We start from the raw sequence: 144,179 nt of genomic DNA on the forward strand, positions 1-144,179 counted from the left end.
AGTAATGCTATAACGTGAGCTCTCCTCTGATTGAAGAGATGCACCAGAAGAGAAAAGGAATCATTCAATTAAACAACCTCGCTCATCGCAATGAGCCACCCCGTAGACTTCTGGGTGCATTCAAGCTTATAATCACAAAGTCATTCTCATTTTGTATCGAAATGGCTGACAACCTCTTCTGTGAACACTGTGGTAGTAAGCAGACTATATAGCCTATCTTCTATGACTGTCTTTGCTACAATGCGCAGAGAAAATTACTTGAAGTTGTGCTACCTCACATAAATCACAGACCAATAATGGTGGACACAATTCTGGACTGCCGTTCAGAGAGGACATTATGAGTGAAGGTGACGAAAGCAGTTGTGAGCTTCTGGAAGGACACGAACTTCTACCGGTGGTTATAGACTAATAGTGTTAGGTTTTTTGTGACGTGCGACTTTGAGTGCGCGTGCGCTCTTGTATCTCTATCTTTCAAACTCCCTCATTCCTGCACTCAGTATAGGGTAGCATGTCAGCCATTCTAGACTGATTAATATCCTTGCCTTTTTTTTTCCTCCTGTTTTTCTCTCTAAGCTTCCAAAGACGAAAAGACCTCTGGAAATAGATGGATTGAGGACTGTAATTCATGTTCTTGGAGCTGCTATTGTGCAGAGAGCAAATTGTGATCAGTTGTTTTAAGAGAATTCTTTGTGGCTCAAGGAGTGTTTGACGTGGTAAATGTAGCTGTTTCTTGATCAACTCTAATAGCAAGAGCACTGGAAGACGTGACAGCACCATCCCGGTCTTTTCAAAAAATAACACAATGGCATAGAAAGTTAATGTGTTTATGTTTCAAATGTGTTTATTGAACACAAAGCACTTTGGTTATTGTTCTTGAAAAAGTTCTGGTCATTGGGGAAGTTTCCGAGCCATCCTTTGACATTTGACTGTCGAATTTCTGCCTCCATTTCAGACTGAATCAGAACAAGCTGGGAGAGTTCATAATTAAAAACACAATTATCCTGTGGGCAGCATGGTGCAGACAGAAGACTAAGAAGAATCGACAGACACTGCGCTTGCTCATGACCATTCTTTTTGGGCTTCGGCCCGAGTCGGGCTGACTAACACAAATCAATTCCTTTTAAAGCGATTGGTGCCATTTGTGCGAGAATTCTGGGCTTAAGGTAAAGGGTCTTGTGAGGGCTCTGTAATGCGGAGTTTTTCAGTGTGGTGTGCCCCAAGGGCTCTGTCTTTACTTCCATGCTTGAGGCACTGGAGGAGTTCGACCTGTATCCATCATCTCTTCTGGAGTGTGGGACGGAGATTTCTCAGCAGGCATGTGTAGTTTCAGACCTAGCTGCACTTGCAGAGACCCGTGGTCTGGCAGACATTTAGGAGCCTGCTGCCCCTTTTTGGCAAAAGGGTGGAGCAGCACAGGCTACTCTATCTAGGGGTGCTGATTGAAGATCATGGTTACACTCCATGGGACTCTCGCGGGTGCCAAAAAATGAGCGCGGTGCCTCGGTGCATCATGGAGGTCAAGAAGAAATTGGGCTGGTCATGTATTGTGAATTCTTTGTGGATTTATTAGAAGAGGTTGAATTCGACTTTGAGTTCTGTGATTTCTTTCTCTTTTTTTTCCCACGAGGGACACGGTGGCGAGTAGGCGGTATGGTCTCTACATAGTTCACCTATGTGAATAAGAAAAAGTGCCTGTGTGTTTGTTGCTCTTGAATGCTTACTGCATTATTCGTTCGAGTAGCAGTTCTCTTTCTCTTGATTTCACATGGGTCTTGTTAGATTTGAGGAAGAAACAAATGTATGCAGTGGCACACAACGTTCGAGCTGTAGGAATTGTGCAGCAGTGATTGGCGTGCCCTTTATTGACACTTGCGTTTACGGGCACAAGTGTGCTGGCACGAAACATGCAGCTGTCTCGGCGTCGATGGCTGAAAAAAAATTCTTCCTTGACGACTCATTGGCACCATTCCCTCTGCATAACTTCTTTGTCCTCACTCCCATTTCACCCCTTAGGGTACACTCTGCTGCACACACCATTCCTCTTCTTAATTCTCTGCACCCTCACTTCCCTGTCCTACCCCTTTGCTATACTCTCTACACAGGCCAGTGCTATGCTTAGTTGGGTTGTGTAGAAATGAACAAGACATGATGAAAAAGGTGGAATGAACGCAGGTGACTGACAGGTTCCAACTCGACTGCCTATCAGTCCTGCTACACTTTGCGATGCTTTACCCTTCACTCCTCCTTTCCTTGAAGCTGCTTAGTGAATCGGTCCCTGTTATCCATATACCAATAACTATCATCACCATAAACATCTATTCACAACAGAAATACGGTAAATCCCACTTTGTTCCCTGGGCCACAAAAATTTAAGGAGGTAATAGTCAGCCCAATAAGTGGATATATATCACAAAAATTGCACGGCTTATCACAAGCTATTGTCATTAACATAAACGGGTATGTGTCACTCAAATTGTGTAACTTCAACTAGGCACAAATTCTGCTCACAACACAAAAGGCAAGAGTTATCTCAACAAATGACAGCAAAATGGCAGTGGTGAGTCGCTAGTTTGCTCTATTTGTACGTAGCACAAATAGAGAATACTAGCAAACGGAAAATGCACAACGGCGGCTGTGAAAAGACCCCAAGTGATTGAGGGCCTCCTACAAATAGAGAAAACTAGCAAACGGAAAATGCACAACGGCGGCTGTGAAAAGACCCCCAAGTGATTGAGGGCCTCCTCCAATAATGGGGTGTTCGTGTCATGTTTATGATTGCATTTGAATTCATTGGAATCTCTTTGCACTTAGAATCAGTATAGTGTCACGCGCTAAGAGCTCAAAGGAACGTATAAAGAGACGCGACTGTCAAAAATCTCAGAGACAAAGAAGGACATCTTCGCTGGCATGGGTTGCTCGTCTTCGTCTTCCTCATTCACCGGCACAGAACTGACCCACTGTTCACTGGCACAGAACACCAGGTGGCATTACTCCTCCTCCCAAAAGAGCATCAATCCGATGCTCAAACAAAAGTGTGCACAGCAGTGGGTCGAAGTAGGTAACATAAAAAAACATTAAACAAATTAGTGCACGAGGAAAAATGCGTCCTGGGCCCGGCAATTCGAAATAAACGGCATTCACTGTTCACATGAAGAGTTCACTGGCACAAGAAGAAAATTCGCATCACCGCGTAAAGTATGATTTTAGGCAGATTCCGTGTACAGTCTCTGGCCGTGGTAACCTGCGCTGGGATGAGGGTGAGCCTTCGTCTGGAACCACTTCAGAGTTCAGGTTGCTCACACGTCTCAGTACTTTGTGAGGTCCAAAGTACTTCCTCAAGAGTTTCTCACTGAGACCTCACCGCCTAATGGGTGTCAAAACCCAAACTTGGTCACCAGGTTCATAATTAACTTCTCGATGGTGGATGTTGTACCGCCGTGCATCTGCGCACTGTTGAGTTCGGATGTGCACACGGGCCAGTTGACGTGCTTCCTCAGCACGCTGAATGTACTCATTCATGTCGAGGGCTAATTGGTTGAGCTTGTCGATGTCCTCATATGGAATCATGGCGTCCAGCATAGTTATAATATCTTGACTATGAACGAGTCGAAATGGCGTGAAGCGTGTAGTTTTCTGCGTTGCAGTGTTACACGCAAATGTTACGCACGGAAGAATGTCGTCCCAGGTTTGTGCTGCACATCCACGTACATAGATATCATGTCGGCTAGCGTTTTCTTTAGCCTTTCTGTTAAACCATTACTCTGAGGGTGATACGCAGTGGTCTTTCGTTGGGTTGTGTAACTCAACCTGAAGATACCATCCAAGAGTTTCGCTGTGATTAATGTCCCTCGATCAGTGATGACATATGACGGGGCGCCATGCCGTAGCACAATTTGATGCATAAAAAAACTGGCAACTTCAGATGCGGTCCCTCGTGGCAACCCCTTCGTCTCAGCATAACGCGTAAAATAATCGGTTGCGACAATAATCCATTTGTTGCCACAAGAAGACAAAGGAAACGGGCCTAGGAGATCCATTCCCACTTGTTCAAACGGTGTACGTGGTGGATCGATCGGTTGTACATTACCTGCAGGCTTTAAATGTGGTGTCTTGCGACGCTGGCATTCACGGCATCCCTTCACATAGTGTTTGACACAGACAGACATTTTAGGCTAGTAGTAGAGTTGTCGCACCCGATCCATAGTTCTCGAGTAGCCCAGATGGCCAGATGTGGGCTCATCGTGGCAAGCTAATAAGACGTCATCCCGGAGGGCTTTAGGCACAACGAGAAGAAGAGATCTGTCACCAGCACCAGCGTCCCTTTTGTATAAGACGCCATTTCGTAGGCAAAATGATAGCAACGTTCGCAAAATTGGACGAAGAATGGGCGCGGTGCCACCTTCTAAATGATCTATAATCATTCTTAGATCGCCGTCATTTCGTTGATGAGACATCAGATCCGGTCCGTTAACAGTTGTCACGAAGGCCCCATCCTCTTCTGGGCTAGTACTGGCGGATTGAAGAGGTGCTCGTGATAGCGAGTCGGCGTCTTCGTGCTTTTTGCCTGACTCGTACACGATGGTGACAAATTCCTGTAGGCGCAGACTCCATCGTGCTAATCGTCCTGAAGGGTCTTATAGATTGGTCAACCAGCACAAAGCATGATGATCAGTCACCACTTTAAATGGTCTTCCATAGAGATATGGCCTAAACTTTGTAATTGCCCAAATGACCGTGAGACATTCTTTTTCTGATGTAGAATAGTTAGATTCCACGCGAGACAGTGTGCGACTTGCGTATGCTATTACCCGTTCAATGCCCTCTTGTATTTGTACCAAAATAGCTCCAAGACTAATATTGCTGGCATCAGTGCGTCAGTATCTTCATCGAAGTGGCCGAGCACGAGAGGGGAAGAGAGCCGGTGCTGTAGTTCTGCAAAGGCAGTCTGCTGGTCGTCAGCCCAGACAAATGGTGTGTCATCACTCGTGAGGCGTAATAGAGGCTCCGCAATGGTAGAAATTTTAAATAAAGCGCCGGTAATACGCGCACAGACCCAGAAACCATGGAAGACTTTTCTTGTCAGTTGGAGGTGGAAAAGTGGTGACGGCAGCAGTTTTGTCAGGATCAGGCCGAACACACACGGCGCTCACGACGTTACCAAGAAACTTTAATTCTTGGTAGCCGAAATGACATTTCTCAGGCTTGAGTGTGAGATCGGCCGATCTAATGGCTTCGAGCACATTCCGAAGGCGCCGAAGATGCTCATCAAACGTTTCTGAAAACACGACATCATCGAGGTAGACGAGACAGCTTTTCCACTTGAGGTCTGCCAAGACGGTGTCCATCATTCACTGGAATGTGGCTGGAGCAGAACAGAGGCCGAAAGAGAGTACTTTGAATTCATAAAGTCCATCCGGTGTTACAAAAGCGGTCTTTTCCCGGTCACGTTCATCGACCTCTATTTGCCATTAACCGCTCTTCAAGTCGACGGACGAAAAATACTTCGCGCGTCACAGCTTGTCCAGAGAATCGACTCTGGGCAACAGGTACACGTCTTTCTTTGTAACATTGTTCAACTTTCTGTAGTCGACACAAAAGCGAAGCGTGCCATCTTTCTTTTTTACAAGAACAACTGGTGATGACCAAGGGCTGCTTGAAGGCTGTATCACGCCATCCTGAAGCATTTCCTTAACCTGCATTTGAATCGCGTGCCGTTCAATTGGCGAAACACGATAAGGCTGCTGCCGTATGGGATGTATGTCGTCGTAGGTGATAATACGGTGTTTCGTTATTGGTGTTTGACGTATCTTTGAAGAACATGCAAAGCATGTGTAAAACTCCAGCAACAGCTCGCTCAAACGCTGCTTGTTCGCTTCAGAAAGCGTTGGATTGATGTCGACACTGCGGAAAGGCAGTTCAGCAGTGCCGATGGCCTCGAAAGCAAAACACTCGGTGACATTGACGACTGGGTTGGCGTAGGCGATGACAGTTCCACGAAAAAGGTGCCGGTGCGCGTAGCTGAAGTTTGTGACAAAAACGTTGCAGTGATTATCACGAAGGTCAACTAGGCTTCTCGCTACTCAGACACCCTGAGACAGCAAAAGAGCGCTTTCTACAACTGCTTCACCGTGCATCACTCCGTCCCACGCCACCTGAACCACAACAGGTCACAAGGTGGTAACGTGACAGCGTCGTTGACGACGCGAAGAGACACTCGGGAGTGGCTGGGGTCGGCGTAAGCTGTTGTGGTGTTTGTGGTCACGAAAGTGACTAGACGTCGTCGAATGTCAATTATAGCTCCGTGCTCCCTGAGAAAATTCATGCCAATGATCAGGTCTCGAGAACATTGCCGGAGAATGCTCAAACTAGCATCAAATGTACAACTGCGGACTTGCAATCTTGCTGTGCACATACCGAGTGGCGTGACTGCTGTGTTGGGGGGCTGGCTGGTCCCGACGAAGCAGAAAAAGACGGCCGACGGAGACGTACGCGGCCGGCGGGGCCGCCGACCAGCCCGAACACGCGAGTTGGCGCCAAACTCCGAAGAGAAGAACAACAACCGCACTCCACGGTTACCTAACACACACTGAGTTTATGTTACAGTTGCCTTGAACCCTGGATGCCAGATCGGCGCCCCCTAGCATCCTCACATGTCATTCTGAAACCGAAACCCAGAACACAACGACCATCCCCTCCTCGAAAAAAGTTCACCTATGCACTGTTTATATTTATACATGATCGAAACAAAAGTATATACAAGGTATGTACGTTAGAACACAAGAAAATTCGGAGCACGGCACACCGAACTCACACACTACGAGTCCTGAAAATGCACTGACAAACAAAAAAATGTACACAACTGTTCGGAACAAAAGTTCTACATCACGTAGTCTTCCAACCGATGCGGCTTCTGCCGCTTCCGCTTAGGGCGGGCCCTTTTGGGTGTAGAATCAGGTGTCTCTGCACCTTGGTCACTTCTGCTCTAATATGACACATCAAGAGCAGTGGAAGATTGTGAAGGCTTTGAATGAGCGTTAAAATTTGTGGTCTCATCAGAGCTCACAGCATGAGCTTCGGAAGAATTTTGCGGACCGGAGTCCGGTTCAACGGTCTCAGCCGATTTGAAGATTCGAAGGGAACCGTATGACTTGGTGTACTTGAACCAGCGACACCGACTGGTAACTCCTCCCCCCTTGAAGAAGAAATGCCTGTACATGGAGGCCACATGTAACAGTCTGATGCGTAGTTGAAAGGCGTGGACGGAAGGTGATGAGGAAGACTTTTTGGTGTTTAAGGCGAATCCATATGAAAAATAACAAGGCACGAAGCATTCCAGATGTTACCATCACTTAAGCGAAAAGAAGTGGGTCTAACCTGGCCCAAGACTTTGTAAGGACCCCGATACTTGGGGCGCTTGCCTGGCACACGAACCTTGACTAGATCGCCAGTGCGAACTTTGGACTGCTTTGCACCTCGACGGGTGTCGACATACCTTTTCATTGCTTGTTGATGAGAAAAAACCCTGGTACGGATTTGATCAGAAGAAGACACTGCTATGTTACGAGGCAAAGAGACTATGTTGAGAGCAACTCGCGGTTGCCTACCGTGGAGAAGTTGAGCAGGAGACACTCCAGTGGTGCCTTGTGGTGTGAACCTGTACGAAGCTAAACATTCAGTCAAGACTTGCTTGAGGGGACGGTGCTCTAATTTGGCGATCGGGATATGTTCCTTCACAATGCGATTAAAGCACTCGATTTGCCCATTTGATTGAGGATAGAAAACTGATAACCTCAAGTGCTGAATTCTTCGTTGTGAAAGAAAAGCCTCGAAATGTTGGGATTGAAACTGTGGACCATTGTCCGTAACTATGGCATCAGGAAAACCTTCCTATCTAAAGATTGAAGACAGAAACTCAATGATGACCTCAGAAGTAACCGTATGTGTGAAACAAATTTCTGGCCATTTGGAATGATAGTCAATGAGAGAAACAATGAATCGGGCATTTTGCGGAACATTATGCAAAGGACCGATGATGTCCATGCCGAGTTTCTGCCAAGGCCGATCAGGTCACTGGACTGGCTGCAACCGAGAAAATGCAGGTTTGGCAGACTTGTCAGCTGCCTGACATATATGGCAGTTGTAAACTGCATGCTCGACCTGCTTGTCTAAGGCTGGCCACCAGTACCTGTCTAGGAGACTCTGTTTGGTTCGGACAATGCCTGGATGGGCCTCATACGCAAGCTGTATTAGCTTGTTACAGAAAGAAGTAGGGGAAATCGTGCATTCATCGCGGAAGAGCAAATCCTCGACACAAGACAGTTCCTGTCAGACTGTGAAGTAAGGCAAGAATTCAGAAGCAAGAGCACCTTTGGAAGGCCATCCTTCATGTAAATATTTGAGAACTTGAGACAAAGTGGAATCCGCAGCTGTAGCTGCCTGAATAACAGCTTTAGTAATGCAGGAAGTAACTAATGAAACAACTTCCTCATCCCGCTCTTCAGTAACCGGAATCTGAAGAGGAAGGCACGACAGTGCATCAGCAACCACGTTATTAGAACCTTTGCAATATTGAACACTGAAATTATAATACATCAGTTTGGCACACCAACGGGAAATGCGAATAGGGTGGCGGCCTTCGGATCCTGCAGAAAGAAGAGCAACTAGTGCTTGGTAATCTGTACGTAATGTGAAGTGCCGGCCCCACAAGTAAACATGCCATTTCTCACAGGCAAAAAGACACGCGAGAGCTTCACGCTCTCCTACTGAATATCTGCGTTCAGCAGGGGTCAATGTACGAGATGCAAAAGCGATATTGATCAGCTGATCACCTCTGAGTTGTTGAAACACTGCTCCCAGTCTAACATCGGATGCATCCGTCGTGATGACGATGGGAAGCTTCTCAATGAAAATACTAACAGCTCGCTTTGCCAGTATTGACTTAACTCGAATGAAGCTCTGCTCAGCTTCAGCTGACCAGTTAAAAGGCTGTGCTTGACGAAGTAGAGTACGCAGTGGTTCAACAACATCAGCATAGTGAGGAACAAACTTGGCATAATAACCAACAAGACCTAAAAAAGATTGCAAAGTTCTAACATCAGTAGGCCGTGGGGCATTGACAATGGCCTGAACTTTAGATTCAACAAGTGTCAAGTCGCGAGAACTGACATTATGTCCTAGAAATTATAACTCATTCACAGAAAAAATGCACTTGTTATTAAGTTTCATACCACCTTCACTGATGTGGTTGAGAACAGTATGCAAGTTAGCATCGTGCTGTTCGCGTGCACGTCCCCACACCCAAATGTCATCCAAGTAACAAAGGGCGCCATCACAACACTTAAGAATAATTGACATCATTTTCTGAAACACTGCAGGGGCAGTTGCAAGCCCGAAACACACGCGGCGAAACGGAAACAAGCCTTCATGCGATACAAATGTGGTTAAGTCTCTACTGCACTCAGAAAGTTCAACTTGGTGATAAACGGACGCGAGGTCCAGCTTGGAGAAACATACCGCTCCGAAGAGCTGATGAAGCAGTTCTTCAATGTGAGGAAGTGGAAAACCGTCTACGACGATCGCCTTGTTCGGTTCTTGTAAGTCGACGCATAGTCGAAGGGATCCATCTTTTTTCTTGACGACGACCAGTGGAGAAACCCAGTCAGAAGCAGAGACAGGCCCGATTATTCCGCTGGCTTGAAGGCGAGACAGTTCCGCAGAGACTTGCTCATGGAAAAGAAGAGGAATGCGGCGCAGCTTGGCAAGCACAGGGCACACACCTGGTCGACGCATCACTTTATGCACAAAACTGCGCACACAACCCAGTTCACGGGTGAACAGGTGGTGGAATTCAGAAGGTGCATTGGCTGGAAGATCATCTTGGACGTCGACTTGAGCACACGTCATAGACGCACCGTCGATGTTGATGGACAATGCCCTGATGGCATCACGTCCCAAAAGCGAGCTGCCATTGGCAGTTACTTAAAAGGTAATGGAAGCAGTGCGACTGCGATAGGAGACCTTAGCTGTAAATTGACCTAAATTATCAATCGTTCCCTTGGAATATGTTTGTAGAACGACATATGAAGGCAAAAGCCGAATGTTGGAAAAATGACTATGAAAGTCAGCGGCACTGATTAAAGAGACTGAGGCATCAGTGTCCACGAGAAATGACAAGGGCACATGGCCCACTGAAACTACGATGCTGGGCTCGGACGTAGTGTGGAGGCCATCCACATTTAAAACAATGACCGTATTGGTTTGTGCAGTGCTCGAAGGAGCGGACGAAGAAACTGGTTCTGGAAGATTTGCTGGACGGGAATTGCATACGGACTGAAAATGTCCGATTTTTCCGCACGCAAGACAAGTGCGGTTTCTCGCGGGACACTGCATAAAACTGGCTAAATGCGGAACCGATCCGCAACAAAAGCAATGTGCGGTTGTGCTTGGAGAAGAAATTTGCGAACGCGAGTTAGGAGCTCGGTGCTGTTCCTGAAAACCAGAATTTGGCGGAATGGGGTCGTCATATTGCCGGCTTCCTCGCCCCTGCGACACAGAGAGGCTGCCATGTTGGCTGCCGCGCCGAGACGAAGATGAAGGGCCGCCATGTTGACGCGTCCCATGAAACAAAGAGCCGCCGCCTTGGCCCCCTGCAGCAGAAAGTTGCTGCACTGAATGCAGAGCGAATTGCTCCAACTGGGAGCGAATAAGCTCGTCCTCTCGCGCAATTGAGAGGGCTTCGGATAACGAAATCGAGGAGCCCTTTTGAAGCATGCGGCAGCAGACGTTTTGCGAGGCTACCCCGGTGAAAAGCTGATGGTGGATCATATCGTCCTCGAGCGCGCCAAAGCCGCACGACGCGGCGAGCGTTCGAAGAGAAGTAAGAAACTCGGCGACTGGCTCACCAGGCAATCGTCACCTTTCTTGGAATTTTACGCGTGCGAGATAATCGCACGAGACATCTTTAAAATGCTCATCGAAAAGAGCAACAGCATTCTTGAAGGCATCGCCCGACGCTGGCGTCGGTGACGTGTTGGTTGCTTCCAAAATATAGAAGAGCTTTAACCCGGCAGCGCCCAGCGCGTTGAGCAGCAGGGCCTTGCGACGCTCGGGCTTCCTGGCGTCCTCCCCGGCCGCGTCTGCGTAGGCCTGAAACACCAATTTTCAGTCCGCCCACGGAAGTGGGGGGTATCCGGGCGAATGAAGAAATAGGGGAGGTGGAATAGGAGATGCCATTTCAAGCAAGAAGAATGGAGAGGTGCTGACGAGAAGAAAATGCCACCAGTACACTGCTTGAAGACGAAGGCAGAGGCGGCGTAGCTGAATGAAGAAATGAAGCGACGCAGGGCGCAGCAGCCACCTTGCTGGGAACCGAGAGCGTCTAGGGTTATCAGGGTAGGTCCGTTACAAGCAAGGAAAAGACGAACACGGAGAACGAAATGGGTTTTTACAGGTCCTCATCGCCATTGCTGTGTTGAGGGCTGGCTGGTCCCGATGAAGCAGAAGAAGAAGACAGCCGACGGAGACGTACGCGGCCGGCGGGGACGCCCACCAGCCCGAACACGCGAGTTGGCGCCAAGCGCTGAAAGAAAGAACAACAACCGCACTCCACAATTACCCAACACACACTCATTTTATTTTGCAGTCGCCTTGAAACCCTGGATGCCAGAGTGGCGCCCCCTGGCATCCTCACATGTCATTCCGAAACTGAAACCCAGAACACAACAGAATGCCTGCTTGTTATCTGAGCTACAATAATGTTTCGACCCTACCTTTACGACAGGCCTTCCAAAGTTCTGAACGACCAGCATGCTTGGGGTTGGATAGCTAGCATGACGAGCCTTTCAGGTCATCTCACAAGATGGAGTCTAAGGCTTCAGGAATGAGACATTCCCGTCATTTGAAAGTCCGGAAGTACTCTGACGCGACTGGTTGTCTAGCATCGCTGTAAACAAACCACCGCAGGATGACCAAGAGGATACTTCTTCCATGGAACAATTAGCGTCGACAACATCCCCAAACGACAGCGAGCGAACCCGGAATTCAGGGGCTTTGTGGAGTTCTTCAAAGGCAAGATCGCCATTGTTTCGAAGGCAGCCAAGCAAGCACTCATGTCGTTTCTCTCGTGAAAAAAGAATTTCTTGCCCCTTCAAGTCGACTACTTTCTCGTGATGCCTTCAGCATTGCGACCAGAAGTCCTCCAGGCTCTACATGACTACCTGATGGCTGAACACCTCGGACATTCTCGCACGCTCGCAAGAGTACAGGAAAAGTACTACTGGTCGCGCCTTGCCAAAGACGTCACTTGCTATGTAAGAACGTGCCAGGACTGCCAGCTGAGAAGACACCACCCTCAAGACCAGAAAGCGTTGGCTAGCCAATCGACCCTTCTCAGAACCATTTCAGCAGATCGTGATGGACATCCTTGAGCCGTCGCCAACATTGACTTGCAGAAATAATAAACCATTGTAGTTACTGACTGACTACCTCACCCACTAGACCAAAATAAGAGCCCTTAAAAAAGGCGGTGCCATCGAGGTAGCCAAGTTCTTCTTTGGGAATATCATCCTTCGATGCATGGCGGCCCAGAGGCTCTCATCACCGACAGAGACACAGTGGTTTCTGCTGACCTGACTCAGGTAATTCTGAGGAAGAGCCAGACAAGCCACGAATGAACCTCCGCATACCACCCAAAAACCAATGGCATGACCAAGCATCTAAGTAAGACCATCACTTACATCCTGACCATCTTTGTAGACGTTGAGCACTAGTCTTGGGACGCAATCTTTCCATACAAGACCTTGGCATACAAAGCGGCCGTGCAGAAGACGACAGAGATGATGTCATATAAGTTGGTCTACGGAAAGAACCCGGCAATGACGCTCGACGCCGTGCTATCCCACGTCACTGACGAAAAATACCTCTACGTCACCGTCTACCTTAGCGCACTGAAGAAGCCTGAAAACTCCGCCTCCGCATCGAGAGCCAAAAGACGACCGACAGCCACCGTTGCAATTTGCAATGACGCTTCATGACATACCAGCCCGGCAACCGTGTTTGGGTGTGGACGCCGATACAGTGACGTGGACTCAGTAAAAAATTTTTGGCAGCACTTCAGACTGTACAGGCTATTTGAACATCTAGGGCCACTTGACTATGAGGTTGTCTTCGGCAGTAATATGACCTCTGAAAAGCATCATGCAAGACCTGAAGTTGTCCATCGCGTGCACTTCAGGTACACGATGGCCTCAAGCTGTTTCACGTGCGTTAACGAGCCTGAGGACTGTATGCTTCTTTTACTTGCTCTATTGCTGTACGTTATTTCATGTAGCTAATGTTTAATTTCTTGCTTTGTTATTGTACTTTCATCTATTGTCAAAGCATCAGGACGATACCTTTTTCAGAGGGGGGCAACGCCACATTCCTTCCTCAAGTTTTGCTATCCTCCTTTACACTGTGAGTGCTACCTTGTGCAAATCGCGCCAAATGATCAATCATCGAGATGATCTTAGAACCTTCTGTTGTGATTACGTGAATAACGCGAACATTACAGCTTCTTCTACAACTTACAGTGCCCCTAGCAATAATGCTTGGATATTCGACAGCACATGTATAATTACCGACGCGCCTCATCGGTTGTCAGATGATCAACGGCCAATGCTCAGTTCACCACTAACACTGCCAGTGTGTATGGCTGTAATCTAATTTTCCACTTACCAGAAATAAATTCGACCAAATAAACAGTTTCATCTTCAACCAACAGTTTTCTGTCTTCATCGACGTCATGACTCATGAAAATATACACCGAGCAAGATAGAAGAATGGCTCAGATAGTGCAGGTTCGAATTTACATTCTTTCCTTCGTGTATCTATATATGTTCCCATATGAACATGGTTTGAAGTTTAGCATTTGTGCTGTGTAGGTCCCAGTCTATTCTTTCATAATTTTTCTTGCACTGGACATTCGAAGTCATGCGTAATGATGCCTTCCTTAATCGCTCACACCGTTGTCACTTATCGTATTCGTGCTGATGCTAAGTGCACGCCGTATTTCCCAGAACTGGCTGATTTCATGCTCTACCACAGGATACATCTCGCTACTTTTGGTCATCCAGCGTGGCGAAGAAGCTGCTTGGGCTCAAGGGCTTGAGGCCGATACCTACGCCAAAGCTGAGGCACAATTTGAATAAACTTCACTGGGCTTTAAAAGGTGTTTCATTAATTCATTTTGGTAAGAGGTCTGTAGAGGACGCCACCTGTTGTTTCTAGTAACTGGGAGGTGGCGCCCACACTCTGTATAAAAGGCATCGGTGGGCATTAAACGGGTCTTTTTGCTGTTTGTGAACTACGCGATGTCGGGTCATTCTTCGTGGGCTTCACGCCCACTTTTGGCTCGGCCAGCGGCGTCCCCGCTACCCGGGCACGTCACTACATGGTGTCAGAAGTGGGGTGCTGCGACAACCGTGCAACATGCAGGATAACCCAGCCACCGCCTCCGCCGTGACCGCCAGCTTCACATTGCGAACTCTGCCACAGTTCACTTTTGACAACCCAGCCCAATGGACGGCGTGGCTTCAACAATTCGAGGATTACTCCTTCGCCTCAGGACTGTCCTCCGCCCCCGAAGAAACCAAGGTACGCACGCTCCTGTACTGTATGGGTCCCCAAGGTTGCAAGGTGCTTTCGTCTCTCATGTCAGACGCCGAGGCCTATCGCTCGTACTCCGGCGTGACAACAAGTCTTTCGGGATATTTTGTACACCCCGTCAACGAGGTATACGAGTCGAGCAGGTTCCACAAGTGCACGCAAGCGGTAGGTGAGTCAGTCGACGCGTTTTTCACGGCGCTCTCAAATCTCGTGAAGAAGTGCAACTATGCCTCTCGGGAAATCGACGACCGGCTCGTTCAGGACAGATTTATCGTAGGTTTCCGTGACTCATGCTTGACCGACCAGTTCTGCCACAATCCAAAGCTTACACTGGACGAGGCGCTCAGTGCGTCAGTACGAAGACGCTGAAAATGAGAAATTGCTGTGTCAGGGGACAGGCCTTACACCAGACGCACTGAACGTCGACGCCGTTGCGAACAACCAGTACCGAATGGCCAACGCCCCAGCATGCGAAGCTGCCCAAAGTAAAAGTAATGTCTGTCGGCCTCCCGAGTACTGCGCCGGCCCGAAGGCAGCATGCGATTTTCGCGGCCACGCCCCTCATCTGCGATCTGAGTGCCCAGCACGGTGGGCCACGTGCAACCAATGTCGCAAGAAGGGACACTTCGCGGTGGTTTGCTGCTCGAATAATGCTAGGCGTTTGAGCCAAATCCAGCTCTTTGCCGTGGATGCCTCGCAAACAGAACGCCGGCAAGTTGTTGTTCATGTCAACGGACGCCCCCTTCAATTCAAAGTGGATACTGGGGCGGACGTTTCGGTCGTACCTCCGAGCTTCGCCGGGTGCCCAGTAGGCCTTGACAAACCCGATAATGAACGGTTGATGGGGCCGGGCCACTGCCGCCTAAGGTTGCTTGGGACGTTTCCTGCTACCTTGTCGTGGCGAGGTTGGTCGGTATGCAAAACGTTGTACGTTATAGCAGACGTTGACTCTCCTCTGCTGGGGTACTCGGCGGTAATGTACCTGGGAGTCGTCCAGTTTGTTGACACCATGGAAGATGTGGAAGCTCCAAATAGGCCTTTAACGTCAGACAAGGCCGCAGCTTCACTGTTCTCAGGCCTTGGCGAGATGCCTGAAGAATACCACATTCGTATCAAGCCGAGAGCGATTCCATTTTCTCTCAGCGTTCCTAGGCGCATCCCTATTCCCCTCGAAGGCGTAGTCAAGAAGGACTTAGATGCCTTTGAAAGGGACGGGGTCATCCGGCGAGTCACAGTGCCAACCCCTTGGTATGCTGGTATTGTGCTGGTACCCAAAGCCGATGGCGCATACAGAATTTGTGTTGACCTCACGAAGTTGAACCAAGTAGTTCTTCGGGAGAGACACCTTATGCCCACAGTGGACCAGGTACTTGGCCGTCTTGGCAATGCCGCGGTCTTCTCCAAACTTGATGCAAAATTGGGGTTTCATCAAGTAAGGCTATTGGAAAGCTGTCAGGAGCTGACTACTTTCATAACACCGTTTGGACGCTACTGCTACCGCCGCCTGCCCTTCGGCATCACGTCCGCTCCCGAAGTATTTCAGCGCCAAATGTCTCGGATTCTAGAGGGCCTGGAAGGGTGTGTCAACATGGTAGATGACATTCTAGTATTCGGCAGGACCCGTTCCGAGCATGACAGCAGACTCCAAGCAGTCCTTCACAAGTTAGAACAAGCAGGCATTACGTTAAATGCCTCGAAATGCTCCTTCGGGGTATCTTTCGTCAAGTTCCTTGGTGTAGTGGTGAGCGCCAGTGGCATCTCGGCTGACGCTGACAAGGTATCTGCTATAGTGAACATGAAGCCGCCGACAGATACGCATGGCGTCCATCGTTTTCTGGGCATGCTGAACCACATTGGAAGATTTTTACCGAACCTGTCTGCTGTCACTACACCGATATAGCTCCTGTTGAACAAGAACGCAGTCTGGACCTGGGATCATGCGCAAGCAACCTCTTTCGAGACATTGAAGGGAATGGTGGCTACTAATGCTTGTATGGCCAGCTACAATCCAGAGCTACCCACCCTTGTGTCGGCAGATGCCAGCTCGTTTGGGCTAGGTGCGGTTATCTTGCAGGAGCAACAGACGGGAGAGCGACGGGCTGTCGCGTTCGCATCAAGAGCACTGACTACCGCTGAGCAGCGGTACAGTCAGATTGAGAAAGAAGCGCTTGGTGTCTCTTGGGCTATCGAGAGGTTTGAAGAATTCCTGCGTGGACTCAGCTTTGTCGTTGAAACCGATCATCAGCCGCTCGTCAGGTTGCTTGGTTCCGCCGATCTGAACCTCATGCCCCCTCGCATCCAAAGATTTCGCATAAGGCTCATGCGATATCAGTTCACAGTCAAATATGTTCCAGGGAAGTACCTGGCCATGGCAGACACCCTCTCTAGGAATCCCGAAAGCTCTTCCACGTCCGAAGAGGACAGCACAGAAATTTTTGTGTCTCTGGTTGTGGCGGCCCTTCCTTAAACCCTGGTCGTACGTCTTGAAGACTTCAGGTCTCACCAAACTTCAGACGGCGAGTGCTCAATGCTGAAAGCATACTGCATAAAAGGGTGGCCTCGACGAGACCGTCTGCCACTCAACATGACGCGTTACTGGGACCACCGGGGAGACTTCACTGTATGCGAGAACATGCTGTTCTTGGGCGGATGCCTAGTTGTGCCCGCAGCACTACGCAGAGACATCGTGAACCTGCTGCACGATGGTCACCAAGGCGTCAATCGGTGCTTGGCGGTGGCCCGAGGCTCTATGTGGTGGCCCGGTCTCAATAGCCAGGTTAAAGCAGCCGTAGAGAGCTGCCCAGCATGTGCTTCTATACGCGTTCAACGCTGTGAGCCCATGATTGCGACCGAGACACCATCAGCTCCGTGGGAAAGGGTGGCCATTGACTTGTTTCATTTTGCTAATCAAGAGTTCCTGGTGGTTGTCGACTACCGTTCTCGGTACCCTGAGGTCCTCACACTCCAGTCCACTTCTGCGGGAGCCGTTATTTCTGCGATCAAGAGCACATTTGCCCGACACGGCATCCCGGTGACTGTTGTCAGCGACAATGGGCCACAGTTTTTCTGCAAAGCTTTTGAGGACTTTGGGAAGACATACGGTTTCACGCATGTCACGAGCAGTCCACGCTACCCGCAGTCGAACGGCAAAACAGAGCGCATGGTTCGCACGATCAAGGAGTTGTTTCTGAAGGCCACAGACCCGTTTCTGGCTCTGCTAGCATACCGTACCACTCCCGGTGTGTCTGGCTACAGCCCGGCCCAACTGCTCATGGGACGCTCTCTGCGAACTTGTGTGCCAGCCACGGCTCAAAGCCTTGTTCCAGATTGGCCCCAGGTGAAAGAATTCAATGACAGAGATGTCGCCCAGAGATGAAGACAACAGAGAGACTACAATAACTGACACGCAGCGCATGACCTTCGTGCTCTCGACGATGGGGAGGAAGTCTGGGTGCGTGACACGCGGGCAAGGGGGACGGTCCTAAGCCCAGCTCAGGGACCCGCTCGTACATCGTCCAGACGCCCAGTGGCATACTAGTGAGAAACCGCAGACACCTTGTCCCCTGCAGCAATCCTCAGTCGGCCCCCTCAGATGAGACGCGAATCCCCAACCCTGCAGCCCCGACATCGGCGCCATCTCCCGGACCACAGCAGGCAGCAACCGGTAACGCATCAGACACTCCAGCTCCTGCATCTGCTGCAGGATCGCCAGGTCACCGTTACACACGATACGGCCGGCGTGTGGTGCCACCTCGGAGACTGAATTTGTGAGACTGCTGCAAGGACTTTTTCTTGGTGGTGCTCTTTTGGAACACTTGTGTTTGAGAGCTCCGGAAAGAGGAATGTAGACGATGCCACCTGTTGCTTCTAGTAACTGGGAGGTGGCGCCCCCACTCTGTATAAAAGGCATCGGTAGGCATTAAACTGGGCTTTTTGCTGTTTGTGAACTACGCGTTGTCGGGTCACTCTTCGCGGGCTTCACGCCCACTTTTGGCTCGGCTAGCGGCGTCCGCACTACCCAGGCACGTCACTACAACGTCAACCAGCCAGTAATTACTACTTCAACGCAAGTGTGGCAATGGCCGGAAGGTCGTCCCACTTTTTAGTGTTGTTTTTAATTGCGAAGCATTAAGGAGCTTGTTTTGCAGAAATTCTGATGTTGGCGGTGTTGGTGCGAATGCCTTTGGTTTCTAAAAAAAAGCAGTTATGGCCACGAACTCAGGGGTATACCTCAAATTTTTGCTCTGGACCAGTGCACTTTATTGGAATAGTCCACAATTTTGCCTATGGCAATGTAAATATTGTTTTGGTTCATTTACCGAAACCACGACTCGAGTACCTCAGTGATGTGCAACAGCGAACAGATTTATTTTTATTGCGATATCAATTATATGAACACTCTCAGCTGGACTTTGCCGCCGGCATCAGTGTCGACGTCATCCACCATATATGTCGTCATGGTGAAATACAGGTGGAACGACGGAGCGCCATCGTCGCGTGCTCGCTGCGCTCAACTTTGGTTCTTCCGCTCTACCATGCCATAAGATGGCAGAAGCAGTCACGTGGGTGGCTCACAGCTGTGCGAGCAGTGAGCTGGTGCCGTTCAGACCATGGTGTTGTTCAGACAAAGCAGTTGGTGCCGTTCAGACCACAGTGTTGTTCAGACAAAGCAGTTGTCATGTTGCACTCCTGCTTTCATTGTTTTTTTGTGTGTGCATGATGAGAGTCCATGCTGTTCATGTGAGCAAGTCCTGAAATGGGAAAAAGATGTTTTGCACCCCCGTGCAAACTTGGCTATAACACATGCATGAAAAAAGTCAATTCCACAGTGCGAATTAAACACATTTTTGGTGCCATGAATTGCAGACACCCTAAGGAGGGTCTAAAATTAGGCGGAAAGGATTTTGAAGTGGTAGAGCTTTCTCAACAATGGCTCAATAATTGGGAGGAAGAAGTCAAGGCAGGATGAATTGATCTTCATAATTTTTTATCACGAACTACTGCTGAGGGCTTGCGAGCTACTATTCTGTTGACAATTCAGCTGTCAAACTACTTGTTAAAGAAATAAGACTTCAAATATGTGTGAATTGCAAAGTTTAACGCAGATGTTTTTGAAAAGTTTTTTGGTGTTTGTTACGCCAAGCTGGAGGCCAAAATGAACATTCCTGCTTGCCAGCGATCTTGCAATTATATAGCATTCTATCCATTTACAGTCTCATAAAGCCACCCAAGCACAGGAATGGCCAGTTACTTTCTAGTGAAGAGCGACAACTCCTTAGCTTGCATGATTTAACATCATCTTTCAAGGAGGATCTGGCCAGCCAGTCATGTTTGGTTGAGCATAAGAACAGGCATGACGGATTGATGCAAGATAAGATTGAGTGTGACGATGCATTTAACTGAATTCCTGCATCAGACATCATTATACCAACTGCATATTTTATTATGTATGCGAGTTTTATTGCCGACAACTCCTAAAAAGTACAACTTTTTTTAAGTGCAAGCTTAGACTGACAGGAACATCTGATATGTAAAGAGCTGCATCAGTTCTTGTAGTTTTTAAAATGAGACGAGGACTTACACACCCTAATGCCGTGCTATTGGATCTTTTGAAAGAAGTGAGTGAGTGAGTGAGTGAGTGAGTAAACTTTATTTAACCAGCAGATTGAGGCATGGGTCCCAAGCTGCGCTATGGGTGGTGGAGAGACCCTGTCTCTCAGCCGCCTCCCGTGCTCGCTGGATGGCCCATATTTGATCTGCCCGATCTGAGCGGATAGAAGCTGAGCGAAAATTTCCGAAGCGCGCCGGTGATAAGGAATTGTATAATTTGACTATTGAATTTGTGTTAGATAACTACAATCACTTATTTCCACGTAAGGAACCTAAAGTAGACATAATGACAAAAGTGCTCCACTATTATGTAGGAGTGCGTATGCGCCAATATTGCAAACCAATGAAAAAGAATGAGGCGAACAAGTCTAAAAAGTGGCGCAAGCTCTCAAAGCTAGTCCAGTAAATCGCTACCTTGTAGTTAAAGTGCATAGCTTTCATTTTTCACTTGTGTCTTCATTACTGCTTTCCTTTTGAGTTGAAGTACTCTTCTATTCTCTTTGTGGCCATTTAGATATGAACGACTTTCTACATTGCTGAATTAAAACGTGCCGTTTTTTAGTTAAGGATTAGTCCTTTGCTTAAAAATCCCTACCTACATGTGCCGTTCTCCTCTCCCAGAAGGAAAACTACACTTGTTAACAATGAAAATATCTGCAGTTTTATGCACTGAAACCACAATATGAATATGAGGCACACAGTAGTGAAAAGCTCAGGATTTTTTGAAAATGTCGTGTTCTGTAATGTGCACTGGCATCACAGAATGTTGTTTCGTCCGTCGCGTCTTTTGTTTTTTCGCGCTGTTTTTTTACAATAATTATGTACCAAGAAGCTCAAGTTCACACGCTTCTGATCGCCAATCACTCAGGCCTGCTTCATAAAAGTGCGATCGCTGGGGCAAAAATCTAAATTACCTTTTTCTACTGCAAGACTTCGACTAACAAGTTATTTTTGTCTACCTACTATGTAAGTATTACTTCAATGAAGAGCTAACTTTAGTCTTAATTACACAGGAATTCACCATCACATGTTTCAATTCATGATCTGATGCTTGTGAATGCGAAAACATATGATCCTATCGCGAATCTTCGATGTTGTGAAATAAACATTTTTCGTGGCTATCTACGCTGTATCATCAAAATGTAGTATTTGTTCGCCGGTTTTAATATTTTATTTACTTTTGCACTTCTTATCAAACAAAAACGGAAGTTTTTTTTTTTTCGTTGCTTTCGCGGCCCCGAAGCAACCTGTGCCTGAGCCATGGTCCCTTTCTGCAAAACAGGGACAGAAGTTCTTCGCTTCCAGAGGTGTTGTCAGTCCACCTAAAATACTTCTAAAACCATGGTCATCATCATCATCAGCCGGACTACCTCCACTGGAGGACAAATGCCTCTCCATTGTTCCGCCAGTCAACACCATCTTTTGCTTGCTACTGCCACTTTATACCCACAAACTTCCTAATCTCATCTGCCTACCTAACTTCCTGTCAACCCCTTCCCTGCTTGTCTTCTGCGAGAATCCAGTCAGCTATCTTTACTGACCAGCAGTTTTTCTGCTTATGCGCTACATGACTGCCTAATGTTCATTTCGTCTTGATTTTACCTATGATATCCTTAACCCCAGTTTATTCCCTGATCCACTCAGCTTTCTTCTTGTCTCTTAAGGTTACATATATCATTTTCCTTGCGATCGCTTGCTGCGTCGTCCTCAGTTTCACCTGAAACCTCTTTGTGCGCCTTTAGGTTTCTGCTCCCTAGGTTTGTACCGGCAAGATGTGGCTGTATATATCTTTCTCTTGAGGGATAGCAGCAATCTACACGTCAAGATTCGAGAGTGCTTGTCGAATGTGCTCCACCTCATTCTTATTCTTTTAGTTACTTCAATTTTGTGATTTGACTCCCCAGTTAATACATGTTCTAAATAGATGTAGATTTTTTACAGCTTCAAGTGCACTATTGCTTATCTCGAAGCACTGCTCCCTTACGAGGCTGTTGTGCATTATTTTCGTTTTCTGCAGATTATTTCAAGACCTACGTTTGTGATCTTGTCCAAGTCAGTAATACTTAGTTGCCATTCGTCCCCTGTTTACTAAGTGTCTTCTGATGGGAAGGAAACCAGAATCTTTGAAAAATGCTAACATCATCTTAATACAGTCGAAACCCGCAATGACGAAACCTCGCGAGTACGAAATCTCCACAGCAACGAATTATTTCCGAATCCCCGGCGAACGTTCATAGAAGCCCATGTATTACGTATCTCGCGGCAACGAAGTGTTGTTGGCCAGCGATCCCGCATTAACGAATTTTCTACCACTGTGCGGGCCTTATTTTACCCTTCCGCCAAAGGTTAACTGTCGAAAATATGCTCGTGTGGAAGAAAAAAAATATTTTGAAAAAAAAAGACAGCGGCGCACCAAATCGATCGTACGGCATCTTGCTTGTGAGTGCGAGGCTTTAGCCATCGAGCCAGGAAGAAGCACCTTCTGAAGCGTTCCAACGGCAAGCTATTTATATCTACCACTTGTCCCTGGTGATGGCCATCTCGAGGGAACTGTTGTATTTTCAGCATTATACCAAGGTGGCACAATGAGGGTGTGTCACCAGATCGTCAAAGCGTGGCGGCACGCGCTTCCATTTTCCACGTGTACTTTGCCCCATAGAGACTCGAATAGCCATGCGTACTTGATCTTATCTCGCAGTGAGAAGAACCCTATGCCTATGGCTTTCACTGAAACGATTAATTAATAGTTACCAGATGCACAAAGCTCACTGCACTCCCTGCACGGTCTTCGTTTGCAAAAAGGGTGCGCTTTTCAGACAGAGCAAAAGTAACAACTGAGATGCTTATTCGCGTTCATCAGTACTTGTGCATACATTTTGTGCATTATTTGTGCATAAGAAATCTGGGGCATGATTCGATCTACTTTCCATTCCTTACGTGACCTTCCAATTTGTTGCTATTGCGTTCATTGCTTCACCTTTGCGGCAAGGCTGTGACCTTTTTATCAAGGAAGGGGCACTGTTGCCAGAGATCTCTAAGTGGAAGAGGTTTTCTCCAAATTACCCGCAATGAAATGTGGCCAACATGCAAGCTCTCCTCTAGTAAGCATTGGACAGTAGCCACTGTGTTAGGTTTCATGTGTATGCAGTGTCAACAGCAGGTTTTCTGCAAATTACCCGCAATGAAATGTGGCCAACATGCAAGCTCTCCTCTAGTAAGCATTGGACAGTAGCCACTGTGTTAGGTTTCATGTGTATGCAGTGCCAACAGCATACTTTGCTTTATTCTAAACAATGGCAGTGTTCAAGACATAGCAAGGAGTCTTAAACTGCTGTACGTTAGTCATAGTGAGGAGTCTTAAACTGCTGTATGGTAGTGTTTCCACATGCTAAGTACTTTTAGTTACACAGACTTGCTTGTTTGACAGGAAAGTACGTGCTGGACCAACTGGGCCTCTCAGTGGAGGCATACTATGCCAGTGAAGTAGACAAGGACGCCATTCATGTTGGCCTGACTCGTCATGGATCCTCCATTATTTACCTGGGGCCAGTAGAACACCTGAAAGACCAAAAGGTTGGCATCACTTGTGTATTGTTGTGACTGGTATTTCTGAGAAGGGTGCCCAGTATTCAGTATCAACCCCATTCTACTACCATTTTCATTAAAGCTAGGCCATTTAGAATGCCGGGTTTTAAGCGAGGTTGGGCACCAGATGAATTTTACTAAAAAAACGATGATATAGGACGCTAATTTTCTCTGGGTAGGGGTGCTTTGAATGACAGAAATTAATTTACAAAAGTCAATACAACTGTCAAGACCAGTCTTTTTGCACTGGCGTGCATGTACATAAAATCAGGATAGGTTAAAACAGTGACCTAAGGTCTGCTTGTACTTACTGCAGCTCCAGGAACTGTGTCCCATCGACCTTCTTATTGGTGGCTCCCCATGTAACGACCTAGCGAACGTCAACCCAAATAAGAAAGGCCTATATGGTGAGTACTCTACTGAGGAAACAGAAGTTTGGTGACTCTGTAAAGGTGCTTAGGTACTGAGATTAGGGAAACTGATGTCAATGCCACAGTAAAAGTGATTTGTGCGATACATACTTCAGTTTCTGAGAGCAAACGAATGTTAAATGCATTCTGTGGGCTCGCTCTGAAGTTTATAACCTTAACTGCACAATAATAAGAAGCAGTGGAAAGCCATGTTGCTTGACTAGGACCCGGGAGACCAACTCTGCACTGTTCTGCTGCATGAATAGGCCACCTTTTAGGGGCCATCATTTAGGAGTAGGAGGGGCTGGTTTCTAAATTGTTGAGCCCAATTATTTTGTCCCTATTCTTCTCTTTGAAATGGGTGAGGTCTTCAATATCGAATCCCGCTACTTCCTCTATCACAAGATAGATCGCATCTCTGGGCAGTGTTTTTTCAAGAATAATTTTTATAATTGTTTTATTACGTCTCGCATGCAATTGATAGGGTAAGGGCAATGTGCTTCATGTCAACTTTTCATGATTAAGGGGCTTGCATGGCAACTAAGAAGATTTATAACCATGTTTATAACCAGTACGACACACGCTATTGTGGAGCGTATAGAAATACTTGTAGGATGAAATGAGTCGAGGAATGCAGGTTTCGCAGAAAGAACGTGATATTGATATCTGAAGCTTGTTATTATTACTCCAGCGAGATATGAAATAGAAACGCATTGCTACTCAAGGTCATCTGAGCAGTTTAAAAAATGCATTTTCTCTGCAATAAACACTTTTTTGAATGCCTACTTTAGATTGGAAGAACAGGCCGCTACCAGAGAAGGGCTGTTCGGCTTTGCGAGGCGATACGCCTTGTGCAGCTGCCGTCCAGATGAGTTTCGAAGCGTGCGAATCTCTGATATTGTGTTCCCATTGACTTTTGGTAGTACACTGACATTGATTCTTGTTTTGTGCGGGATAATGAAAAAAGACGTATGTTTAGAGTCTAAAAGCTCCGCCAAAAAGAGTGGATCCGCATCCCCATGGTCTATCCTTATGAAGATGCCAGCAGGCGATTCAACATTGGTGCCTAACAAAACACTGTGGACACACCAAGTACTACCAGTGCCAGAGTGCTAAACATGATGAATAGCTCATAAGCAGTACCTTTGTGCAAAGCAGCGCATTATCCTAGCGGCTAAGGTGCCATGGCGCATTGCTGCAGGGTCATAATTTGTCGACGCATGAGCATAAGCGTTAAAGCATACATTTAGAGGCATAAGTGTAATATCGTGCGGCAGACGCGCCGAACAAAGAACACAGCACCGGCCAACAAGAAGTAGGCAGCAGCCAGTAGCAGAGACTCCTTTTATATACACAAGCATCACTATATATACATATGTACAATGCCCCTTAGGAGCCAGTCAACCGGTTCCAAAAGTGGAACCAAAATGCCAATTCCACAATGAGCATGTGTAGGGGGTAATGCAGGAGATTGGCCAAAGCCAGTGTCATACATTGACATAACAAGAAAAGGGCGACAAACCTCTGCCCCCTCCCTCCTGGAGGGGAACCTTGCTCATGTTTATGGGAGCAAGCACAGTGGTAAATATGTTTTTATAAGAAGGACTTCTTATATCTTACACTCATTAAACTTCCATGTTGGGCTTTTGGTGTAATATTTTGTAGGATGGAGGAGTAGCACATGAGTCAGAAGACACGAGGAAATGTGAAACAAAATTGGACTTGCTGATCACGTGAACAGCCTTGAAGCACGTGTCTGTTTAACACTTCTTCATGCACTATTGTCGGGTGAATCTCTACGCTACAAAATGTTCACTACTGCTTCATTATTATTACCATGACAACAAATTTGTTCAGCCGGCTCGCGAGTTTTATCTGGCAGGCACTTTCTTACATAGATCGTTCAGGTAAGCCTCACATAATGTGTTATTCTCATTGACTGCAAATCTTTTAATGTTCACTACTGCTTAATTATTATTACCATGACAACAAATTTGTTCAGCCGGCTTGCGAGTTTTATCTGGCAGGCACCTTCTTACATATATCGTTCAGGTAAGCCTCGCATAATGTGTTATTCTCATTGACTGCAAATCTTTTAAGGCTTTTTCTTTATCGGCAGATCCAACAGGCACGGGTATACTCTTTTTTGAATTCTACCGAGTCTTGCGCACTGTGTTACAAGCAAATGGGGGAAGGCACCTCTTCTGGATGTTTGAAAACGTCGTTGCCATGCCACGGGAGTATCGGAGGGTCATTTCACGTTTCCTCCAGGTGAGTGCTTGGTGGATATGCTTAGCAGGATAGTTCAATAACAGGTACAAAGTTCTGCAAGTAGTACGTACTGTGGTTGATGCATGCGACTTTACTGAACACTTGTACAGTCCACAGACCTCATTGTCCTATAGGGCGGGCTACCTCAATGAATGATACAGTATAAGAGCAGCATGATACAAACCCGCATTTGTTGAGAAAATGCTGCACAGACTGTCATGTCTTTTCTTTTGAGGTATTTAGGATTACACCTGTATGTAGAAAGTCGTACATGAGACAAAGCAGAACATCTCCCATGAAACAAAAGAAAAGCTAAAAAACTTCTCGTAAATGTCCTAAAAGAATAGTCCAAAAGTATATCAAGAAGTCTTGGTAAGACGTTATTTAAACCTAAGCAGCTTGAAAACCTCCAGTAGCTGTGCTAATGCCACGTTATTATACCGCTAGAAAACTTCTAGAAGAATTCTAAAGAAAAGTCTTTCTAGATTTTTAACGAACCTTTGTAAAGGTTTACTATACTTATAATATTAGGAGCCTAGTAAACTTCTTGCCAAGATTCTAAAAAAACTTTTGCTGGATCTTTTAACACCTTTTTTTAGACATCTATTTTTCGTGAAAACCAGCTTTTTGAGCATTTCCCTTGGTTATTTGTTGTATCATGTGAGCATTTTACAATAGGTCCAGTTAGCTGTTCACATTTGAAAGTGACAAGTAGGCATAGCATCATAATTTGGCTTCAAAATATTGCTAGCATTATTCTAATCAGCAAAATAGGTGCCATATTTATTGAAAGAATTATTTATTTATTTATTTATTTATTGTACCCTTAGGGCTTTACAGCATTGCAGAGGGGAGCGCGCACTGACGAACAATGTTAAAGAAAAGAATACATAGACAAGACACTAGAACATTATTAAACACTGGAAAGCAACTATTATCAACTGCAACTATGTTATACAGCTAGTAGATTATACAAGAAAACTAACAACAAAATCAAACGTTTACATTTCGAACACCAAGTATGTTATCGAGCGATGTTTTAAAACTGCAAGGCGAGGTGATGGATGCAACTGATTGAGGGAGGTAGTTTCAATCCTTGCAAGTTTTAGGCAGGAATGAGTGGGAATATGTTGATGCCTTGAAGCGAGGAACAGAAACCTTCTGCGCATGGTCAGTACGAGTTGAAATGTATGACGGTGGGGTTATTAAAAGTGAACGCAGAAGAGAGTTGTTGTAAATTTTGTGGAAGAGTACGAGACGGGATATCTTACGGCGTGTAGCGAGTAAAGGAATGTTAATAATTGATTTCATGTTAGTTACGCTAGCGGTACGGCGACAATCTGATAATATAAATTTAACAGCGGGATTCTGAATGCTCTCAAGTTCATTAACTAAAGTGATATTACCAGCGTCCTATATTGATGACGGTATTCCAAATGCAGACGAACGTACGTAATGTAAAAAAGCTTTTTTAAATTAACAGGGGCCATGTAAAAGTTTCTTCGCATGAATCCTAGAACCCGGTTTGCCTTACATGTGACAGAGTTGATATGATGTTTCCAAGATAAGTTTTTAGTAATATGGACACCAAGGTATTTATAAGAGGGGACTGGATCGAGTACGGTGCTGTTAAGGAAATTATTTGGACATGCGGTAGTATTACGTGAAATGCGCATAGACTTGCACTTCGAAACATTTAATTCCATTTGCCATAATTTACACCAGTTAAGCACGTTAATCAAATCTGTTTGGAGGGTAGTGATGTCATTATTATTAGATATTTGGCAATAAATTACACAATCATCCGCGAATAGGCGCGTTGTTGAAGAAATATTGTTAGGCAAGTCGTTAATGTAAATTAGGAACAGCAATGGCCCAAGAACAGACCCCTGTGGCACTCCGGAGCGAACTGGTGTAGTAGACGAGTCGAAATTATTAGCCGATACGTATTGGGAGCGGTTAGTAAGAAAGCTATGGATCCAAGCGAGCACATATGAGTTAATGTTTAATAGGCTTAGTTTATGTGGTAGTAGGGAGTGTGTTACTTTATCAAAGGCTTTGCTGAAATCTAGAAAGATGCAGTCAGTTATTGTTCCAGAGTCAAGGGATATGTGTAAGTCATTAGTAAAAAGTAGAAGCTGTGTTTCACACGAATACTGTTTTCGGAAGCCATGCTGAGCGGGTGTAAAAAAATCATTGTCTTGAAGAATCTTGATAAGGTGAGAGTAAATGACATGCTCTAAAATTTTACATGGTACTGATGTGAGAGAGATGGGACGAAAGTTACCTGGATCGTGGGTTGTTCCGGACTTATGTAAAGGTACCACCCTATTGATTAACCAGTCGTTAGGAAGCACTGCCGTAAGAAGAGACTGTGTGAATATTCGTTCAAGGATTAGAGAAGAGTACTCTGCCGTGTTTTTCAAGAATTTTGTGGTGATACCATCGCAGCCGCATGAAGATGAAATCTTTAGTTTAATTATAATGGACCGTATTCCTTCCGAGCTAATGACAGTGATGTCCATTGAGGGAAAATAAAACGGCTTTGCAAGAAGTATATCATTACTACTGGATGGTTCAGAGAAGGTTTCAGCAAAAGTACGGTTAAGTAAACATGCACACTGATGATCCGGAATTACATTACCTTGGGATATTAAAGACAGGTTGCTATGCTTGTTACCTCATACAATGTTCCAAAATTGTTTGGGATTTTTTTGCAGCCCTGATGGTAAGGTTCTGTTAAAAAAGGTAAATTTAGCTACTTTTAGTTCACTTAAGTAGGTAGAAGCTGCAGATTTGTAAGCTAGCCATCGAGCCAAAGACTGGGATGTCCTCGCAGCTCTCAACAGTCTTTTCTTGCGGTTAGAGAGTCTATTTAAGTGTCGGTTGTACCAGGGAGAATTAGTATTGCAGTACACCTTTCTTACCAGAATATATTTATTAGTTAGTTCCAAAATTTTACTTCTAAATAGGTTCCAGTTATCTTCTGCAGTGCGTTCAAAACTTGCAGAGAAAAAAGTATCTAAGAAAGAGCATAATTTAGTATTGATGGTGTTAAAGTCAGCTCTGTTATAATCTCTGATTATTTTAAAACGGTTGGATGAGCGCAAGCGTGGAAACGATAGAGAAAAATGAATTATGTCGTGATCACTTAACCCAGGCAGCAGTGTTATTGGGGACACAAGATCTCGAGATGACGTCAACACGAGATCTAGAAGTGATGATGTAGTCAAGGTGACACGTGTGGGATGCTGAACTAATTGTGATAGCCCAAAGTCGTTACAAATCGAAAGAAATTCGGTAGATTCAGATGACGTTGCCATAGAGCACTGGTAAGTGTCTGACCACTGAATGTCCAGGAAGTTAAAATCGCCTAAAAGAATAATAGTCGCACCTGGGAAACAAACAGTAATCTGGTTTAAGCAGTCATGAAAAGAATCGCAAAAGTTCGATGGGCTGGATGGGGGTCGGTAACAAATTGCAATTATTAGGTTTGTGACAATTTGTGACTGCTGTCTATCATTATGATAATCTGTTTTGCTTGGAGACAAGACAGGCTTTTAAACGTCAACTGATTATTGTTTCTGGTGTTGCCTGGAATGTATCATACTGCGCATTCAAAAGTAAATGCAAAATTTCAACAAATCTTGTTGCATGCTTGTGAGCTTTATAATACATAACAATGCCGGCACACTTTGTCCCAAAACTTGCATGCTTTATAGTAATTATAATTATACAAAGCAATTAGGGGCTGGCCAGATACTTGGTCCAGAAACCTGTACACATACAAAAGGCACAAACTGTTCTCTTCGATCAGACTTATATCAGTGCAATGAAATTTAGCAGGCTAGCTTAGCAAACAGATTGGCCCAGTAGCGAATATATGAAGGTAGAGAATTTGTTACAGCCAAAAAGCAGCAGTCGAACAAATGATTTTTTTTCACCCAGTGCACTTAAGTTTAGGTATGTTAGAACCATGAGTAGTTGAAATTAATGGGTTTCACCAAAAATGTGTGTTTCACAATCAAATTGTGGTTTTGGCAACGCCCTGAATTTTAATTCCATCCCAAAATACTCGTACAAAAAACAAAGTGCTGTAAAAAATGCTACAGTATTGCAGAATGCCTTCTGTCAGTCTTCATTAACAATGTTAAACATGGTTAGGTATCACTGTAATATATCAAACATGGTAGGTATTGGCAAAGGTAGGTATGATAAAATATGACAGTAGAAAATTACTTGATTGCACTTATGGCAATAAAATCGCAAAGACAATAAAATAGGGCTATAAAAACTATAAAACAAAATATTCAGTCAATATTACAGTGAAAACAAAACCATTGATTTACTACAGCCTTATTGCAATGCAAAAAGTTCAATTTTAAGTGACAAACTGCAGATTATACAAAAATAAACATGACTTGAAACCTTAGAAAGCAGCACTGACACATTCAGAGATGTGCTTTTTGCTTGTAATAAAATTCAGCCCTAAGAACAGAAAACTGCCTTTGCAGATCAGTTATGTGTCCAGGGGGACACAAAGTAAGACAATAATGCTGTCAGCTGCCCAATAAACTAAGAATACCGAAATTTCGGTGCCTTCAGTAAGTGGGTATGTTTGCATAGAACAGTTTGTGGCCGTCATGTTTATACACACTCTCACTGGGAAAAATCCTTCGAGCATATCTATGCTCTGAGATATTCCACTTGGAAGTTTATTGTGATTTTCACGATTACGCATGAAAGGCAGTGAGGATCAGCAAAACATTACTCCCTGGTGGGATGAGCAGTCAGTCCTTGCTATCACCAGCCGGTAGTAAAAAGGTGACTATTAAAATGCTTGTCTATGGCTTTGACCCATGGTCAGATTATATGAGGCACCTGAGGGAGTAGTAGCTGTGTGCTAGTGCTCTCTGTCCTGCATTCATAATGATACAAACCACAGCTAAACTTTCCTGCGGGACATCTGAGCACAGAATTGCCAGAATTATTTGGACCTATGTGAAAATGAGACTGGCTGAAATTTTTATTACGTGCATGGCCGCCTGCTACAGTCACTAATAAGTTCATTATTGAATCTTATTCAAGGGCATGGCTGACAGTGATAATTATTGTTGCACATTGTGTTCCCCTGAACACTTAGCTATCTGCAAAGGTGGCTTTTACACACACAACGTACAGCACTGACTTTTAAAAAAAACAAAGCTTCAATGTTGAAAATCCTGTACATTCGAGCTACTTGAACACAGCAACCAGGTGGCTCAGTGAAGCTCCCTTTCTATAGGAAACAGAAGCCATGTGCAGCTGCTGTACATTCAGTAGCCAACTTTTCCACGAGCCACCATTGATGACAGGCTTGTCCGGAATTTTTTCACACTTAGTTTGTACGAGGTGCATGCATAGGCTGCGATGGAAACACCAAAAAAACAATTTAGTGACATGAGTCTCTTAGAAAAACTGAATTTGTCAGTATATTTAAAATGATTTGGGACAATGTGTCTTGAAACGAGCAGGATGTACACAAACTAAAGATGTTACATGCATACTTTCTTGATGTTCTTGGCAAACACAGTTGCAACCTTATGAAAGAAAATGCAACTGAAAAGAAAATGCAAGTATCCGTTGAAGATAACCTATAATATTGAACATGAATTTGATTTCAAATACAACTAATGTAGCTTTTTTCAGGCTGCTCACACTGGGATGATTATACCTATGATCTCAGAAATTGGTGCCACTAAATTACTCTTGTGTGCTGCCAAACTATGGTCATCAATTTCAATGATTCTGGTTGGCTAAATAGGTAGTACCTATCACTCAAGCATCAGACGCTGTTCAATGAAAAAAAAAAAACATACGAAGCCCCCACCTTGAACCACACACCATCCTAATAAAGCATGCAAACTTCTGCAACAATCTCCGGGAACCAGAATCTTGGAAGCTATTGACCACGATTTAACAATAAGGTTTATTGAAACTGCTTTCCGAATTTGTAGAATTTCTTCAGTGCCAATAGCTTGAAAACTTCCAGTCTATATTTATTCTTCTCAAATAAATATGGTGTCCAATTTCGCCTTTTAAGAGCAATACGTGCATGACTTATGCATGCTTACCATGATTTATAGCAGTATCATGCTTTTTGAGTGATAAATAAAATATTCATTCTGTGCATACCACAGATTCCGTCAACATCTATAGCGCATGCCTAAAAAGTTCACTTTATGCTATTCGTTGTTAAGCTTGTCATTATACAGAAAATTTCATTGAAGGTGATGCTATAAACTATGCCTAATGTTCGTACAGGTAAAAGTGTTTAGCAAAGTTTCAACAGCAAGGTTGGGTGAGGTGCATAAAATATTTAATAAACCAAAGCAAAATACATAGTGTAAACAAGCTGAATAAAATCTTTGGTGCTCGATCGCGTGGACTAATGACTGAATTAGTGGTTATGCAGTAAGGTACACTAATTTGGCCACAATTAGCCATGAAATATTCGTTCTAAAATACAGTTCAGGATAAACGAATGGCTTAAAATTTCCCAATTGAGGCAACCTATGTTGCTGATGTATACGAAAAGTTGCAATTTTACTAAACGAGCTGCATGAACACCTAAGCGTAAGTGCAATCTTTGCGAGCCCCACCTAAGATGATGCAACACACTGCACATGAACACGTATCAACTCGAGTATCACGGTAGTTTATAAAGACACGTGCCAGTACAGATGCACAAACCGGCCTACATTCAGCCACTTGCAAAGAAAAAACTTTTCTGATAGTGGTCACAACGTATAGCGATTCTGTAGCTGTTTAAAAGGGAATGTACAGCAGATGAAACTGCCTTAGACACTTTCATTTCAATAGCGCACAATATGAACAGGTATCAACGCCTACAGCTAAGAAACACCCCAGAAATAATAAACAGAAATAGGGATCACTTGCGAGCACTGCTAACAGATGCGGACAGCTGCCACAACTCTGCTCGAATGTGCTGCCGAATTCCTGCTACACGTGCATGCTTCACACTTCACAAAAACCAAAAATCTTGTCCGCGCTTAACTTCGCACAACTTTGCCTTTACACTGCTGAAGTACTACAGAAAAAAGTTGGTTCCCCATGTAAACAAAAGCTCACTTATCGTGCACATGGTAGAAAAAACTTGGTGAACGCAGTGATAACAAAGCACCGACAGCAGCACTGTGGTACATACTTGGCGAGTGCTCCACAATACGAACCCACAAGTCTTTGCTTGAGTATAGCGCGTCTTCGTAGTCAGCAACACTGGCAGAACACAAAACATGAACACAAAGCGCAAGCACACTTTTAAAACACAACAGAAATCGACTCAAACATGCTCCTACGAGAGACAACTGAGCGGCGGATAAACACGTCCAGACAAGTAAAAATTGTTCTAGCCGCACATGCGCACATCGTGTTTGTGCATCTTAATTTCCCAATGCTGACTATAGAGCTCAATTATTACATTTAAGTATGTAATAAATATGTAAAAATGTATGCCACATAAATATGCAAAGGGAATATTGTTTTTATTAAAAAAACAAAAAATACCCTGCATATATTGCATGAACAATCAAGACTTTATCCGCAAATTCTACCAAAAATTCTAGAAAATAACTTGTAACTTGTAGTAAACGTTTTGGAAAAGACTTATTGTAAACAACATTTTTTCAATGTTTTCTTTCTAAAAAACTTCTTTTGAAGAACGTTTATTGAACGTCAAATAATATACCTAGATGTCCGCATACTTTTCTAGTCATTTCGAGGAGTTTATACGACGTTTCCTGTTTCTTGGAATACCCCGCCTCAGTGGTTTTGTAGCTAAGGCACTCATCTGCCAACCCGCACGTCGCCGAATGGAATCCCGGCTACGGCAGCTGCATTTTTGATAGAAGCAAAAATGCTGCAGGCACATGTGTTCAGATTAGGGTGCACATTAAAGAACTCCAGGTGATACAAATTTCTGGAGCCCCCCTGCTATGGTGTCTCTTTTAATTATATGCCGGTTGCGGGACGTTAAAATCTATATAGCAATCAGATCAAAACAAAGCAGCCTATGTGTTAACGTTTGGTAAAGAGTGCGTCAGTTTGTAAAGGAGATTGATGCATGTTGTATCGCATTGCAACACACATGGGTTCTCGTTCGTTTTGGTTATATCGAGATCCTATAAAGAGGAAGATTTCACACAATCAAGGGAATCATCAGGCTTTCCAGATCAGTAGAGTCAAAGTACCCAACAACACTCAATGACCTGAGGTTGTCCTGAGAACGCCCTACCCACTACAAAAAGACGACCTGAGGTCATGCTCAAATGAATCTCGACTGGTATTATTATCGTCCGTTTGTCCGGCCCCAGATCATCCTCATATAGTCCCGAGGTTGACATTCCGGAATCTTTTTACTATGAGTTTAGGTCAACCTCATGACAGCATTCAATGTTCTTTTTAGAATGTATTCAAGGATTTTAAGACACATGTTATGCCCATGTGTCTTAAAATCCGACTACACGCGGAGCGGGCTCCGCGTGTAGTCGGAGAATAAAAGCAAGCGACCAACCAACACAGACTCCAGTGACTAAATGACTTTATTTCCACTGTGTGCTTTGCGAGCTGCGCCGTGGAAACACGAGTGCTTCCCTGGGTGCCGTGGCCCCAAGTGTCATGCTCCTCTGCCAGATGCATGGTGAGACAACAAACTCCTCCTCACCCGCACTGGAAAAACGGAGTCCAAGGCGTTTACGGCGAACAGCGCTCCAGAGAACGTCTTGCTCTTGAGCTTCTTCACATAGGTGGAGTTTGCGGCTGAGACACGGAGAGGGATGAAGCAACTGGCACATCTGCTGAAGCTTCCCCAGGTTGCGCTTCATCCTGACCGTCGGTGTCTAAATGATAAATGAGGTTGTCAGATACTGTTCTGTTCGTCACGTGCACTCGTACCATGCAGAAAGACCTGACCCTCTACGGCGGCGTCCAAGGGCGCGTCAGGTGTGGTGAAGTCAGGGCGCAAATGCTCCCGGTGTCGCCTCCAGAGTCGACCATTTCGCAGTGTCACAATAGTAATGTGGTCACCCGACGTGGAAGTAAGTGCCGCAGGTACCCAGGGTGGACCGTCTCGAAAATTACTCACATAGACAGCACCCCTGGTTGCGCAATCGGCGCGGGGTGGATGTTCTTCTGATGTGCTACCTTCTGCTGGAGCTGCTTTGTCGAGACTCTGGACCTCATTTCGGTGTGTAAGAGGGTCAAAGCTGTCCTCAGCTTCTGTCCTATCATCATCTCAGCCGGTGAGCATCCCGTAGTTTCATGCTGCGTTGATCGGTAGTTCAGAAGGATTCGTGCTAGCTGGCATGCAAAGCTTCTATGCACTGCCTTCTTCAGCTTTCCCTTGATTGTTTGAACTGCATGTTCTGCAGCACCATTCAAAGCGGAACAGTAAGGTGGTGTAAGAACATGCTCAATGCCCTTTCATTGGAGGAATTCCTTGAAACTGGCACTCACGAAGTCTGACCCATTATCAGACACGATTATGTCCAGAAACCCACGGGTACTAAACATGGTGCACAAGCATAGAATGGTGGCCTCTGTCGATGATGTTGTCACAAGAGCGACTTCTATCAAGTTTGAGAAGGTATCGGTGACAATCAGCAAGTACCGATTTCTGAGAGGTCCAGCAAAGTCAATGTAAATTTTCGACCCCGGCCTCTCTGGGAACAGCCACGGCGTCATTGCCACTGGCCATGAAGTTCTCTGGTTCTCTTGGCACACGCGGCACTGACGTGTAGTGATAGCAATATCATCATCTAGGGTAGACCATCTCACGTGGCTATGAGCCACTACTTTCATTTTTGAAATACCAGGATGGCTTTCATAAAGCAGGTGCAGCACTTGTGGTTGCAGGGTAGAAGGAACCATCACACGTGAAGCTTGCAGAATACAGTTTTCTTGCACACTCATTTGCATAATTCGATGAGCATAAAGTTTCAGCGTCGGTTCCTGCAGCTCTTTTCCAGCCCATAGTGCTACAAAAACCTTGGCCAAAACAGGATCTTTGGAGGTTGCCTCAGCCACAACAGATGGCGTCATCACCTTGGGATACGTATTCTCAAGCATGAACACGTCCGCCAGCTGCTCGAAAGTGTGTTCAGCAACAGGCAATGGCAGTCGACTCAAACAATCGGTGTTTGCAATGCTCGATCCAGGTCTGTACCTCAGCTTGTAGCTGTAAGCCACTAGCTTCAGTGAGCAGCGCAGCACTCTCGGTGAGCATGTCTCAGGCACAGGTTTTTCAGGGGCGGGTAAACCAAGCCGAGGCTTGTGATCAGTGACTGCCTCGAACTCTCGGCCCCAAACATACTGCCCAAACTTAGTCACTCCGAACATAAGGGCAAGGGCCTCTTTGTCCTGATAACTGTAGTTACGCTGAGCAAGTGCGAGACTCCTCGACGAAAATGCAATCGGCCTTTTGGTGCCATATTTATTGCGATGGGCCAGCACAGCACCCACCTCATATGGTGACGCATCGCAGATCACCACCAGAAGCTTCTTGGGATCGTAGTGCACCAGAACAGCTGCCGTTGCAAGTAGCTCCTTGCTTTGTTGAAAAGCTTGTTCTTGGTCACCTCCCCACATCTTTGGTGCCTTGCTTCCAAGGAGCTGATTTAGAGTATGCAACACGCTAGACAAGTCGGGTAGGAACTGCCGACAAAAGTTCACTAGCCCCAGGTAGCTCTGTAGTGACTTGACATCACTTGGTCTGGGTGCTTTTAGCACAGCCTCAGTTTTCTTTAGATTTGGGTGGAAACCCGCTGGCGTAATGACATAGCCAAGGTACTCGACCTGTGGGACAAAAAACACACGCTTGTTCAGTTTCAGCTTGAGTCCAGCCTCCTTCAAGCAGTTTAGCACTCAGGCCAGGTTTTCCAGGTGATCCTGGTCATTGCGTCCAGTCACCAACACATCATTGGAATACACAACAACGTTTTTCAGCCCCTGCAAAAGGTTGTCCAAGTCCCTCTGGAATATCGAAGGAGCTGAAGTTATACCGAATAGTAAGCAGGTGTGCTGTCACAGACCTCTCGGCATGTTGATTGTCAATGACTTAGTTGACTCTTCAGCAAGTGGAACTTGTAAGTATGCATCCTTCAGGTCAACTTTGGTGAATTTCTCCCCACTACTCAGCTTGGTGAGCATGTCCTCAACACGGGGTATGGGGTAATTCTCCGGTACACTCACTGGGTTCACCGTGACCTTAATGTCCCAGCAGATATGAGTGAATCTGCCCGTTTCACTTCAATATGGGCACAATTGGTGCTGCCCACTCCGAGGTCCTCACAGGCGGCAGCACACCTCTGCGTTCTATGGGAAGCAGCTCTTCATTTACTCGACTAAGCGTCACGAAAGGAACAGGGCGAGGTTTAAAAAACTTGGGTTTTGCATTCTCTTGAAGGGTGATTTTCGCATCCACGCCCTTGAATGTTCCTAGGTCATCGTCAAAAGTACACTGGTACTCCCTAACAACATCCTCAATATACAAAACAGCGTTAGCATCCGTCGTGCTTCTTTTCATGCAGCCTTGCCCCATGAGGGAACGGCAGTGGCCCTAGACCACGTACAGCAAGTCGTCGCATTGGTGACCGCCAAGTCCCACGGACACATTTAGTGCTCCTTTGACAGGAGTGAGCCCACCAGAATAACTTTTCCACAGGACATTGGAGGGTTTCAGGCACATGGATTGAAACTTGCGGTGAAAGATGTCCTCCGAGACAACCGAGACACTCGCGCCCATGTCAAGCTCCATTTACAGCAAAATTTCATTCACGGAAACTTCCACACGCAACGGCTGAGTGTCCTGAGAACCCTGTAGTTTCCACATTTTGTATACTTGCGGCGCATCAAGCCTCTTTTCAGTTTCATCACTACCGGTGTTGTGCACAGACTTTTTCTTCCCTGTTCTTTAGAGTTGAACACTTTTCTTACCCTTACACACATGCGAAAGATGGCCCTTGAGCTTGCACTTGCAGCACACACTGTTCAGGTGATGGCACTGCGTCGCCAGATACTCGCTGCCGCAGTGAAAGCACACTAACGACGTTCCCGCCTCGGCGCTAACGAACTACATGACACGGCGTTGGCTGGCATGACGAGCGGCACCAGCACCATCGAAAGGGCACGCGAATTCTTGCTCACCGTCTCCATCGCAATGACCGTTTTCTTCGCCATGTCTAGCATCAAGTCCGGTCGCTCCAACAGCCGCCTCTGCACAGCTTCGTCGTTAATGGCCGCAACGATGTAATCACACAGAATCCTGTCACGCAAGGTTCCAAACTCACAGTCATCAGCCAGTTTGTTCAAAAATGCAACGTAGTACGCAGCCATTTCACCCGCCTGTCATGTTCTTGAGTTGAACTTAAACGTAGAAACAACTTCTGACGGTTTTGGCGAAAAATGCTTCCTGAACACATAAAAAATAGATGTTAAACTTGCTTTGCACGGCTTCACAGACACCAGAAGGTTCCGAAGCAGGGTGTATGTGGCCAGGCCACAACACATAAGAAAGGCAGCTCTTTTTTTGTGATCCGGCACGTCGTTGGCAATAAAGTACTGTACTGTTCGCTCTCAGTATTCTTCTCAGCTCCTATGCGCGTCGAATGGCTCCAGCTTACCGATACCAGGCATTTCTAAAGTGCAGGAATGCAACCCTGGGCAGCAGCGGCACTAGAATAAACAGCCTCCACGCAGCTCAACGCGTCTTCCTCGTCGCCATTGTGATATGGGGGGAGCGGTCTCCCGCGTGTAAGCGGAGAGCGAAACCAAGTGACCAGCCAACACAGACTCCGGTGACTAACTGACTTTATTTCTGGTGCGTGCTCAGCAAGCTGCACCGCCGAAATGCAAGCACTTCCCTCGGTGCGGTGGCACCATCTATTGTGCTCCTCATCCAGAAGCGTGGCGAACATTAAAGATTGTTGCAACTGAATCATTGCATTGGAGATCTCTGCAGATTGGCAGGGTACCGTAGCAGATATTTGCTCCATAGGTCTTTATAGTAGCCGCTGTCATGTACCGAATGACTGGCCTTGCTACTCGACCATCGCCTTGTTTGTTTCCAGGATTCTAACTTGTTGCTTAAACTCTGTAACATATAACAATAAATGTGCTAGTGCTGATTTACAAGAAACTTTCCGTGCCTGTCTACACTTGTACATGCCACAATCAATAGAAAAGCTACACGCTTTGCAAGTGCCTGGAAAGCCCAAGTGATTTTTGAAAGCTGCTTATATTCAACTGCAAAAGATGATCTGGTAAATGCACACGCCCACACCCACAATTAGCTCCATATTCAGCACATCGTGCACTCTAATTGTTGTTGTCGTAGCAGCGACTACGCTAAACATATTCAAGTTTTGAATTGCAAATGATAGTTTCACACACGTAGTCTCACAAGGAAGTTCAGAAAAACTTCAGTGATCTTCCAGCTATGGAGAAACACAGTAAATGAACCCTTGGCTACTCACATAAACATCATGCTGCACAATGCACATGACGGCATTGTAGCGCGACATCATCTGCTTTCGCAGCGCTCGCTTACTTTACTGACAGCACTCTTTGCTAAGCATAAACAGGCTTTAGTGCATCTGTTTCTATACTGTACGTCTTAATCTACAGTCAACACTTTCTTCCATTTCGAATGCAAAAGCGAAACAGACTTGAGGAGATTTACCTGCCACCATGCCTAACCATGCTGTTTTCTTTGCAGATGCCCGCTAAAGCTAGCACTTGGCTTGAATTGCTTAGACTTGAGCTGTTTAGAGAGTCAATGTTGCCAGGCAGAAAAAAGAAAGATTGTGCGCTCTGGCTATGAGATTCTTGTGAATGCGACCGTTGAATGCGATGCCGAATGCCGTGTCGACCGTGTCATTACCTGTTTCTTGCCGAGTACAGGCGTGAACGTTCATGCTCATGTATGCGCAAAACAGAAAACTTTAAAAATATCATGCACACGCCCGTGAAAATCATTTTTAAGCATAACTCTGAGGTATAAAAATTGCGGGACCCTTCAGCTTCACCTCTAAGAGTTGAACGCGATAGCGAAATCCGGCTCCTAGTGCGCCCTTCAATCGCTATATGCATACTTATCAATGTTTTGTTATATATGCACACACATACACATGCACACAGTAGATTGTACCAGCACACATGCAAGAATAGTACATACAGATTTTTAATCTGAAGGAAGAGTCGCATGGCCTCTAAGATGCAAGCCTCGCGCTCGCCATCTCGGAGGCTATAAAGAGTCTCACAATGCCTCACAGATGACAGCACATTTTCTAGCATTTTCTGTTTGCTTGATCAACATCTCTGGAAAGGCATGATATGCTTTTCACTAGATGAACATAGTAGTTCATTTTTAGAGCTCTTTGAAAGTTTCTGTGTGTTTTTAGCAGCAATGGCTGCACTATCCCGGCCCTGATCGACGTAGTTTGAGGCCTCCCAAGTGCGCCTACAAATCATCAAATGGGCTCGTTTTCGTGATGACACCTGTCGAACAAAAGGCGCTGAAAAAATTTTTCAAGTACTCATTGAATGAATTCTCTAGAAGAGCTTATTGCCTCACGAATTCAAGACCGCAGAAATTTTAAGAATCCGTCCAGTGCAAGTGAAATTACAAAGGTTTGTTGCATGCTGCAATTGCATTCTCTCTTCTCTCCTCCCGACAAACGCGCTGGAAGCTAAGCAGAGAGGGATGGCAGGTGGGAAAAAAACTACATATCTCGTGCTTCGTGACCTTGAGCGCTTCTTTCTTTTTTTTCTTTGTATGCGCGGCTTTTTCAGTGCGCAGCTTTTTCAGTGGACAAGTAGCGGCCTCTTGCGGCGATCTCTGTAACGAGATTTTTTCTTCACGGACAATTTTTTGCTCACAGCTAACGGCAGACAACAACCAACGGCACCCACAGCAGAATTTCTGCAACACAAGCTCTCTAACCCTATCGCCTTAAAAGGAGCTCGAAGAAACAACTGTATAATGAAGAGTTATGCTAACGGGGTTGTCAGATACATTTAACCTTCACGCGCTCGCGACTACATAAGACACTAAGTTCATAAACAGCCTTTTCCTGAATTATACAGTATGTACTCAAACCGTCCTATAGTGAACGTTTTTGGATGATGAGTTATCCGCGAAAAATACTGATCAGTATGCTTTCTGTATCATACTGTGAAGGCTTTTCTGAGGGCCCATTGAAAACATCATCTAACGCAAGAGGACGGAAGGAGGATGTCCGTACTCTTTTCAGGATGATCTCAGGTCGTTGAGTGTTGTCTGGGTAGTATACATGCATAAAGTATCTTTAATAACTTTTGGGATTTAACGTCCCAAAGGTGCGATATGGTTATGAGAGACACTGTAGTGGAGGGCTCCGGAAGTTTCAACCACCTGGGGCTCTTTAATGTGCACATAAATCTAAGCACATGGGCCTGAAGCATTTTCGCCTGAATATAAATTGCAGGCACCACAGCCGGGAGATGTGTGTTTGACCTGCGGGTTATCGGACAAGTGCCTTAAGCGTGAAACTGACAGTGCGGTTTCGAGTGCGATGCAGTGTGCGGTGCGGCGATGTGAGACCTAGAATGGTGATGTTTCTTCGTGACATTTCATCGCATCCAGTCGCCGCAACGCAGGTCCGGTGTGGATCAAACCTGGCAGATATTTTCGCGGTTGCATCCAACCGTCACACGGCTGCAGTCACTGACAGCTTAGAGATGTGTGTCGTCACCACATTAGTGGCGTCATCTTCTCACCGCTGCAGTGACCATGGCTAAAGCGCATGAGCGGGACTGAGCCTCATAGAATTTTTTCGCTCGGAGGATTTAGTGCGGATTGGTTGTGTCGTCTGCAATCTCTGAAGCAAGTGTAGCTTTCGCAAATCATCCGATTGTCCGCGATTTCCTGATGGCGTGTAGCTATCGCCGAGTAGTGTCCTGTCCTCGGGTTCCTTCGATGGTGTACCCCCTTTTTTTCATTTCTTCTTTCCCCTTTCTTCACTCATTTGCGGCGAGTGTTCTGTCTTCTATATCTTTCTCTTTCTACCAGTGTTTTTATTTGCTTACCCCATTACTTACTAGCAACTTAGCCGTGTCGCCTACAAGGCACACAAAATTTATCTTCTTTTTCCTAGCCTTCAAAAGCATAGCGTTTGCCAACAACGCTGTTTTAGGCAGCGTGATAAGCACCGAGTACAATTGGTTTGTGGTGTAAAATTATTCATGATCATTAAAGTGCTTATTGAACTCTGCACTTCTGCAAGACAACGCATATTTCAAACCCATGCTCTGGCGATATCGCAAGCAGCGATGTCAGACCACATCGCAGGTAAACACATCAGCACTGGTGTCTTGGCGAGCCGGCTTACTTTCCAACCACCTTTGCTCTTTACTATGATGGCATCAAAAAAGGTGATAGTTTATGCTGACGGCTTTCATACCAGTGCAAACCTTGTGCTGTCAAAAACGAGCGCTTGATTAAGAGCTCGCATGTGAACGGCAGTGACATCAGGCTCTGCATAACCGGCACTGCAAAAAACACCGCCACCAATACCCTCATTGCCAGTCTGGCCATAACAGGGTAGTGCAAGGAAAACCGTCGGCAAGCAAACGTACATAGGCTCTCCCCTTTTGTAGGTGTTGAGGCGCGGTTCCCTGCAAATCAAAGATCTAGCAAGCTTCTTCAGTCAATCCAACCTCGCTCCAGAAAATGGGAATCTCATCAAAGCGAACTGAGGCTAAAATTCAAAAATTGTTTCCAATATTTCAGTGAGCTGCACCTCGCAACTTAGGTTGAACCGGGCATTGCATCAAATCGAGCTAGAGGCAAGCATTCTGATGTGCATTTTGTAACGCCTATATGCATTAAAATTTGCATACACATGACACCAAATGGAAGAAGTACAGGCACGAGCAATGTGTCTCACTATCGGTGGTATGAAGTGTGGTGTTTCGGTTTTGATTTTATGGTTGCCAGATTCGGTTTCATGTAAAGTATTTTTGCCCTCAGAGAAGCTATGGTGTATATGTACTCAAAAATACAGCTGATGGACGAAACCTCATGATAATTGCAGGTGGTTTAAACGATGTCTTAAATGAAGATATGGCAGGACTAGCGACCACACTGGCAAAAGGCGTCGATGACATGCGCGCCATTTCGCCTCAAGTACAGGTAGTGATATGCATGATACTGGAGGTATCAGTGCGTGACGGCAACCTACAAAAAGCGGTTGTCAATACAAACCAAGAGATATGGTGGATGAGTTGAGAGAAAGGCTTTGATGTGGTAGAAATAAACAGAGAGGTGCATAGGTGGGGTGGTTTTCAACGAGACAGAATTCACTTCGATGGGAGGCTAGGTCATAAGGTTGGTTGGCGACTTGCAGGATGCGCAGTAGCTTTTTTGGGGGGCACGCGGGCACTTTGGAGTGCAAGATAGCTAATAACGAGGAAAAAAACCAAGGGGACTCTTTGACAGCGTCTATAGACAGATTTGACTCCAAAGTGGCACCAATATCTAAGACACGTAGAGTACGAGGCAGCAATCAATGTAGCCTTGAGGGCTGAGTCAATTCAGACGTAGGGTATATTAACATGCAGGGTGGCAGGAATTGGCTGAAGTGGGAAGAGATAGAAGAACACCTAAGGGAGGAGAGGCCGGTGATATACGGTTTTGTAGAAACACATCTTAGGGACATAGAACAACCTCCTAACGATCCGGACTACGCGTGGAAATATTGTAGTAGAACACAAGGCAGCAGAAAGGGGGTAGTATTGGGGCATTCATTCATAATAGCCATCATCATCATCATCATCAGCCTGACTACGTCAACTGCAGGACAAAGGCCTCTCCCATGTTCCGCCAATTAACCCGGTCCTGTGCTTGCTGCTGCCAATTTATACCCGCAAACTTCTTAATCTCATCTGCCCACCTAACTTTCTGTCTCCCCCTAACCCGCTTGCCTTCTCTTGGAATCCAGTTAGTTACCCTTAACGACCAGCGGTTATCTTGTCTATGCGCTACATGCCCGGCCCATGTCCATTTCTTCTTCTTGATTTCAGCTATGATATCCTTAACCCCCGTTTGTTTCCAAATCCACTCTGCTCTCTTCTTGTTTCTTAAGGTTACACCTACCATTTTTCTTTCCATTGCTTGCACCGTCGTCCTCAATTTAAGCTGAACCCTCTTTGTAAGTCTCCAGGTTTCTGCTCCGTAGCTAAGTACTGGCAAGATACAGCTGTTATATACCTTCCTCTTGAGGGATAGTGGCAATCTACCTGTCATAATTTGAGAGTGCTTGCCAAATGTGCTCCACCCAATTCTTATTCTTCCAGTTACTTCAATCTCGTGTTTCAGCTCCGCGGTTATTACCTGCCCTAAGTAAACATAGTCTTTTACAACTTGAAGAGCACTATTACCTATATCGAAGTGCTGCTCTTTTTCGAGGTTGTTGTACATTACTTTTGTTTTCTGAAGATTCATTTTAAGACCCACCTTTCTGCTCTCCTTCTCTAACTCCGTAATCATCAGTTGAAACTCGTCCCCTGAGTTACTGAGCAATGCAATGTCATCCGCGAAGCGTAGGTTACTAAGGTACTCTCCATTAACTCTTATTCCTAACTGTTTCCATTCTAGGCTTCTGAAAACCTCCTGTAAGCACGCGGTAAATAGCATTGGGGAGATTGTGTCCCCCTGCCTTACACGCTTTTTGATTGGTATTCTGTTGCTTTCATTATGAAGCACTATGGTAGCAGTTGATCCCCTGTAGATTTCTTCCAGGATGTTTATATATACTTGATCGACGCCCTGATTCCGCAGTGTCTGCATGACGGCTGATATTTCTACTGAATCAAACACCTTTTCGTAATCTATGAAAGCTATGTATAGTGGTTGGTTATATTCTGAGCATTTCTCTATTACCTGATTGATAGTATGAATGTGGTCGATTGTTGAGTAGCCTGTTCGAAATTCTGCTTGTTTCTTTGGTTGATTGAATTCTAATGTTTTCTTTACTCTGTTAGCAATTACCTTTGTAAATAGCTTGGATACTACAGAGAGCAAGCTAATCGGCCTGTAGTTCTTCAAGTCCTTGTCATCTCTTTTCTTATGTATTAAGATGATGTTAGCATTCTTCCAAGACTCGGGTACCCTTCCCGTCAGGGGACACCTCGTAAACAGGGTGGCTAGTTTTTCTAACACAATTTGTCCTCCATCTTTCAGCAGATCTGATGTTACCTGATTCTCACCAGCAGCTTTGCCTCTTTGCATGCTCTCCAAAGCTTTTCTGAGTTCTTCTATCATTACTGCTGGGGTGTCATCTAGGTTACTGCTAGTTCTTATAGTATTAAAGTCGTGGTTGTCCCGGCTACTGTACAGATCTCTGTAAAACTCCTCCGCTATTTTAACTATCCTATCCATATTGGTAGTTATTTTGCCTTCTTTGTCCCTTAGTGCATACATCCGGTTTTTGCTTGTCCCAAGTTTTCTCTTCACTGCTTTGACACTTCCCCCGTTTTTCAGAGCGTGTTCAATTCTCTTCATGTTATACCTTCTTACATCGGATACCTTAGACCTATTAAGCAGCTTCGAAAGCTCTGCCAGTTCTATTTTGTCTGTTATACTTGAGACTTTCATGATTTGACGCTTTTTAATTAGGTTCTTCGTTTACTTGGAAAGCTTGCCAGTGTCCTGTCTAACTACCCTGCTTCCAACTTCCTCTGCACACTCCGTAATGATACTCGTCAGATTATCATTCATTGTGTCTACGCTAAGGTTGGTTTCCTCACTAAGAGCCGAGTACCTGTTCTGAAGCGACACTCTGAATTCCTGTACTTTCCCTCTCAGTGCTAGCTCATTGATTGGCTTCTTGCGTATCAGTTTCTGTCGTTCCTTCCTCAAATCTAGGCGAATTCGAGACCGTACCTTTGTATGGTCACTGCATCATACCTTGCCAACCACTTCCACGTCCTGCACGATGCCTGGGTGTGCACTCATTATAAAGTCTATTTCGTTCGTATTTTCGCCATTAGGGCTCCTCCATGTCTACCTGCGGTTTTCTCGTTTTCGGTAGAAGGTATTCAAAAGCCATAAATTATTGTGTTCAGCGAATTCTACTAGTAGCTCTCCTCTGGCCTTTTTAGTACCGATGCCATAATTTCCTACTGCCTGGTCTCCAGCCTGCTTCTTCCCTACCTTTGCATCAAATTCGCCCATCACTATAGTATACTGTGTTTTTACTTTACTCAGTGCCGATTCCACGTCTTCATAGAAGCTTTCAACTGAAGCGTCATCATGGCTGGATGTAGGCGTGTAAGCCTGTACTACCTTCATCTTGTGTCTTTTATTCAGTTTACTTACGATACCTACCACCCTTTCATTAATGCTATAGTATTCCTCTATGTTGCCAGATATGTTTCTGTGAATTAGGAACTCCACTCCCAGTTCTCTTCTGTCTGCCAAGCCCCGATAGCAAAGGACGTGCCCATTATGTAGCACCGTATAGGCCTCATCTGTCCTCCTAATCTCACTGAGCCCTATTATATCCCATTTAACACCCTCCAGCTCCTCGAATAGTACAGCTAGACTTCCCTCACTAGATAAGGTTCTAGCGTTAAACGTTGCCAAGTTCAGGTTCCAATAGCGGCCTGTCCGGATCCAGAGATTCATAATAGTACAGACTGGCAAAGGGTCAAGCAGGAGTGCAAGGAACATTTATGTCTAAAAGCAAAAGTTGCAGGGCAAATGACACTCCTGGGTTTTGTATACTTGCGGAAAGGAGCAAAAGCCAGAGAGAAAAAATCAACAAATGGTGCAGTGCATAGGAAATGACATTGACAAACTAGGAGAAGAGTGCGAGGTACTTATATAAGGAGATATGAATGTGGACAGAGAAGATATAAATGATTATAATGACCCAACAGGCAGAATACTAATGAATATGTGTGAAAGGCATGATTTAATCATTTGCAACAGCACCGAGAAATGTGAAGGGTAGATAATTTATTTATTTATTAATACTGTCAACTCTCGCTTGAGGGTCATAACAGGGAGAGAGTACAATATGAGTACAAACAGAACACCTAAATAAACCACTAAGCAATAAACACAGGAAAACAGAATGAGCAGTACTTCAACCGTTACCAAAATAAGCATAAATTTCTCTGTCAAAAGTTTGTACATCGGTACTATTAATAACATGTTGGGGTAAAGAATTCCATTGTTCTATAGCATCTGTGAAAAATGACCACCGAAAAATGTCAGTGCGAGGGCTGAAAAGTTCAATGGGGGCATCATGATTCAATCTAGTGCTACATTTTCGAGGAATGCGTATGTACTCGTCTTTAGGTATTTTGAATATTTCTTGGATTATACGAAATAATGTTTTAAGTTTTTGTTTCCGTCTTCGAATTTCCAGTGATTCTGAATTGCATGAATTCAGCATATCAGTTACTGAATCCCACCTTCTATATCTAGAGCACACAAACCGAGCTGCACGCCTCTGAATACGTTCTAACTTGGTGACCAAGTGTTTCTGGTGAGGGCTCCAAACCACTGAGACGTATTCCAGTCTAGGTCTAATATATGTGTGGTATGCAAGCAGCTTTACGTGTTTCGGTGTTTTATGTATCTTTGCTCGTAGAAAACACAATTTTTTAAATGACTCAGAACAAACCAATTCAATGTGATGGTGCCAAGTTAGGTTGTTCGTAATTGTCACCCCAAAGTATTTAAAATGGGGCGTTTTATTGAGTTTATTGCTCCCGATGTTGTGCTGAAAATTGAGAACATTTTTCTTATTGGTAATGTGTACATGAGTTGTTTTTTTAAAGTTAACTTGCATATCCCATTCACAACACTACAATTCCAAATCTTCAAGGCACTTATTCAACTCGAGTTGATCATCAGTACAGCTTACAGGCATATAAGTCAAACAATCATCAGCATAAAGTTTCATCTTAACAGGTGGCTTTACAATAGTACTTATATCATTTATGTACAACAAAAACAACAGCGGGCCAAGCACGGACCCTTGAGGCACACCTGAAAACACATCTAGCGTAGCTGAAAAAGAACCATCAATCCTCACTGCTTGCTTGCGTTTACTCAGGTAGGCGCCAATCCAACTTAAAATTTCATCACTGAATCCCATTTTACTCAGTTTAAAAAGCAGTTTAGTGTGGTTTACAACATCAAAGGCTTTAGCAAAATCAATACAAATTACATCAACTTGTTTGCGATCGTCTTTAGCCGAGCTGAAATCATGAATTGTTTGACTCAATTGCGTCACTGTGGACTTGCCACTTCTAAATCTATGCTGACAGTCATTAAGTGATTGATTAACCTCCAAGTGAACCATGATATGCTTTGCTATTATATGTTCTATGACTTTGCAGCAAACAGACGTCAGTGACACAGGACGATAGTTGCTAATAATTATTCGGTTGCCGGCTTTAAACAAAGGTATGATAATTGCGCAGAGCCAGTCTTGTGGAATAGTGTGAGTTTCTAAAGATTTTTTGAAGATAATAACAAGAAAGAACGATACCCATTCTGCGTATCTTTTCAGAAAAACAGTTGGTCTTGTCCAGACCGCTAGCCTTCTTTGCATCCAGATTTAGCAACCGAGAAAATACACCTTCTTGATCAAACAATAAGGGTTCCATAGGACATGCGCATGAATAATGCAAGTTGCTATCACCGCGCACATCTGACGGCATCGTGAACACGGACTGGAAAAACCTGCTAAACTCGTCTGCTATCTCAGTCTTTTGCGTCACTGTTCTCGATCCGGCAGTGATAGGAGGTGATAGGAGGTGGGAGGTGGGAAGGCAGCCGTCGACGATAGATTACACAATAATGTCATATAGGATTTATGATTGTCTAAGGGCGATGAACATAGATGAAGATCGGTGTAGAAGCTTAAATAGTGATCACAAACTTATCAAGCTGAGTTTTGGAAAAGAAATGAAATTGGAAAGGTGGCATTAGGAACAACCACACGGTAATATTTATTCAGAAAGGCAAATCGCAAAATATCAACTAAAGAGATGAAAAAAATAATCACTGAGGATTCTAAAACAGAGTGGACGTACACAAATCTAACTTGATTGCTTGAGTTAGAGCTTGCTAATACGAGTCAAATCAACTGAGAAAAGCAGACACAAACTCAAGAGCTTGTGGGATGAAGAAGTTAAGGGAGCCATAGTAAGACGTCAGCAAGCCTCCAGGGAACACAGGTATGCTAAACAGAGGAGTGAACTGGAAGATGATATCAAAAGAAAATAGGATAACTTTCTGAGCTGTAGAAGGGAAGCGTCTGATTTGATCAGTGAAAAGAGTAGAAGAAAGGGGGCCCAGTGGATGGTGGAAGTAAACAAAAAAGATAGAAAGGCAGCTGCAAAGTTTTGGAACCATCTCATTTTTCTGAATAATAAGACAAGCATGAAACAAAGGTTTATAACTGCAGTTCAAGGGGTCAGACTAAAAGGGGATGAGGCAATGGAATATATAAAAACAATGACAGAAATATATAAACACCAAGAAAGCGCTGCATGCACCGTACCAGATGAGGATGGACCAATTAGCTCAGTGGCTCCACTGGGACAACGAGATTAGGAAAGGGCAGAGAAAAGAGTTCCTAATAGCACATCAACAGGCCCTGATGGCATCCCAATCATGCTAATAAAGAAACTAGGACCAAACTCTAAGCAAACATTAAGAGAGGCAGCAAGCAAAGCAATAATGGATGGTGAAGCTCCCAATGGGTGGAAACTAAGCAGGATGCACATGATCTATAAAGGAAAGGGGGACAAAGCTGATATAAACAACTACCATCCTAGAACAGTGACATCAGTAGTGTACAGGCTGGTGAGGCAGATAGTAAAAGAAAGACTACAGATATAGGTGGAGAATGAAGGGGTGCTGGGAGAACTACAAAATGGGTTCTGTATTTCTAGATACAAAGAGAGCTTACGATAGTGTGATTCAAGAAGACTTGTGGGGAATACTGGACACACTAGATGTGGAAGATGGAATAACTAATTTTCTAAAGAATACCTATTAAAGTAACAAGGTAGTTATTCAATAGGAAGAATAGGTATCTGTACCTATAGAGATACAACGTGGGCTTTGACAGGGATGTCCCTTGTCACCTATGCTGTATCTCCATAGACTAGAAGTCAAATTAGAGGGGAGTCGACTCTGATTCAGCCTCTATTTCGCCAAGCAAAGAAAACACATTTAACAATCATTACCAGCATTGATGTATGCAGATGATTTAGTATAATAGCCAACAACAAAAAAGATCTGCAGGAATTGATAGACATCTGTTGTAATGAGGGAGATAGGTTAAATTTGAAGTTCAGCACGGAAAAATTGGCAATCATAATTTTTAATGATAACAAAGGCAGTGAGCATGAAATACTTGAAGTCACGCTAGAAATAGTGGATAAATACAAATACTTGGGTGCAAGGATAAATAATGGGACTGAGTATCTAAGGGAGCACAAAAGATATGTAATGACTAAGGGCATCAGAAATGCAGCTGTAATGAAAAATAGGGCGCTGTGGAACTACAATAGGTATGACATTGTGAGAGGGATTTGGAAAGGTGTCATAGTCCCGGGTTTGACGTTCGGCAATGCAGTCTTGTGCATGAAATCAGAAGTTCAAGCAAGATTGTAAATAAACAATGTGGCATAACTAGGCTTGCTTTGGGAGAACACGGGAATACCCCAAATCAGGGGGTACAGGGAGACATAGGATGGGCATCGTTTGAGTGCAGGGAAGCTAGCAGCAAGATAGAAATTGAAGAGCAATTCAGAAAAATGAGAGAGGAGCGTTGGGCTAGGAAAGTTTTAGTTACTTGTGTATGAAGAATGTCAATACTAATTGGAAGAAATGAACTCGAAAATTGTCAGGCAAGTATTTAGACAACAGCAGAATACCAAGCCAAAAGAAAACATCGGTTAAGAGAAAGGTGAAGGGAACAAAGAGGAACATGTGGAAGATGGGAATGCTTACGAAATCATCACTAGAGACCTACCACACTTTTAAGCAGGAAATTGCAAGACAAAAGATCTATGATAACTCTCAGGGTAGTTCTCTGCTCTTCGAAGCTAGAACGGGAGTATTGCGGACCAAGACGTACCGAGTAAAATACGAAGGCACAGACACGGTATGTAGTGCGTGTGGAGGAGAGGAAGAAATGGCTGAACACTTGATATTGTTCTGTAAAGGGCTCCACCCAATAGTCGAAGATAATGGCGCCGAATTTTTCAAAGCATTGGTGTTTAGGGACAGTGAAAGCGAAATAGACTTTAAACGGGTAGAAATAACCAGAAGGAGGCTGACTGATTGATGGCTGGAATCGAGGCGCGAGTGAAATTCAATCCCTAAACACGCAGTGGTAGTACTTAACTTTATGGCTAGGTGGCGTGAACTACCGTTCAATCTAAAGGGCACAGCCGGATACATCTATTCATTCATATTTGTACATAATACGGCAATATACATAACAAAAAAGTTCCTGCTTGGCTACGGCTGCTGCATACTTCGTGTCAGCCGGCGCTTCAGCGCCGTGCCCTGTGTTCTCCGTGTGGTGCGTTCGCTGCACAATACATTATTTTGGCGATGAGAATTTCCAATCCACGTGCATCAGGCGTCAAGGTGGACATCCAGCCTTCTTCCTCATGCTGTCGACTCAGCACCCGTGCAAGCTGTCTCACCGCTACTGTATTTCCTGCATAGATTCCTACTTTTTGACACTTTTCATGCCAGTCCGGTCAGAGGCCTTCCAACGTGTGCATCTTTCCTGAACTGCATTGTTGACGCTCTCTTCCTTCAGTGCCCCGATGTACCCTCTATTCTATGGAGGCAGTGGCATCCTGTGGTACAGGTCTACATTGATGCCGCTGCCGGGCAAACCACGCCAGACCACAAGAAGGCGGCGATGCTCCTGAATGCCTTGGGCGTCGAGAGACTTAACAGCTACCTGCGTGCCGCTGAATATTATCCGGGAGCTGACTGGCTAACTCAGGAGATGACGTGTACGAACGTGTACGACGCAGCCCTTGTGCTACTGAATGAAATATTTGACCCTCAACCAGATGCGGCATGTCTGCGCACCCAATTCAAAGTCCTACATCAGGGCCCAGGCCAGTCGGTGGTAGAATTTATACAGGAAGTATGCTGGCAGCCATTGTGAATTCGGCGTGCCGGGCGCTATTCTTGCTTTCGACCAGATCGTATCTGGCATCACGTCACTGCATCTACAAAGAACTTTTTCAAGATGGGCAAGGACTTTACACTACAGAAGGCACTTAATGTAGCGAGAGAGGAGAAGTGCATCGACCGCACGGGGCTACAGTTATCTGGAGCGCAAGTCGACGCAGTGTCGTCGCGTCCGATTCAAGATAACGGCTCAGCTTACCGAGTGATTCAATATGCCAGGCAAATGGCGGCTGTTCTCTCGAAGCTTCAGGGCAAGATGGCGCCGGTGAGACTTCTCCCGCAGGCACCTTCTCAAACAGGGGAAACCTGTCTATGCACCCTACGACCAGTTCCTTTTCCCGAGAAACCGTGGGAGAAGTTAGGCATGGCCATTATTGGTCTTCTTTCAAATGTTCTCTCATATTGTCGCTTTGCTGTCACTTTGATCGACTATTATTCTAAATGACTGTAGGTTTGTTTCGTTAAAGGCATTACGTCTGATGCAGTCACCATCTTTTTGACTTCAGCTCTTCTGCCCTGAAAAGTTTCCAGCATGCTTAGTAACAGACAACGGTCCCCAGTTTAAGTGTCATCAGTTTGAAACTTTTCTTTCCGAACGAGGTATTCAGCTCCTCTGTTCTTTGAACTACTATTCTCAAGCCAATTGGAAGGTTGAGCGGTTCAACAGGGTCTTGAAAGAGTACATTCAACTAGCCCACCTAGAACAACGTCCTCTAAAGAAGGCAATTAAAGAATACTTAAGTACTTACCGTTTTTCTGTTCAGGCAACTACAAGATCATCTCCTGCAATGTTGCTTCATAAGCATCAATCTCGCATAGCTGTTGACATAACTGATCTGCCGTTGCCTTCTTCTTTGCAGTCATTTTCAGACAATACCATAAGTACGCGAGTTTTTCATAGGCAGAAATGCATGAAGAATTATGTCGATCAGAAGCGAGGAGCCAAACCTCCAGTCATTCAGGTTGGCCAAAGAGTCAAAGTACATGTTCCAGGGGAAAACACAAGTATAGAGGTCCGTTTACCGTTATGTCGGCATTGGGATCCTGGCATTTAAGCTCAGTGATGGATTGGTTTGGAATGCTTCTAAGCTTGTAATCGTCCATTCGGAATGGGAACCACCTTCACGCTTGTACTCTTCAATACCTTTGCAATACCTTTGCAGAACCAGTCACAATACTCTGCCACGATTCCACGATTGGTTTCTAACCCTATTCCTGCACCATCACCATCTATCTCTGGGGTATATGGCATTCAGGCACCGGTTTCAAATCCCGCTTTGGTGCCCAGCCATCATGAAGTTTTACCATGCAGGAGCCCACTCTTGAGTCCTCAAACTCTCCTCAAGCTCCGTATCAATACTTGACTGACGAGCCCAGTCCCCATGCCCGTGTCCTTCCTAACACTAATGGACATGCTTCCGAACCTTCAGGTTTTCATGTTTCGCGTCAGGGTTCTGCATCCTCAGCTACAACTGAGGGACGCATAGGCGGGTCGTCGGACTTCTCAATGCTCTCCCCGGCGCCTGAGCAGTGTGTAAGCGAGCCAGTAGGCTCATCCTCACATACCGAACTTGCTGCTCCGCAAGGGAGCACTTCAGAGCAGAATGAGCTTCGGCGTTCCAAGGGTTCGTGTAAGAAACCGTCCAGGTTAAAGGACTTCGTGTCCTAAATTCTTCTTTCTTACTTGTATGTTGGAGTCTGTATCATACGTGTACGTTGTTTTATGTATGTATGAGGGGGGATGTTAAAAATTTTAAATACAGAAGTTCCATGTGTCACTACATTCTTCCGAAACGGTATAAGGTTGTAAAAGTTACTCATGTTCTGTTAATCATTGTATAAAGATCTTAGAGCCACATGTCCTGTTCTTCATAGAGGGGGATCATGTGGTGTTTCGGTTTCGATGTCATGGTTGCCAAATTCGGTTTCATTTAAAGTATTTTCACCCTCAGGGGGTGCTATGCTGTGTATATATGCGCAGCATTGTACATAATAAAAGAGTTCCTGCTTGGCTACCGGCTGCTGCGTACCTCATGTTGGCCGGCACTTCAGCCCTTTGTCCTGTGTTCTCTATGCAGCACGTCCGTCACACGATACTACACGAAGCTCGCTTTCTCAGACACGGATGACCCCGGCGAGTTTCACCTTTGCAATTGCAGTCTCGTACTATCTGTCGCTTCTTGTGTATTTGACTGTTTTATTTTGCATCCTACAATGTTCTGTTGACAGTCCTCTTGCACTCGTATATACTTCAAATGGGCTATATACATGCCCACTTTCTCATTGTACAATGAAAGATGATACCGAGGCCTCCGAGATAACTCCGGAAATCGCAGAGGCCAACGTGCGGCAAGAAAAACCTGATTGGGGTCAAGACTAACATTTTTCAATTTACTCATGTGTCGTACATGTTAGTAGTTCCTAGTCAAAGATCCAATGTAGAGCCTTCAAATACCACCTGCGTGAGGCTGTGTGGTGGCCATCACTTGAGATTATCGACAAGGTTATTGGTGGTCGCGGCATCTGCGATGTTTATCGCGAGCGTCACCAGTCTGCATTTAACACGGCGCACACCGCGGTCAGAGGCTTTCGTGACCTTCATAATTAAAGTTACCACAATTGTCTATTATGGCTATTTATCCACTTTCTCATGCGGCCTGCTGTGGAGAACAAGAGTAATTTCCTTACCCAACACGTTCCCAACGGCCCTTATCTCAGCTCTATTGCCGTTCTGCTTCGGCACAGCTTCGACACAGCTTCGGCAAAGTGAAGTGCTTCATGTCCGTGGCAATTCACAACACAATAGTGCCAATGACTGAAATAATTATTCATGTAGGGTGCAGCTGTTGCGACTGCTGTTGTTTTCACTGTCATTCTGGCAAATAAACCAGCAAGTATTTGATGGCAATTTGGTGATGCGTTCGACTATCTGAAATAAATTCGTAGCTATTTTACTGAGTGTTCATTGTGCTAACACGCTTAATTGTGAGCTCAATCATTCTTTCACAAGCTTTCACAATTATGTGCTCCTGGTTGCACAGCAAGCTGTGCAAGGGCATCAGGCTTTGCACTATCGAAAACTGCTCCAACAGGGGATGCTAAGTGTCTGCAAAACTGCAGAGCCTGATGTCTTTAAGCAATGACCGGCACCCACCTACCTGTCAGAGTTATGAGTGACGAGGGGGGGGCTGTTGCCATTGTTGCGACCTGCTTTCCATTCACTAAGATGACAATCTTTCTTGGGATACTTCAATGCAAAAAGGTTCATTGGTCTGTCGTTGAACTTGTCTGTCTGTCAACCAAAACAATTCAGCTACTAGGCTAAAGTTCAACCACTTCCTCACTGCCTACAAATCTTGATCTGGTTTCGGCATTCATACTTGTGGATATTGTTAATAAAAAAGCGAATATCGCGTGTATCTGATGCACAATACCAACACGTCATTATTCTGTGGTGTGTTTTTATATGCTAGAAAAAGCATGTATAAGTAATTCAGAGTGCGTAGCATTTATTACGTTGCGCTTACAATGTTACGCCATGCAGCTAAAGATGGGTATTTCCTATGCTTTGCTAAACAATATGGTGCTGCAACCTACCCATGGCCTTTCATTGTACAAAAATTATAGCATCCGTTATGGCGCACGCACACCACACTCTCACAGCTGAAATAGAGGCATGGAAGAACACCTGTTAAGCTTCTCACAGGGCACCACGATATCTCCGCGAGAGCGATGAAAACTGCAGATTCAAAGGAGATATCCTATTCGAACCCATGATGGTGTAACTACCTTGAAGCCTAAACATAATGCAGTCGAACTACAGAACCTTCTGCCATAAGGCGGCATCGCTGCAATAATACATATGTACGCTAGTTCAGAAACTCGGCTTCATAATGGAGCAGGACACCATAGTCCCCGATATCAAATTTTCGTTGTACTGAACACATGCCAATCAATATAACACATTGGTCTGCATTTTAGTTCTCAACACCTGCATGGCAGTCATGGTAGATTATGAGACTTGTGATACAAAGCTTGAGTGTATCTTCATACAACTTTTGCTTATCCAGCACTCGCAGCAGCCGGTATAAGTACTTAACATATACAATCGACTCAAGTCGCATAAGCAGACCTTCATCGAGATCTTCCATGAAGCTAGGAAAAAAGCTCTAAATGCTGGCCATCGGCCGTACCATGCTGAATGCGCTGGTTCTCGTCCGATCACTGAAGCTAAGCAGCATTGGGCTCGGTCAGTACTTAGGAGGGAGAAGCTCTAAATGCTCCTCAGCTAATAGTAGGTGACTTTAATGCCAGACAACCCTCCCGTGGTTATCCACAAGAAGGACACCAAAGGACAAAAACTGCATGCCCTCATGGCTCTTGAAAATATCAGTTTCCTTATCGAACCAGCCTACTCCACTAGCACAGGTAACAGTGTTGCGAGGAATACAGGTCCCGACTCAACTATGGGTACCAACCTTCCTCAGCCACACTGGTGGAACTCACAAGAGAACCTCAGGAGTGATTGTTTTTTTCATTCACGAATTCTTATCGTATCGCAGACTCGAGAAATATCAAGAGACATTCAAGCTAACAGACTGGGCTGGTTTCCGCAAAAATAGAAAACGTTCCCTTTCTTCAAATTCCCACATTATACTCTGAGTGGGATGGCACCTTACTGCAACTTAAGGATGAGGTTACTAAAACAATCATATCTTTCTTTGAAACACCAGCAATTAATTTCTTACATCCATGGAAGGCCAGGTGCCAACTGCCAAGATGCTGGAAGCGACAGAGACTGAATATTTGACTCAAGACACGAATCGCTGCCCTCAACGCTAAGGCAAAAAAATACGCAATCGGACTCACTAGGGAAAATTGGTTTTTGAATGACGACTCTCTTAGGGAATCTCTTCATATTAAATCTGCCTGGCACCTCTTCCACCACCTCATTGACCCATATTCTACCAGAGGCAAGACGAGAAGAAGCCTGCAGAGAGTTCAGCACGGCCTTCCTGGCGATAACACGAACTTCATGCCCTACAGTTGAAGTACATCAACACCACATGGAATCACGCACCCGTACCATTGTATGAGAGCCCTGATACTCCGAAACTTTAAAAAGTGTTTACGTTCATCAAAGCTAAAGCGGTGATACAAAGCATGAGGGAGGGCACCGTCCCAGGACCCGATCAGCTATTGATAGGGCTCTTCTATAATCTAAGCGATTGCATTGTACAAAAGTAAACCATTGCTTGGACGGCGGAATGCTTCCTATAGAGTGGAAATCTGTCAAGCTCACTTTCATCTCGAAAGCTGGCAGAGCGCTCAACATTATCAATCTCCGTCCCATATCCCTCACGTCATGCACTGGTAAGGTGATGGAGAAGGTCATGCTAATGAGGCTAATTGAATTGTCAGAAGAACAGAGCCTTCTACCAGATATTATGTACGACTTTCGTTCCTATGTGTTGGCACAGGACATCCTCCTCCAACTAAAACCTGAGATTGCCAAACCAGTGCAAACGCTCAGGCGGAGAGGGCCATTCTTGCAAACCATTTCAAAGTAGAGAACTGCACGGGCCCGTGCTAGCTTGAAATCCTGGGCCCAACCTGGCCCGCAGGTTGGGCCAGGCAAGGTAAGACAATGTTGGATCGGCCTGGGCCGAGCTTGGGCCCATGAGCTTCGGGCCCGGGTCCACCTCCAGGTCTCATATAACGGGTGTTTGAAGAAATTACAGATAAAACGCATCCGTATGCTACCTGTGGCATTCCGTTTACTTTGGCAGAAGGCATCTTCAGATGTTTACAAACACTTATGGTAGTAATTACATAAATAGTCAAGTTTTTAGACATTTTAAAGCCATTAACTTATCATAGAGAGTGTTTATGAAGTGAATGACAGATGGGCTCTTTGGTGCGCAGGTATTGGTTTCGCCTGCTATATCAGTCAGATTTGATCGCGTCGTGGTTATCACCAATGGTCGTCTTTTGAAAATTATGAAGTGCCTATATACTATTTGTAAGAACTTAACTTCGCCCATTTGACTCGACCGGCTATTTCCAGCGGTTGAAAGGCTATCTTTTTCATTTTTGTAATTACTGTCATCATTAGAGCAGATAGAAGCTGTCATCATTCTTCAATTCTGCGGCGACATCATTGAATCTTCAAAAACGAATAATCTGAATGAAGTCATCATTACAGACTGTAAACCATTTGCGGATCAGTTGTTTTCCCAAGCGCCACCAGGGAACGATTGGGTCGGACCGATTGTGAAAAGTATTGCCAAATAACAGAAAAGATCATTAGGTGTCTGATAACAGCGTTGATCGTCATTTGGCTCTCCAAGGAGTGTCATTCATTGAGGAGCAAGTTGGGCATTAGGAGAGCAGTCATATCTGCATCCTGCAAAGAGATATCTATGAGAGGAGGATTTTTTTTGCTTGTCACAATGAGTTTTGGAGCTCGGTACCAGTGGTATTGCCGGAAAGACATTCCCGATGCAGGACATCCATACAAGAGAATTCAACAAAGCCATCAATTTTTGAAATGAGCATGAAGAAGTTGCACTACCAAGGACATCAACAAAAGATTATAGCAGTGTTATCATTTCTTTGGAGAAAGGAACAGTTCAACATTGTGCAAAAAGTATAAAGCCACACACAAAAAAAATTACTACACCATGTCCCGTTAAACTTCTGTGTAGTTGCCGATATTGTTTTATCACAGTCTTTGTAAATAACCCCCTCACATGATGCTCCTATTTGGAGCCTGTGATGTATTTGTAAATAAATAAACTATTACCCTTGTCACTAGCATCTCGTGAGCGAAGCCGAGGCTTGTAGACACTGGGAACATGGGGGAGTGTTAAGGCGCAGACGAAATTGCACTTCTCGTATTTCAAACGTGCCAAATGAAAGAAACACATTGAAACTAGGCGTTCAATGAGCTAAATATGGATTTCACGGTGATGGTGTGTTATATTTAAATTTACCAAGAGCACTGTAAGAGAACAGTGCTAGATATAAAGAGGTGTATTTAAAAAGCCTTCAGAGTATTTGACTGTGGAGCAGTAAGTTGCGTGCCCGGCATCTTCTGTCATGGAACGAGAAGTTGTGGGATCAACTCCCATTGTCTTAACTCATTTGATTTTTGATCGGCGTACAGAAATACGTCACAGAAGTCTTGGTTGACTCCCGCATAAAACACATAAAACACTTGCGTTCTAAAATAGGTCTTTGAAAGTCAGTGATCTATTTGGTTCAGTGTGCTTTTTCTGAAGTACCCATTGTTGAAGTTGCACTATCATTTCAGTGCAATATATTACGCTGTTTATGAATATCACCTTGCATTAAAATGCTGGTGTTTTTATAACTAGTATTGCTGTCTGTGGAGCGGTTGTATCATTTTTGAGCAACAAAGTTACCTACAACTATATTCAGTGTATGTGGTGACCGTGCTGTTGCACGCCACACAAGCTCAGTTTAAGTTCAGAAGCCTTATGTAGAGCATTACACAGGCTCCTCTTAGTTCAGCATCAATACTTATTTTATCTTTGAGGTGTCATGAATTTCGCAATAACCATGGTACTAGCAGTGTATTAAATTGTGCATGGTGAAAGACACTTCTTTTTAACGAGCGGTCATATAGACAGGTCTTAAATTTGGTGCATCCAAATGACGACCGCGCAAAACTTTCCCGTGGGTGCTAGTAGCTGTAAACGTAAAAATGAAGTAGATAGTGCAAATATACAAAATGTGGTTCTCTCATCTGTTGTAGTGTGAGCCGGTACTATTGGACGCCTGTAGCTTCTCGGCTCAAGCAAGGGCTAGGCTGTTCTGGGGCAATATTCCTGGTATGCATATGTGAGTATCACATTTTTATTATTGTCTTTCAGTTGAAACTGTTCTGAAGATATATAAAAAATTTATCTCATTGAAAATTTCACAATAAAGTATGCTTGTCTGTGAGCTCGCTGTGTTAATGCAGAATAGAAGGACGGAATATGCTAGCTTGCACGTTAACGGTGCCAAGTGGTACCATAAATCCTTTGCCCCTCTTCTCTGTGTCTTCCCCTTTCCTGTGTTTAAAATGAGGCAGAAGGGTTTGCTCCTGTCCTGCTCAGTAATCCTCAAGTGCCTCCTCCCCTTTACTATTTGTCACTGACATCTTGTGTGCCCTATTTCGAGGGATCTGTAGAGTTTTCTGTATCCTTTCACTTAACTTGTTCTTTTGATTTACTGAAACCTTATTATTTATTAAAAGAGAAAAAGAGTGAAGAGACAATGGTTGCTAATGAAATGTATGCGTTGAACGTCTATCTAAAGAACGCCCAGCATAATATTCATAAGAATTCAAGCATTGCTTACAAGCTTTTCTGTCTTGAAAACTCCAGAGTAAACATACATAAGCACAAATATTTTTCATTCTGTGATGGAGTCATAAGTATAAAAAAACCTGACGCACTAACCAATATTGTGTTGTGAAACAGCCTTATGTGCAAAGCTGTGTGTAGACATTTCCTCCCCACTCCCGACTAATGTGCCAACCGATGTTCATTTTGCAAATTGCTTAGTAGTAATTAAAAACTGATCTGGATAAGCAGGGCAAAGTGGAGTGTGATATTACTTGCACAATAGTTCTTAGATTTTTATGCCCAACTTTTCTTTTCCATTGGCAGGCATGGTAGCCTACTGGAACAATCTTTCAGTAAAAAATACAACAGTGATATGCCATCTTCCACTATCACAGGTCCCTAAACCCTGAACTAGTGCAGCGTACCAGTCTACAAAGCATCCTTCACCCGCTTCTGAGAAGGAAAGCTGCAGTAAGTACCACATTTATTTGCAAGGTTGTTACACAGCACGCCTGTCTGGAATTTAAAACACCTATATAAAACGTACCTTTTTTTAAAATATAATTCTTTGTGTGTAGTTCAACAGTGCAGAGCAATCTGAATCTCACTGTTGCTGGCCCTACCCGTTCCAGTCTGCGATCGGTTCATAAAGAGAGAGTGGTCATGGTATAATAAGACAACGCCTTGTTCACATAACTTCCGTCGTGCATAGAAAACTAGACATAAGTAAAGAGGTGAACAAAGTGAGACAAGCAAGAATCATATAGCAAAGGAATAAGAAATATAGGAATGAATCAAAGGGATCCATTTCTTTATAAGACACATGCTGATGAAGTAAGCACAAAGTGAAGTAGCATGGCATAGGGATTATCATTTAAGGTGCCTATATGTTCTGTGGTGATTAGTACATAAATGCTATACTATAAATCTTACAAAAAACTACTTCAACCTACAAGCTTTCATTGCATCTTTTATACCCTGCAGTCGTTTATCAATAAACTTTATTGGGCATTTTTCTGCATCTAATACAGGGAATCAGTACAAAAGATTAAAATTTATTGCAACACAATATTTTTTCTAGCAAAATTTTGAATAGAAAACTCATATTCCTCAGTTCAGCAACTCGCACTCATGACAACTGGTGACTGAGAACTGAACGCTCTTATGTCAGAGCACATTAAGAATCCCAGGTCATAGAAATTTCCGGAGTCCTACACTACGCCATATCTCATAACTATGTCATCATTTTCGAATGTAAAACTCCAGATAGTAATGATATTCATGTGTCGATTTTTTAATTCACAGCTATTGAGCCACTTTATACTGCTTAACAGTGCACAAAAAACCATCGTGAGAGTGCAACTACACAGAATACACGAAAAGGAACACAGGAGGACAAGCACACCTCTCCTTATCTGTTCTTTCTTGTGTGTCCTGTGTAGTAGCACTCTCACGATGGTTTCTACGACAAAACACCAACTCTCCCAACAGTCAACACCGCGGCCGAAGCTGCATCCACGACCTTCGGGACAGCAGCCGAGTACTGTAACCGCTACACCACACAGCGCGAAACTGATAGATGATTAGGAAAGGTTTTGTCACTTCAAGTAACATTGAAGAAGACTGATATATGAAGCTAAATATGAAAACGAATGCATAGTACAGTGTATGTCTATTTTTCTTCATTAAGGTGAAGATGGAAGTTAAAAAAGTTGAAAAATTTGCGAGCACGAGGTGTCGCTGGAAGCATCTTTCAGGCAAACTAATTTGTGTTCTTCAAAGCTTGAATTGCCTAACACAGTGTGTGAGAATTCTGGCAGTGGAAACATTGGCTCTGGCCACACTCCGTGTTATGAATTTTTCAATCCTTCATTGTGTGATACGGCTTTCTGTAACTGTTTTAATCTCAATCTACCTATGCATTCGACAAGCACTGGGTAACGCGCCCCTGCAGGCACACTTCTCCAGGTGCACCAGTCTTAACACATTAAAATGCAAGTGCTCTGCATAATTTACCTCAATATAAATGCAAAATGTTTTTTTTTAAAGCATCCGCAGGCTGCCGCTATGCTCTTTTAGTCTACTTGAATTCTTCAATTACAAATGTGATCAAAAGCGAGAATATCGTAGCAACGAAAAAAATCTCCACAGAGTTCAATACATTTGTTCCAGTGAAAAGATTAAAAAAAACACTCCCACAATGACGATAGTTTCAGGCAGTGAACAGCTTCCACCATGTTGATATAGTGCAGCAGACGCTGTGAAGCTGCCTAATGAAGTACTTACAGCACGAACTCAAGATGGAAATTCTAAAAAAAACACACACAAGCACTGTCTGGGTCATAATGAAGCACGTACAATGCCTCTTGAGTTCGTGCTATACGTACTTCATTATGCAAAACCAACTACCCAAAGTTTCACTCCACTATATGTAGCTGCACAAATGTTGATGTGCTGTCACTGACGTAGTCGTGCACGATATGGTCAGTGATGGTGGTATAATGGGTTTGATTGATATGTGAAGTTTAATGTCCTAAAACCATCATATGTATATGAGAGACGCCGTAGCGAAGGGCTACGGAAGCTTTGACCACCTGGGGTTTTTTAACGTGCATTCACATCTGAGCACATAGGTCTCGCATTTCGCATAGGTCTCGCAAATGCTGCATTTTTGCCTCCATCGAAAATGCAGCCGCTGCAGCCAGGATTCGATCCCGTCACCTGCAGGTTAGCTATTATAGATAGTGTGCACAAATAATATCAGTGTAATGACGAGAATGAGAAAAGCAGCACAACACCCACAAAGAAACTAAATGCTCGTGAAGTTCATGTGACATCATTCGCACTTTTCTCGGTGACCATGATGACGGCGAAGTTTACTAAGCTGCGATGCTTGAGTGGTCAAGTTCTTTCAAAACAACAAGAAACAGGTCATGATCAACGACTTTTTAAGATAAGTTTAGGTTGTGCAAAGCAAGCCGCATGCTTTTTTTGTTTTCGCAACAATGAAATTTTTACGAAAAAAAACTAAAATTATTTCCCCAGTGGTATGGGTATTGATGTATACAATCTTTTGTAAAGGTTGCATAACTATTTTTATTCGAGGAATGTTATAATTGGTTGCCTGTTCTACTTCAATGAAGGAAGAAAGAAAAGACGAGCTGTCGCCTCTAGAGAATAGCGTACGTGGTGCAAAGCTGTTTCGAAATGCTCATCACGTTTATATGGGCCTGTGTGTCGCTTATTATGCAGGTTGCTAAAGTGCGAACACTGACAACAAATGCAAACTCCCTACGGCAAAGCAAACATGGACTCCTACCTGTCATCATGGATGGAGAAGGAGACGTGCTCTGGGCCACAGAGCTAGAAGAGTCAGTGCTATTTTTTGGTGCTGGAAATGTTGAACTACAGACTATTTGCGTGACACCAGAGACAATATAGGGGCTTTTAGCTTGTACTATACTTGTTTACAATACCGTGTTACCGGACAACGGAAGTAATCTGTACATGCGCAAGCCTTTGCCGACTGTATAATTCTACGGAATATAAGCTACTCCACAGATAAGCTTAACATTTTTGCCCCTATCTCGTTGATCTACCGTTGTTGTGGCACTTCGCAATATTCGCTAGAGAGAGATTCGCTGAGTCAAAATAACTGAAGTGTGGGCTTATTTGTTTCAGCCGCATTTCCGAAGCTCGAGTGACCTAGCATGCCGAAGCCTGAACGCCCAAAGCCTATGCAGCGTTTTCGCTGGCGTTCTCTCGGCGTCGCTTCCCTGGCGTCATCACGTCAGCGCCGCCAGAGAGAGCGGAAAACGATATGAGGATAAAGCCCCTCGATCTTGGGAAAGTAACGACTTTCTCCTCCATGTGCGCATTTCCTCCTCAATTCTCCTCGCTCCCTTGCCGTACGTGCGGCGCACGGCGCCATTTTTCGCCGACGCTCCCGCAGGCGCACTGTAAAATTCAATGGAAGTGGTTTATTTGCGGCAGCTTGCATACCACAGTAGTGCTGAAATTTTTTTAAATGGTGATAATAAAATTAAGAACACTGAGGCAACCGTTTATTAAAAAATAGGCTTCTTTCAAAGTTGGTATAAGTGGGCATGCTAATTTGATAAATTTTATGGTGAGTTGTACGATGCAGATGTTTTTTCTGCCGTATGATAACATGCTGTACATTTGCATCTGATGTTGTTACGCTTGTGGCATGTCCTTCTGTACAAATATTTTTTTTCGTGCTTGTGCGCCAGTATACGACACAGGTACTTACAGCGTCACATATTGCAATGACTTCGTGGATGGCGGATTGTTTAGCCATGTGTTCATCTGGGCATGAAAGTAGCTTTGGAAATGATCTACAAACTGAAGAAGCCCTTTAAGCCCTGTCAATACGATTATATGTCGCCAACAGTGACTCATCTACCACAATAACAGAAACATTACAAAATGACTAGTTAGAACTCTGTTCTCACAATTTTTGTCAAATAAACTATAGATCGGGTTACTTGTGAGAGGAGAAATTTTGCCCCAGGATTGTCACCATAATCTGCGCATTCATAGCGACCAAAAAATCCTATCCAGACTGACTGATTCCGGTCAGAAGTACCCATTTGATACTGGTATAAAAGACAATATAGTTTTTTTATTAGGGGAATGGAAGACATGCTAATGCAGGAATGACCAAAACGATTGCGGCCACGGTGTCCTAGAAAATGGCTAACTCGTTATCACCAGGCTATAGCTTTGTTTTTTCATGGCATTTTTGTATTTATTTATTTTGATGGACCGCATCTCTTTCATGATTTTTGTGTGTCCATTCTCTAAAAAGCAAATCACAAAATAAATACCCTTATGGAAATGAGCACCAATTAGTATCATGTCTATTCATTCATTAATTTGATTTTTTGAACAAACGTTCTCGTAAACGAATCCTAACAGTCACACAAAGCGTGATCGAGAAGTCATCCCACCTAATTGTTCACAGTGAAAGCAGACTACAGTTGTGAATTATCGACGATGGCTGAGGTGCGTGCGAGGTGATAAAGGATGTGCTGGATATTTCTATTTCTTTTATTTACTTATTTATGCACCCTGCAGACCAGCATTTTGGTCAAAGCAGGAAGGGCATAAGAAACGTCAAGTGATTCGAAATGGCAAAAAAAAAACATATATCCATACGATAACATAGGCCACATGCCTGTAAAACAGCAGCAAAATTCATAACACATTTAAACATTCTAAACACCAAGTGAATAAGGTTCCAGCAACGTAGAGAAATTGTTAGCCTAAAAAATTTCATGAGGCATTGAATTGTATTCATTAACTGTTCTGGGAAAATAACTATTTGTAAGCATTAGTTTGCGCAAATATTGGGGCCAAGAATCAATCATGTTTATGGTGGGTATTCCTAGCAGTGACTTGCTGAAGGCAACAAGGTACATTTAAGGCACCTTTTCATGATATAATTTTGTATAAAAACATAAAACGATTCAACTTTCTTATTGTTTCTAAAAAATGAATTCAGCATATTGATGACAACTCCACTTCGAAGCAACGCTTGAATAGCCGAGAAAAAAGTCGCAGCATATCCACGAGGTGAATGATGACGAGTGGGGGAAAGCGTGCAGATGGAGGCACAGACGGATGTATGGATGGAAACACACATGGACGCACGCTTCATCGCACTCATATTATTCACTCCGTAGATATGCTGTGACACCATTTCTATTGACATCCAATGTAATACAACTGGCTACTATGACGACTACAATTACATGAAACATATGACCCACGGCGTTATGAGCTTCGTCCCTAAAAGCACGTATGTTGATAAGCAGGCCGAAACAATATTTCAAATGTAGCATATGGTGATGTTTTGATACGAGCAATAAGAAAGGCACCTTACCTCGCAACTTACACTGTTCTTTGCCAGAATGAAGTTTTTTCAGGTGATGTTGTGCAGCCACTCTAACTTGCCCCGCCACGGTGGTCTAGTGGCTAAGGTACTCGGCTGCTGACGCGCAGGTCGCGGGATCAAATCCTGGCTGTGGCGGCTGCATTTACGATGGAGGAAAAAATGGTGTAGGCCCGTGTACTCAGATTTGGTTGCACGTTTAAGAACCCCAGGTGGTCGAAATTTCTGGAGCCCTCCACTATGGCGTCTTTCATAATCATATGGTGGTTTTGGGACGTTAATCATCAGCCACTCCAACTTGTGCAAGCCATTGCGTATATCTTGGGGTATCATGAAAAGTGCGTAACCATTTTCATTGCGGCTGTTGTAGTCATAGGCGCAACAGCACGGCTTAGCACCCGCACACAGCAAAAAAAGCAAAGCGCACGCTACATTTGTTACGCTGAGTGCCGCGAAAAAGAGCACGAGCAAAAAAGAAAAACACAAGCAAAGTGCAAGATCCACGTGTCTCCAAGCGCAACTGTGAATGAGACCAATCATCATGCAGAAAAAGTGTCTGAGACCGCAAGGACACGAAGGGGGGTGAGGAGGAAAGAGGAGGTCGAGTGTGCGACGGTGAGTACAGTGGATGGTGGAACTTTCCCAAGATCAAGAGGCTTTATATGAGGAGCGCCAAGGCCAGTGTCAGCTCAGCGTTGCACAGTGTTACAAGACGGATTCATTGTAAAATCTCCTTAAGCAGCGTAAAGTTTTCATTAATGAACAAGTAATAAAACTCGAACCTTTATTTCTGGCTTAATATTTGTACAGTCGTTTCAATATAAAAATATTTGGGGCACTGAAATAGAAATATACTGTTACCGAAAGGTCACAGAATCCAAATTGGCAGCAACATCGGTCTGATTATCACGGGCAGCCCAGGCAGTCAGCTGGAGAGAGTTTATTTGCACCTGAAGAGCTCGGGGTCACATGACCCAAAGTGAATATCACTTATGATGTCATTGAAAATGCGATCGGATTCAACTGGCTAGAAGTGACCTTGAGGCCAAGTGACAAAAAGAAGAAACGGGGTTGGAAGACTCTTTCATGGGAGAAACGAAAGCAGGCAGGATTGGGGCATTTTGTAACCATCATTACGCTTCCATGCTTAGTACCCTGTCGATTGAAGAGGCAGGCAAAGGAAGCCTGCGTAATCCTCTGTGGCGCTCATGGACATCTTAGGTGCCGTTGTGTAGATATGAGAGTAATGAGTGTTCGAGGGGAGTGCCAAGTGTGTTGTGTATTTGGAGCCTACACGAACGGCCAGTCTTGTAGGCGCCCTTTTGTGTGACAGTAAACATAGTTAGGAACATGTTTGCCCACATTTGCTGATATGACTGTTAGCGCCAAACTTTATTCATCAAAGGAATATTTTGAAGCCTACACGTGTACAGCCTGAAGTCTTCCTGATTGCCATTCGGCTGTCTCGCGGCATTACACAGTACACGCTTCTAATTTTCGAAGTAATGAGTGAGCAGTAAAAAATTACAGAGATCAAGCAACTTGTCTATATCAACATAATGGCATGCCCCAGCAGCTGGCCCCATGTATACCGGTATCTAGTTGTTGACAGCCCACACTAAGGCACTTAACTTTGGCGGCTTTTCATATGCGAGAATTTTGGCTTTTTCAAAGTAGTGGCAATGAGAAAACGTCATCAGTGCAGTCTGGAGCATGTCTTTTCAGTGTTTTAGACAAATGTGCTGACCAGTGACCTGTACTGTACTACATTACGCACGCCAACAAATGACTTGCCATTGAAATGAGCACTTGCTCTGGTTCCTTGCCTAGGTAATCCGAAGTTCATGGCACGGAATATGTGGCGATAGCATTTTCGACTGAGGCAAATATGTTTGAGACCCACATGAGGAGATTCAGGTGCACAGTAAGAACCTCAGGTGGTCGAAATAACCGCAGCCCTCCACTACGGCTTCCCTAATCATCTCATCTGCTTTTGGCATATCAAACTCTGATAAAAATTTTACTCTTTGACAAAGTTGAAGTGCAGTGTGAATTGGTGCAAAAAAGTAGAAAACGAGGTACTGTGGCATAATGAAGTAAACTTAAAATCAAGCCACGAAGTGAACGAACTACGCAGCAAGAATGATGACCTCAAGAATGTAAGATAACTTGAGATAGTGCAAGCCAATCATAATGTAAACAAAAGACATCATTTTTTTGTCATGTGACCTCAAACTCACTTGACAAGATGTAGCCAGTTGCAGTGCCATTTGAAGCTGATCCCTTTACCAATGACCTCATATGCAACGATCACCTTGAGTCATGTGACCCCATGTATTGAGCGGCAAATAGACTCTCCAGTCAGCTGAATGCTGGCTGAGTAGTTCTGCCGTTTTATTTTCAGCCACATGGAAAGCACTGAGGTCAGGGCCAGCGCAGTGTCACACATTATATTGAAGAGAATGAACCCGAGACCTCGCAAAGCAGTCCGCATTATATGACTATGTAGGAACAAGAAATAATCCTGAAAATCGATTTCGTGTTTTATTTGGGGTTCCGAGGTGAGGGAAAAAAATTGCAGTACCACCGAAAAGTTTTTTTTTTGAGTTCTAGTGCCAGTTGTTGAGAATGAGAAGAACCACAAACTCGCAATATACAGCCCCTAAGCATGAAAATTGTTGTACATCTTTGAGGCCACGTATTTAGCCAACACACTCAAGCCTCTTAACCCTACAGAAGCACTTGAGTATGGCGCTCGTAAACGGTTCAAAGAAAATCCTGAGAGCTTCATGTCGAATCTTCTAAGGAACAAGTTCAGCCAAATACAAGCATCAGTTAAAAAGTTTTGGGGTCACACAGCATGGAGACGACTTATTAGATCCGAGGCAGACGGCAGCCTTTTTGCCAGCAGTGACGATGCTGTTAGATAGTAAAAGTCACTGGCAGCCAGGCGCTGATTGGTTCTCTATCCATGGACTCTCTTCTGGCGGCAATGCCAGATATCCGAATTGTCCAGAAGTGAACGTTTTGGCTACCGTCACCAGCAGCATCGACGCCAAGTGACGCCGGCGTACGAAACACCGGTAAAACGCTTTATATAGTTCGGCCTTAAATATGAATGGCCTCTGACAGGCTGGATAGGTTGCACTATCCAGCGGGTAATCAAATAATTGTTATTGCAGAAACATTGTGTATACTGTTTCCGGTGTCAATGCCTTGTAACTATGAATGAGTTGAGTTTTTAATCATTCTTGACCTAAAAAATCCTAGGAGAAAGCAAACTTCTCCATGAGTGTGACTGCACAAATCATCAAAAGATGTCGACATGATCGTTCCATAACCTAATATTTTCTCACACCTTGGCGTACATTGAGATTCTTTGAATGCTAAAATCTTTTTTTATGATTTTTCTGCAGTGCTGATTCAACTTTAATCAGTTGAGATGAAGTTATAATCATTTATCAGTCTGCTCAAGCATAAAGAAAGATGTTTACGCACTTAGATAGAGGTTTACATACGAGAGCTAAAGCATTTCTGAAACATGCATTCTGGGAACATGGTGAGCGCAATTCGGTATCTTGGTTAAACAGTAATGTGAAAGAGCATATATACTGACTACAGGTTCCTTTCCACGCGAAGGTTGAGTGTTAGTTGTGCGACAAACTTGTATGGTCAAAAAGTGGCTAGAAACCAGTTCCGGTTGTTTTTGAGGCTTACGGCTTCACGGGGAAGAGTTTACTTGTCAGTGAATGCAGCATTTCAAAGTGGTAGAACCCTATAGCCTGTGTCGCTTTCACTCCTGGTTTTCTTCAAGGTATATCTTCACAGGCATTCTTTTTCTTTCTAGTTTACGAGAAGCTGGCTTTTAAGTTAGTTTGGTTTTCAGATTGCTCGAGCTTCGCGGATACAGTGGCTAGGCCAGGTAGTGATTTGGGTACACTCTAAACAGTGCGAAAAACGACATGACACCAAAACTACTTTATGCAGGATATTCGTCGTATGGTACGTATTTGGCTGAATAGTTTCATAAGGCTATTTTGCTCTTTTTAATAATATTTTAATAATAAAGAAAGGAGAAGGATGAATGGTTTGGGCTGCGAGCAGACAATTGTGTATTATCAAGTTTAAAAGACACTCATCTATTTTCATCTCATAAGTGGCCCGACTGCCGTACATCTTGATTACGATAAGCCTTTTTAGAAGGCCACTCCTGCATGATTGTGTCTTTTGCTCCCGATTTCCCTGATAATCAACATTGAATTTTTCAAAGACAGGAGTGTCCTAAGGAGCGTACCGTGTTCTCAGTGCCTCGCTTCTCTTCGCAGGCACTGGAATGTTTTCCACGTGCCATGCCGCAGAAACAGAAGTTTTTAATATTTTTTCAAATGCAAAGCATTTCATAGCACATTGTGGTAACTTTGAGGGTATCTATCTGTCTATATACAGTCGAGCCCAACTGTATCGAACCCATTTATATCAAATTATCCCGTTTATCGAACAATTCCTAACTATGATAAGTTTACATTGAGGATATATAGCAAAAGTTACTGTTTCATTGAACGAAAATAGCAATGGCAACTGATATATCAAACTCCAAGTGCCTCAAAAGTGCCCCAGCAAGTTGGCTTTCCCTCGCGGTGGCAGGGAAAACTGCCGGCACCACCCTAGAAAAAGTTGGTTAGACCCGGTTGTGTGCGGGCAAACACCCCCCTCCAAGAAATGATCCTGGCCCGCTCGCAGCGCTTACAGCCAATCAGAGGCTGTCGTGCTTTCTCCGAGGTGCAGAGGCGGTAGAAGTGAGCGCCATTTTTTTTTTCTTTATGCTTGTGTGCCTGCTGCTGCTGCTGATTCAGCGTGGTTTGTAGTGTTGCCTGTTGGTGCTCTGTGAGCTGTATAGATGCGCTGTCATCAAGGCATGCACAAAAAGGCAAAATTTGCCATTCGCTGCGAAACTCGAAATCATCGATCGGGTTGAGCGCAGTGAAAAAAAGTCCGACGTCGCCACCGCGAATAAAATATAAAGGAGCACCTTGAGTACTATCCTGAAGAACAAGGCAGACATCAGGGTTAAGTCGGACAAAAGGCCAGGTGCCCGTGGCGCCCGACGTGTGCATGCTGCTCTGTACGAAGATGTTGAAGCGGCCGTTTACAAGTGGTTTGTGGACGTTCGGTCACGAAACATCCCGGTGTCCGGCCCTATGATAGAGAAGAAAGCCAAGGACCTTGCTTTTCTGCTTCACAGGAATGATTTCCAAGGCGGTTCAGGCTGGCTTCAGCAGTTCAAAGAACGGCACGACACCGTTGGCAAAGCTGTTACAGGCGAAAGCAGAGCGGCGACCTGGACAGCGTAGAAAAATGGCTCAAGGAAAACTGGTGAGATATCGCAGCAAGATACAGAGCCCAAGATATCTTCAAAGTGGATGAAACTGCTCTATTTTGGCAAATGTTGCTAAACAAGACACTTGTGTGTCGTGGCGACAAGACAAGCGCCGGCAAGGCAAACGAAGCCCGTGTGTCCGTACTGTTGGCAGCTAATTTAGACGAATCGAAAAAGCTTCGACCTCTGGTTATCGGGAAAAGCACGGCACAGCGGTGTTTTCAAAATGCGTGGTCGCTTCCAGTTACCTACCGAACAAACTCAAAAGCGTGGATGACCGAGAGCTTTTCAGCAGATGGCTATCGTCCTGGAATGATGATTTGGTAGGCGATAATGGCAAGGTGGGCCTGCTCGTGGACATTTGTTCATCGCACCACTGCAGTACGCCCTTCAGCAACATTGAGCTGCGTTTTTTGCCCTCAAACACTATGTCTGTACTGCAACCACTGGATCAAGGCGTTATACGCACAATGAAAGTCGACTATCGGAAGAGCCTGGTGCAGAGGCTGCTGCAGAACCTTCATGTCGGCAGGGAGCTTAAGATCGACTTGCTCGGAGCTACTTCTATGTTGAGTAGATCACGGGAAGATGTCAAGAAGGAGACGATCCAGAACTGCTTTAGGCATGCCGGCTTCCGGATGCCTGGTGATGACACCCCAAATTCCGACATCACTGAAGACACTGCAGGTGTTTCCGCCAAAGTTTGGAACGAGCTGGCAGAGTTCCCGGGTGCTATCGACGGATCAACATTCGACGAGTTCATCAGTGCAGACGTTGATGTCCCCATCGTGGGCCAATTACAGGATGAGAATTACATTGCAGACGTCATGCCGACCACGAGACAAAACGACAGCAATATGGAAAGCGACGACCGCCCATTGCCTACATCCTCAGAAGTGATTAGTGCACTTGCGTTGGTCCAGCGCTATTGGTTGAATGTGGAAGGTTGCAGCCTCAGCTGCTCCGACTCGGACAACGTGGAGGCGTGCGTGCTGTCGCAGGCAGCGAAGTCGTTGACACAGAAAATAATCCGGGACTATTTTGTTTTGCAACAGGGCACGCAAGTAAGCCACCATATTAATAAAGTACTATTCTTTTAGTTTGTTATGTGCCTTTGTGTCAAAATCTATACCGGGCATATATCGAATTATGCCATATATCGAACGAGTGAATGTTTTTTGGCGAGTTCGATATACCCGGATTCGACTGTATCTATCTATATGTCTGTCTGTCTGTGTTGTCTGTCTGTCTGTCTGTTTATTTATCTATCTATCTAGCCACCTACGGCTTTAGCTCTCCTGGCTGTTTCAATACTGATATTGATACCAAAATTGCTATGACATAACATGACTGCATGAAGAGCATAAGTGAGTAGTTATAACATGAAAATTAAGACATGTATATCATGAATGTCATGATATACATTTTATGGTCTTGCTGCTCTTGTGGTGGTTTCGTTCACATGAGGTGTTGGAAAACTGGTAAGGTAAGACATGACTGCAGAGAAAATACAAGTGACAGACCCTATTGTGAAACTCAGTCATGACATGCATGTTATGCAATAACATGACTACATGCCACGCTCGTGCTGCACTCACGGCCATTTAGCTAGCTTCACAAATACAAAATTTCATATTATGGGGCGTGAATGGATGCCGAAGGTATGCGACTGTGGCAAACATGATAATCATGAGCTGTGTATCATGTAACAACATGACAACATACCCCGCTCATACTACACTGGTGGCCATTTCGCTAGCTTCACATACACCAAATTTGGTATGATGGACGTGAATGGACGACAAAAGTAAATGTCATGTACAAACATGATAATCATGGCATGCATGTCATGAGAAACATGACTAAATGCTATACTCATAGCACACTCGTGGCCATTTCGCTAGCTCCACATATACAAAACTTGGTATCGCGTGACATGAATAAATGAAGTAATTAAAGGACACATCTAAACATAATAATCACGATATGCGTGACATGCAAAACAGGAATACATGGTACGCTTATAGCGTGCTCGCGACCGTTTCACTATTTCCGTACATACTAAATTTTATATCACGTGACATGAGTTGACGATGAAAGTAAATGACATGTCCAAACATAATAAGGATGACATTCATGTCATGCAAAGCATGACTACATGCCACACTCATAGCATGCTTGCAGCCATTTTGCTAGTTCTACATATACCAAATTTGACATCTAGTGTTTGTATACACGATGAAGGTAAATAACACATACTAATATAATAATCATGACATGGAAGTCATATGCGACATAATTGACATCTGCCTCATAATTTTGGACTGATTTGTAAGTGACATATGAACCTTCCTCATTTGTGCTTCGCATATGACCGTTTCCCACAGTACGTAGGATCTACTAATTTTTTTAAAAGAGCAACTAGGCCGAGTCGGTAATTTACATAACTTTGAGCAGCGCAAATTGCAACCCCAACGGAGGAGAAAGAAGAAGCAACGTGATGTAGGCACTCTCCTATATAACTGCTCTTGTTTCAGTCAAACAGGTTTTTGATTTGCACAAAAACTAAAGATGCATGATGCGAACAATGAGACTGGGTGAGACTTCATTATGCCATTCAAGAGAAGTGGCTTCTTTATCAAGAAGGCCATAGAGGTCTGACTGCAATCACTGGAAACCATAATTTTAGAAGTCTGATATACCATGCCAAAGCAGAAACAAAATCAATCACGAGATTGTGGAAGCTTACTACATGAATGTTACCTCACGGGCTTGCATCAGCCAGTCCTTTACCACCTTGAATAATCAAAAACTTCTTGTTTTATTTTCATATTTACAAGACACTCTTCCTCAATATATACCCCATGCCTCTGTTGTCTATATAAATTAACAACCTGCTTGATTGAGGTAAAAACAGCTGTGAGGGACTCTTGTGTTATGACCTTTTCTGTTCTTCTTCCAAATGGCACCTTCCACTTCACAAATTATTGTGTTCGCTGTGCAAATTATCAACATCTGGAACGTGTTGCACTTGTTAATGTTTGCGTTTCTCACAATCACATGTCATTATTTGTTCATTATTGTTGTGTTGAGGCTTCGGGGATTTCATTTTCTTCTCATCTGTCCTACAATGCGCAGGCTGTTTGGATTCCCGAAGCACTACACGGACGTGGGCAACATTTCACTGGGCAAACGACGCCAGTTGCTGGGAAAAGCCTGGAGTGTGCCAGTGGTGTGCCACATTTTGCGGCCGCTGCGATCCTTCTTCCTTCACTCACAAGCTACAGCCTCATCATAAATGTTAATTTTTTATGTCTAAATTGTGTGATGACTGAATCAGAGCTTGAGCAATACCTCAGATGACCTTGTGCCTCTAGAACATCTAAGTTTAAGAAAGAAATTTGGAATTTTTCACTTTCAGGAGAACATTTTGACATATTTCAACAATCCATTCAGTACAAAGTATATGCCTGTGTAGAATTATGATTTTAAATCTAGTTTTCTATAAAAATTACTGCTATACTAGTGCTAAAGTATTGTTTTTTTTAAAAATAATTTATTCACATTATATTTCCCTATTGGCCAAAACAAGCTTTGTCCTGAAGGTAGCAATAATTCCTTAGTACAGTATTGTTTAATATAAGCCATGTCATGTTTTAATAACAAATATACTTGTTAGCAGGTAACAAACATATATTTTGATGTTTTGTGGTATTAATAAGCGATAGTTTACCATAAATGTAATTCAGCGTAAGTGGAAATACACGTATTGCAACATATAACAAAATTTATTTTAAGAACAAAGTAATTCAGCGTCAGTGGAAGTACACTTATTGCAAAGTATAACATATTCCATTTTAAAAACTGTAGTGCACACCTACGTGCTAGATGCTGTAATAAAGATCTTCTGAAATAAATTGTCACCATTTCTACCCAAGGCAAATCATTTGTTGTGATGCTAACCGTTTGCAATGGGGCGGCATTGCTGCCACCAGGTGAATTGAGTGTTTTGAGGGAAAAAGCGCTTCATTCACCTATATAGCTGCTTCAAACCGGTTTGATTTGACTGGAAGTGTATTAATAGGTGGTGTCAAAAAGGTTTAGCTAAAAGCTTTTTTTTGACGATTCAAGTTGTGGAGTTTCTCACTAGATTGCTAGAAAATCTATGGTGGTTACAGCAGTAGTAACTGTACGTTGCGGTAGTTTTTTTCTCCGTGGTGGGTGTTGGTTTTGACCATGAGCTGTGTGCCATAGCGAGAACTGCCTCTGCCTGTGGGGACGTAGTCGCGTTGCGTAACAAAGTGTTATAGAAAGTGATTCAAGTGCAACAAAGTTGCACCTTACACAAAAGTAAGTTCGTTATGTCCGAAATGTTTATATAAAGATTTATTCCAAGCACCATATCTATTGCTAGACAATTTCTATCTATTTTATTATAACCAAAATTTCGTTATATCCAGATTCGTTATATCGTGGTATGAGTTAGTTTGGCCTAACTACCCACTTTGTCGATGTGATCTGAGGTCTTGTAGTGCTGGAGTGGCTTTCATTATCAAGCTTGGCATTGATATATATATATTGCCAAGTGTTTTGCAGTGATAGTAAAGTCGGCTTTCTAAACTTACAATTTTTGATATCGTTTCTTCTCTGCGTGGTGTATTGATGTCTTAATGCAGAGGATTCTTTTGTGAGTATTATGAATGATGAAGTGCTATGTCAATGTCCACGCAGAAAAATATACTATTTTAATGGGCAACCTCAATCTTTCTTTCAAGCCATTATTTGAGATAATGGTACTTCTTCATTGAACACACTTCTAGGCATATTTTTTCTTGACCTTAAGAAAATGATAAAGACACCCCACAAGGGGTAGTCTGATACTAGATCTATTTGCAATAGCACTCTACCAGAGTGACTATCGCAGTTGAAATAGGTATATCTGATCGTAGATTATTATAATTTGTTTGGGATCGGTAGGGTCAACGTAAATGAGTGACAACACCAGTGAGTCTGGAACATGGTCGGTAGGATCGCAGGAAAACAAGTACACACACTTCCACTCGTAAACACTCGGGGTGATACCTTGGAAGATCAGGCAAACTTCCTCAGTGCACACTTTGAACGGGTATCCAGCTCGTCCCACTATACTGACACTTTCCAAAAATACAGAACAAGAATAGAAAAGCAGCAACTCGAACACAACTGCACTATAAACGAGGCATATAACCAAGCTTTCAGTCTAGCTGAGCTCCGAACATCTCTAAACTCCTGCAGTACTTCTGCCCCAGGTTCTGACCGTGTGGTGCATGAAATGTTAAAAAACCTATCAATCGAAAAGTGAAAAACCTTACTTTGTTTGTACAATGCTGTTTGGTTTTCTGCCACTATCCCTACCTCCTGGAAAGAGGCTATCATTATTCCCATTTTGAAAGAGGGCAAGGACCCTTCTTTAGCTTCGAGATGTAGGCCTATTGCACTCACAAGCTGCTTGTGCAAAGTCTTCGAAAAAATGATAAACTGCCGACTTTTACATTTCCTTGAAACAAACAATTCGCTAGACCCATTTCAGTGCGGGTTTCGGAAGAGTAGATCCACCACAGATTACCTTGTTCTTCATCTTCTTGTCATCCACCTTGTTCCTGTCATCTTCTTTTTTCCACTTCCACATTTTCTGATCGCGAGTGTTAACCCTCCCAGACAACACTCGATGTCCTGAGGTCGTCCTCATATGGTACAATCTTCCTCGCACAGTTATCATTGACCTTAGTACGTACTGAGGACGCCACAAGCTGGTTTGACCCAGAAACATCTTTTCAAGTGCTTTCTGAGGACAACAATTTATCCTGAAAAGTAATTTTAAGGACGTTTTGTATAGGACAAAAGCAACGCACTAGCGCCAGTTCAAACGTTTTTTCGAGTGCTTTCTGAGGACAAAAATTGGTCTGGAAAAGGTCCTGTCAAGGACCTTTTGGGGATGACAAAACATTGCACTGAGCACTTAGATATAATTCCTCAAGACCTTTGCACACCAAATAGATGCATTTCATTTGTGAAAATTTTCTTCACACGTTCGTTTCATACAGTCTTAAAGTTATTGTATATTTTCGCGTCGTTTGTTTTTTTTTTTTGGCAGAAAAATTTTCAATTTTGCGTTTTGCTTAATCAGACACGCATAAATAATTGGCTTAGGCATCGAACCTGGTATTGTAAAATGTCCATTTGAAACAGTGTGTTCCCAAATGTCACTGCCTAAATTAGTCATTATGCGCCACTGTAGTGCGTAATAACAAACTAGCAGCTGGCAACCATTGACTATGCGGCACCATGTTATATATTTATTTATTTATTTATTTATTTATTTATTTTGAATACCTCAAAGGCCCAGCTGGGGTATTACATGAGGGATGGGTAATAATTACAGAACAAAAAAAAAAGTGATTGGAGGGCAATCTTGAATTGATGCGGGTCGGAGGGGTGCATGGTAGTTGTAGGCAGATGATTGCAGTCCCGTGCGGTTGTCACAAAAAAGGAGCGAAGATGTGCAGTACTTCTGGTTGGTGGAGGATACACTGCACTTGAATGGTTTGTGCGGCTTGATGAGCAATGGACTGGCAGGATGGTTGGAACTTCGATGGGGGCATGATAAAATTTGTGAAAAAGGCATAGTCGAGATATGTGACGTCGTAATTCTAGATTAGAAAGGTGAGCACTAGTTTTGAGTTTGGAAACACTGAAATATTGTAGGCATATTCAGAGTAGATAAAACGCGCAGCACGGTTTTGAATTGATTTGAGAATGTTGGATAAGTGAGATTGGTGGGGATCCCAGACAGAACATGCATACTCTAATTTTGGACGAACGAGTGTGACATACAATATTAGTTTAACTGATGGGAGCGCAAGTCTTATGTGTCTACGTAGAAAACCCAGAGTGCGATTCGCGGAGATGGCTATGTTAGTCACGTGGGCTGACCAGGAAATGTTACTCGAAAATGTGACACCAAGATATTTGTATAATTCAGCGGGTGAGACTGCAGTGCCGGAAATGGTGTACTCTGCTGACTGGGGATGAGGCCTGCGATAAAAAGATACCAATGAAGTTTTCTTTATGTTTAAAGACATTAACCACTTATCACACCAGGATACAATTAGATTGCGGTCGTTTTGAAGTGTAGTAGTGTCAGCGCTGTCTGCTATGGGACGGTATACGACGCAGTGGTCTGCAAAGAGGCGAATGCTTGAAGAGATGTTTGATGGAAGGTGCTCTACTGTTTGAGGCCAGGACGAGAGTATTACGAACCAAGACATATCGGGCCAAATACGAAGGGTGGTGGTGGTAGTGGTTAGAAGGAAGAGGAAAAAGGCACCTAATTTCTGTCAGCCTTCAGGCGACACGGCGCAGTGCCTTATAGGGGTGGGGGAAGGAGGGATAAAAAGAATAGAAGGAAAATAGACGAAGAAGACAGGCAAGCGACGGAAAAAGAAGGAGATAGGAAATTGGGGATCCGGTCGAAGCAGTCAAAGGGCGGGATGCCACAATGCGAGAGCTGCACGGCGTTAGGAGACCGCGGAGGGCGAACCAGTCGGCGGGAGCTACTCTGGCGTCAGAGATCGCGAGGGCACAACCGTTCAGCTTGAAATCCTGTGAGCGAATCTTGAAATCCTGCGAGGTATGCAGTGCATGTGAAGAGGAGGAGAAAACTGCCGTTCACTTGATAATGTTCAGTAAAGGGCTTCACCCTATAGTTCAGGATGATTACGCAGAGTTTTTCAAAGCACTGGGGTTGAGGAACAGGGAGGGCAAAATAGACTTTAAGCGGGTAGAATCAACTAGAAGGAGGTTATCCGATTGGTGACTATAAAGTCAAGGCACGAGTGAAAATTAAACCCTTCACTGCAAAGTACCAGTCGTCAACTTCACTATTTAAAAGAAAAAAAATCTATTCTTTGGTTGACTGATTGATTGATTTGTGGGGTTTAACGTCCCAAAACCACCATTTGATTATGAGAGACGCCGTAGTGGAGGGCTCCAGAAATTTGGACCACCTGGGGTTCTTTAACGTGCACCCCAATCTGAGTACACGGGCCTACAACATTTCCGCCTCCATCGGAAATGCAGCCGCCACCACCGGGATTTGATCCCGTGACGTGCGGGTCTGCAGCTGAGTACCCACTAAACCACCATGGTGGGGCTGTTCTTGGTTCACTAAGCATTACGGCTAGGTGGCGTTAGCCGCCGCCCGGTATAAAGTGTACAGCCTTATCAATGCATTCATCCATGTGGAATTTCTGCGCAGTAAAAGCCGCGTCAAAGCGGCGGGCGTGTACTGTATACACGCTTGATATTTCGGCCGGTATTAGCCAACGTTGCGGTTATATGGACAAGATTTATTAAGGAGGTTTAAAATGGCACACCGCGAGCCCTTGCGGTGCGGTCGCTGCCACTGCGCATGCGTCGTAACGCGAGTCGGCGTTCGCGTTCGCGGACCGCACGCAGAAAATCCGAAATTGCATGCGGCGATCACGGCTCGCAAGTGGTCCGCAAGCGCTGGTTTCGAGGCTACGGTGTCACTGTGATCGTGCATTGCAGATCGCAGTAGGGCAAACGCTATTCTAAAACTCATATGGCGCCCGCTACGCCCACAACACCCGCAGCGCTTGCAAACGGTATTTTAAAACTCCCTATTATTGCGTCATTCGAACACTATACTGTAGTGACTCACGACAAAGATGATATGTTTGGTAGCTCTGTATCGGGGATCTTGTGTATTTTCTTGTAGCTGTTTTGTCACGGCAAGTCGACATTTACACGCCCGTTTAAAGAACGCATTCTGAGCGCACCCATTGTGAGCGGAGGTACCTAGTTTAGTTTTATGTGGAATGACAACGTAAACGCCCTGCAGAAAAGAATAAGCTGCAGATCGCAAAGGTAACCAGGAGAACGCATGATGCGGTACGATGTGGGTTTGGTAGCCGTCTGGCCCATTCTGACCACGTTACAAACTTTCAACTGCGCGATCCTCCCCCCCCCCCCCCCCTTTTTTTTTGTCTTTGAAAACCGAGCTCTTTCTTTTTGTCTTTTTTCTTCCTCGCGTTTCTGTGATCGGCCTTTCTTTCGTATCCTCTCACTGGCTCGCCTTAACGCGCATCTTTGCACACTTACATGCACGTAGTAAATGTATATCTCATGGTAATGCGCTTGCACACACATATCAATTATTTTACATCAGGCAATCGATTTGCTTAAATGGCAGCGTTCTGCACTCTTCTGTTTCAAGCATTTTCGTGCGAAGTGGAATGTCTCCATCAGCGCAGCCGCGGTGCCAAAAGTAAAAATTAACTCGCGTAACTCTCACGTCTCGTTCTCTAGGTAAGGACATAGAATTGCTAAACGGACATGCTTGTGATTAGCATAAAGAATAATGGTAATACATGGTGTTTGGCGCGGAAACTCACTTTCTTGGGCCAGAAATAATTCTTACGATGCGTGGTCTGATGATTCGTCTCCACCAGGTGTTGAAAACGTGGTAATCAGCAACACCTGTCTCAAGATTTAGGAGAAATTTTGTGGAAATGACCACCTATGTAAAATAAACGAAAAAAAAAATTAAGTGCACCAGGTCCCTTATGCATTCACTGAAACGACTCGACGTAAAAGGCCACGTTCATATTTGTCTTCATGCAATGCATTGGTCTAACCCCCCCCCCCCCCCTCCAAAAAATTTCTGCACCTAATGTGGTTTTGCCCAGCCCCCATAATTGAAGGCATTGCAAGGTTTGTGCATGTCACATGGTTTTACATGAACTCCGTGATAGGACCAAGGAGGTAACCCAAACTGACTGTCCGGTGATGAAGTCATAATTTGACGTCACAAATTTTATAGATCTGAAACGTAATCACAAGATAATCTTTTGGATCATTCTTGTTGATTACTCGGGTCGCCAGAGGTTAATTTCTCTGTTTGATGAGGCAGCCAAGAATATTGCTTTAAGAAAAACAGGACTAACCACAGTAAATTAATTGATAACAGTGCACCACCTGGTGTACGCCTAATTTCAAGTTGCGAAGGATCACCCGGAAACAAACGCGATAGTCAGCTATATCAACGTCGCACACAAGAGTCTTGGCGTACCTATCGGGCTCTCTCTATATATTCATTAAAGAGATGACAGACACTCTGCGTCAGTAAATGGGAAAACTTCGAGCTGTGTCGCAGTACTACGGAGCCTAAGAAAAAAAAGTTGTGTACGCTATATTGAGGTCATCAGAACAAAGGAGTACATTTTAGACAATTGCCCTGCTGACGCGCACTCAATTATCATGGAAAAAATTCCATTTTATGTAACCTCTCGTAAATATCTTTTTGTAAAATCTCTGAGCCGGAGCAACACTAACCACCAAGCACGCTCAAGATATCTGAATTTAAAAATAAGTTGTTTGAAACTGTTTTTATTTCGTTGGTAATGCACGTATTTCGCGGGAACGTTCAGCGATTTCTGTAGATAACAACAAACCCGACGCATGAGTGACCGCTGCTGGCTTCCAAACAGCTTCCCTCCATCCCTCACCGCTCTCTCTCTCTCCCTCTCTATTTATTTTTATTAGCGACGCCAGGTAGTAGGCAGACAGCCGGTACGGACACAAATACTCGAGCAGTCCATCGTCTACAGCTCGTGCACACACTCGCGCTTCGCACTCAGAGATGGTCCCACTGGTCATTGCCTTGCGAATACCCCACTACAATATTATATATATATATATGTAGTCAGCTGGGGGGAGAGGCATAATTATCACTCTGCGCAAAGTTTGTGTGAGAAATTTCTAGATTATAGTGGATAGTAGAAATGAACCATATTGAAAGTGCGGCATTAACGCTCACACTTACTCTGGAATACATATCAATAGCAGAAGTTCTGCAAGTAAAACATTACATCCTTGACTCCCATTTTCGGAAGTGTTTGAGCCTTTGATGTCAACATACATTATTCGCATTTACTAGCACTGTCAAATTGATTATTCCAGCTTACAGTGTAAGTGAAAGAAATCATCAGAGCAATGTACTCAAGTATATATGACAGACTTGTTTTTTTTTCATCAACTATGGTTCCCCATTATAACTGGCATTATTATAGTCGTTTCTGATTGTCACTGCATGTTAAGCATTCACTCTAGGCCTGTGCAAATGTTCAAGAGATTTGAATATCTTAACAAATATTACAGTATTATAATTCACTTTGCAAGAATTTACTATTTTTGGAATTTAAGTGTAAAAATGAATTAATTAATTTTACCACATGTAACCCACTAAGAAGTTCGTTTCTCTTTAGCATAGAGTAGTTGACCTCTAAACCTGTAAGAGCCGGTAAAGAAAAAAAATTTGCACTGCCACTTAGCCACACTTCTAAGGTTAAGTACCTATGACCCACTTCATTTTTTTCTCCTTTACCTTATAAGACAGAGGTCTCAAACTCACCTGACCTACAGGGCCGCAGTCGTGCAGTTTATTCCCACGTGGGCAGAACAGTCGACATCAGAGTGGCGAAGCGAAGAGATATGGCTCTAAATGGGTCACATCTGGGCACCAATTGCAAAAGGGAGTGGTCTTGTTTCGGGATTGCGTTTCAACACATGGTGACTGCATGAGGTCTTTTACAATGCAATGGTTGTAGCAGCTTACCTGAAGAAAGTATAAGATAATCACAATGGGCAAAAAAACATTAGTGGGACGGCCCAGTCGGCGTGCCGTCTGTGGCCAGAGGCGAGCGACCACATGCCGACTGTTCCACTTTCACGTGGTCTTGTGGTTGCAATGGCGAAGCTCCGAGTGAGTGCATTGGTGGCATCTCTCCATAGCGTATCATGTGGTGGGATGTCACGCCTGCTACACTTGTGCTCCGGCGGCTCAATGTAACTGGGACTTGATGATTGACCTTTCGAGACATAGTGCAGTAAAGCCTGTGCTATATTAATGTGGGTACCATTTAGAGTACTGAAAAACCTCATTTGTTATGAAGCACTAACAGCTGAGGCACATTGGCTTGATGTCTGGCAATGCTTTGTTGCCACTAGCGAAGAAATATCTGCATTAATTTCTTGTGTTGTGACGACCCGCATTGTCGATTGAGGGTGTTTATCCATCAGCTGCGACCGAAGTGCCATCTTGCTCACCTTGAGCAGAGCTGCTCGCACAAGTATGTGCTTACGAAAATGGCGAACCATTTGATGTAGCACCGGGCAGGATGAATGAACTCGTAAAAGTCTGGACTCTCACGTCTTGAAACTTCTGCTTTAACGGAATGTTAGTGTGTAGCTTTAGAAATGCTATCTGTAACTGAAACGTGGTCTCACCCACCAGCACTAAAAAGGGCAAAGGGCAAGTTTGAAAATTATCAATGGGGCTGGCGACGTCTTTAAAGTGCCTTTCGAATTCTCTTTGGAGATAGTGCAGGAGATCAGAGAAGTTATCACATGATTCTTTACTCACGTTCTTTAGCGGCTTGAGCACAGGAAAATGGTCAAACATCTAAAGTCTCATTTGATACTCTGATGGCTGCAACTTGGATTGGAAGGCTCTAGTGCCGTTATGCATAGTTCTGTGTGCTTTCCCCGAAGTTTAGCATTCACGCGGTTCAATTAATCAGTGATATCTGTGAGGAATGCAAGAGACTGGAGTTACTTCTTGTCACAAAGCTCACCCGTGGTTCTGTTTTTGACTTCCTGAGAGCGTCGATTACCTCGCGAAGATAAAAAAATTGCTGCGGCCCTCTTCTACAACTCAGCCACTGCACCTCTGTATGATACAAAATTTCATCATATTGCCACATGTGTTTCTTATTTCCCTTTTGCTGTATTTGCTTCATGCCCACTTTAGCAATGCTCAGTGCAAACTGCACCTCAGGGTTCGAGAAGCTTCACCATTGTAGTTAGTACTCAAACCCCATTATAACGAAGTTGCATCTTACGCTAAAATAAGTTATATTCAAAAATTTGTTATAAGGGTTTATTCCTGACACTATATTTATTGCAAGGCTATTTTTTATTTACTGCGTTACAAGTAAAATTTTGTTATATGCGGTTTCATTATAGCGAAGTCGTAGTATTGATATGATGATGATGTGTGGTGTTTTATGGCGCAAGGGCCGATTGATGGCCAAAGAGCGCCATTTCAATGAGTATAGAGATGCGGACAATGATATGTTGCGTGGCTGTATAGGGGCCTTAAAATTCCTCGCGATAATGCGGGTAAAAACATAAGTATTAAAGACATGACAGTGGCGTGATATGCATATTAAAAAGGGTGACAAAGGTTTTGATAATAAAAACATGTAAAAATATTTGGCACTAGCACACTTGTCTCATCAGTGCCCTTGTGTCCAAGGGCTGCGAGGCAAGTGCTTTTAAATGTAATCACAGCAGCAGCGACCTCTCTTTAGAGGTCACGCTACGCAATGCCTGGGTATAATACATGGTAAAAATTAACATCTCTTAAAAAAGCTAACAATGATTATGGGTGAAAAGTGGTTCCCTACCGACAAACATTGCAGGGTGTAAAGGTATATGTTGTCGGTAGGGTAATGGGAAGTGTTGTCTTCTTAGAGTGTCTAACTGTTTACATTGAATTAAAACGTGAAGAACTGTTAAAGCCTCACCACATTTATCACACAATGGTGGATCACTACCGGATAAAAGATGTGTGTGTGTCGTGTATGTGTGCCCTATCCTGAGTCTTGTTAGTGTTACCTCTGTTAGACGTGATTTTGATACTGGTGGCCAATGACCAAGGTGTGGCTTGATAACGTGTAGTTTGTTTTGTGTGTGTGTATCCCACTTGCTCTGCCAGTAGTCCCTGAGGTTTAGTTTGAGAGACGGCTTAAGATCAAGGGCCGGGATTGATATGGATGTAATGGCGGTGCTCTCATGGACGGATGCAGCGAGCTGATCCGCCCTCACGTTGCCTTGGATCTCACGATGCCCTGGCACCCAGCACACTACAACATGTTGTTTGTGCGTGTAGAGTGTGCACAAAATGGAGTAAAGTGAGACAAGGACTGGGTTTTTTTGTTTTTTAAGACTGTGCAGAGCCGTTACCACACTGAGGGAGTCTGTATAAATTACTGCTTTTTGTATTTGTAATTGTTTGATGTGTTTAGCTGCCACCAGTATCGCGTAAGCTTCCGCTGTGAAGATACTTGTGCGTGGACGTAGAGAGCCAGCATCCGAAAGGGATGGGCCGACAGCAGCGTAGGACACAGAGGAGTTAGTCTTGGAGGCATCTGTGAAGAACTCAGGACATGTGTATTTGTGTTGAAGTTCCAGAAAGTATGTTCGGATATGGGCGATAGGTGCATGTTTTGTAACCTCTAGGAAAGACACATCGCAGTCTATAGTCTGCCACTGCCACGGTGGCGGGTATGCTACAGGAGCCATTAAACTGTGTTCAAGTGACACTTCAGTTTCTTCAGCTAGACACTTCAGGCGAATTGAGAAGGGCTGCCTCATCGAAGGCCTGTTTTGAAACAGAGTTGAGCTCGACAAATCATTACTTGTAGAGTATGAAGGGTGCTTCTTGTCTGCTTTGACCTTAAGGAAATAAACAAAGGACATGTAAGTTCTCTGCAGATGAAGCGACCACTCATTTGACTCAACATAAAGGCTTTCTACGGGGCTGGTGCGAAAAGCACCCGTGGAAAGGCGGATGCCCAAATGGTGCACGGGGTCAAGCATCTTCAAGGCACTTTGAGTGGCAGACTGATAGACAACGGCCCCATAATCTAAGCGGGTACGAATAAGGCTTCTATAGAGGTTCATGAGGCATTGCCTATCACTCCCCCACGTAGTACGTGACAACACTTTTATAACATTCATGGCTTTTAAACATTTTGTTTTAAAATACTTGATGTGCGGTACGAAGGTCAACTTGTTGTCCAAGATTAAGCCTAAGAATTTATGCTCGGCTTTGACGGACAGACGTTGCCCGTTCAGCCGAATGTCAGGTTCCGAGTGCATGCCTCTCTTTCGAGAGAACAAGACACACGTGCTTTTTTGTGGGTTAAGTCGAAATCCGTTTTCGTCTGCCCATTTGGAGACCTTATTTAAACCCATCTGAACCTGCCGCTCACACATGGCTAAGTTGCATGACTTGAAGCCAAGCTGAACGTCGTCGACATATGTACAATAGAACATCATGCGGGGAATGGACAAGTGCAAAGAATTCATTTTGATGATAAAAAGTGTGCAACTAAGCACACCACCTTGTGGCACGCCTGTTTCCTGGACAAATGTTTGGGAGAGCACACTGCCTAGACGGACACGGAATGTCCGGTTTGACAGGTAACTTTCGATTATATGAAACATTCTTCTGCGCACACCAAGGTGGGACAGGTCTCTTAGAATTCCGAAACGCCATGTTGTATCATACGCCTTTTCGATATCGAGGAACACAGAGAGAAAATATTGTTTATGGACGAAGGCGTCTCTTATCTGTGCCTCGATACGAACGAGGTGGTCTGTGGTGGATCTACTTTCTCGAAACCCGCACTGAAATGGGTCGAGCAAATTGTTTGTTTCAAGAATATGTAGAAGTCGGCAGTTTGTAATTTTTTCGAATAGTTTGCACAAGCAGCTTGTAAGTGCAATAGGCCTATAACTTGAAGCTAAAGAAGGGTCCTTGCCCTCTTTCAAAATGGGAATAATAATAGCCTCTTTCCAGGAGGTAGGGATAGTGCCAGAAAACCAGATAGCATTGTATAAACAAAGTAAGGTTTTTCGTGTTTCAGCTGGTAGGTTTTTTAACATTTCATATACCACACGGTCAGAACCTGGGGCAGAAGTACTGCAGGAGTTTAGAGATGTTCGGAGCTCAGCTAGACTGAAAGCTTGGTTATATGCCTCGTATCTAATGGATTTATGTTCTAGTTTCTGCTTTTCTATTCTTGTTCTGTATTTTTGGAAAGTGTCAGTATAGTGGGACGTGCTGGATACCCGTTCAAAGTGTGCACTGAGGAAGTTTGCCTGATCTTCCAAGGTATCACCCTGAGTGTTTACGAGTGGAAGTGTGTGTACTTGTTTTCCTGCTATCCTACCGACCATGTTCCAGACTTTAGCCTCCTGTGTGTATGAAGTGATCCCTGACAAAAACTTCTGCCAGCTTTCTCTTCTGGCCTGCCGACGCGTTCTCCTGCCTTGAGACTTTATTTTCTTAAAGCTCTCAAGGTTTTCCGCTGTCGGCGAGTTGCGCAGCAACCTCCATGCCCTGTTCTGTTCCTTTCGCGCATTACGACACTCTGTGTTCCACCATGGGACGTGTCGCTTGCCGGGCTGTCCAGATGTTTGTGGGATGCATTTGGCTGCTGTGTTAATAAGGAGAGCTGTGAAGTACTGCACAGCTTCATCTATGCTTAGCGTACATATGTCAGTCCAAGATAAGTGAGCTTTGTTATGAAACTGTTCCCAGTCGGCTTTGTGTATAAGCCATTTGGGAACTCGTGGAGGATATTCGTATGATGTTTGTGTACTCAAAACGACAGGAAAATGGTCGCTTCCTTAGGGATTATTTAGAACTTTCCATTGGAGTAATGGTCCAAGTGATGGAGATGCGATGTTGAGATCTATGGAAGAGTAGGTTTTGTTGGCAAGGTTATAATATGTTGCCTCTTTCCTATTCAACAGACAGGCGCCGGAGGAAAAAAAGGAACTGTTCAATGAGACGACCTCGTGCGTCGCAGCGAGAATCACCCCATAGACTGCTATGAGCATTCAGGTCACGAAGGACCAGATAAGGTTCGGGTAGTTGGTCTATTAAGGACTCGAATTCTCGTTTTCCAAGACGGTGGTGTGGGGGTATGTACAGAGAGCAGATGGTGACGAGCTTGTTGAAAAGAACTGCTCGAACAGCCACTGCCTCTAGTGTTGTTTGCAGTGGTAAATGTGTGCATGCTACTTTTTGATTAACATTAATGGCTACACCGCCGGATGATGCCGCAGCATCATCTCTGTCCTTTCGGAAGAGAACATACCGACGCAAAAAATTCGTGTTTTTAGATTTTAAATGAGTTTCCTGTACACACAGCACTTTCGGCGAATGTTTGCAAAAGGGCTCTTGAACATCATCGAGGTTTCTGAGGAGTCCTCTGACGTTCCAATGTATTATTTGTGCCGCCATATTGGAGGTAACGTAGTGCTGTGTGTAAGGAACAATGGGTGTGTCTGCTTCTTAAGCTAAGCGTTAAGACTCAAAGAACACGGCCGTCGCCGGGCCCCGTTATTGGCTTTTTATTTCGTTTGGCGCGCTCCAGGGAGCTACGCCGATCTTTCTGCACCAGGGGTGCCGTGGTGTCCATTAGCTCCTCAGAGGCACTGCATGCCCGCATTTGCGAGCTGATGTTTTGGGCTTGGGACCTCGCCTGGTGAGACGAGGCCTTCACATCGGCCGACCCTGGGGTCTCCTTCACCTCGGGGGGGAAACCTTCGGTCCTCTTGGGCTAGAGGTCGAAGGAACCTCCTTTGGTGCTGGGATACCCTGGCCGCTGCAAGAGCTTGCAGCGGCCTTGGTTGTCGCCGTGGGGACGAGTGGCAGGGCAGCCTTGGCTGTTCCCGCCATGGGTGGGGGCATTGGCGACCGCCTGGGCACACTGTGCCTAACATGGGCAGTGTCCGCAGGCCGTTGTAGTGCTGCCCTCTGTTGCACTACATCGGAAAACGATGGTTTGTTTGTGAAAAGCCCAGATACTTGTTGACGGGCTTCTCGGAAAGTAATGTTTTGTGTGATTTTGATTGTAACAATTTCTTTTTCCTTTTTCCATGTTGGACAGGTTCGGGAGTATGCGGGATGGGCACCATCGCAGTTTGCGCAGTGGGCCCCATCCTCCACCTTACACTCGTCCGTAGCGTGTCCTGTGGTGGCACACTTTCTGCAGGTGAGTTGGCCGCGGCAACTCTGAGAGCCGTGACCAAAACGCTGGCATTTGAAGCAACGTCGTGGGTTGGGGATGTAAGGACTCACATTCAACTTCAAGTATCCTGTTTCGAGATGTTCAGGCAGGGTGCTGGTGCAAAATGTCACAATTATGTGTTTTGTTGGGATTTCCTTCTTATCACGCCTAATTTTGATTCTTTGTACTTGTGTCACCTGCTGGTCCTTCCAGCCCTCGAGGAGCTCACCTTCAGTCAGGTCAAGCAAGTCTTGATCAGATACAACGCCTCGGGCAGTGTTGAGTGAGCGGTGTGGTGTAATTGAGACAGGTATGTTTCCAAACGATTCTAGTTTTGAGAGGTTTTCGTACTGGCTCTGACTTTTTACCTCGAGGAGGAGATCCCCACTGGCCATTCTTGTAGCCTGGTAACCTGGTCCAAGTGTAGTGGTGAGGCATTTAGAAACAACGAAATGCGAAATAGTTCTGGCGTTCTTTTCAGCGGTTTCACAATGGATCACATGGTAGCGGGGAAAGGTTTCTTTCGGTGTGCTGAAATACTTGCAAAAGTCTTCGGTGCACCCTCTCTTCGGGAGAGGACGATCATGCAATGAAGGGAGAGAAGAAAAAGCCATAAACTAAATGTGAGTTCGGCAGCCATGCCAGCCGCCCGCCATGGAGCCCAACACGGGGACGTGACAAGTCCTAATTATATAAGAGACATGTCAACGTCAGCTGTACACAGCCGCTATAACCAAATGTATTGTGCCCAAGACAGAGCACATACACAAGGTTAACCCTTGCCGCCAGAAAAAATCGGAAGTAAATGGAAGAGAGAAGAAGACAGGATAGATTTAAAGACGAGAAAAGACTAAGATGTAGAGAGAGAGAGAAATAGGAAAAGGCGACTACCAATTTCCCCTGGGTGGGTCAGCCCAGGGGTGCCGTCTACGTGAAGCCGGGGCCAAAGGGGTGTGTTGCCTCTGCCGGGGGGCCTTAAAGGTCCCATCACCCAGCGTCAGCTCAACCCCCAGGATCCCCTTTTCCCCGGACACGGCAAAGCCACGCACGGCTAGGCGTGGGAGGGAGTAGAAACTCCCCCGTTAGCTCGGGTCCGTGGTGTCGCTACACACCAAACGCCTGCTTTAACAGGCGCCCCTGTGGGGTTGTAGTATTGATAGTTCTTTTTTTAACATTGCGCACAAGACACGAACACTTGAGCTGTGGTAACGACCAGTGATAAGGCTGGAAAGTGTGATGAGTGATGTATATAAAATGTTCAACGATGCATGGTTAAAAATGGGGCAAGGACACGAGACACAAAGGAAGAATACTCATGGACCCAAATATCATTGTGGGTGAACGTGGTTTCAACAGTGCCCAGTTTTTTCATGACTGACGTTCTGTGCGCCGATATGAGTGTTCAGCCAGCATGCTGTGACTTGAGTTTCCTTTTGGTGGCACAAGTTTGCCCAAATAGAATTTTGTCTCGAAGACGCTGAGTGCTGCCTTATTTGACAGCATGACTGTGTCACAACATTCACTGTCAACTGCTTCTGAAAGAGATACAAAGCTGTGGTGATTAAGAGCTTTTGAACAGATAAGGTTCACTGTGTCTGCGCCACTTTTCTTTTGGAGAAATTGGCTGCACAGTACTTTTTGGTTTAAAATGCAGTGAATGGCTGAAAATTGAGTGGTGATGCGTAGTGAGCTGAGTTTTGTAGGTAATTCACCACGATCCTGCTTTTGCATCCTATCATAGATGGTGCATCATTGGTAGCCAAACTTTTTCCACAACAAAGACAGCACACTGTGCATTCTCTGAATTGTGTTTACTTTTGTAAATTGCCATTGAGAAAGCTTGAAATCCTTGGCATTTGTTGAATAATCATTTTTTGTGGTTTTTCTGATCTCATTAATTCTCTCAGCCTCTGTGTCTGGCGACAGACTTCTTTTTTTAAATGTGTTTTTCAAGCCAGCACATGTAGTGTCAGTGACTGCAAGCACACACATTTTGATTAGGAGGCCTCCAATGAAGGGCTTCGAGAATTTAGCAATAAGCTAGGAAATAACGAAGCTTGCCCTTACTGTCTCGTTGCTTGTTCTGGTTGTCTTTTGGAACAGACGTTGTTGTTTTCCCAACTCGGCTTTCAGTGGAGACATGGCAAGCTCACGCACCTTGCCAGTTAGAGCGTCTCGTGATTGCAAGACATAAGTGGCATTGAACATTGTATTCCTTCTGTACAACCACAGCGTGGTTGCAAATTGGCACAGCACCTTGTTTCTCGATTTCGTGAAAAAATACCACAGTTTTCACCGCTACTGGAAGCACCTCTTCTTGTAGTACAGTTTGAGTTTTCTAGAAATCTTGGGAAATGGCATTACAGCCCACTAATGTTTCACAGCAAAGGTCTTCATTCTTTGCAGATTCCAGAATAAAATAGGTGGGTTTTTGTAGATAGGAGATCTTTCTCTATTCACTGGAGGCGCTTACTTTTTTGTTTCCGTTTAATGCACACGCAGTAATTGTGGCTGATGTCAATGAAGAAATGGTTCAACTTCAGCTTGCTCAAAAGAGTAGAGGCGAGCTGAGCATCAAGCGCAAGCACTAGAAGCTGGCCTGACCGCAGTCGCTAATTTAGCACAGTCACACTATGGAATTACTTGTAATTTGATACACTGGTCAGAGCTGCTGAGATGTGACACTGCTGTGTGAAAGAGCGCATAGATCACACACTGCAGCGTCTGTGCAGTGTGCAAGAGCATGAACAGAATGAAGAGGCACACGTGTAAGCCCGCAACAGGTATTGTTGCTGAGCTAGTTGGTTCATGCTCGAGGAAAAAAAAAGACACGGTGCTAAGAGGACGAAGCGAGGAAACGATCTGACAGACAGGAGCATCAACTTTTAGTTGTTAATTGAGAGATACCATACCAATTTGTAAAGGCTGTTAAACAAGGTAGTTTCATAACAGAAATAGACACATGGCAAAAGAAGCAAATCATCTTGAGCCGCTAAAACAGAGTCAGGGCATTCGCCACAAGCTACACTGAACCGATCTGTAAAAAAAAAATGCCAGTGGCCATAACAAGTGTCAACCCTTAGTGTACAGCAAACTTGGCAGCGCTGTCTCGCCTTAAATGAATACAGGCTATCTTCCAAAAATTTCGCTTCTTTCTCGCACATACCCATTGATGGTGCACTAACACAGTGGCTACCTGCTTTTTTTTAATCAGCAACGCCTCACTTGTCTCCCTTTGACTTAAGCTGTTTGCTCTCCTAAGAAACTTAGGTGGGCTGAAGAAGGGCACACAACCGAAGCGTTTGCAGTGGTGTGCCAAGTGCACGGGCATGTTTTCAGTGTTGTTTCTGCAGCACTGTTGTCCAGGATGCCCCGCTCGGTCGTTGGCTGCGCGCCGATAATGTATCGCTGAAATCGTGTCACACTGCCGAAGTGGATGTAGCCACGAGGACACGCTGCCCACCCTCCAGGAGGCTACACTCATGTTAGATAGAGCTTGTCGACTGATCGGCACAAGCCTACGCATTGCAAGCCGTCAAAGGCTGAAGAAAGTCATCTATTGGCGCACTCCAAGTCGTCTTGTCATTATGCTAAGCCACGTCACACTATGTCTATCTATAGCGCACGACTTGCAACTCATTTGCGTACCACTCGACGAACAGACGAAGTACTTGCGAGCAGACGAAGTACTCTTAAAACAGGTCTGGTACACCTTGAGGAACATAGCATATGAACAATAATGGTCAGTGGACTTTGTCTGCACTCATTGCACTTTCCATACCTCTTCATACATTTTTTATTAAACTAATTCTGTCATTTGCCATGTAATCCATGCCTGTATGGTAACGGAGAAGTAATGACGTTGCTTTTTCCCGGTGACTGTAACCAAGGTACTTCTTGGGCTTAAGGATCTGTAACTAAAGCTGTTACTTTTTACTGGTAACGTATCCATCAGTGCACCATAGACATAATGCAAGTTGGCAGAGGAGCGAATATACGCATTGTAACCAAGGCACCATTCTTCAAAGGTTCACGTGCATGAAAAGTGACGGACAGGCAGCCGCACCATTCCAAAAATCGAGACGTGTGACTGGGATGCAAATTTTGATTCTTTTAAATTTGCAAGTGACGCGGAAAGGTTGAAGGGTCAGAAAACAGGCTCTGACTTCGTTTTACACCCCCTTAAACAAGGTCACCAATTCGTACAGTTGACTGCGGCGATCACGTTCTCTGAATACATGTTACAGCGCTGCACCCCGCGCAGGCCCTTCATTTAAAAAAGAACTATTCTCATGCCTATTTTTTTCTGACCAAACCCCCTTGTACGCACAGTGATGCACGCTTGCCCATGGGCAACTTGATGTGCCATTGAGCTCGTCGATTGGTTTTTCGCCCGATTAAACGGTGCCTTGGCCATCGGTGATGCAGTTTCGACCGTGCAGTCCGCATTTTAATTTTTCTGTACTGCTCTCTGCCATTTTGGAGACTCAAAGACAGCTGGGAGAAGCAGTGTTGCCTTCAAGATGAAGAGGTGTCTCACTATTTTCTACTAGGGGAAGAGTGCTCCTCGCATCGTGCTTCCTCCCCGCATTGTTATGACACGTATTCATGCCCTGCTCGGTCCAATGGCTGCGTGCTGATGATGTATTGCAGACATGTCGCGTTGCCAAAGTGGGCATGGTCATGATGATGGGCTATGCCTTCCCCATCTCTATGTGGAGAAGGGTGGAGAGGCCACGCAAAAATATGAAATCATTTGAAACAGATGCTCTAAACCATGTAATTTCTTTATTATAGCACATGTTCACTAAAGTCTTGGGACAGCATCTTCACATAGCAAGAATGTGCGCATATAAAAATTTCTTTATAAAAAGTTTTGGACTTTAGGGTTGTTTACTGGCAATTTAACATTTGGGAGTCTGCTGTGCCTATAAAATGAAGGCAGAAAAGGTTAACGCTGTTGCAGAAAGTTTCCAACTAACTTTTCAGAACTCTTGTTCATGCACTATATTTTCCCAAGGAATGGCAACAGAATCTCTGCACGCTTTGGATTTTCTACTCACATTGCACGGCCATCAACTACCAATCAATTGTTGCACATGCATGCCCTCGTTTTCTGTGACCACGCTAGTCTGTGCTTCCAGAATTGGTAAGTCGTTTCCTCTTCTTTCAGAACGTAACCACTGCAATGCTTTTCATTGACTCAGCACCAAACTGCTGCCATGATCAATTGCGGGTGTGCGATCATTAGGCCTAGTGTGGGGATTTGCTACTTGGCATCCCAACTTGGGAAGGACAACATGAGGCCAACGAGATTGCACTTGTGAGCTCAACCAAGAGTATTAGTGCAAAAAAAAGTTTCGGTTTATGGTCAGGAGAAGAGCTGTGACAACTAGGCTGCATAGCCTACTTTGCTGTCAAGTCCACCTGCTGGTGGCAAAGGCGGAGTTCCGCACCGCAAAGCCTTTACATTTGTGGAATACCGCGTTCATTGATGGTGGAATGAAAGTTGCTTGAGCGACGTAGAAATTTACCAGACAACAAGTCTAACAGCAGTACCGTTCACTTTACGTGGGTACATGTTTGGTGTCGAGAGTGAGTAGGGAATGCACGGCAAGCAGTCAGAGCACAGGCACCTCTAGTGCCTTTACTCTGTTTCACAACTTTGGTTCAGCACTACCAAAGCTGCGGGGTGTAGGAAATCCACACACTTGTGCAGCGAAATGCAGTCCTCCTCCGGCGGAAACAAAAAAAAGAGACAAAAGGAGCGTTTTAGCGGGAGATGCGAAGGAACGTGTCGACAAAAAAACAGACATACGAAAATCACGAACAGTGTTGGAGAGAAACAGCCCCAGAGTGAAGTTATTTGCCGGCATGAGGCTCTACTGATCTTCAGCAGAGAAACAAATTCACGCTTCAAGTTCCCTGTGTAGTTTTGTTTAGTAGCTTTACCGCATTTTTAAGTTGATAAACTAGTAATAATAACTACAATTCGTTAAGCAGACGCCGTGAATACAGTGGGCAGGCCACACAGCACGAATGAATTCAAGTGGAGGGGGCTAAGCGCCCTTTCTATTGGCTGAGAGGCTTGTAGCCTCCACAGTGATGAAGGAAACTTCTGAAACAGAGTACAGAGGACCTTTCATCACTCCACACACCCTTGATGCATCCTTTTTTTTCTTTCCCTGCTCGACTTCTCGTTAGTTCGCTCCACGTTCTACCCTCCTCCTTCGTTACGGCTTTATCCCAGATGGTGTACCTCTGTTGACTGGCACGGTCGTTTCCTCGCTTATCTGGGCCGGATCAAAAACTGGTCTTTCATCTCAGATATTTTGCAATAAGCAATATGCGCACTTGTGGAGTTCCATTGAACACTAAACAGGAGTAAGAAACGACTGCATTATAGCCTGTCGTTCACTATAAGCAGTTGCACTGCAAGTAGTCCAAACTCGACCGGCATGGAATATAATGATGCTGAGTTCTGCTCCATTTAGCCATTGTAGTTTTCTCAAATTGAGTTTTGCTACTTGGTGCTAGGGCGATGGCGTAGTGGTTAGAACATCCGCCTCGCATGCAAGAGGTCCGTGGTTTAAATCCCGGTACCGCGCAGTTCCCAACCGGATTAAAAAAAAATCCGCGTGTTGATGGAACTGCATTAACAGGCCTGGGGTGCGGCCTCACCGGCAAACACCGCCGAGAACGCACTCCCTCACCAGAGAAGGATTGGCCACCCTGGTGCAGTATCTGGCCACTACCTCCCACATGCTTACGTCAAATAACTCACGGCCCTCAGTCCCCAGCAGCTGTGAAGCAACTGACCGCGGCGGCGGTCAGATCTGCAACGCAGCAGAGGGTGCTAAGAATCTCTGGATCCGGACAGGCCGCCATTGGAACCTGAACTTGGCAACGTTTAATGCTAGAACCTTATCTAGTGAGGGAAGTCTAGCTGTACTATTCGAGGAGCTAGAGGGTGTTAAATGGGATATAATAGGGCTCAGTGAGGTTAGGAGGACAAATGAGGCCTATACGGTGCTACAGAATGGGCACGCCCTTTGCTACAGGGGCTTGGCAGACAGAAGAGAACTGGGAGTGGGGTTTCTAATTCACAGAAACATAGCTGGCAACATAGAGGAATACTATAGCATTAATGAAAGGGTGGTAGGTATTGTAATTAAACTGAATAAAAGATACAAGATGAAGGTAGTACAGGCTTACGCGCCTACATCCAGCCATGATGACGCTTCAGTTGAAAGCTTCTATGAAGACGTGGAATCGGCAATGAGTAAGGTAAAATACAGTATACTATAGTGATGGGCGACTTTAATGCAAAGGTAGGGAAGAAGCAGGCTGGAGACCAGGCAGTCGGAGATTATGGCATTGGTACTAGAAACGCCAGAGGAGAGCTACTAGTAGAATTCGCAGAACGCAATAATTTACGGATTTTGAATACCTTCTACCGAAAACGAGAAAACCGCAAGTGGACATGGAGGAGCCCTAATGGCGAAAATAAGAACGAAATAGACTTTATAATGAGTGCACACCCTGGAATCGTGCAGGATGTGGAAGTGATTGGCAAGGTACGATGCAGTGACCATAGAATGGTACGGTCTCGAATTCGCCTAGACTTGAAGAAGGAACGACAGAAACTGATACGCAAGAAGCCAATCAATCAGCTAGCACTGAGAGGGAAAGTACAGGAATTCAGAGTGTCGCTGCAGAACAGGTACTCGGCTCTTAGTGAGGAAACCAACCTTAGCGTAGATACAATGAATGATAATTTGACGAGTATCATTACGGAGTGTGCAGTGGAAGTTGGAGGCAGGGTAGTTAGACAGGACACTGGCAAGCTTTCCCAGGAAACGAAGAACCTAATTAAGAAGCGTCAAACCATGAAAGTGTCAAGTACAACAGACGAAATAGAACTAGAAGAGCTTTCGTAGTTGATTATTAGACGTAAAGTATGCGATGTGAGAAGGTATAACATGGAGAGAATTGAACACGCTCTGAAAAACGGAGGAAGCTTCAAAGCAGTGAAGAGGAAACTTGGAATAGGCAAAAGTAGGATGTATGCACTAAGGGACAAAGTAGGCAAAATAACTACCAATATGGATAGGATAGTTAAAATAGCAGAGGAGTTTTACAGAGATCTGTACAGTAGCCGAGACAACCACGACCTTAATAATATAAGAACTAGCAGTAACCCAGACGACACCCCACCAGTAATGATAGAAGAAGTCAGAAAAGCTTTGGAGAGCATGCAAAGAGGCAAAGCTGCTGGTGAGGATCAGGTAACATCAGATCTGCTGAAAGATGGAGGACAGATTGTGTTAGAAAAACTAGCCACCCTGTTTACGAGGTGTCTCCTGACGGGAAGGGTACCAGAGTCTTGGAAGAACGCTAACATCATCTTAATACATAAGAAAGGAGATGACAAGGACTTGAAGAATTACAGGCCGATCAGCTTGCTCTCTGTAGTGTACAAGCTATTTACAAAGGTAATTGCTAACAGAGTAAAGAAAACATTAGAATTCAATCAACCAAAGGAACAAGCAGGATTTCGAACAGGCTACTCAACAATCGACCACATTCATACTATCAATCAGGTAATAGAGAAATGCTCAGAGTATAACCAACCCCTATACATAGCCTTTATAGATTACGAGAAGGCGTTTGATTCAGTAGAAATATCAGCCGTCATGCAAACACTGCGGAATCAGGGCGTAGATGAAGTATATATAAACATTCTGGAAGAAATCTACAGGGGATCAACTGCTACCTTAGTGCTTCACAAAGAAAGCGACAGAATACCAATCAAGAAGGGTGTAAGGCAGGGGGACACAATTTCCCCAATGCTATTTACCGCGTGCTTACAGGAGGTTTTCAGAAGCCTAGAATAAAGAACAGTTAGGGATAAGAGTCAATGGAGAATACCTTAGTAACCTGCGCTTCGCCGATGACATTGCATTGCTGAGTAACTCGGGGGACGAATTGCAACTCATGATTACGGAGTTAGACAAGGAGAGCAGAAAGGTGGGTCTTAAAATTAATCTGCAGAAAACGAAAGTAATGTACAACAACCTCGGAAAGGAGCAGCGCTTCGAGATAGGTAATAGTGCACTTGAAGTCGTAAAAGACTATGTCTACTTAGGGCAGGTAATAACCGCAGAGCCTAATCACGAGATTGAAGTAACTAGTAGAATAAGAATTCTGTGGAGCACATTCGGCAAGCACTCTCAAATTATGACAGGTAGATTGCCACTATCCCTCAAGAGGAAGGTATATAACAGCTGTATCTTGCCGGTACCTAGCTACGGAGCAGAAACCTGGAGACTTACAAAGAGGGTTCAGCTTAAATTGAGGACGACGCAGCGAGCAATGGAAAGAAAAATGGTAGGTGTAACCTTAAGAGACAAGAAGAGAGCAGAGTGGATTAGGGAACAAACGGGGGTTAAGGATATCATAGCTGAACTCAAGAAGAAGAAATGGACATGGGCAGGGCATGTAGCGCGTAGACAGGATAACCGCTGGTCGTTGAGGGTAACTGACTGGATTCCCAGAGAAGGGAAGCGGGTTAGGGGGAGACAGAAGGTTAGGTGGGCAGATGCGATTAAGAAGTTTGCGGGTATAAATTGGCAGCAGCAAGCACAGGACCGGGTTAACTGGCGGAACATGGGAGAGGCCTTTGTCCTGCAGTGGACGTAGTCAGGCTGATGATGATGATGATGATGATGATGATGATGATATATATATACGTACGATTGATTATGTGCGGATGTAAGGGAGCGAAGAGGTGTAACCTTACGTGTGTGTGGAGTACGAAGGCACAAACTTCCGGTCATTCTAACCGGAAGGAAAACTCCAATGTTAGGCTACTTCAGGCAGATGCGTGTAGCGATTATCTGTTTGAGGTCCAACATGTTGCTGTGCAAGCTCGATCGCATGGATGACCGTAAGGTCTACTTCCCGTCAGTCCGCAATTATAGTGTATTATTGATGTCTTCCGGAATATCTAACAGACACGAGGATAAAAGGGCGGGCCTCTTAATTACTTCACCTTACTCATCGTCTCTGCTTTTCATTTCGCGGGATTTCGTTACCCCTGCCACGCTGCATGTCTTCGGTGTGTACATCGCAGTGGCTGAAAATGCCCCCGATTTTGGTGCTTCGAAAAAATATTAGCTGCTGCCGAATTGTTCCTATAGACGATGGCCGCTGATCCTTGAATCCATGCCGTTATCGAAATACGACGGGCCCTCTGTGTCGATTGGGCGAATGCGCTAATTTTCATGCAGGTGCATATGCGCACTAATGATCTCACGCGCTTCCATTGGGAAGAGTTCGGTCAGGATACTATAATGTTTTTCGAACAATTAAACATAACTTTGAAAGCAACCAACAAGATCTCGTTTAAATATCATATTAAAAATAAACGTGTAGTCGGTGACAATTTTAATAAGTCATCACTGCTTTAAGTTAACCGATTGATTGATATGTGGGGTTTATCGTCCCAAAACCACCATATGATTATGAGAGACGCCGTAGTGGAGGGCTCCGGAAATTACGACCACGTGGCGTCCTTTAACGTGCACCGAAATCTGAGCACACGGGCCTACAACATTTCCGCCTCCATCGGAAATGCAGCCTCCGCAGCCGCGATGCGGCCCCCCCATCTTTAAGTTAACTGGCTTTAGTGTTGCTAACAAATGTTTGACGCTTCAGAGTACGGCGTACTCTACTATGGGAGAGCCTTGTGCCGTCCCGTCGTTTAGAAACACTTGAAGCTGTCAACTTCAACTACACAGTTTTCGAAAGGCGCACTTATGACGGCTTTTGCCTGAAGTCTTTTCATACGGACCGCATAACGTGGTCTAGGCTACGCTCAAAACAAACAAAAAACTGTTTTGCTTCTAAATTTTTTATGTGCTTGTTCACATGTATACCATAATTGTTTTCATCTAGACAATGAATTTTTAACTAACATAAATAATGTTGACGTTACTTGGCGTTGTTATTGCATCATAGTTTTCCTCGTCTGAACGCAAACGCTTCTAGATCTTAGGCGCGACTTTTCGCCTTTTTGAAGAGATGGCGCCACGTGGCGTGCCACAAGATTCGCACCGGCCTGTTGTGCCGTGGTCATACCGCGGCCCCATAGGCGAAGCAAATATCAAAACTAATCTCCCCCAGTGACAGCAAGCAATGGCGTTTGCATATGGACGAGTTTGCATATAGACAATGTGATGTGTAGTTTGCTCAATTGTGTCCTGCAAACATGCGTAAGATTGTGGCTAGAACATCTAATTATTCTACGATCCTGGTGGAATGGTCAAGCTTAAATGTGAACTAACGTACGAGAGAGCCAGAAAATTTTCAGCTAAGCAGTTCACTTCCTCATCAGGAATATTTGGCAGCAAGAACGTTGGAGTGAATTTGTCTTGAGATGCGCGAAGCCATGTTGCATCGCAGTGTTTGTGTGTATGTGTGCTGCTAGTACTGTTAAGGAACTTTGGTCTGACGCGCCGGAAACGCTGCGCTCTACAAATGCATTAATATGTTACCGTGCGTGTGTATGCGTGTGTGTGTGCGTACGTGTGTGTGTGTGGGGGGGGGGGTGTTCTATCTGGAGATCTATTTACTGTGGATTACTGCGAACATGCCTCCCCATTCAGTACATTTTCTGCTTTCTAGAGATTAGCTGGGGTGTGGTATGCCTTTGTGTTATGTTATGTGGGTACATTGAAATTGCACGAAACCGAAAATTTGATTTCCATATTTTTGATTTGTTTATTTATTTATTTATTCTTATGCGGCGTTTAAGGTCCCAAAACCACCATATGATTATTAGAGACGCCGTAGTGGAGGGCTCCGAGATTTCGACCCACTGGGGTTCTTTAATGTGCACCCTAATCTGAGCACACGGGGATTTCCATATTTCTATAAAACTTTCCCAGGATGCAGTGCATATATATATATATATATATATATATATATATATATATATATATATATATATGTATATATATATATATATATATATATATATATATATATATATATATATATATATATATATATATATATATATATATATATATATATATATATATATATATATATATATATATATATATATATATATATATATATATGTTTATGACCACGATAGCTCAGTGGTTAGAGCGGATGCGGGGGACACCGGAACATGTCATCGGCGCAGGAGGAAGCGTTTGCTGAGCGGAGTCTTGGTGCATAGTAGAAGGCAAGGTATGGGATCGAAGCTCCAAGAGCATCGAATGGGAAACGAAGGTGTTTGAAGGGCACAGCACTCTCCACCGAATTGTTAAGACGTTTATTGGCGGACACTTGTCGATGATGCACGACAGCGACAGTGAATGCGGGGACCGACTCTCTGCACGAGCTGATCTTCTTTTTTTGCGAAATGCTAAAAGGGCGACCCACTAGAAGGCGCTGAAGAGGACGACCCACTGTGCGAAGGTTTCACCACAACATACATACATATATATATATATATATATATATATATATATATATTGCCACGTTCCGTTTCCCAAGTTTTCGTTATCGTCCCAAAACACCACACGATTCTCAGCGCAAACCGCGCCTGCAGTTTTCCAGAAGGTTCCGGACTGTAGTAGATCATTTCGATAAGATCACGCCCACTGTGTGAATGGTACAGATTGTTCTGGAACCTACGCCACCGCCAGCGATAACGCTAGAACATTCGATGGCAAGAGCATAAATGCCGACGCGCTTCGCCACTTGTCAGTAGTTGTTGATCGAAGGCTGACGCTCTGTTCGCCGCTATCAGTCCGAGACTGCTATCTGTGCGAGACTGCTGCTGTAATTGGACTTTCCTTTTACCGGGCACAGGTTCGCCCAAATAAACAGTTAAATCCCAACACGAAGTCTCCTGTCTTCAGCCACGTCACGAACCCGTGACAATATATATATATATATATATATATATATATATATATATATATATATATATATATATATATATATATATATATATATATATATATATATATATATATATATATATATATATATATATATACTGCGAACATATATATATATATATATATATATATATATATATATATATATATATATATATATATATATATATATATATATATACAAAATAGACTGCAACGAAGGCATCGACGAACGCGAAATTCAACAGAAGCACACTCACCAATTAAAGAACAGCGGAAAATAAGATCTCTATCCCAAAAAGTATTCCAAGACGTCAAATTTTCTCGCACAGAGGAAAGTCACCAGAGACGCTCCCTGCGCCTGGAGTTACACAAACCGCAACACCACGGAAAACGCCAAGAAACATGCGGAAGCACTTCTTGCATACCGCCAGCCCGCAGGCATCACGCCGTCACAATCCGTCAACAAGCACGCATTTTAGAAACAAAGCGTCTGTCGCAGCCACGTCTCAGAATCCAATGCATGAGACATCCGACCTTCCAACGCTACAAGGACTCCCAGCCTTGTTCCTTCCTCAATACTAACCAGGTTGTGCCATCATCATTTTTAACGCTGAAGGCATGGTTATGCTCACCAGAACGCAACAGCCAACCTCGCCCACCTGAGGTCTCCTAGATATCACCGGACTGCCTTTCCTGTGAACATTTTGTGCAAGTGCATGGAACCGCCGTGTGGCATGGAACTACTGCATTTTCTGGCATTATTTTTTATTATAAGACTCCAGTTGTTCATGCTTTCTAGATTGTAGCTCGCGCATTCTTTCAGGGGGAGGGGGAATCGTGTGACGTATGAACTGATGGTTGGTAGAAGCTGAGGAGGAAGAAGTACAGATGGAATAAAACATGGCGTATGAGCCAGGCCACGTCACCCATTCATCATAGCGTCACATATATATATATATATATATATATATATATATATATATATATATATATATATATATATATATATATATATATATATATATATATATATATATATATATATATATATATATATATATATATATATATATATATATATATATATATACGTAATGACTGTGTGTTGTGCGTTTTTGTGGCCAGGGCAGGGGCTGGTGGCTCTCTCAGGCATCCAGTTGCATTTTCATCACCCCTTCCCATTCATCCAATTCATATATATATGTTGTATATTCTCGATTGTGAACAAACTTCCAACTTCGAACTTGAAAAAAAAATGGTTCAAATATTACACTTTCACATTTTTAAACTTGTCGGATTTTCGTCTAGGCAGCTATTCAACTTGTACAGCAAGTAATCGGTGTTTGTAACTTTCATGGTATCTGGACATTGGTAGAGCGAGACTACGGTCTTTTATGTACAAAGTTGTGAATTAATGTAGCTCCAGTTGGCATTTCTTTTCTTTCAAATATTGTAATTCAGCTCGAGCTTTGCGCTTGGTGAGCCTTGCACGCGACCTCAGGAGCCAAGATAAGAAAACAATATCTGCAGTCGTACGGACGTTTCAACTCTTTCTTTTGTTTCCCTTACTTCTGCTCGATCTGCTCTCTACATAACAATCAGTGCTAGTCGAGGCTAACGAGTTATGGAGTAAAACGGCTTGTATATGGCTAGTAATTACACCAGTGGTGACCAAATAAACATGAGCGCTGGTGCTCTTAAATAGTGTTCAGCGAAGCGATCATGGCGCTTGTGTATTTCAGCTGACTGTGCGTGTAGTTAACCTTGTTTCATTACGCTTGATTCTTGCATGCCCAATGTCATTGCTTGATTAGCTGTGCGAACAAGTTTCTTTTCGTTCCTTTCTTATGCCTGTTCAATTTGCGCGTTTTTACGCACACACGAACGTTCTCAAGTTCTAATCACATAAAGCCAGGCCACTCTGATACCGCTTGACACTTGAGTTTTTGGATTCTCTTGCGACCCCAAACTCTAGGCAAACGCCTAAAGGTTGGTAAGCTCCATCCCACACCGCATATATACATATAAGTAGAGTTCACGTGCTCTATGTGTAAATAAATCGCAAAGTGCAGCGTGTAGCAGACGCCCCTCGCTTTCCGCGAGCTCCCGAGCGCGGAAAGTTCAAGGGTCCGGTGCAGCAGCGGCGCGGCGCGGCAGTTCACCGCAAAAGGCCCACGCATGAGCCGGTGCTGTCGACACTCCCCTATTCTAGGTCTCTCTAGTCGACTCAAAACCTCGTGTGGTTTTCGCAGCCTTCATCATGTTTGGTTAATAATAAACCAAAAACCTTAGTGGTCGTTTTAGGCACGCACACATGTTTTTGTTGTTGTTGTTGTCGTTGTTGTTCTCATGAGCGGTGGCGGACGCTGTAGTCGCGTTTTTCCGCCTTTTGCAGGCAGGAATACAGGCAGATAGAGAGAATAAAACATTTATTTGCAAACAAAGAAGGAATGTCGGTGAGTGGGATCCTTAGCCCGATATCTCATTGGAACGGGCCGCTGTCCACGCTCGTCTCACGATGGCCTCTTGGGTCTTCGGATCCGAGCTGGACAGGACTGCTTCCCACCCTACAGTGTTGTGCTGTGCTCTGGGTTTTAGAGGTGGATTGTGTGGACATTCCCATACCATGTGGTACAGGGTGGCTGCTTTAGTGACGCAGAACCTGCACTGGGGTGCGTATGTGTCCGGATCTATCTTGGACAGTATGTATGGATTGGGGTCGGCAGGCGACGGCGGTGGACAAGGTCGGCAGGCGACGACACGCTGAGTGAGACTTTTTTACCGTGCTTTGGCCCCGGAGGCGGAAGTTTCCATCTTTCGAGTCTTTGATGTTCTAGAATATCTGTGTATGGCAAGTGAACACACACCAAGCAGCGCCACCGGGCGCCTATTTGAACGCCTGAGATATAAAAAGCAAAAAAAAACAAAGGTTTTTGGCGCTACCTAAAGCTGCCTCAAGTACATAAAATACAATTTCAAGTTAAATGTGCTTGTTTTTAGGCAAAATAAGTCTACCTTCGATTATTTTTTGTCCTGCCAATAGTTTGTCAAGATTGACCACTTTCGCTGTTGGGAGACGCTGGTGGTCACGTTTTATCGACTTTCAACATCAAGTTAGAATCATAATTCCTTTTTTTCTGACACAAAAACATGCTCGTTGCCGCAGATGTGATGAACGGCGTTTCCGTTTGCGCCACAATCCGAAACTTTTTTCCAAGCGGTACGTTGACAGTCCGTTTAACGAAAATATAAAGACAACTCGTGACCATTGTGTAGAGACCAAGCCAACGTGTGCCCCTTTGTGACAGTCTAGCGGCTACGGTACTCGGCTGCTGACCCGCAGGTCGCGGAATCGAATTCCGGCTGCGGCAGCTCCATTTTCGATGGAGGCGAAAATGCTGTAGGCCCGTATACTGAGATATCGGTGCACGTTAAAAAAACCCCAGTAATAGAAATTTCCGAAACCCTCCACTACGGCGTCTCTCATAAACATATAGTGGTTTTTGGACGTTAAACCACACGTATCTATCAATCATTTTATGAACGCTGAACTTGTAGTACAGCGTTCATCGCAGAGTGTTTCCATAGCCACAACGGCCACCGCTCGCAATTTCGCCACACGGCGAGCACCTAAAAGCCCTATATTTTGAAAGTATACGGCGCTTTCCGTCACGCGTGCTTTGTGCCCTCTCGATTCTCTTCAAATTTTTACCCTCTCCTGGCTGGCGTGCTCACTTGCTCGCTGATTGATTTGATTGATTGATTTGTGGGGTTTAACGTCCCAAAACCACCATATGATTATGAGAGACGCCGTAGTGGAGGGCTCCGGAAATTTTGACCACCTGGGGTTCTTTAACGTGCACCCAAATCTGAGCACACGGGCCTCGACATTTCACTTGCTCGCTGTAGCCGCATTCAAATCAATGCGCACGCTTATTTATTCAGCTCCTTGGCGCCTTATACGAGGTTCGTTCACTTGAAAAAAAAACACACCTGGACGAAAGTGTATAATATGGTAGAACACAGTGGCTAATACATTTATAATGCGTTTCGATAAATACAAGCGGAAGCATTAAAAATTTCGGCAGTGCACGTATACCTGGGAATCGACGTTATGCGAAGCATGCAGAAGGAAGATAACCGTGTTGCAATTTTTTTATTGAGCAACACGTCATGAAATGATGCTAAATATATGAACAAATGTTGCACACGCAGACATACGTTGAAAAGTTGCATATGTTTATATAACCAGTTGTTGGCACTTGCACAACGATGCCAGCTGGAACATGCGTATTAGTAACGCCAGAAGCTGATATGAAGCGCTGATGCTCGCGAGGATGCTGGCCCTGGACACTGCTACATAAATAAACTTCAGCGCATGGCAACTAACCACTATTGATGTTAACACGACGTGACTGCTGTATCAAAGGAGTACGTTTCACGAATAGTCTATAGTGGCTAAGGTACTTGGCTGCTGATCCGCAGGCCGCGCGATCGAATCTCGGCTGCATTTTGGATGAAGGCGAAATTGATGTAGGCCCGTGTGCTCAGATTTGGGTGCACGTTGAAGAATTCCAGGTGGTCGAAATTTCCGGAGCCCTTCACCTCGCCGTCTATTATAATCATATAGTGGTTTAAGGCGTTAAACCCCACATATAAATCAATGAACGCCTCACAAAAGTTAGCGTCTATTTGTAAAGTAGTTCGAGACCTGACATAGCTCTGTGGTAAAATGCTTCATTGCCACGCAGAATGCTTCAGTTCGATTCCAGCTGAGACCCGGACATTTATTCTTTGCATTCGATCGTCGGGTTGGCACTAACGATGTCGGGTATTTCTTAACGCTCACGCATTAAAATTGTCCATGTGTGTTCTCATCGTTCCTGAGTAGATACTAAGTGTCAATCATTTTTGCACATACCCTCATACCAGCGGCACATAGCCACCCGTAGGTATGTGGCACTGTCTGGCGGGAAGTGTTTGACAACGTACGCGATGGAATTGTGACATTATTCATGTCTTCACTAGCGCGTCATATTCGTCAAACCAGCTTACCTTCCCACGCTAATTTTGGTTCACGCCAAGTTAAGGCGGTGACCACGAGAGCACCTAAACGTAAGCGGCTAGATAGATACGCTCAAAGTTATCGAAGTTCACCAAGAAATGTTGGGCATTTAAACAAAAAATGAGTACCGATTATCGGCTGAGTGGTTCATCCCGTATATGCTTCTGCTGTTCGTAATGTAAAGGCGGGATAAACGCTATAACGTAAGCGCGTAAGGTTTACACTAAAATTTTATCATTTTTTGTGGCCTTGATGAACTCAAAAAAGGAAGCCTAGAAAGAATGGCGGTTTACGTAATGAGTTCACCGGTGGGCCCGACGCCCTTTCATACAAGCGCCATCGCGAAAAATTCACCCTGTGTTACCAAAAAGCCCGAGTGGAATTAATGCGCGTGCCTGTATTCCGTCTCAATGAAACGACGATATATTACATTCCATTACCTTACTTACTTCAGTTACCTAAAAATAAGAGAAAAAGGAGCTTACTGCTGATACAAAAGCTTCAAATACTATGGCACCTTATAATTACAGTTTAGACATACGCAAATGCACGAACATGCTTGTGCATACATACACCAAAAATACGTGCGCAAACTCACGTGCGAGCTAGTACGCGAATACACGCACAAGCGCACGCAGGCGCGAATTCAGACTTACACGAAGGAACGCACACGCAGGCATACGCATACGCAAACATACCTGCGAGCGCACACGCACACACAGGCTTTAATACATACATACCAGACGTATGCACGCACATAAACATACACATAGGCTCGCACACGAACCCACACCAGCGCCAATGCTGACATAAATAATCACAAGCCAACGGAGGCTCACACGAGCCCACAGAAACGCACGCACACGCAGGCGCACGAGTACACATGCATAAAGGAGCACGCGCACACCCGCACACACACATGCGTTCATAACTAAGCTGCGAATCAAACACGTTAGCTTACACAGTGAATATTTTGAAAAAAAAGCCACGCGCGAAAAGCCAACAAAGCTTTGTCAACGCACAGAGAAAACAGCACAGCATCGTGACTTACTCAAAAACAAAACCATAGCATATCGACGAAGAGAGTGTTGATAAGTGGGGCGAAGTGTCAGTCCGTCCGTCCATTCATGCTTCTGTCCATCCGTCCGTTCAAGTGTCTGTCCGTACGTCCGTTCTTGCGTCCATTCATGCGTCCATCCGGACGGACGAATGGACTCACGGACAGACGGAATCATGGACGGACAGACAGCCGGACGGACGCATGGACAGGCTCACGAAAGGACGAATGGAAGCAAGAACGGACATGCAGACGGACGGATGCACGGATGCACGAATGCAGGCAATGGACAGACAGAGCAAAGGACGGACGCACAGACGGACAGAAGCACAGAAGGACGAACGGAAGCACGAACCGACGAACGGATGGATGGACGGACGGACGCACGGACGCACGGACGGACGGACACATGAACGAATGCCTTCGCCCCACTCATCATCATTGACTCCATGAATACGCTGTGAAACCACTAACGCCACCTAATTATATTATTCCCAAGGACATATACACAAAACGCCATATATTGAGCAGCTCGTAAACTAGAGGCAGCTACATACTACTGCTGCTACTACTACTACTACAGAGGAGAGAAAAACCCACGGCCTAAGGAGCTTCGCCCCTAAAAGCTAAGTCCACATTTATATGTATTCGCTATGGAACTTACCGAACAGTCCGCTTATGCAATGAGCATCATAGCCCCTATACAACTGCATCCAGATACCCAGAAGGAAATCGCTAACAATTACCTCGCAAAGAACGGCGTGCTTGGAAGGGACGAAGTTCTTTTTCTCAATGTTTTAAATGCAGTGATTCCCGCGCACGCCATTTTTCTTGCCTCAGGGAATATAAATTAATTTTACTCTTTTCTGACATGCTGCTGCACTGAAACGCGCAATAGCCAGGTATCGCCACAAAGAACCAAGCTCAGAATTAAAACTCTGAAGCACACTCGGAGCGGGGAGTCTGGAGGGTTCATGGCGTGCGCGGTGAATGAAAAGCACACGAAGTTCGTTTACGTGCTTGAGAGTTGACGTCAGGGTCACCTGACTAGCTGGTGGTGTACCCCCCTGAATTTCAGCGCTGTGGATGGGTAAAAAATACGAGGTCGACGGCGCAGCGAGGGTGAGATGGCGTCGATCATGGAGTGTCGCTACTTCCCAAAATATAGGGATCTTACGAGCACTAATGTGGCGGTGCCCTCTGTTGCGCTAAGCAAATGAACCGCCACAACAATAGACAATGCACGCAGACACGCCGAAACCATATAAGGTGCTTAGCTTCTAATAAATGTGAGCTACACCCACAGAATTAAGGCCTGTCTGCCTGCTGTGAAAGACGATCTGGCTAGCGGTGTGCACTCTAAACGCAAGTGCTTTGAAAGAGGTGCGTATTGAGAGCTAAAGGTTCTTTCTTACTACCTAAAGCGTTACGTTTAGTTGAGTAGCGATGTCAGAAACCCGGACTAAATTCATCAGTACGTTTAAGTTTCCGACCTAAAACCAGTGACCCAACGAGTGTCTGTTTTAGAGAACCAATTATATCAAATTCTCGTGAAGGTTTTGACGTCACAAGACTATAAGCATCCGTGATAGGATGATTCTCTTAGGCAGTAGAGCGCTGAAGAATAGCTCCCACGCAGCGCGGAAATTTCCGCCGCACTGGATACACTTGCGCGACGCGTTCGTCTTTCATCCCTGATTTTTTAGTGCGCAGCGTTCTGAAAATTATGCATTATGAAATTGTTTCTCAGGCATCAAAGAAGTGACAAAAAATTGTGGTCCAAAAGAGGAAGTATAGCTTATTCTACCTTAAAACTTTGCAAGTTCGCCTTATACCGCAGACGTGAATTCTTTCCAGATTCCCCCCCCCCCCCCTTATACAAAATGTGTGCGCTGTCTGCTATGTGGATGCCCAGAAAACACTCGACGACCTGAGGTTGTCCTGAGAACGCCGTGCCCCGGTACGAAAGGAGGTCCTGAGGTCATCCTGAAATGAACCTCGCCTGGTACTAATTTTGCCCGTTTGTCCAGCCCCAAATCATCCTGTTGTCTTCAGGTCGGCATTAAGGGATCTTATTAGTGTGCGTTCAGGTCGACCTTAGGGCAACATTCAAAGCTCTTTTTAGAATGTATTCAAGGCTTTTAAGACGCACTCCGTGCCCATTGGAGATGCGGTTTTTCATTATGATTGTTTTTGATAAACGAACACATATAAACATGCAGTGACATGCAAATATTCCTTTAATAATACGAGTTTCAAACAACAAGTTCATGGAACTTGACAAAATGAGGTTGTGATTGAGGCCTTTCATTGGAGGTCTCTAGAGATAATTGCTCCCTAGATATTCATATTTACCGCAGTAGTGTAGCGAATAACTGGCCTTGCTACTCCATCATTGGCATTTGCGTTTGGAGGATTCCAACTCGTTGCTTAAATTCTGTGCAAGTGTTGTAAGTAAATAAACGTGCAAGTGCTGATTTACAAGAAACTTTCCCTGCCTGTCAACAATCGTTACATGCCCCTATCATTACAAAAGCTACATCCTTTGCAAGTGACTGGAAAGCCCAAATGATTTTTAAGGCTGCTTTTATGCAACTACAAAGGCTGGTCTGCCAAAGGCGCATGTACTCATACACCTCATATAATCAGAACGTCATGCACTCTAAACCTGATAATCGTCGCAGCGACTACACTGATCATATTTCACGTTCGGAACTGCAAATGGTAGTGTCGCACACGACGTGTGACAAACGAGTTCAGAAAAACTTCGGTAATCTTCCAACTATGAACAAACACGGGAACTGAACCCTTGCGTACTCGCTATAACATCAGGCCAGGCAATGCACACCACGACATTGTCACGCGACACCATCTGCTTTCGCAGCGCTGGCTTACTCCTGCTGCCATGCCTAACCATGCCTAACCTAACCACGCTAGAGTACACTGTAACCACGCTGTTTTCTCTGAAGACGCCCGGTAAAGCGTTTCACTTGGATTGCTTAGACTTGAGGCCGTTTAGAGGGTTATTGTTGCCAGGGGTGCTGGCCATGAGCATGGCACTGGCAGTGAGATTTCTATGATTGCGACCGACGGATACCGTGTCGACAGTGTCGTTACCTGTTCATTTCCGACCACAGGGGTAATCGTTCGTGCTCATGTATGCGCAAAATACGAAAATTTCAAACCATCACACTGGCATCCACGAAAAGCAGTTTCATGTATAACTGTCAGGTATAAAAAACGAACACGAAGAAACAATCGTGCGATTAAGAGTTACGCTAGCGGCGTTGTCGGTACATGTTCGCGCTCGCGACGAAATGCCACATGAAATTTATGCACAGCCTTTTTCTTAGTATACAGTACGCTCTCAAAATATCCTACAGTGGACGTTTTTCGGACGAGCCTCGAAAAATACCTAAAAGTATGATTTCTGTATCATCCTGTGAAGGCCTTCCTGAGGGCGCACTGAAAATGTCGCCTAATGTATGGCGACGGAAGGAGGACGTCCGTATCATTTAAGGACGACCTCGAGTCGTCGGGTGTTGTCTGGGTGTCTTCAACATGCTGGACATGATGGTGAGTTCCGATACATTTCTTTTCTTGAGGCAATGCGTAACCTTATTTGAGGAACGTTTCAGGATTAAATGTCGCAAGGAGGAAGCTGGTGAACCAACTCGGGAAAGGTTTCTTCCCTGCTCCTCCCGTATAGAATGCATTCCAGGCATTCAATGGTTCAAGTGTATTCGTTTTAGACCTCAAGATGGCAGCACAAAAAAAGTCAACATTGTGGCACCTATGCGTGCGGTTTCCTTGCACCTTGAATTTGCCACAACGTCTTCGTGCACTGAGTGACCAGTCAATTTTAAACCTGTGCTTTTTCTTCATTGTATTTGTGCTCTGAAGCTTTGAAAGCAATGTATTTGGTATTTTGAGGTGCTCCCAAATTCATTCTTGAATTTTCGAAGACAAATCTTAGCAGGCGTGGTTGAAAAAAACACAGCTGATTTCAATAATTAAGACAGAACGTACCTTATCATTTGTCTCCAATGTGAAATGACTGAAAACGATATCTGATTTCGTCATTTATTTAGAGCTGTCAGGCCTGTGGCCAAATACCAAGCGAGAGTTCAGATCGAAGCTGTTTTTCGCGTCTGCATGGCTGCTGCCATGTTGGCTTGTAATGACAGTTGCTAGTGGTTCTTAATGCATCAAGAGAAGGCATACGCCACATATGCTAAGCAGAATAAACATGTCATGTATTGCTGTGACGTTGTGCGTACCAAGCAAAAAGCAAAAGTCTCAACGTTACAATGTTTAGACGATTGCATGTAGAAGTATCTTTTGTTGCGCAAGCAGGTGACTTTCTGCTTAACCAAGTTGTGAACAACTTGTGTTGTATAGCCATGGCCGCTTCGCGGGCCTAATGGCGCTATTGCGCTGGCTGGTGAGGAGAAGGCCAGCTACGATTATGTGATTAAACATGGCTGTGCCCATGTGCTGCTGCGGAAAATCGTCAGTGTATGTAGGTTGTCGTGATGCTTCGCAAACAAGGTATCGGGTGCAGGTAACTGCATGCTGCTTTCTAGAGTGTCATTTTTTAGATCGTTGCGGCCGTATTCCTAAAGAGGCTCACTGTACTTGCTCAGCATAAGGCCCAATTCGAGACGTGCGCACAGAAGTGTCGCTGGGAAGCTTTGCTTTGAACACTATGTTCATTGAAAGAAGCGGGAACAGGCCTTGCCGCGAAGCACTCGTTTGCTTGTACCGTAGCTTCCTAACGGTAATGCAAGCCGCCAAGAAAGCCTTAGCGAAGAACAAGGGACGGGTTTTGGGTAGTGTAACTACTTGTAAGGCTTCTTTCCGAAGGTAAGAATCGCTTCAGATTCCGGTCAGTAATCGTAGGTGTATAAAAAGTGTATTGTACAGTACAGAAAGAAAGAGCGTCCGCGACAGGACTCGAACTTGCAATCTTCTAATCCGGAATCAGACGCCTTATCCATTAGGCCACGCGGACCAGTGAGGAGCTGTGTTTTAGCATTATAACCCCAAGCTCGTTTATTATTCAATGTTCGAATGCCTTTGATATAAACGAAATGAGCGTATTAAACACAGCATTGTAAAAACAGTAATGTTCTGGCACTGGTTGTCATTTCATTGAAGAAACACGGTGTTTTCATTCAGCGCGATACCCACTAATATTTTCCGGCAGCGGTGATTGGGAAACATTCACCAACTTTTCTATTGATTCTTGAATTTTTTCGACTGGAAACCATCATTATGAGGGAGACCGTAGTAGAGGTATAATCGCTAGAAAGGTTTTTCTAGTGTCTTGAACGAGGCGCCAAAACTGAAAGAGTTTACGATACAGCCTCTAGAGGGCGCAACCGCTCGCCGGCGTGCGGTACGCGTCCGAGTCGGCGCTCTCAGGCGTTTCTCGTTTAAAACAAGCTATGTGGTAACGGTATATAGTCGCTGTGCTCGTCACACAGGGCACCGACAAATTATAAACGAAAGAGAAACAAACTTATCTTCAGAGTATGCTGCCAGGTTATCTTCATCTTAACAGCACACACACGCGGGACTTAAAGCCCGCACGGAACGAAGATGTAGGAGATTTGGGGCTTCAGCCCCCGTTTACCATTCTTTTCCGCACAGTTGCGTTTGAGTATAAATGCATCAATATCCATATATATTCATAGCTGTTACATAAAAAATACAACAATATGATAAAAAGACGCCAGGATAAGTGTTTTGAAGCAGATTTTGAGATAACAGTGAAGAAAAAGAGAGAAACAGACAGGTATACCTCAATGAAATAAACACAATATCATTTATAATTAATAAAAATGAGCGTCAGCACGCAATAAAATAAAACCCATGTACACATGAGGAATAAGTATTGGACATAATAGGAAGCTTCGACAAACGAAATAGATGTACTTACATTAACACAATAAAAAAGGAAAAACAAAAAGTAAAAGCCAAGCAATAGCTGGATGCAAAGTTTGATGTCTCAGTGCCTCTATTTGCAACGAGACTCTGCAAAAACAAAATAGAATAGAAAGGAGGGCGGAAGTTCATCGTAGCAAATTCCCTCCCTATTATTCTAATGTATGAGGTAGACTTAACACCGTCCCCCCATCCCCTCTTAGTGAGAGCGGCTGCCCCCCCTCTTCCACCTTCACATCATCATCATCATCATCATCATCATCATCATCATCATCATCATCATTATCATCATTATCAGCCTGACTACGTCCACTGCAGGACAAAGGCCTCTCCTATGTTCCGCCGTTAACCCGGTCCTGTGCTTGCTGCTGCCAATTTATACCCGCAAACTTCATCTGCCCACCTAACCTTCTGTCTCCCCATGACCCGCTTGACTTCTCTGGGAATCCAGTTAGTTACTCTTAATGACCAGCGGTTATCTCGTCTACGCGCTACATGCCCGGCCCATGTTCATTTCTTCTTCTAGATTTCAACTATGATATCCTTCACCCCCGTTTGTTCCCTGATCCACTCTGCTCTCTTCTTGTCTCTGAAGGTTACACCTACCATTTTTCTTTCCATTGCTTGCTGCGTCGTCCTCAATTTAAGTCGAACCCTCTTTGTAAGTCTCCAGGTTTCTGCTCCGTAGCTAAGTACCGGCAAGATACAGCTGTTATATACCTTCTTCTTGAGGGATAGTGGCAATCTACTTGTCATAATTTGAGAGTGCTTGCCAAGTGTGCTCCACCCCATTCTTATTCTTCTAGTTACTTCAATCTCGTGGTTCGGCTCCGCGGTTATTACCTGCCCTAAGTAGACATAGTCTTTTACAACTTGAAGTGCACTATTACCTATATCGAAGTGCTGCTCTTTTTCGAGGTTGTTGTACATTACTTTCGTTTTCTGAAGATTCATTTTAAGACCCACCTTTCTGCTCTCCTTGTCTAACTCCGTAATCATAAGTTGCAATTCATCCCCTGAGTTACTCAGCAATGCAATGTTATCGGCGAAGCATAGGTTACTAAGGTACTCTCCATTAACTCTTATTCCTAACTGTTCCAATTCTAGGCTTCTGAAAACCTCCTGTAAGCACGCGGTAAATAGCATTGGGGGGATTGTGTCCCCCTGCCTTACACCCTTCTTGATTGGTATTCGGTTGCTTTCTTTATGAAGCACTATGGTAGCAGTTGATCCCCGGTAGATTTCTTCCGGGATGTTTATATATACTTTATCGACGCCCTGATTCCGCAGTGTCTGCATGACGGCTGACATTTCTACTGAATCAAAAGCCTTTTCGTAATCTATGAAAGCTATGTATAGTGGTTGGTTATATTCTGAGCATTTCTCTATTACCTGATTGATAGTATGAATGTAATCATGAGTTGCAATTCGTCCCCTGAGTTACTCAGCAATGCAATGTCATCGGCGAAGCGCAGGTTACTAAGGTACTCTCTATTAACTCCTATCCCTAACTGCTCCCATTCTAGGTGTGTGCAGGTACCACCTGCACACACCTAAGCAAATGACGCGTTAATTTTCAATGAACTTTTTCGCAGCAGCTTTCTACGTGCATTGAGAGTACAATAAAGCGAGTATGTTTACCAAATTAACAGCAATCGGTACATACAGCTCTAAAAAAAGGTGCGTACTTTGTTGCATAATTTTTTTTCGTTGGTACTTTACTGGTCTGACAGTTATTTATTTATTTATTTCTTCAGGTACCTACAGCGACCAAGAGGCACTATTGTAGGGGGGGGTACAAAAATAATGCATTACAGGTGGTTTACAACATCAAGAGTTATCATAACAACAGCAATGTGTTTAATATTACAGATGACGTGACAAATGTACACTCCGAACAGGTCACACGAAAAATATATTGCGTCAAGCCTAGAAGAGTACACTACTTGTTGACGATTCTAGCCTTCGTTAGCTGAAATATTCACATTTGTGGGTGGGGGGAACGGGGAGGAAAGCACTGGTAAAACTGCATTGTGAGGCACATGCCATTCTATATGACAACTGAAGTTGCGGGCGTGGCAAAAATACGTCAAACTCCTTGTTTGTGCATCTGTAGAAGGCTATATGAATAGTAAAAATTATATTTATTTCCTGCTATCTCCACCGCGAAGATAATTAGCGATAATATCTGCGGCTAAAATAAGTGTTTCGGGAAGCAGTCTTGCGGCAGGGACGCTGTTTCAATGCCGCGAGCTGCGCCCCGTCGTCAACCTCTCCTAGTCACTCGCCAGCGCCGGATGGATGAATGGATGGATATGGCTCTACCTTTTAGATCGGGCGGTGGCTAGTGCCATGAAGCCGGAATACTTAATGAACCAAAAACTAGATTTATTTTTCCCTTTAAATAGTGAGGTTGAGGATTCGTACTTTGCACTGAAGGACTTATTTTCACTCATGCATTGACTTTAGCCACCAATCAGATAACCTCCTTCTAGTTAATTCTACACGCTTAAAGTCTATCGTGCCCTCCCTGTCCTAAACCCCAATGCTTTGAAGAACTCTGCGCCATCATCCTGAACTATAGGGTGAATACCTTTACAGAACATTATCAAGTGTTTGGCAGTTTCTTCTTCATCTCCACACGCACTGCATACCGTGTCTACCCCTTCGTATTTGGCCCGATATGTCTTGGTTCACAATACTCCCGTCCTGGCCTCAAACAGTAGAAAACTACCCCGAGTATTATCATAGATCCTTTCCTTGGCAATTTCCTGCTTGAAAGTTCGATAGATCTCTAGTGTGGACTTAATCATGCCAATCCTCCACATGCCGGTCTCAGCTTCCTTCACCTTCTTCTTAACTGATAATTATTTTTGGTTTGGCCCCTGCTGTTATCTAAGTATTTACCAGTCAATTTTCTGGTTCGCTTCCTCCATTTTGTATCGACATTCTTCATGTACAAGTAGCTGAAAACCTTCCTTGCCCAACGCTCCTCCCCCATTTATCTCAATCACTTCTCAAATTTTATCTTGCTGCTAGCTTCCCTGCCCTCAAATGATGTCCATCCCATATCACCTTATACTCCCTGATTTGGTGCATCCCCGTGAGCTCCTAAGGCAAGCCTACCTATTCCACGTTGCTTAATTGCTAATCTTACTTGAACTTCTGATTTCATGCACAAGACTGCTTTGCCGAACGCCAGACCAGGAACCATGACCCCTTTCTATATTCCTCTCACAACACCATACCTATTGTAATTCCACAGTGCCCTGTTTTTCATTACCGCTGCCTTTCTGTTACCTTTAGTCGTCATGAATGTTTTGTGTTCCCTTAGGTACTCGGCCCCATTGCTTATCCATACGCTCAGATATTTGTATTTATCTGTTATCTCTAGAAGTGACCTGCTGTACTTCAAGCTCACTACCTTAATTGTCAATAAAATCATCACTGCTGATTTTTCCTTACTGAATCTGAAATCTAACCCATCTCCCTCATTACCGCAGATGTCCACCAATCGCTTCAAATCTTCCTTGTTGTCGGCCATTAGCACTATATCATCTGCGTACATCAATGCTGGTAGTGCCTGTTCAATGAGTGTTCCTTGTTTGACGAAAGAGAGGTTGAAGCTCAGTCCACTTTTTTCTAATTTGGCCTCTAATCCTTGTAGGTACATCATGAATAATAAGGGTGAATGACGACACCCCTGCCTAAGCACCCGTTTTACATCTGCAGACTTGGATACCTGTTTTTCCCACTTTATAACTACCTTGTTACCTTTATAGATATCCTTTAAAAGATTAGTGACTACATCTTCCACGCCTAGTGTGTCCAGTATTCCCCACAATTCCTCTTGAACCACACTATCGTACGCTCCCATGCTATCCAAAAATGCTAGCCACAGGGACCTGTGTTCCTTTTCTGCTATTTCGATGCACTGCGTCAGTGAGAACAGGTTGTCTTCCAACCTCCTGTCTTTCCGAAATCCATTCTGCAGTTTCCCCAGCACCACCTCATCCTCCATCCATGCCTGCAGTCTTTCCTTTATAATTTGCATCGCCAGTCTGTAGACCACTGATGTCACTGTTATAAAACGGTAGTTGTTTATGTCAACTTTTTCCCCCTTTCCTTTATAGATCACCCTCATCCGGCTAAGGTTCCATCCACCGGGGACTTCACCATCGATTATTATTTTGTGCACTGCCTCTCTCAAAGCCTGCTTAGACTTCGCACCTAATGTCTTTATCAGCATAATTGTGATGCCATCTGGGCCTGTTGATGTACTACTAGGAACCCTTTTCACAGCCCTTTCCCTCTATCGTTGTGAAAATGGAGCCATTGCGCCACTTGATTCATCCTTGTCTATTGTGGTGAATAAAGCACTTCCTTGTTGAAACTTTTCTGTCACCCTTGTTCTTATATATTCAGTAGCTTCGTCCCCTTCTAGCCTGGCACCTTGAGCTGTAGTTATAAACCTCTGCTCTAGGCTCGTCTCCTTTCTCAGGGAGTTTTGATGGTTCCAAAATTTCGCAGCTGCCTTTCCATCTTTTTTTTGTACTTCTGCCAGCCACTGAGCTCCCTTTCTTCTAATCTTTTTATTGATCAGAAGGGATGCATCCCTTCGACAGCTTAGAAAGATTTCCCATTTTCTTTCAACATCATCTGCCGCTTCACCCCGCTGCTCAGCTTGTCTGTGTTCTCTAGAGGCTTCCTGACGTTTTGCTATGGCCCTCTTAACTTCCTCATTCCACCAACGTTTGGGTTTGTGTCTTCTTTTCCGGGCTGACTTGTCACGTGCCTTAGCGAGCTATAGCTCGAACAGTCTAATTAGATTCGTGTATGTCCACACTGTTTTTATCCTCAGTGATTACTTTCTCAATTTGTTTAGTGGCTATTTAAATTTGCCTTTCTGAATAAAAAATTTCCTGTAGTAGGTCATCTTGTCTCCTTCCCACTTTCACTGCTCTTCCAAAACTTAGCTTGATACGTTTATGATCACTACCCAGACTTCTGGAGCCAGCTTCATCTATGTGCATTCTCCTGAGCTTATCATACATCCAGTGTGACATCAATGCGTAATTTATCGTCGACTGCAGCCTTCCTACCTCCCATGTTATTTGCTCTTCACACTTCTCGGTACTGTTGCAAATGATCAAACCAAGCCTTTCACACATATCCATGATCGTTTTGCCTGTCGGGTCGGTACACCCATCTATACCTTCTATGTGCGCAGTCATATATCCTAGTATAATTATCTCGCACTATCCTACTAACTCCTGAATGTCATTTGATATACACTCTACCATTGCATGGTTTTCCTCTCTTGCCTTTGCTCCCGTCCACTAGTACACGAAACCAAGGAGTGTCATCCGCCCTGCCACTTTCCCTTTCAGCCATAAATGTTCCTTGCACTCCTGCTTGACCCTTTGCCAGTCTGTATTTTTATGAAAAAATGCCCCATTACCACCCACCTTCCTGCTGCCTTCTGTTCTATTACAATAATCCCACGCGTAGTCGGCATTGTTAGGAGGTTGTTCCATGTCCCTGAGATGTGTTTCTACATAACCGTATATCATCGGCCTCTCCTCCTTTAGCTGTTTTTCTATTTCTTCCCACTTCAGCCTGTTCCTACCACCCTGCATGTTAATATAACCTACGTCTGAATTGGCTCGGCGCTCGTGACTACGTCTATTTCTGCCCCGGCCTTTACCTATCTTAAATACTGGTGCCACTTTGGAATCGTATCTGTCCATACCACCAGTCAAAGAGTCTCCCTGGTTGTTTTCCTCGTAACTAGCTATCCTGCACCCCGAAGGGCCCGTTTGCCCCCAAAAAGCTACGTCGTGTCCTGCAAGTCGCCAACCCACCTCATGACCTAGCCGCCCATCGAAGTGAATTCTGTGTCGTTGAAAACCACCCTACCTATGCACCTCTCTGTTTATTTCCACCAACTCAAAGCTTTTTTCTCGGCTCATCCGCCATATCTCTTGGTTTGCGTTGACAACTGCTCTTTGCAGGTTGCTATTACGCACCGGTACCTCCGGTATCGTGCATATCACTACCTGTACTTTAGGAGAAGTGGTGCGCATGTCATCGACGCCTTTCGCCAGCGTGGTTGCTGGTCCTGCTGTATCTTCATTTAAGACAACGTTTAAACCACCTGAAATTATCACGAGGTTTCGTCTATCAGCTGTAGTTTTGAGTTTTGCGCTCGCTTGCCTCATGACTGCTTCCAGCTTGCGTCCTGGGAATGCCCCTACTGCAACCCTCTTGTCACCTCTTACCCTCTCTTTGATGGATTCTGTGCATCGATTTAAATTCGAGTCCCCAGCGATTATCACATGCTGTGACTTTTCAGCTGAAACGTCCTGCACCTGGGGGTTGTTTGCACCTGTGACGCGGGCAGCGTTGTCCCCTCCCAGCCCTAACACTACTTCGCTGAAGCGGGGCCTTGCGACAATTGAACCGGCTGAACCGGTTTTTTCCGAACTTGCTTGATCTTTCTTCTCCACAGTTCTGGTTGCCGGTTCCCTACTGTTCTCTCTGTAGGCCGCTTCTCTGTTCCCCTTGGCTGATGCTTCCTCGGCGGACTTCAGCCTTTCTCCCATAGCCCTCGTTTTCTCTTGCTCTGTCGCCAACGCAATCTCGAGTTCGGTGATTCTCATCAGCAGGTTACTCTGGGCAACCATCATTTTCTCCATTTTTTCCTCAATCTCACATTGCCTACACTTCGCGTCAGCCTCTTCTCCTTCCGCTTCTACACTTGGGTCCACTTTCAAAGCCACCCCACATCCTGAACACTTTACAGTCTTTTTAACCATGCCTTTCCGACATCAATTGTCCCTATAACTTGTCTCACTCGATAATTACAAAACTCGAGCCCTGCCCTAGGAAAAAGAGAAAGTCTAAGCTCTCCTTCAAAAATTTGCGTGTTCAATGCACGTGCACCTCCCCCGCGGGGTGACAAAAAACAAAACAAAAAAAAAACAAAAAATCAAACACGCACACACGCACAAACTAATAAATACCTGGTGCCTGACCCCCGAAAAAGCCGTACAATAAAATAAGTGCTACAGGGATTTTAACTGCTGCCTTATAATTATAAAGAAAAGCTGAAAACATGCAGAAAAACTTATCTACACAGTCGATCGGCAGCGCTCAAAAAACACGTCCATTCACCGTGACAGTCCGAACAGATGTTTCTAGCGCGCCAGACAAACAGCGCCGCGTCGCGGTGCATAGAGTCCGGTTTCTCCGGAATGCGACCGTTCACGACTCTAGGAAAACCTTTCTAGCCACTATAGTAGAGGTGTTTTTGAAACTTCGTTCTTCTGCTGTTCTTTAACGCGCAGTGACGTCACACACTATACGGGCATCTACCTATTAGCGTCCATCGAAGTGCTACTACCACGACAGGGATCGAACCTCCTGCTTTCGGGTGGCCCGCAGCCGAGAGCCGTAACCGACACACCACCATGGTAGACTCCCTCGCTATTTTAACCGCGTATTAAAGTAGCCCCGTACCCCTCTCGCAAGTTATCATAGAGTCACCTCCGTAGGAGAGCTTATTGCCTCGCTAATCGATTGCCGCAAAGATCCCTCGGATGCTTCAATAATCAGTGAAGTTTCGGGAATTCTCGTATGCTTTGAAAGCTTTCCATTTTCTGTCGTGTAGACGAAAGCACTGCGAGCTCTGCAAGGAGGGACGACACGGTATTTAGGAGTCACGTCATCACCTTGAGAGCGTGGGACGAAATCCTTCTCTCCGTTATGATTCATGTGTGAACTATATATTGAGACTATAAATATGTAATGTTAGCGGACTATGGATCTTGTGGCAAAGGAGTGCATCTGATCCAAACACCGCCGCTCTTGGTTTATGTCGGCTACTGCCAAATAGCATGCTGTCTGCTGTGTGACGCCGAACAGCAGGCACCGGCAGCTACGAAGAGCGTGAGCACAAGCCTCTGTAGGATAAGAAAGTGCCTATGGAAATGTCAACCGAGCGTTCTTAGGAAGTTTAAATTTATACATCTTAGACAATTCAAATCAGGGATCATTGGGAGAGCCCTGGTTTTGTTAAGCACAGAGATATATAGGCTTGTGATTACGACTAGGTAGTTTACATATAAGATATAGTACCGATAAAATGTAATTTGTACTGAAAGATATTCTGTTTTGCGTTGTTATAAATATCTCGTAGTGACGCTACTATATAAAACCATCATGCATACTAACTCTGCTAACACGTCTAACAGAGGGCGCTGCAAAAGTGGATCTAGCCATTCATTCACACGCAATGAGAAAATAAGCATTACCGGGCACTTTGGCACCGCTTCAGCCGATGGCAGCGTCGTTCCTATCTTCGCGCCTTCTTAGGCATATCACCTTAGTGATAATTTTCGAGGGTGCCATAGCCCCCAAATTTTTATCTTACGCGTGTTTCGGCCTTGGACGCGATTCACCAGAATGTTAGCATATACAGTTTAACTGTTATAACAGTGCCAGCACGATATGGCCGGTCATCTGCGTGTTCCGTATGTGTTCCGTATGCAGTTCTGTACGTGTTCGTACGAACACGTACGGAACTGCATGGGAAATGCATATCACATCAAGCTGTGGCATCACAACGGGGCTGCGAGACGTGCGAGTGGTAGAGGCCTCGCAGGATACGAATGGTCCGAAACGCCGAGTTTGTCGGGAAGAACCGTGGCGGAAATCTATGCGAGATGAGGACGCGTAATGTAGGGCAATGGGAGGACAGGAAAGTCCTGACGAGAAAAGGGGCTCGTTGTTTCGACGCTTGCATTACTGCTCGCGAGAAAGCGTCCGGTGCCAGCGCCCGTACGCCTCGCCGAACGCATGCCAGCGTAATGTCTCAAGCACATCTTGGCGCGGAGATGGTGGCTATAAAGCGTCTTCGGAGCACTTCTGGTAAATAACCTCGGCGCGCGGCGGCAGTCGTCCGCTGTATATCCCCCTTTTCCGCACTCGTGCCCGTTGAAGAAGTGCCAGCGAGAAACAACAGCAACTGCGGCGGCGAACATGAGGCGAGCCTTTCGCGTGTTGGCTTTGTCAACTCCCGGTCTACTTTGGGGCCCCTCACGTCCCACAGTCGTTTGGGGTGGAATGAAAAATCGCGGCGGAAATTCGCTGCAGTGATATTTCCGGAAAGAAAGTTTGCAAAATAAGGGCAGAACTTTCCGTTTTGTAATGGATAAAATGCAAACAAACAAACTCCTTCCGACTAGAGCATTTTTTTTCTTCCTACAAAACCAGCTCGAAAAACTTTGGCACCAAACATCCCGTGCGGGTCGGCTATATAAATTTCGTTCAGCTTTTATTTGCCCCAAGAATTTCCGTGGCACCATTTTTTCTTAAAAGAAGTGATCCTCTCGAGGGAAGACGGAACTACGGAAACGAACAACAGCCAGCTTCTAGGATCCATTTGTTCATTGTTTTATTTACTCATATTGGGGGAAAAGGAGGAGTTGAAAGCATTTATTCGGCAGAGTGTGGAAGCGTGTATCGGCTAATGTAATGCCAAGTTTCTCGGGTCGTAGCATAACACGTAGTCGTCCCTTCCCCTTGTTTTGCTTCGAAAGATAAAGCACGCGTCCCATGAGAGGAGTGTAGGTTTTTGGGAAATTTCACCGCACTCAGCATTCCCAATGTCAGCTACACGGCTCGCTGGACGCCTTCTTTCTGTTCTCACCAAACCGCCGTTTTTGTTTTCCTTTTTTTCCCTCTGCTCTTTCTCAATTGCTGCATAGCCATTGTTTACAGCTCGAGAAACGCCCGTGACTGCGACCTAGAACTTTCTGCTACGTGTTATTGTTTTCTTGCGACCCTCGGGTCGACTTTTGTTACCATCGCGATCTACAAAATAAACGACGGATACCCGAATTCAGGCTGAACATTTCAGTGTCTTTTTTTTTGTTTACCCTTCTAAAAACTTATACGCGGCTTCAGAATGGATTATATCCCGTGCATTATTCATGCACAGCGCAGATGTGTAATCATGACGTGAGGTGCAACGGCTGCACAAAAGCGGGTGCTTTCACTTTTATCCTTACTTGACATGTATTAAAAAATAAGCAGGGTAGTTATTGGGATGTACGCATCCGGTGTATATGGAATTCATTCGGAGTATATTGGCTATACCTTTGTTAGTGCTACGTGACCATATGAGTTCACAAACGATGTGTGCATGCATACATATACAAAAAAAGCTGGCAAAGGAGCCACAGTGTGGATGTAGTTTGTTTAGCGTATCTGCACTGCTGTGTGCACGTTAAATGTCAGAGTGCACCCTATAGCGTTTTTGCGCGTCATTCGTATCCGTAATTTGCGCATTCAAAATATTGAGGCAACGTATATAAATGACATTATTCTGCGAAACATTTACTTGATAAGCGTGTTCAACTCGGTAACAGCAGCCATCACAAACGTTGACAACGCTGTTTGGGCGAGTATATGCTATAGCAGCGGGGAGCGTCTCGTGGCGTTCTCCACGCAAACTTACCGTGCTTTCGCACCCTTCAGCAAGTGCGGCTCAAAACTGTTCTCTGTGGATCACGTGACATCCAATACAGCAGCTGTTTCAAAACTCCGCACACACATTAATGAAGCCGCTCGCTATAGCCTTGTGAGCTCGCCAGGGGCGTAGACAGACACTTTTTTTTCATGCACCTCCTCGGTGGGTGTCAATCGAGTGTAATTTTTGGCTCCGTATGCCATGGTAAAAAAAACCGAATAGGGTTTGAAGGGCATGGGCCTGGTGTGCCAACTCTCTTGATATGTCAATGGGGCTCGCCCTCGCACGCTGGCTTCTCGTCACGCCCAGCTTCGACGAAGCTTTAACTGGCCAGCGCATGAGCAATCGTATCATGGACAACACGACGACAGCAAAAACGTACGTTTAGGGCCCACGTAATTACAATCGCAATAATAAAAAAGAAGAGAGAAAACACGCGGAAAGCTTGCCCTAAGTCGCGCAAAGCAATTGACACTGCGAAGCGCGGGTCCTTTGCCACTAGCTGGCAACCTATTTCTCTACTTTTCTCTATTTTTTCAATGAGCTGAGCGGCCTTTTTTGTTTCTTTTTAGTTTTCTCTTTCTTTTCCCCTCGTCTCTTTCTCTCTTTCTGTGTCTTTTTTCTTTGTTTATTTTTAGTTATTCCTTTCTCTTTTTAATTCTCTTTTTTTTCTTTCCTATCTTTGTCTCACTCTCTCTCTATTTCTCATTTATGTCCTCTTTGACTCCATCTTTTTCTCTGTCTCTATTTCTTTCTTTCTCTCTAATTTTCTCACTTTTTATATTATACTTTACTCTCTCCCCTCCCACTTTTCAACCTCCTTTCTCTCACATTTTCCTTCTCAAACCACACTCCTCCTCAAACCACACTCCTTGCTATATGATACTACTCAAGGCTGCGCTGTAGGCTCTGCCATCATGCCTGAATAGCCGAGTGGTTAAATAAAAAAAAAACTTACTGAATAGCTGAGGGGTTAAAACGCTCGCCTTCAGATCGCGAGTACGAGTGCTGGAATCCTGCCAGCTCGCAAAGAATTTTTTTTAGCAACGGTGTTCTCGTTTTTTATATCTTTTTTGTCACTATCTTTGTTTATTCACCCTCCTCCTCAATCTCACGCGTATCCGTCGCGCGGGTGTTTTGGGAGCGAAGCAGAAGAGGACGCGAGTACCGATTGATGTTATGATAATTTGGAGTCACGACACCTTACCCCGAGTTAAAACGAGTTCGCTGTTAAAAACAATAACAAAACAAAAAGAATTTGCACTCTTTGTCAACTTGCGTGCCCGTGACTTACAGTTCACCTATAACACCAGGTGGTGGTCGTGGTTCATATCAGCTACTTTTGCGATGTACACATAACTCACATAACTCCTTTGTAGACAGGGGCTCTGGCCTTTCTGTGCAACGCGTGACAACACTCTGAGGCATGTGTAGCACGCAGAAACAGCGCGAATATTTTCGAGATTCTGATTGATTCATTGTTATGTGGGGTTTAACGTCCCGAAACCACCATATGATTATGAGAGACGCCGTAGTGGAGGGCTCCAGAAATTTTGACCACCTGGGGTTCTTCAACGTGCATCCAAATCTGAGCACACGGACCTACAACATTGCTGCCTCCATCGGAAATGCAGCCGCTGCTGTTTTCGAGAATCTGGATAGGTAATATTGCTTATGGTTTGTGCTTTGGCATTCATGATTCCTCAGAGGCGTGAGTGGGCAAACGTTTTGTTCGCAGACAGGTGCGAATCGAAATGGCCTTACGTTAAAGACTCGTGATAATGGCGGCACTTATACAACGTTGACACAATGGAAACGACGGATGGAAACGACGAACTCCGCTTCTGGAGTGAGGCCAAACACAAAAATAACTTTACATGTGTCAGCCAATACACATAGGTGGAGAATGGCGATTGTAGTCGCCAGAGAAACACGTGCTCAAAAAGATTGGCACATCTCGTGAGGGAAAGAGGTTTGAAAATTCTGGGCAAGTTACAATTTGCCTGATTTGGGAATCGGATCGATCTGGGCATCCTTCCAATAGCAGGGAAGCGTTCCGTCGCTCCGGTGTTCGTTAAATAGATTAGTGAGCTCCGGCAGTGATATGTCACATAAATTTCGGATGATCTTCTATGTTATGTAGTCCGGCACTGGTGTGATGCCCCGGGTAAATCATGGAAGAGCCTGTTTTCTCCTCCGGAAGGGTGACATCTGCGTAGAAATGTTTGCACTGATCAGGAGTTGTGTAAGGGAGTGCATTCGAATCTTCAGGCTGAAGTTTGAAGAATTTAAGGATATTTAGTGTATGTCTTAATATCCATGCCTTTTTGCTCCTCCAAGAAAATAAGGCTTCGGGTGGGAGTGCGGCTGTGATTTTTCGTCGACGTGGAGTCTAGAAGGGCCTTCATGATGTTTCACGTACGTTTTGCACGAAGTGTTCTTTCCAAACTGCCACAAAAGTTTACCCAATCAGATCTACCTAGCTCGGCCACATACTGCGTAGCGTCCTCGGTAGAAGCATCGATACGAAGTCTCTGGTTAAGTCTCAAGTACTTCCATCATTTAAAAATGTTTCAGTGAGGCTCCCACAGGTGAAGGAGAGGGTCAAGTTGAGGTGAATTCTTCGTGTTCACAATCTGTTTACCAGCTGTCTCAACGGCAGCTTGTATCTTTCCTGTTGATCACTCTGAAGTTTGCGGTGTAGCGTCAATCGCAGTGGTTCGTGTGTGGAATTCATCCCAATAAAAGAGGGGGTGAATTTTAGGCCTGGAAAAATTCGGAATTTTACGTCGAGAGTGTTCGAGTGACGTGTTGGTGACATTAAATGTGTCTGACAGGAGACCACGTCTTTTAACTATTACACTTGTGCTTACTATCGTGAGGTCGGGTGTAGTGTCCCTGAAAGAATATGTACCGGTCTAATTTAACCAATCTCACGCAGACAAATACGATGAAAAGTGTACAGCACCAAACAAAGCCAATATGCACGGAAAGAAACATGTTACCTGAGCTCATGTTTTCTAACAGTTCGCTAGCACGCTTTAGTCCCGCGAAAGTAGTTTTACGTTAATCACACTCCCTAAGCCGCCCAATTAACTTGCCTAGTTGATTAGAATATGTGTGTATCAAGCGTCGCAACACACTGGCTAGTGCAGGACTTTGTGCGAAACATTGTTAGGAGTGTTCTGCTTCATTTGATCATGATTGATTGATTGATACGTGGAGTTTAACGTCCGAAAACCACCACATGATTATGAGAGATGCCGTAGTGTATGGCTCCGGAAATTTTAACCAGATAGGGTACTCTAAGGTGCACCCAAATCTGAACACACGGGCCTACAGCCCCTTCGCAATCATCGAAAATGCAGCCGCCGAAACCGAAGTTCGATCCCGTGACCTGCGGGTCAGCAGCCGAGTATCTTAGCTACTAGAACACTGTGACGGGGCGCTTCCTTTGATCATATTCGTGCCTGTATTACGTAATAGTTTGAACACCGTGTCTTTGTGGTTGGGGTCCCCATGTCGAATCCAGCTATCACATATTTATTTATATTTATGTTTGTTTATATGCTTAAAATTTGCTATCTACCATATGAAACACTTCGCTGCACCACTTCTAAATAATGCTACCATTCCTACCAAGAGCGGTAGAGGAAGGAGCAGCTGGCGCCACGCGTTATGCGGAAGCAGAGACGCACGCATCATTTTGCTTATGTGGCCCTAGAATGATTACGACACTCCTATTCGTTGGCTCAGGGATTAACGCCTTGTACTCACGTCTCAGGGGTCTTACGTTCGATCCCGCACGATGGAGTCTTATTCTGCTATAATTTCCTTTCTTGTGTTTTCATATATACATAGAAACGTATACATATACGGTGAGGGACAGCGACGCCGACGCCGGTGGCAAAATCCAGCCGAGGGTGTACATATAATTGCTATCGCATTCAAAAGCCCTCTGTGCAGCGGTGACGTCACCACGCGTTGCCTGACAATCGGCTTCACGGCTGTGCGCCTTTTGCGCTAGTCCCATGTAGTGCTCCGCCACCTGCCCGTCTGCCGGGACACTGCACGCAGCCATTAGCCCTGAGAACGAACACTGGCGTCGCTGCAGTCGCAAAGAAGTGACGTCACGGCAAGGACTCGTCTTTTCCACCACCGATGCATGCCGACCTATGCCGACCTATGCCGACATTCACTTCTTTCCGGGTCCACCGTGTAGCTGCTCTTCAGCGATACGGTGGTCACTTCTTGTAGATTTCGAGTAGTATATCACTAAAGGTACAAAGTAAGAGTATTCATTGCTGTTAAAAGTTAACAATGTTGCAGAAAGTATGGGTCCACTTTGAAAATGAAGGCGTAGGACAGCCCCGCCACGATGGTTTAGTGACTGAGGTACTCGGCTGCTTATCCGCAGGTCACGGGATCAAATCCCGGTTGCGGCGGCTGCATTTCCGTTGGAGGCGGAAATGTTGTAGGCCCATGTGCTCAGATTTGGGTGCACGTTAGTGAACCCCAGGTAGTCGAAATTTCCGAAGGCGTCCACGACGGCGTCTCTCATAATCATGTGGTGGTTTTGGGACGTAAAACCCCACATATCAATCAAGGTGCAGGACAGCGAGACATAAGTTATTTTCACCATGCACGTACTCGACGAAATCAACGCTAAGAAAATATTCGGCCTAAATGGGTCTGAATTCAAAGCAACGTGGCATAGACTACGTGAATAAGCATTTGTGCAGAAGTATTAGAAATCATACTAGGAAGTTTCAAGTTTAATCCACAACATTGCGATTTAACCTGTAAGTTATGTCTGTCTCTGAAAACAATGTAGCTCATTAGACGGAATTCCACTTTGGGATGCAGGAGACTTTTGGTGGACCTGTATTTCATAACCAATCAGTTATTGTAGTGAGAAAAACAAAAGTAACACAGCGAACCACAGAATGGTTTCCAGAACTCTGAGACTTCGGTATACTCGGATGTCATGTACAGATTTCTTTTCATCAGTCGTCAGGATTACGGAATCGCATACCCCGATTTACGCGAACAGCTGACTCGATCTACTACCTCATCATAAACGGTAATTTCAACTTTACGTAGGAGAACTGCTGATAGCAAAAAAAAATGCCAGAAAGTCGAAATGAACTGTTCCGATGGCAGACTCGCCTTCATGGCCAACGTGATAATGAAACGTCCTTTGCTTCAAGGAAGCGACGACTATAGTCTCGCACGTCATGTTTATATACAGATTGCTGCTGTTCTGGGGTAATCAACTGCGGGAAAAACTTATTCATCAGGTGGCTATCTAAACTGGTGCTTACAAGCGTGACATCACCATTGCTAGGATGTTGCACGTAGACATTATCTGAAATCAGTAGCATTTTCTGCAATCAACCTCAACTTATTTTTCTAGTGAAACAGAGCACCGAAATTATACGGGATCAAATATGAGCAACTACACACAAGAAAATCTAACGCGCGGCGGTATTCTCGGGCGAGTGAAAAAAAAAAAGCCGCTGCCAGCAATTACTTCGATGCGTCTGATACAGATACCAATCGTGTAAGCGAAACAATCACATCTTCTTAAAGGTATCCGCCGTGAACAGTGTAACCTTGAATGTAAGTATACGCTGTCGTATACGTTTCAGAAGCGCGACATGATTGCGAGGCATGCTGCAGAGTTTGTGGTCACCTTGGATTTTTTAACCAGCTGCACATACATCGTCTTGCTGTTCACCCCCGTCAGAGTGCGGCTGCCGTGACCTACAATCGAATCCATCTTCTAAGTAAGCAGTGCGACACCATAACAAACCTCATCAAAGCCTGTACGCTAGAGCGCAGGCACAGTTGGCAATTCTACCGAAAACAAACGGCCTAGTTTTTCACTGTTTTACCAGGAACATCTTCGATGGTGCTCTCGTTATTTATTTCAAGATTGATGCAAGCAAAAAGTGAACGCTGGCAACGCAACGGTGTTTGAAGCGAGCGTGTGTTATGCATACGCGCTCTACAGCAAGATTCGACGAGTGCGTGCCGCGATGTCATGCAATTCTCCCACCAGGCGGTGCCACTCCACCTCCTTGGGGCTAATAGCGCAACCCACTCGGTGACGCCAGACGTCGCGTCATGGCCAACTTCGCAGCGTCAGGCGCAGACATGGGGACACCGAAGAAGGTTCGCACTGCAGGCGATGATAAAGCCGTTAACCAAGAATCGCGGCGTGCTGGCCCGCGAGACTATATATATATATATATATATATATATATATATATATATATATATATATATATATATATATATATATATATATATATATATATATATATATATATATATATATATATATATATATATATATATATATATATATATATAGCGCACGCTACGTTTGTTACGCAGAGCGCCGGCTAAAAATGGCACGAGCGAAATAGAAAAAAAACAAGCAAAGCGCAATATCCACGCGTCTCCAAGGGCAACTGTGAATGAGACCAATCATCATGCAGAAAATGTGTCTGAGACCGCAAGGACGCGAAGGCGGGTGAGGAGGGAAGAGGAGGTCGAGTGCGCGACGGCAAGTACAGTGGATGGTGGTACTTTCCCAAGATCAAGAGGCTTTATATGAGGAGCGGCAAGGCCAGGGTCAGCTCAGCGTCGCACAGTGGGACAAGACGGATTCATTGTAAAATCTCCTTAAGCAGCATAATGTTTTCATTAATGAACAAGTAATAAAAACTCGAACCTTTATATCTGGCTTAATATCTGTACAGTTGTTTCAATATAAAAATATTTGGGGCACTGAAATAGAAATATACTGTTACCGAAACGTCACAGCAACCAAATTGGCAGCAACAGCTGTCTGATTATCACGAGGAGCCCAAGCAGTCAGTTGGAGAGGGTTTATTTTTACCTGAAGAGCTCGGGGTCACATGACCCAAAGTGAATGTCACTCATGATGTCATTGAAAAAGCGATCGGATTTAACTGGCTACAAGAGACCTTGAGGTCAAGTGACAAAAAGAAGAAACGGGGTTGGAAGACTCTTTCATGGGAGAAACGAAAGCAGGAAGGATTGGCGCATTTTGTAGCCACCATTACGCTTCCATGTTTAGTACCCTGTCTATTGAAGAGGCAGGCAAAGGAAGCCTGCGTAATCCTCTGTGGCGCTCATGGACGTATCAGGTGCCGTTGTGTAGATATGAGAGTAATGAGTGTTCGATGGGAGTGCCAAGTGTGTTGTGTATTTGGTGCCTACACGAACGGCCAGTCATGTAGGCGCCCTTTTGTGTGACGGTAAACATACTTAGGGATGGGGTGTGGCGATGGCGTAGTGGTTAGAGCATCCGCCTCGCATGCAAGAGGTCCGTGGTTCAAATCCCGGTGCCACGCAGTTCCCAACCGGAAAAAAAATCCGCGTGTTGATGGAACTGCATTAAGAGGCCTGGGGTGCGGCCTCACCGGTTACCACCGCCGGGAACGCACTCCCTCACCAGAGAAGGATTGGCCACCCTGGTGCAGTATCTGGCCACTACCTCCCACATGCATACGTCAAATAACTCACGGCCCTCAGTCCCCAGCAGCTGCGAAGCAACTGACCCTGGCGGCGGTCAGACCTGCAACGCAGCAGAGGGTGCTAAGAATCTCTGAACTACTGGCCACCTTTGGAACCTGAACTTGGCAACGTTTAATGCTAGGAACTCATCTAGTGAGGGAAGTCTAGCTGTACTATTCGAGGAGCTAGAGGGTGTTAAATGGGATATAATAGGGCTCAGTGAGGTTAGGAGGACCGATGAGGCCGATACTGTGCTAAAGAATGGGCGCGTCCTTTGCTATCGGGGCTTGGCAGACAGCAGAGAACTGGGAGTGGGGCTCCTAATTCACAGAAACATAGCTGGCAACATAAAGGAATACCATAGCTAAAATGAAAGGGTGGTAGGTATTGTAATTAAACTGAATAAAAGATACAAGATGAAGGTAGTACAGGCTTACGCGCCTACATCCAGCCATGATGACGCTTCAGTTGAACGCTTCTTTGAAGACGTGGAATCGGCAAGGAGTAAGGTAAAAACACAGTATACTATACTGATGGGCGACTTTAATGCAAAGGTAGGGAAGAAGCAGGCTGGAGACCAGGCAGTAGGAGATTATGGCATCGGCACTAGAAACGCCAGAGGAAAGCTACTAGTAGAATTCGCAGAACGCAATAATTTGCGGAGTTTGAATACCTTCTACCGAAAACGAGAAAACCGGAAGAGGACATAAAGGAGCCCTAATGGCAAAAATAAGAACGAAATAGGCTTTATAATGACTGCAAACCCAGGAATCGTGCAGGATGTGGAAGTAGTTGGCGAGGTACGATGCAGTGACCATAGAATGGTACGGTCTCGAATTCGCCTAGACTTGAAGAAGGAACGACAGAAACTGATACGATAGAAAGCAATCAATGAGATAGCACTGAGAGGGAAAGTACAGAAATTCAGAGTGTCGCTGCAGAGGAGGTACTCGGCTCTTAGTGAGGAAACCAACCTTAGCGCAGATACAATGAATGATAATCTGACGAGTATCATTACGGAGTGTGCAGTGGAAGTTGGAGGCAGGGTAGTTAGACAGGACACTGGCAAGCTTTCCCAGGAAACGAAGAACCTAATTAAGAAGTGTCAAATCATGAAAGTCTCAAGTACAACAGACAAAATAGAACTGGCAGAGCTTTCGAAGTTGATTAATAGACGTAAAGTATGCGATGTAAGAAGGCGTAACATGGAGAGAATTGAACACGCTCTGAAAAACGGAGGAAGCCTCAAAGCAGTGGAGAAAAAACTTGGGATAGGCAAAAGTCGGATGTATGCACTAAGGGACAAAGAAGGCAAAATAACTACCAATATGGATAGGATAGTTAAAATAGCGGAGGAGTTTTATAGAGATCTGTACAACAGCCGAGACAACCACGACCTTAAAACTATAAGAACTAGCAGTAACCCAGATATACTCCACCATTAATGATAGAAGAAGTCAGAAAAGCTTTGGAGAGCATGCAAAGAGGCAAAAATGCTGGTGAGGATCAGGTAACATGAGATCTGCTGAAAGATGGAGGACAGATTGTGTTATAAAAACTAGCCACCCTGATTACGAGGTGTCTCCTGACGGGAAGGGTACCAGAGTCTTGGAAGAACGCTAACATCATCTTAATACATAAGAAAGGAGATGACAAGGACTTGAAGATTTTCAGGCCGATCAGCTTGCTCTCTGTAGTATACAAGGTATTTACAAAGGTAATTGCTAACAGAGTAAAGAAAACATTAGAATTCAATCAACCAAAGGAACAAGCAGGATTTCGAACACGCTACTCAACAATTGACCGCATTCATACTATCAATCAGGTAATAGAGAAATGCTCAGAATATAACCAACCACTATACATAGCCTTCATAGATTACGAGAAGGCGTTTGATTCGTAGAAATATCAGCCGTCATGCAGACACTGCGGAATCTGGGCGTAGATGAAGTATATATAAACATTCTGGAAGAAATCTACAGGGGGTCAACTGCTACCATAGTGCTTCATAAAGAAAGAAACAGAATACCAATCAAGAAGGGTGTAAGGCAGAGGGACACAATCTCCCCAATGCTATTTACCGCGTGCTTACAGGAGGTTTTCAGAAGCCTAGAATGGGACCAGTTAGGGATAAGAGGTAATGGAGAATACCTTAGTAACCTGCGCTTCGCCGATGACATTGCATTGCTGAGTAACTCAGGGGACGAATTGCAACTCATGATTACGTAGTTAGACAAGGAGAGCAGAAAGGTGGGTCTTAAAATTAATCTGCAGAAAACGAAAGTAATGTACAACAACCTCGGAAAGGAGCAGCGCTTCGAGATAGGTAATAGTGCACTTGAAGTTGTAAAAGACTATGTCTACTTAGGGCAGGTAATAACCGCAGAGCCTAACCACGAGATTGAAGTAACTAGAAGAATAAGATAAGAATTCTGTGGAGCACATTCGGCAAGCACTCTCAAATTATGACAGGTAGATTGCCACTATACCTCAAGAGGAAGGTATATAACAGCTGTATCTTACCGGTATTTAGCTACGGAGCAGAAACCTGAAGACTTACAAAGAGGGTTCAGCTTAAATTGAGGAAGACGCAGCGAGCAACGGAAATAAAAATGGTAGGTGTAACCTTAAGAGACAAGAAGAGAGCAGAGTGGATTAGGGGAATAACGGGGGTTAAGGATATCATAGTTGAAATAAAGAAGAGGAAATGGACATGGGCCGGGCATGTAGCGCGTAGACAGGGTAACCGCTGGTCATTAAGGGTAACTAACTGGATTCCCAGAGAAGGGAAGCGGGTTAGGGGGAGACAGAAGGTTAGATGGGCATGTGAGATTAAGAAGTTTGCGGGTATAAATTGGCAGCAGCAAGCACAGGACCGGGTTAACTGGCGGAACTTGGGAGAGGCCTTTGTCCTGCAGTGGACGTAGTCAGGCTGATGATGATGATGATGATGATGAAACATACTTAGGAACGTGTTTGCCCACATTTGCTGATATGGCTGTTAGCGCGAAACACTATTCATCAAAGGAATATTTTGAAGCCTACTGGTGTACAGCCTGAAGTCTTCCTGATTGCCATTCGGCTGTCTCGCGGCATTACACAGTACACGCTTCTAATTTTTGAAGTAACCAGTGAGCAGTCAAAAATTACAGAGATCAAGCAACTTGTCTATATTGATATAATAGCATGCCCCTGCACCTGACGCCATGTATACCGATATATAGTTGTTGACAGCCAACACTAAGGCATTTAACTTCGGCGGCTTTTCATATGCGAGAACTTTGGCTCTTTCAAAGTAGTGGCTATGAAAAAACGTCATTAGTGCCGTCTGGAGCATGCCTTTTTAGTGTTTTAGACAAATGTGCTCACCAGTGACCTGTACTGTACTACATTACGCACGGCAACACACGACTTGCCATTGAAATGAGCACTTGCTCTGGTTCCTTGCCTAGTTGATCCGAAGGTCATGGCACGGAATATGTGGCGATAGCATTTTCGACTAAGGAAAATATGTTTGGGACCCATGTGAGGAGATTCAGGTGCACAGTAACAACCCCAGGTTGTCGAAATCACCGCGTCCCTCCACTACAGCGTCTCTAATCATCTCATCTGCTTTTGGCATATGAAACTCTGATAAATATTTTACTCTTTGGCCAAGTTGAAACGCAGTGTGAATTGGTGCAAAGAAGTAGGAAACGTGGTACTGGTGCGTAATGGAGTAAACTTAAAATCAAGCCGCGAAGCGAACGAACTACGTAGCAAGAATGACAACCTCAAGAATGTAAAATAACTTGAGATAGTGCAAGCGAACCATAATGTAAACAAAAGGCATCATTTTTTAGGGGCGAAGCTCCTTAGGGCGTGGGCTGTGCGTCCCCTGTAGCCTGTATGTAGCCACCTTTAGCTTAGTTCTTGCAGTGTTCACTAGATGGCGGTACCGTCCCCTGTATGTAGCCAACTCAAGTTTAGTTCTTGCAGTGTTCACTAGATGGCGGTACGGTCTCCTGTATGTTCTCACTGACGCAGTGCATCGAAATAGCAGAAAAAGAACACAGGCCCCTGTGGCTAGCATTTTTGGATATCAAGGGAGCGTACGATAGCGTGGTTCAAGAGGAATTGTGGGGAATACTGGACACACTAGGCGTGGAGCATGTAGTCACTAATCTTTTAAAGGGTGTCTATAAAGGTAACAAGGTAGTTATAAAGTGGGAAAAACAGGTATCCAAGCCTGCAGAGGTAAAACGGGGGCTTAGGCAGGGGTGCCCCCTGTCACCCTTATTATTCATGATGTACCTACAAGGATTAGAGGCAAAATTAGAGGGAAGTGGAATGGGCTTCAACCTCTCTTTAGTCAAACAAGGAAAACTTATTGATCAGGCACTACCAGCATTATTGTACGCAGATGATATAGTGCTAATGGCCAACAACAAGGAAGATTTGCAGAGATTGATGGACATCTGCGGTAATGAGGGAGATAGGTTAGATTTTAGATTCAGTAGGGAAAAATCAGCAGTGATGATTTTCAATGACAACGAAGGTAGTGAGCTTAGAATACAGGAGGTCACGCTAGAGATAACAGATAAATACAAATATCTGGGCGTATGGATAAGCAATGGGACCGAGTATCTGAGGGAACACGAAATATACGTGACGACTAAGGGTAACAGGAATGCAGCAGTCATGAAAAATAGGGCACTGTGGAATTACAATAGGTATGATGTTGTGAGAGGAATATGGAAAGGGGTCATGGTTCCTGGGCTGACGTTCAGCAATGCGGTCTTGTGCATGAGATCAGAAGTTCAAGCAAGATTAGAAATTAAGCAACGTGGAATAGGTAGGCTTGCTTTAGGAGCTCACGGGAATACACCAAATCAGGGAGTACAAGGTGATATGGGATGGACATCATTTGAAGGCAGGGAAGCTAGCAGCAAGTAAAATTTGAGAAGCGATTGAGAGAAATGGGGGAAGAGCGTTGGGCTAGGAAGGTTTTCAGCTACTTGTACATGAAGAATGTCGATACAAAATGGAGGAAGCGAACCAGGAAGTTGACTGGTAAATACTTAGAAAACAGCAGGTGGCCAAACCAAAAAGAACTATCGGTTAAGAAAAAAGTGAAGGAAACGGAGACTGACATGTGGATAATGGGCATGATTAAGAAGTCCGCACTGGAGATCTATCGAACTTTTAAGCAGGAAATTGCCAAGGATAGGATCTATGATAATACTCGAGGTAGTTCTCTAATGTTTGAGGCCAGGACGGGAGTACTGCGAACCAAGACATATCGGGCCAAATACGAAGGGGTCGACACAGTATGCAGTGCGTGTGGAGAGGAAGAAGAAACTGCCGAACACTTGATAATGTTCTGTAAAGGGCTTCACCCTATAAATCAGGATGATGGCGCAGAGTTTTTCAAAGCACTGGGATTTAGGGACAGCGAGGGCAAAATAGACTTTAAGCGGGTAGACTTAACTAGAAGAAGGTTATCTGATTGGTGGCTAAAGTCAAGGCACGAGTGAAAATTAAACCCTTCACTGCGAAGTACGAATCCTCAACTTCATTATTTAAAGGAAAAAAAAAAGATAAATGTAATGGTTAGTTCACTAAGTATTACGGCTAGGTGGCGTTAGCCGCCGCCCGATCTAAAGGGTACAGCCACATCCATCCATCCATCCATCCATGTAGCCACCTCTCGTTTAGTTCTTGTAGTGTTTACTAGATGGTGGTACTTGTAGCTGATGATGAAAAGATGCAAGTTGTTATAAACTAGAAAGCGGTACTTGTAGTTGATGAAAGACACGAGATCTTATAAAATAGGAATGATGTCACATATGGCGCGTGTCATTGGTTGAAGGCAATCGTTCGATTTAGTGTGGCGACGTACGCTGGGGGGAGCGCTGTAATAAAATGCGTTCGCTGTTGGCGCGCGCTCGGAGTCGCCGGATGGATAAGGCTGCACAGCGGAGAGAGCGCAAGGCGGCAGCAGCACGCGCTCGCAGACAGAATCCCGATGTGCGAGCGCGCGAGGCAAGGGACATCGCAAGCCATCCATCGTCTAAGAACAAATAAAAGTTGATTTGTGTATATACACACACAGCGTTTCTCACGTCTTTACATGATGATCGACTGGGCGAATTACACGGAAGATTCACAGTTTACCGATGAATCCCTCCGGAGCTTCGCCCATTCATAATCATTCACCCCGTGAATATGCCGTAATTTTTTTGTCATGTCACCTCAAACTCATTTGACAAGACGTAGCCAGTTGCAGTGCCATTTGAAGCTGATCGCTTTACCAATGACCTCATATGCAACGATTACCTTGGGTCATGTAAGCGCAAGTATTGAGCGGCAAATAGACTCTCCAGTCAGCTGAACGCTGGCTGAGTAGTTCTGCCGTTTTATTTCTAACCACATGGAAAGCCCTGAGGTCCGGGCCAGCGCAGTGTCACACATTATATTGAAGAGAATGAACCCGAGACCTCGCAAAGCTGTCCGTATTGTATGGCTATACAGGAACAAGGAATAATCCTGAAAATCGGTTTCATGTCTCATTTGCGGTTCTGTGGCGAGGGAAAAAAAGCAGTACCAACGAAAAGTTTTTTGAGTTCTAGTGCCAGTTGTTGAGAATGAGAAGAACCATAAACTCGCAATATGTGGTCCCTACGCGTGAAAATTGTTGTACATCTTTGAGGCCACGTATTTAGCCAACACACTCAAGCCTGTTAACCCTACAGAAGCACTTGAGTATGGCGCTCGTAAACGGTTCAAAGAAAATCCTGAGAGCTTCATGTCGAATCTTCTGAGGAACAAGTTCAGCCAAATACAAGCATCAGTTAAAAAGTTTTGGGGTCACACAGCATGGAGACGACTTATTAGATCCGAGGCAGACGGCAGCCTTTTTGCCAGCAGTGACGATGCTGTTACATAGTAAAAGTCACTGGCAGCCAGGCGCCGATTGGTTCTCCATCCATCGACTCGCTTCTGGCGGGAATGCCAGATATCTGAATTGTCCAGAAGTGAACGTTTTGGCCACCGTCACCAGCAGCGTTGACGCCAAGTGACGCCGGCGTACGAAACACCGGTAAAACGCTTTGTATAGTTCGGCCTTAAATATGAATGGCCTCTGACAGGCTGGATAGGTTGCACCATCTAGCGGGTAATCAAATAATTGTTATTGCAGAAACATTTTGTATACTGTTTCCGGTGTCAATGCCTTGTAACTATGAATGAGTTTAGTTTTTAATCATTCTTGACCTAAAAAATCCTAGGAGAAAGCAAACTTCTCCATGAGTGTGACTGTACGAACCATCCGAATATGTCGACATGGTCGTTCCATAACCTAATATTTTCACACACCTTGGCGTACATTGAGATTCTTTGAATGCTAAAATCTTTTTTTATGATTTTTCTGCAGTGCTGATTCAACTTTAAATGTAGTTGAGATGAAGATATAATCATTTATCAGTCTGCTTAAGCATAAAGAAAGATGTTTACGCGCTTACATAGAGGTTTACATACGAGAGCTAAAACTTTTCTGAAACATGCATTCTGGGAACATGGTGAGCGCAATTTGACATTTTGGTTAAACAGTAACGTGAAATAGTGTATATACTGACTATAGGCTCCTTTTCACGCGGGGGTCAAGTGTTAGTTGTGCGTCGAACTTTTATGGTCAAAAAGTGGCTGCAAACCAGTTCTGGTTGTTTTTGAGACTAACGGCTTCTCGGTGAAGAGCTTACTTGTCAGTGAATGCAGCGTTTTAAAGTGGTCGAACCCTTTCGCCTCTGTCGCTTTCACTCCTGGTTTTCGTCAAGGTATGTCTTCACAGGCATTCTTTTGCTTTCTAGTTTATGAGAAGCTGGCTTTTAAGTTAGTTTGGTTTTCAGATTGCTCGAGCTTCGCGGATACAGTAGCTAGGCCAGGTAGTGATTTGGGTCCACTCTAAACAGTGCGAAAAACGACATGACACCAAAACTACTTTATGCAGGATATTTTTCGTATGGTACGTATTTGGCTGAATAGTTTCATAAGGGTATTTTGCTCTCTATAATAATAAAGAAAGGAGAAGGGTGAATGGTTTGGGCTGCGAGCAGACAATTGTGTCTTATCAAGTTGCAAAGACACTCAGCTCTTTTCACCTCATAAGTGGCCCGACTGCCGTACATCTTGATTACGAGTAGGCCTTTTTAGAAGGCCACTCCTGCATGATTGTGACTTTTGCTTCGATTTCCCTGATAATCAACATTGAATTTGTCAAAGACAGGAGTGTCCTAAGGAGTGTACAATGCTCTCAGTGCCTCGCTTCTCTCCGCAGTCACTGGAATGTTTTCCACGTGCCGCGCCGCAGAAACGGCCGTTTTTAATATTTTTTCAAATGCAAAGCATTTCATAGCACATTGCGGTAACTTTGAGCCTGCCTATTTATCTCTATCTATCTATCTATCTATCTATCTATCTATCTATCTATCTATCTATCTATCTATCTATCTATCTATCTATCTATCTATCTATCTATCTATCTATCTATCTATCTATCTATCTATCCATCCATCCATCCATCCATCCATCCATCCATCCATCCATCCATCCATCCATCTATCTATCTATCTATCTATCTATCTATCTATCTATCTATCTATCTATCTATCTATCTATCTATCTATCTATCTATCTATCTATCTATCTATCTATCTATCTATCTATCTATCTATCTATCTATCTATCTATCTATCTATCTATCTATCTATCTATCTATCTATCTATCTATCTATCTATCTACGGTCGAGCCCAACTATATCGAACCCATTTATATCAAATTATCCCGTATATCGAACAATTCCTAAGCACGGTAAGTTTACATTGATAATATATAGCAAAAGTTACTGTTTCATTGAACGAAAATAGCAACGACAACTGATATATCAAACTCCACGTGCCTCAAAAGTGCCCCAGCCAGTCTCGCGGTGGCGGGGAAAACTGCTGGCGCCACCTTAAAAAAGTTGGTTAGACCCGGTTGTGCGCGGGCGAACACCCCGCTCCAAGAAATGATCCTGGCCTGCTCGCAGCGCTTACAGCCAATCAGAGGCCGTCGTGCTTTCTCCGAGGCGCGGAGGTGGTAGAAGTGAGCGCCATTTTTTCTTCTTTATGCTTGTGTGCCTGCGGTTGCCGATTCAGCGTGGTCTGTGGTGTTGCCTGTTGGTGCTCTGTGAGCTGTATTGGGGCGCTGTCATCACGGCTTGCGCAAAGAGGCAAAATTTGCCATTCGCTGCGAAACTCGAAATCATCAATCGGGTTGAGCGCGGTGAAAAAAAGTCCGACGTCGCCGCCGCGTACAAAATTTAAAGGAGCACCTTGAGTACTATCCTGAAGAACAAGGCAGGCATCAGGGTCAAGTCGTACAAAAGGCCAGGTGCCCGTGGCGCCCGACATGTGCGCGCTGCTGTGTACGAAGATGTTGAAGCGTTGTTTACAAGAGGTTTGTGGACGTTCGGTCGCGAAACATCCTGTTGTCCGGCCCTATGATCGAGCAGAAAGCCAAGGACCTTGCTTTTCTGCTTCACAAGAATGATTTCCAAGGCGGTTCAGGCTAGCTTCAGCGGTTCAAAGAACGGCACGACATTGTTGGCAAAGCTGTTACAGGTGAAAGCAAAGCGGCGGACCTGCACAGCGTAGAAAAATGGCTCGAGGAAAACTGGCGAGATATCGCAGCAAGATATAGAGCTCAAGATAACTTCAATGCGGATGAAACCGCTCTATTTTGGCAAATGTTGCCAAACAAGACACTTGCGTGTCGTGGCGACAAGACAAGCGGCGGCAAGGCAAACAAAGCTCGTGTGTCCGTGCTGTTGGCAGCTAATTTAGACGGATCAAAAAGCTTCGACCTCTGGTTATCGGAAAAAGCACGGCACCGCGGTGTTTTCAAAATGCGCGGTCGCTTTCAGTTACCTACCGAGCAAACTCAAAAGCGTGTATGACCGAGAGCTTTTCAGCAGATGGCTGTCGTCGTGGAATGATGATTTGGTAGGCGAAAATGGCAAGGTGTGCCTGCTCGTGGACAATTGTTCATCGCACCACTGCAGTACGCCCTTCAGCAACATCGATCTGCGTTTTTTGCCCCCGAACAGTATGTCTGTACTGCAGCCACTGGTTCAAGGCGTTATACGCGCAATGAAAGTCGGCTATCGGAAGCGCCTGGTGCAGAGGCTGCTGCAGAACCTTCATGTCGGCAGGGAGCTTAAGATCGACTTGCTCGGAGCTATTTCTATGTTGAGTAGATCGCGGGCAGATGTCAAGAAGGAGACGATCCAGAACTGCTTTAGGCATGCCGGCTTCCGGATGCCTGGTTATGACACCCCGAATTCCGACGGCACTAAAGACACCGCAGGTGTTTCCGCCGAAGTTTGGAACGAGCTGGCAGAGTTTCCGGGTGCTATTGACGGATCAACATTCGACAAGTTCGTCAGTGCAGACGATGATGTCCCCATCAAGGGCTAATTACAGGATGAGGATTACATTGCAGACGTCATGCCGACCACGAGCAAAAACGACGGCAATATGAAAATCGACGACGGCCCATTGCCTACATCCTCCGACGTGATTAGTGCACTTGCGTTGGTCCGGCGCTATTGGTTGAATGTGGAAGGTTGCAGCCTCAGCTGCTCCGACTCGGAC

The 144,179-nt window shown here is 44.6% G+C and overlaps 1 protein-coding gene and 1 non-coding gene across 2 annotated transcripts; one reads left to right on the top strand and one right to left on the bottom strand.

Annotated features, from left to right (window-relative positions):
- The first annotated feature begins 18,077 nt into the window (after positions 1-18,077).
- Positions 18,078-76,400, top strand: LOC119161859 (DNA (cytosine-5)-methyltransferase 3B-like). Its single transcript, XM_075876881.1, has 9 exons — positions 18,078-18,094; positions 18,213-18,307; positions 23,681-23,826; positions 24,155-24,245; positions 26,368-26,519; positions 60,587-60,672; positions 61,559-61,634; positions 64,416-64,534; positions 75,596-76,400. Exons 1-9 carry the CDS (start codon positions 18,078-18,080, stop codon positions 75,753-75,755), a joined length of 942 nt encoding a protein of 313 aa, XP_075732996.1. The 3' UTR covers positions 75,756-76,400.
- Positions 76,401-114,415: 38,015 nt separating this feature from the next.
- TRNAR-CCG (transfer RNA arginine (anticodon CCG)) lies at positions 114,416-114,488 on the bottom strand. Its single transcript has one exon. It is a non-coding gene; the product is annotated as a tRNA-Arg (tRNA).
- Between the last annotated feature and the right edge of the window lie 29,691 nt (positions 114,489-144,179).

Source organism: Rhipicephalus microplus, chromosome X (assembly GCF_043290135.1).
Source record: "Rhipicephalus microplus isolate Deutch F79 chromosome X, USDA_Rmic, whole genome shotgun sequence".
In the NCBI taxonomy this organism is placed as follows: domain Eukaryota; kingdom Metazoa; phylum Arthropoda; class Arachnida; order Ixodida; family Ixodidae; genus Rhipicephalus; species Rhipicephalus microplus.

Coding starts and splice junctions, on each gene's coding strand:
- LOC119161859 (XM_075876881.1), top strand. Junction 18,308..23,680: donor ACCACAGCAGGCAGCAACCG/GTAACGCATCAG, acceptor CTTGTTTGACAG/GAAAGTACGTGCTGGACCAA. Junction 61,635..64,415: donor TTCTGAGAAGGAAAGCTGCA/GTAAGTACCACA, acceptor CTTATTATGCAG/GTTGCTAAAGTGCGAACACT.